Source organism: Rattus norvegicus, chromosome X, assembly GCF_036323735.1.
Source record: "Rattus norvegicus strain BN/NHsdMcwi chromosome X, GRCr8, whole genome shotgun sequence".
Taxonomy (NCBI): domain Eukaryota; kingdom Metazoa; phylum Chordata; class Mammalia; order Rodentia; family Muridae; genus Rattus; species Rattus norvegicus.
The window spans coordinates 43,851,919-43,983,691 of NC_086039.1; the positions used below are offsets into that span (position 1 = coordinate 43,851,919).

The 131,773-nt window shown below is 39.8% G+C and overlaps 3 protein-coding genes across 7 annotated transcripts; 2 read left to right on the top strand and 1 right to left on the bottom strand.

Moving 5' to 3' along the window:
• Positions 1-24,455: 24,455 nt before the first annotated feature.
• Prdx4 (peroxiredoxin 4) lies at positions 24,456-41,897 on the top strand. Of its 3 annotated transcripts, none has more exons than XM_006256951.5 (7): positions 24,456-24,947; positions 30,057-30,174; positions 32,511-32,627; positions 33,725-33,847; positions 35,598-35,728; positions 39,702-39,736; positions 41,786-41,897. In XM_006256951.5, exons 1-7 carry the CDS (start codon positions 24,749-24,751, stop codon positions 41,834-41,836), a joined length of 774 nt encoding a protein of 257 aa, XP_006257013.1. In that variant the 5' UTR covers positions 24,456-24,748; the 3' UTR covers positions 41,837-41,897.
• Positions 41,898-60,704: 18,807 nt separating this feature from the next.
• LOC102557137 (E3 ubiquitin-protein ligase RNF168-like) lies at positions 60,705-67,639 on the top strand. Its single transcript, XM_063280504.1, has 2 exons — positions 60,705-65,039; positions 66,192-67,639. Exon 1 carries the CDS (start codon positions 63,453-63,455, stop codon positions 65,034-65,036), a length of 1,584 nt encoding a protein of 527 aa, XP_063136574.1. The 5' UTR covers positions 60,705-63,452; the 3' UTR covers positions 65,037-65,039; positions 66,192-67,639.
• Positions 67,640-71,024: 3,385 nt separating this feature from the next.
• Acot9 (acyl-CoA thioesterase 9) lies at positions 71,025-121,393 on the bottom strand. Of its 3 annotated transcripts, none has more exons than XM_039099645.2 (16): positions 121,182-121,393; positions 119,742-119,799; positions 114,131-114,225; positions 111,708-111,753; positions 104,733-104,903; positions 104,393-104,430; positions 91,266-91,349; positions 90,808-90,911; positions 80,625-80,701; positions 77,903-77,970; positions 73,677-73,788; positions 73,451-73,541; positions 73,196-73,281; positions 72,250-72,337; positions 71,956-72,106; positions 71,025-71,330 (listed from the first exon to the last, which is right to left on the bottom strand). In XM_039099645.2, exons 5-16 carry the CDS (start codon positions 104,885-104,887, stop codon positions 71,242-71,244), a joined length of 1,143 nt encoding a protein of 380 aa, XP_038955573.1. In that variant the 5' UTR covers positions 104,888-104,903; positions 111,708-111,753; positions 114,131-114,225; positions 119,742-119,799; positions 121,182-121,393; the 3' UTR covers positions 71,025-71,241. The 3 variants fall into 3 exon arrangements, with proteins under 3 accessions (XP_038955573.1, XP_038955572.1, NP_001013982.1); XM_039099644.2 differs by having other exon boundaries at positions 119,655-119,799; NM_001013960.1 differs by lacking the exon at positions 119,742-119,799 and having other exon boundaries at positions 121,182-121,287.
• Between the last annotated feature and the right edge of the window lie 10,380 nt (positions 121,394-131,773).

The window sequence follows — 131,773 nt, forward strand, 5'->3', positions numbered from 1 at the left end:
TGGGTCAGATCCCTTATGCTCTAATTGTCTGTGGAAATGTCCTCTCAGACACACCTAGAAAGTGTTCAACTGATTTCCTGGTTATCTCTCAATCAAACCAAATTGAAAAGATTAACCATCACAAACCCTGGCTCTTATACCAGTTTTTACACTGTATTAGTAACTTTTACATTACTGTGATAAGACACCACAACTAAGGCAATTATTTAAAAAAGAGTTTATTTGCTTATGATTTCAGGGAGTTATAGTTCACAGAGTCAGGACATAGGTAGCAAACAGCAGATGGCTTGAGTCACAATTGAGAGCTTACAACTCAGAACCACAAACAGGAAGAAGAGAGTACTGGGAATGGTAAGAGGCTTTTGGGACCCCAAAGCACACACTGACACACTGTCTCCAACAGGGTCACACCTCCAAACCCTACCTAAACACTTCCATCCAACCAGTATACAAATATAAGAGTCCAAGGGGAATACACATATTCAAACCACTACACTACCTCCCATGTCCTCAAGATCCTTGGGGTAGCAGGGAGTACATGTTAAAGATGCCCATTTGTGGATGAACACTATACAGACATTTACCCTCTGTATTTTGATCAGTTTTGAGTTTCTATATTAAATTCCACGTGCTGGAATAAATCTATTAAACTATGAAGTCTAAACTTTATCCTTAGGCTACTTATCCATACTTCACTTGAGGTTTTCTTTCTGCACATTGAGCCTTATTTCTAAGTTAAAAGCATCTATCTACTTCTAACTGGCACTACTGATGGAGGCGGAATCTATACAAACATTTATACATTTATTTATTTTACTATATTTCTCTGAGAACCACATTGACCATATCTTCCCTTGCTAATCATACTGAGCTTCCATTAGTAATGAACTTTCCTGAGTCTTCTTGGTTATTGAAGGATAGAGTAAGTCATTCTATAATATGGAACATTGTCAATGTTTGTTTTGAGTGACATATTTTAATGAGTTGTAAATTACCTCTTCTATGTCATTCTCTTATGCATCCCATAACTATTCAAATTTTCCTAAGTGAACCTTATGAGAAGGATACATTAATTCCTGTGAATAAAACTTTTTGCTATAGTTGAAATAAAACCAGGTGCCAATTGACAATATTATGTTTCTTCATTAAAAAAAATGAAAGTATAAAAAGGAAGCTTTCCTTTTTACTATTATTATTACTAGTAGTAGTAGTAGTAGTAGTAGTAGTAGTAGCAGTAGTAGTATTTAACTTCTTCAGACAGGGTATCCATGACTTTCCTTGATCTCACTTTGTGGATCAGGCTGGCTTTGAACTTAAAGATTTGCTTGCCTCTGCCTCCCAGATGCTGGGATCAAAGGTGTGTACCATCACTGCCCAGCTCAAAAAGGAGCTTTTCTGATTAGCACTGAGCAAGACCCTCATCTATGGTCACAAAGATAAGTATTTATCTTTTTTTTTTTTTTCCGGAGCTGGGGACCGAACCCAGGGCCTTGTGCTTCCTAGGCAAGCGCTCTGCCACTGAGCCAAATCCCCAACCCCAAGATAAGTATTTAGAAGGCAATTTGATACTATGTCCATTTAACAAAATAAAAGTAATAAGTTCTTCCCCCTGAGTATCATAAGGCTGCTTCACTTATATACTCACAATAGCTTGCAAAAGTTGCCAGCACAAGATTTTTACAAGATCAAGTCAATATCCCAGAAAGAACGAAGTCCGCACCAATAGCTGAGGAGCTATTGATAGTTGGTGGTGGCTAGGGGAGGAAGAGTCAGTTTTCTTTAGGAATGTGACCCATGTTAGCTTGGCCATGTTTCAGTGGACAGTCCCTTGGGCATGTACATAGGCAGAATTAATTAGACTTAGTGGGCTACTAAAATAAAGAGGCTGGGAGGCCAATGTAGGACGTAAGCAAGAAGAACTGAAGGGGGAAACGGTGTGAATGTGATCAAAATATATTGTATAACTTTATAAACTTCTCACATAATAAAAAGTACTATATAGTTAAAACTTAAAAGAAAGTTACCCATCACAGAGTGAAAGAAAAACTGTTGCAATGACCTTTCATGTAAAATAGGAAAATTAGTAGGCCATGGCTTCATATTCTCTCTTGTTCCAGCATGAGTTCTGGAAATTTTGCTACATTCATATGAGCTATGCTATAAGATTTCCCATATATTTTCTATACAGATATATCCTTTTTGAGTTGGGCAGTGATGGTACACACCTTTGATCCCAGCATCTGGGAGGCAGAGGCAAGCAAATCTTTACATGGGCATAAAGATCCTGAAAATTAGAGTGAGCTCATAAAGCTATACTAATTTAAACAGTGTGGAACTAGCATAAAAACAGACATGAAGACAATGAACCAAAATAAAATCTAAGAAATAAACATGTATAAGTACATATATGGTAAACTAACCTTCAGCAAAGATGTCAACAATTCATAATGGAACAAGAATAATCTCTCAATAATGTTAGAAAATTAAATATACACACAAAAGATAGAAATTGGGACATTATTTTACATAATACACAAAAATAATACAAACTATATTAAATATTAGAGATTTAAAACTATAAAATTCATAGGAGGAAATGAGTTGATATTATTTCTGGCAGTGGTTTGGGAATAAGACATCAAAAGTAGAGACAACTAAGCAAAATTAAATAAGCAGGACTATATTAAACTAAAAATCTGATTATCCAAGAAAGCCAACAAAATGAAATGATAATTATTCAGAAAATATATACATACCAAGCCTCATAAGGGATTAATATCCAAACTATATGAGGAACTCTTATAACTAACAAGAAACTAAAAACTACCCTCAGTTATGAGACAGGGCAGAGAGTAGGTAACAGTTACTTCAGAAACTCATAATTAGTCAAAGAACTGAGAATAAGCTACTGTTTAATGCCTAGCCCAAAATGGGACATTTGTGTCACTCCCTCCAATGCTCAAAGAATGTAGATGAAGAGTGAACAGGAAGCTGTAAGGGCTGGAAGAGAAGGTGAAGTGTTATAGTCCTGTCTTCTGTGCTGAATGCCACAATACTCTTGAACTCTGCTTGCCTGCCCAAGACTGGGGAAAAGAGATGTTTACAAGACCCTACCCATGCTGGACAATTTATACAAAGTTGACAGTTCTAACATTCAGGGACTTAAGAAGCTAGGCCTACCCCTCTCTGAGAACCTACAGGCCATTAATGGTTGCTAAGGGAAAGAGGTTTTTTTTTCAATAGTATAGCCACAGCAAAGTGACTGTGTTTCTGTAAATAACCTCTCACCCATATTCCTGTAACTAGCCATACTTAAAATCATTGGAGACATTCTCCAAAAAAAATGGTCAAAACACCTGAACAAACTTGTATGTTTTTACAATGATATACAACAGGGTATATTAGAATGTACTCATATCTCTAAACATCAGGGAAATGCAAATTAAAACAATGAGATATTTCATACATGTTAGGGTGGTTATTATCAAAGAATCAAAAGATTACAAGTTTGTCAAAAACGTGGGAAAGAGGGAATCTTTTTGTACTCTTTGTGAGAATGCGAGTTGGCACAGCCACTATAAAAACCAGGGTAGAAGTTCCTCAAGAAAGTATAAATAGCACTACCATATGTCCCATCAATCCCACTTCTGGATATATGCCCAAAGGGATTGAAATGGGGACTGAAAAAATACCTACATTCTCACATCCATTACACTATTATTTACAGCATCCAAAATACAGAAAGTATGTGACCATCAATGAGTGAATAAATAAAAATGAAATGCAAGTGGATAATAGGTTATTTGACCTTAGAAGATAAAGAAATTCTGCCATTTGTGGCAACATGAAATGGCCTAGAAGAGATTATGCACAGTGAAAGAAACCAAGTATAGGATATTTATGACCCCACACCTATGTCAATTCCAGGAAAGGAGAGTATAATGACAGCTAAGGGTTAGAGGATATGGGAGAGGAGCTGATGTAGTTCAAAGGGTAAAACAATTAAGCTAACCAAAATAATTTGTTTCTAGAGATTTAATGTACATGGTCACTAGAGCTAATCTGTAGGTCAAAGAGTATATCCTGAAACAGATCATCCCTCACAGCCCTCAGGAGAAACCAATTCTGCTAGCACAGATGTTTGCCTTGTAGGGCTGGGCATGTCTCTCAGTGGTAGAATATTTGCCTAATATGTATGAGGTTCTAGAATCAACCACCAATACCACCACCCACGGTATGTAAAGACTTCTCACTTCCAAATTCCCAAATTTTGAGACAAATTTCTGTTGTTTAAAATATCAAATCTGCATTCTAGAGGGTCTCCTAGGGTTACATGTTTCCATTATTTCTGCTGATACTCAGGACTTCGGTCGTCCCTCCCCCCCCACCAGTACTGGAGACCTAGGAGGTTAAAGATTCTCAAGACTCAAAAGAAGGACCTTAGCTTAAATGCTCTACAGTGGGGAGAAGGAACTTGTAGAGTCTACCATCTCCAATAAAAAGATGGGACATCAAGTGGAGAGATGGGGTTGCTATCCCACAGTTAAAAACTCTGACCCAGAATTGTTCCTGTCTGAACTGCAGGGACAAAAATGGAGAAGAGCCTGGGGGAAAGGAGGTCCAGTGACAGGCCCAACTTGGGATCCAGCTCAAGGGGAGGTCCTAAGGCCTGACACTATTACTGATGCTATGGTATACTTACAGACAGGAGCCTAGCATGGCTGCCCCCTGAGAGGCCCAACAAGCAGCTGAAAGAGTCAGATGCAGATACTTACACCCAACCAATGGACAGAAGTCGGGGACCCCTGTAGTTGAATTAGGGAAAGGCTGGAAGAAGCTAAGGAGAAGGGTGACCCCATAGGAAGACCAGCAGTCTCAACTAACTTGGATCTCCACAGTCTCTCAGACACTGAGCCACCAACCAGGCCCCATACACCGGCTAATATGTGGCCCCCATTACATATACAGCAGTGTACTGCCTGGTCTGGTTTCAGTGAAAGAAGATGGACCTAACCCTTGAGAGACTTAAGGCCCCAAGATGTGGGGATGCCTGATCAGGTTGGGGTGGGGACATCCTCTTGGAGATGGGGTGGCAGGGAGGAGGTATGAGATGAGGAACAGTCAGAGGGTATGGACAGAGTGGGGAATAGGGACTGGACTGTAAAAAAAAAGAATAAAAATAAATAAATAAATAAACAAACAAACAAACAAACATTTTTAAAAGTCTTGAAGGATACTATAAAAAAATACTAAATCTATAGTACTTGCTGCAGTAATTTGATCAGGCTTCAAGGGCAAAACCAAAAGCGTCCAATGATGCCATAATTTAAAGTGAGATATTAGGACACCTTCCAGAGAAGTGGAAACAGACATGATATGCTAGAACTACTTATCATGCACACATGGAATTTTTAAAAATGTGTAACTTACAGAAACAAGTAGAAATGTGGTTCCCGGTGTCATATCAAAGAGATTATATTGGTCAAGGCATAAAATGCTTCATATTATGAAGAAAAGTATGTGTTGGTCTAATTACAACACAGTGTGTAAAGTTAATAGTAGTATACTATGTTCTTGTATGCATACACCAAATGGTTACTGTGAGATGGTGGATATGAGAATTGATTTAATCATGGAAATAATTTTATAATAAATATCAAACCTATAAACCTCAAAGGAGCACTTCAAATATCAACCCTTTCTAACACCTATATAAAAAAAATAGAGAGGAAATACATTGAGAAAATATGTGGTAAGTATTTTCTTGAATTCAGACTCAATCAGTACTATTTCCTTTTGGAGAGACATTTTACTTGGCTTACAGATTAGAGTTCATACCAAGGGAAGGCAGACCAACAGCTTCTTTACAAATTTTTGTCAGTCACACATCAAATGACTCTGGGAAAAGGTCTCTCTGTGTGTGTGTGTGTGTGTGTGTGTGTGTGTGTGTGTGTGTGTGTGTGTGTGAACAAAAGAACAATTAGTGTACAAATAGGCCGGGAATTTGAGGGGGAGCAGACAGAGGTATACGGGGAGGATTTTGAGAGAGGTAAGGGAATGGAGAAACGCTTTGGTTAAATTATAATAGAAGAAAAAGGAAGAAGAGGAAGAAGAAAGAGGAAGAGGAGGAGGAAGGAGGAGGAGGAGGCTGCCACCTAAGTTTTGTAAGGCATTTTGTTATTTCTTCTGGGGCAAATTTTAAGTCTTAACACTCTGACCAAGGCAATCTGTGTAAGAAGGGATTTATTTCGGTTTACAGGTTAGTGTCCATCATTGAGAAAAGCGAGGATGGGAGCAAAAACAGGAAGTGAAGCAGAAACCACAGAAGAAAGCTTTTTGTTACCGACTTGCTCACAGACTCATGTTCAGCTCCTTTTCTTACAGAGCCCAGTCTACCAGTTCAAAAATGGCAGCCTCAATGGACTGGACACTTTGACATCAGTTAACAATCGAAAAACCCTTTGTTTTTTTTTTTTGTTTGTTTGTTTGTTTGTTTTGTTTTCTCTCCATCTTTATTAACATGGGTATTTCTTATTTACATTTCAATTGTTATTCCCTTTCCCGGTTTCCTGGCCAACATCCCCCTAACTCCTCCCCCTCCCCTTCTATGTCGGTGTTCCCCTCCCCATCCTCCCCCCATTACCGCCCTCCCCCCAACAATCACGTTCACTGGGGGTTCAGTCTTGGCAGGACCAAGGGCTTCCCCTTCCAATGGTGCTCTTACTAGGCTACTCATTGCTACCTATGCAGTTGGAGCCCAGGATCAGTCCATCTATAGTCTGTGGGTAGGGGCTTAGTCCCTGGAAGCTCTGGTTGGTTGGCATTGTTGTTCATATGGGGACTTGAGCCCCTTCAAGCTCTTCCGGTCCTTTCTCTGATTCCTTCAACGGGGGTCCCGTTCTCAGTTCAGTGGTTTGCTGCTGGCATTCTCCTATGTATTTGCTGTATTCTGGCTGTGTCTCTCAGGAGAGATCTACATCCGGTTCCTGTCGACCTGCACTTCTTTGCTTCATCCATCTTATCTAGTTTGGTGGCTGTATATGTATGGGCCACATGTGGGGCAGCCTCTGAATGGGTGTAAATATCTTCAACAAAATCGAGAAACCCTTTGACATTGAACAATCAATAAAACTGTTCCATAGACATGCCCATAAGCCAAACTGTTAGAGTCAATTCCTAACCTCTCCCAGGCTGCATGTTAATTTGACAACCAAGATTAGCCATCATATTGCCCATGCTACAGTGCTTCAGTGACAGCTTTACATCCATGTGCATTCATATAGCACTAACTAGACTCAGTGGGTTACAAAAAATAGAAGAGGCTAAGAATTTGAATAGGGCACTTCAGGATTCTGGGAGAAGTTGGTGGTGGAATAATAAGAAATGGATCCGATCAAAATACACCTCACACCTGTATGAAATGTTCTAAGAATAGATAAATAATACGATTTTGAAAAGAAAATCCCAGAAAAATACTAGTCTTAATAACCCTGGTGGAATATGTAGAAATTATTCAGTAGGGAGTTATTTCTACATACAGGCAGGCAAAAATATATACATAAAATGAGATATTAAATCTTAAAAATCAAATTATTTATGAAAATATAAAGCTTAAAATATAAAAACCAAAAGGATACCAATGGGTAGATGTATTTTGATAACTCATAATATAATGTCATATATATTTGTGTGTGTGTGTGTATGTGTGTGTATGTGTGTATGTCTGTATGTGCACATGTGTGTGCATGTGTGTGTCCCCCTGAGCTTATATCCTCTTTTGAAATACATGAGCTGGCTAAGAAGATGTAATCTCAGACATAAATTCAAATTGAAGTTACTTTGCATTAAACAAGCTCCTAAAAATCTGTCTTGAACATGACATGGACAACTGTGTGTATATATATATATATGTGTGTGTGTGTACATATATATACATATGCGTGTATATATGCATATATGTGTATATGTACATATATGTGTATATATACATATATATGTATGTATGTGTACATATATATGTGCGTGTATACATACATATATATATGGCATATACAGCATATATATAGTTGTTGCATTTGGGGAGATGATCTCGGTGCACATGTGTAGGAGGTTGACATCAAGTGTCTTCCTTAATCATTCTCTACATTTTATTTTGAGGATACTCCTGTTCCGAACTCAGAGCTTAGTAATTTAGCTAGTTATCCTGTTCTAGGGATCTCCTATTTCTGTCTCCCAAGCACTGGGCTTATAAGCAGGCTGCCACACCAGCTAAGGATTTATATGAGAGCTTGGGATTCAAATGCTGCTCGCCTTGTTTGAGCTCCAAGCATTTAACCTACTGAGCCATCTCCACATTCCCAAGAAGCATCAATATATGCTTTCAATTTTAAGCATTTTGACAGAGCTACCAAAGGCCAAAACAAGAAATGCCTAGGACCCTGTATTCCAAAGCAAAACACTACACTATCTTGGTTAATACATGCTTGAGCAAAACTGAATCAGGTGCTATTCATCCATTCCCTACCTCATAAGTACAAAGAGTTGAGGTAGAAAAGAATGAAAAGGAGAAGATAGGAGAATAAAAACTTAACATCTGTCTTAACTACAAGTGAGTTGAAGCCTGGGCAATTTAATGAGACCCTGTCTCAAAAAATGTTTTTAAAACTAGGGACATAATACAGTAGTAGAACAGTTGGCTATCATATGCAAGGCCCTGGTTTCAATTCTCAGTAAAAGAAAGGAAGAGGGAAAGGGAAGGAGGGAAAAACAAAAAGAAAAGAATAGAGGTGAGGTGTGGAGAAAGGTAGGGGCATGAGAGGAAAGGAGATTATCTCATTTAGGGTTTTATTATTGTGAAGATCAAGGCAAGTCTTATAAAGGAAAACATTTAATTGGAGCTGGCTTACAGTTTCAGAGGTTTATTCTATTATCATTATGGTGGGAAGGATGGCAGTGTCCATGAAGACATGAAGCTGGAGAGGTAGCTGAGAGTTCTACATCTTGATCCAAAGGAAGAAGGAGACTGTGTGGCACACTGGGTATAGCCTGAGCATGGGAGACCTCAAAACCTACATCCACAGCGGCATATTTCCTCACAAGGCCATACCTACTCCAACAAAGCCATACCTCCCTACCAGCCAAGTATTCAAGCACATGAGTCTATGGAAGCCATACCTATTCAAACCACCACAGAGATTTTAGATGAAACTGTAATTATGAAAAGCATTTTGCCTGGCTTCAGTCAGGCTTCCTCCATGTTTCTTAAGCTTCATAAACAAATATTTAACTTGAATGGGAAAAATCTTATAGGAAAATGTCAAATTCCTATCAAATTGGCATTCTTTAGTGAGTGCCCCAATTTTATATTCTTTCTTTCTTAAAAAAAAACTGAAACCACATCATAACAAAGCATAAATGCAAACCAAAACAAATAACACATGATGGGTTTTGATATTGTCTGCTTTGGTTTGGGTTTATGCTTTGTTTTGGTTTGGTTTCGGCCTCATTTTTTTGATAAAGAATATGATGTTGAGTTTTGGGGGTATCTGGGAGACATTGTGGGTGGGGACAAACAAAATATATTAAAAATTTTAATAAAGATCTCATTAATGTTGGCTATCTTTAATTTGAGGTACTTTAAACACATGAGATTTCCATATGGCTGATAAAGTTATTGATAAGACTACTTACAGGTCCCAAATAAAGAGAACTGAATGCCTTTCTACTTTAAAAATTAAGGAGCAAGGTGAATTTGGGGTGATTCTTTCCAAGGCAAGCAGAACAGTTTATATCTAAACCAATAAAGTAGAATTATCTTCCAATACACATAAGTAAGTAGATTTTGAGAAGATTGTAGAATCCACAGCCCATTACAACCAATCCATCTTTCAGTTATGGATATATCCATAAACAAGACTGCATATTCAGGAACCTGATGCACCAAAGCAGTAAGAAAAATCAAGTTGATAGCATAGATCCTGAATCTAAGACAGCCACATGTGAAGAATGATTGGGCACCTCTACAGTACTTTTACTATCTTTATTACTTTTATTGCTGCTATGACAGACTACCTGATGGAAATAACTTGAAGAAGGAAGAATTTAGTTTTGACTAGTGGTTGGAAGGGATGCAGTCATCATGGAAGAGAAGGCACAGAAACATGAATGTAACGTGGCTAGCAATACTGCATCTGCAGTCACTAATCAGAAAGATGAATGCTGGTTCCCCACTTTACTTTCTCCTTTGTATTCAGCCAGAGACCACACAGCCCTTTCAATGTGCTGCCCACATTCAGGATGGGCCTTCCCTCCATAGTTCCGATTTTCTGAAAACACCTTCACAGACGTATTTAGAAGTATGTCTTCTAAGTAACTCTAAATCCTATCATGTTGAATGTGTACATTAACCATCATATTTATTACCTGTAGTGATTTGAATAAAAATAGCCCTCATAGGCTCATAGGGAGTGGCACTATTAAAAGGTATGGACTTGGAGTAGGTGTAGCCTTGCTGGAGGAAGTGTGACTGGACGTAGGCTTTGAGGTTTCAGAAGTTAAAGCCAGATCCAGTGTGTAACTTAGTCTTCCTGCTACCTGTGGATCCAGACATAGAACTCTTGGCCACCTCTATAGAATCTGCATGCAGCCATGTTTCCTGTCATGACTATAATGGACTGAATCTATTAACTTTAAGCCAGCTCCATTTAAATGCTTTCCTTTATATGAATTTCTGTGGTGATTGTATCTTTTCACAGAATAGAAACCTTAACTAAGGATACTACCAGATTGACAGTTTATATAAAAATGCACTTTTCTTCTTTAAAAAAAGAAGTTTCTTGGCTGAAATTCGCATTGCTATTGTTCTCCAAAACACTAACTTTGGTCAAAGGTCACTAAAAATCATCACTTGTATTCTTACTGTATTCTTAGCCACTAACAAGCCCCCAGAGGTACTTAACAGGGTACATTACAGGTACCTTGCCTAGTAGTTACAGGCAAGGACTACAGATTAATCCCAGTGTGCCACTGCCCAAGAGGTCACATATTTTGCTAAAGGTTCTTATTACCCTTAATATTAGTTACTGACTTTTTTCACAGTGCTCTTGGATGACTTGCACCTAGTTAAAAACTAATGCAGACAGCTTATTTGAGAGTTTCTAAGGCAGGATGTTGATTAATTTGAACACCTTTCAAATGATTCTATGTAAAATACGGCATGTGCCTAGTAATAAATAAGCTATCATGTTCTATGCCAAATTAAATTTTATGGCAATTTTAACACCATAATTTTTTTTCTGAACACAGAAATTATTCTCCAGGCAACCACCCACGTAGTTCTTCAGAATTATATATAAATGGCTATCTGCTGATTCTTGACAGGGTTAACTTTCCAGTGTGAGTCACTCAGAAATTTGACTCTCTGTTAAACACATACAATATGGTGTGTTAGCCCTTCCAAACACAGTAATGTCATCATTTAAAGGTTCCAGAAGTTTGCTGTATGGACTTCAATCTGCAGATTTCATGGACTGATGAGAAATCACATGCAAGTTTACATCACTACAAGATGATCACTGTTGTTATTATTATTGTTGTTGTTGTTGTTGTTGTTGTTATTATTCTCTCATACAATATATCCCAACTTCAATTTTTCCTCCTTCTATTCCCTTCACACTTCCACCTCCCTTCTCTGCCAGATTTACTCCTCTATTTCCCTTCCCCAAAGAGCAGTTCTTCTAGGGATGTGAAAAGAATATGACATAACAAGATACAGTAAGACTAGGCATAAACACTTATATCAGGGTTAGGTGCGGCAACCTAGTACAAGAAGAAGGGTCCACAGATCAGTTAAAGGTCTCGGAAATAGCCCCAGTCCTACTGTTAGGAGTCCCACAAAAACACCAAGCTAACAGTTACAACATATATGCAAAGGTCCTAGTACAGACCCCATGCAGGGGTCTGTATTTCAGTCTCTGAGCACCTATGAGCCTTGTTTAGTTGGTTCTGTGGAACGTGTTCTCCTGGTATCCTTGACCCCTCTGGCTCTTACAAATTTGCACCCTATCTCTTCTATTGGGGTTCCCCTAAAAAAATTAGTAATAGATAGATAAATTGTTCCTTAGTAATACATGGAGTTCAATAAATGGAAACACTGTATTTCAAGTGCTGTTATTAGCAGGTAAGTTCTGAATTGTATTAAGAATCCAAAACTCCCTTGTTGATGGTACAGAAAAAGTCATATGGAATGACACCCTCAACTTGCCAATCAACAAGACATCAAAATATAGTGAAAACATTGAAGATAGTTTGGAGTAATAGGCCCTTCTGTCACCTAAAGATAGCAGAACTGTGATTTCCATTGGCAGCATATGGACCCTGTGAAATTAAGTGCACTAAAACTGGGTTTAAAAGAAAGAACCCCAATGGAACCCCTCACTAAGAGAAGGGAAAGTCACAGAATCTGGATGTTGGAGTACATCTAATGTCCTGCTAGAAGCTGGATCCATGGAGCCTTCAGTCAAATGAAGGCAAGCCTCAGCATTAGACTGGTGTAGAAGAAGATGGTGATGGAACTGCTTTGCAAGGGAAACGACCTTGTTTACTATGGTCGGTCTGGAGCATCTCAGAAAGAAACAAAAGTGGATGTATTCTTTCATCAAGGATGGTGCTGTTCAACAGCCTTCTGAGCATAAGCACCCCACGAGCGAACCTGAGCCTCGGGACCACAGGTAAGACCAAATTTTCTGCTGCAAGAAAGCTGCCTGGTGAACTCAAGACACAGGAACAGCTGAAGACCTGTAGAGAGGAAAAACTACACGCCCGAAAGCAGAACACTCTGTCCCCATAACAGACTGAAAGAGAGGAAAACAGGTCTACAGCACTCCTGACACACAGGCTTATAGGACAGTCTAGCCACTGTCAGAAATAGCAGAACAAAGTAACACTAGAGATAATCTGATGGCGAGAGGCAATCGCAGGAACCCAAGCAACAGAAACAAAGACTACATGGCATCATCGGACCCCAATTCTCCCACCAAAGCAAACACGGAATATCCAAACACACCAGAAAAGCAAGATCTACTTTCAACATCATATTTGATCATGATGCTGAAGGACTTCAAGAAAGACGTGAAGAACTCCCTTAGAGAACAAGTAGAGGCCTACAGACAGGAATCACAAAAATCCCTAAAAGAACTCCAGGAAAACATAAATAAACAAGTAGAAGCCCATAGAGAGGAGTCACAAAAATCCCTGAAAGAATTCCAGGAAAAAACAATCAAACAGTTGAAGGAATTAAAAATGGAAATAGAAGCAATCAAGAAAGAACACATGGAAACAACCCTGGATATAGAAAACCAAAAGAAGAGACAAGGAGCTGTAGATACGAGCTTCACCAACAGAATACAAGAGATGGAAGAGAGAATCCCAGGAGCAGAAGATTCCATAGAAATCATCAACTCAACTGTCAAAGATAATGTAAAGCGGAAAAAGCTACTGGTCCAAAACATACAGAAAATCCAGGACTCAATGAGAAGATCAAACCTAAGGATAATAGGTATAGAAGAGACTGAAGACTCCCAGCTCAAAGGACCAGTAAATATCTTCAACAAAATCATAGAAGAAAACTTCCCTAACCTAAAAAAAGAGATACCCATAGGCATACAAGAAGCCTACAGAACTCCAAATAGATTGGACCAGAAAAGAAACACCTCCCGTCACATAATAGTCAAAACACAAAACGCACAAAATAAAGAAAGAATATTAAAAGCAGTAAGGGAAAAAGGTCAAGTAACATATAAAGGCAGACCTATCAGAATCACACCAGACTTTTCGCCAGAAACTATGAAAGCCAGAAAATCCTGGACAGATGTCATACAGACCCAAATGCCAGCCCAGGACACTGTAACCTGTAAAACTCTCAATTAACATAGATGGAGAAACCAAGACATTCCATGACAAAACCAAATTTACACAATATCTTTCTACAAATCCAGCACTACAAAGAATAATAAATGGTGAAGCCCAACATAAGGAGGCAAGCTATACCCTAGAAGAAGCAAGAAACTAATCGTCTTGGCAACAAAACAAAGAGAAGAAAAGCACATAAACATAACCTCCTATCCAAATATGAATATAACAGGAAGCAATAATCTCTATTCCTTAATATCTCTCAACATCAATGGCCTCAACTCCCCAATAAAAAGACATGGATTAACAAACTGTATATGCAACGAGGACCCTGCATTCTGCTGCCTACAGGAAACATACCTCAGAGACAAAGACAGACACTACCTCAGAGTGAAAGGCTGGAAAACAACTTTCCAAGCAAATGGTCAGAAGAAGCAAGCTGGAGTAGCCATTCTAATATCAAATAAAATCAATTTTCAATTAAAAGTCATCAAAAAAGATAAGGAAGGACATTTCATATTCATCAAGGGAAAATTCCACCAAGATGAACTCTCAATACTAAATATCTATGCCCCAAATACAAGGGCACCTACATATGTAAAAGAAACCTTACTAAAGCTCAAAACACACATTGCACCTCACACAATAATAGTAGGAGATTTCAACACCCCACTCTCATCAATGGACAGATCATGGAAGCAGAAATTAAACAGAGACATAGACAGACTAAGAGAAGTCATAAGCCAAATGGACTTAACAGATATTTATAGAACATTCTATCCTAAAGCAAAAGGATATACCTTCTTCTCAGCTCCTCATGGTACTTTCTCCAAAATTGACCATATAATTGGTCAAAAAACGGGCCTCAACAGGTACAGAAAGATAGAAATAATCCCATGCGTGCTATCGGACCACCAAGGCCTAAAGCTGGTCTTCAATAACAATAAGGGAAGAATGCCCACATATACGTGGAAATTGAACAATGCTCTACTCAATGATAACCTGGTCAAGGAAGAAATAAAGAAAGAAATTAAAGGCTTCTTAGAATTTAATGAAAATGAAGGTACAACATACCCAAACTTATGGGACACAATGAAAGCTGTGCTAAGAGGAAATCTCATAGCGCTGAGTGCCTGCAGAAAGAATCAGGAGAGAGCAAATGTCAGCAGCTTGACAGCACACCTAAAAGTTCTAGAACAAAAAGAAGCAAATACACCCAGGAGGACTAGAAGGCAGGAAATAATCAAACTCAGAGCTGAAATCACCCAAGTAGAAACAAAAAGGACCATAGAAAGAATCAACAGAACCAAAAGTTGGTTCTTTGAGAAAATCAACAAGATAGATATACCCTCAGCCAGACTAACGAGAGGACACAGAGAGTGTGTCCAAATTAACAAAATCAGAAATGAAAAGGGAGACATAACTACAGATCCAGAGGAAATTCAAAAAATCATCAGATCTTACTATAAAAGCCTATATTCAATAAAACTTGAAAATCTGCAGGAAATGGACAATTTCCTAGACAGATGCCAGGTATCGAAGTTAAATCAGGAACAGATAAACCAGTTAAACAACCCCATAACTCCTAAGGAAATAGAAGCAGTCATTAAAGGTCTCCCAACCAAAAAGAGCCCAGGTCCAGACAGGTTTAGTGCAGAATTCTATCAGACCTTCATAGAAGACCTCATACCAATATTATCCAAACTATTCCACAAAATTGAAACAGATGGAGCACTACCGAATTCCTTCTATGAAGCCACAATTACTCTTATACCTAAACCACACAAAGACCCAACAAAGAAAGAGAACTTCAGACCAATTTCCCTTATGAATATCGACGCAAAAATACTCAATAAAATTCTGGCAAGCCGAATCCAAGAGCACATCAAAGCAATCATCCACCATGATCAAGTAGGCTTCATCCCAGGCATGCAGGGATGGTTTAATATACGGAAAACCATCAACGTGATCCATTATATAAACAAACTGAAAGAACAAAACCACATTATCATTTCATTAGATGCTGAGAAAGCATTTGACAAAATTCAACACCCCTTCATGATAAAAGTCCTGGAAAGAATAGGAATTCAAGGCCCATACCTAAACATAGTAAAAGCCATATACAGCAAACCAGTTGCTAACATTAAACTAAATGGAGAGAAACTTGAAGCAATCCCACTAAAATCAGGGACTAGACAAGGCTGCCCACTCTCTCCCTACTTATTCAATATAGTTCTTGAAGTTCTAGCCAGAGCAATCAGACAACAAAAGGAGCTCAAGTGGATGCAGATCGGAAAAGAAGAAGTCAAAATATCACTATTTGAAGATGATATGATAGTATATTTAAGTGATCCCAAAAGTTCCACCAGAGAACTACTAAAGCTGATAAACAACTTCAGCAAAGTGGCTGGGTATGAAATTATCTCAAATAAATCAGTAGCCTTCCTCTACACAAAAGAGAAACAAGCCGAGAAAGAAATTAGGGAAACGACACCCTTCATAATAGACCCAAATAATATAAAGTACCTCGGTGTAACTTTAACCTAGCAAGTAAAAGATCTGTACAATAAGAACTTCAAGACACTGAAGAAAGAAATTGAAGAAGACCTCAGAAGATGGAAAGATCTCCCATGCTCATGGATTGGCAGGATTAATATAGTAAAAATGGCCATTTTACCAAAAGCGATCTACAGATTCAATGCAATCCCCATCAAAATACCAATCCAATTCTTCAAAGAGTTAGACAGAACAATTTGCAAATTCATCTGGAATAACAAAAAACCCAGGATAGCTAAAACTATCCTCAACAATAAAAGGACTTCAGGGGGAATCACTATCCCTGAACTCAAGCAGTATTACAGAGCAATAGTGATAAAAACTGCATGGTATTGGTACAGAGACAGACAGATAGACCAGGGGAATAGAATTGAAGACCCAGAAATGAACCCACACACCTATGGGCACGTGATTTTTGACAAAGGAGCAAAAACCATCAAATGGAAAAAAAGATAGTATTTTCAGCAAATGGTGCTGGTTCAACTGGAGGTCAACATGTGGAAGAATGCAGATCGATCCATGCTTATCACCCTGTACAAAGCTTAAGTCCAAGTGGATCAAGGACCTCCACATCAAACCACATACACTCAAACTAATAGAAGAAAAACTAGGGAAGCATCTGGAACACATCGGCACTGGAAAAAATTTCCTGAACAAAACACCAATGGCTTATGCTCTAAGATCAAGAATCGACAAATGGGATCTCATAGAACTGCAAAGCTTCTGTAAGGCAAAGGACACTGTGGTTAGGACAAAACGGCAACCAACAGATTGGGAAAAGATCTTTACCAATCCTACAACAGATAGAGGCCTTATATCCAAAATATACAAAGAACTCAAGAAGTTAGACCGCAGGGAGACAAATAACCCTATTAAAAAATGGGGTTCAGAGTTAAACAAACAATTCACAGCTGAGGAATGCCAAATGGCTGAGAAACACCTAAAGAAATGTTCAACATCTTTAGTCATAAGGGAAATGCAAATCAAAACAACCCTGAGATTTCACCTCACACCAGTGAGAATGGCTAAGATCAAAAACCCAGGGGACAGCAAATGCTGGCGAGGATGTGGAGAAAGAGGAACACTCCTCCATTGTTGGTGGGATTGCAGACTGGTACAACCATTCTGGAAATCAGTCTGGAGGTTCCTCAGAAAATTGGACATTGAACTACCTGAGGATCCAGCTATACCTCTCTTGGGCATATACCCAAAAGATGCCCCATCATATAAAAAAGGCACGTGCTCCACTATGTTCATAGCAGCCTTATTTATAATAGCCAAAAGCCGGAAAGAACCCAGATGCCCTTCAACAGAGGAATGGATACAGAAAATGTGGTACATCTACACAATGGAATATTACTCAGCTATCAAAAACAATGACTTTATGAAATTCGTAGGCAAGTGGTTGGAACTGGAAAATATCATCCTGATTGAGGTAACCCAATCACAGAAAAACACACAGGGTATGCACTCATTGATAAGTGGCTATTAGCCCAAATGCTTGAATTACCCTAGATGCCTAGGACAAATGAATCTCAAGATGGATGATCAAAATGTGAATGCTTCACTCCTTCTTTAAAAGGGGAACAAGAATACCCTTGGCAGGGAATAGAGAGGAAAAGATTAAAACAGACACAGAAGGAACACCCATTCAGAGCCTGCCCCACATGTGGCCCATACATATACAGCCATCCAATTAGACAAGATGGATGAAGCAAAGAAGGGCAGGCTGACAGGAACCGGATGTAGATCTCTCCTGAGAGACACAGCCAGAATACAGCAAATACAGAGGCGAATGCCAGCAGCAATCCACTGAACTCAGAATAGGACCCCATTGAAGGAATCAGAGAAAGAACTGGAAGAGCTTGAAGGGGCTCAAGACCCCTTATTAACAATGACAAGCAACCAGAGCTTCCAGGGACTAAGCCACTACCTAAAAACTATACATGGACTGACCCTGGACTCTGACCTCATAGGAAGCAATGAATATCCTAGTAAGAGCACCAGTGGAAGGGGAAGCCCTGGGTCCTGCTAAGACTGAACCCCCAGTGAACTAGATTGTTGGGGGTAGGGCGGCAATGGGGGAAGGATGAGGAGGGGAACACCCATAAAGAAGGGGAGGGGGAGGGATTAGGGGGATGTTTGCCCGGAAACCGGCAAAGGGAATAACACTAGAAATGTAAATAAGAAATGCTCAAGTTAATTAAAAAAAAAAAGGGCACAAGAATACCCTTGGCAGGGAATAGGGAGGCAAAGATTAAGATAGAGGCAGAAGGAACACCCATTCAGAGCCTGCCCCACTTGTGGCCCATACATATACAGCCACCCAATTAGACAAGATGGATGAAGCAAAGAAGTGCAGCAGACAGGAGCCGGATGTAGATCTCTCCAGAGAGACACAGCCAGAATACAGCAAATACAGTGCGAATGCCAGCAGCAAACCACTGAACTGAGAATAGAACCCCCGTTGAAGGAATCAGAGAAAGAACTGGAAAGCTTGAAGGGGCTCGAGACCCCATATGTACAATAATGCCAACCAACCAGAGCTTCCAGGGACTAAGTCACTTCCTAAAGACTATATGTGGACTGACCCTGGACTCTGACCTCATAGGTAGCAGTGAATATCCTAGTAAGATCACCAGTGGAAGGGGAAGCCCTGGGTCCTGCTAAGACTTAACCCCCAGTCAGCTAGATTGTTGGGGGGAAGGCGACAATGTGGGGAGAATGGGGAGGGGAACACCCATAAAGAAGGGGAGGGAGAGGGGTTAGGGGGATGTTGGCCCGTAAACTGGGAAAGGGAATAACATCGAAATGTAAATAAGAAATACTCAAGTTAAAAAAAGAAAAAAGAAAAAAAAGAAATAAAAGTTAAGGTGAAAATCATATTTGAAATTGACCTTTCTCCTCTCCTTTCCTGTTACATGCCATTGCTTGCCTAAACAAAAGACGGGCAGAAGAATTTGCCCATATTGAGCTAAAGGGGCTGCTTTCAATGTGACAGTGGGGTAAGATAAACAGCTGTGATGTTCTGCTCTGCAAGCCTTTGCTGCTGACCCTAGGCCAGCCTCACTCTTCTGAACTCTTTTAAAACATGTGTGTGTATGCATGTGTTTGTTTGTACAAGTTCACACTCATGTGGAGATCAGAGAATAACTCTGCAGGAATCAGTTCTTCATTTTTCATCTTGTTGTGACAGGATAACTCTTGTCTCTACTGTGTACTTCAGGGCACTTGGCCACCCATCTCACTCTAGGAGTCACTGTTATCTGCTTTTTAATGTAGATTCTGGGGTGTGCTGATTAGGTTTCTATCAATTTGACACAAGTTAAGGTCATCTGGAAACAGGAAACCTCAATTGGAAAAAAAAGTACCTCCATTAGACGACCTATAGGCAACTCTGTGGGACATTTTCTTAATTATTGATTGATGTGAGAGAGCCAAGACCAATGTGGGGAAGGCTACCTGCTGACATTTGGTCCTGAGCTGTATAAGTAATCAGGGTGGGCAAGCTATGGAGAGCAAGCCAATAAGAAGTATTCCTCCATAGTCTCTACCTCAGTTCTTTGCCTCCAGATTACTGCCTTAGTTCCTACCCTGATTTCCCTTTATAATGAACTATGATCAGAACTGTAGACAAAACAAGCCATTTTTCTCCAAATCGCTTCTAATCATGGTGTCTTAACACAAAAATAAAAAGCAAACTGTGATACAAGATGAAACTCAGGTGTTGGGTTTGCACTCTTACACACTGAGACAACCCCATGGCCCTTAAATGTTTAAGCTGACTCTGACATGGTCTAACATGAATAAAAAGAGTAGCAATACAGCAACCATATTGAGCCTTTGCTCTTTATGTCTAAAACAGTAATAAATATTCATTACACTCACAGTTTATATGGGTCATAAATTCAGAAACAAGTAAATTGCAGAGATTCTTGCCTGAAGTGTTCCATGTAGCTGCCATCAAAATGTCAAATAAGGCTGCATTCACCAGAATGAAACATAGCTATATCTGCTTCCAAGACCATATGTTCGCAAAGTGGTAGTGGTTCTTCAGGGGAGACCTCATTTTCTTCCTACATGGATCTTTCAGGTTCTATGGGATGTGTTTAGGATGATGTGGCCATACATGGACCTTTCAAAAAGCTGTTTCAACATACTAATAACTTGGTAAATACCTTCTGGAATGAGAGAGGAACAAATGTCCCCATGATTAGGTCCCGAGAAACCAGGGGAAAATGGCTAAATGAGGTGCCTTTTAACATAACAAAGCAGACACTTGCTACCAAGCAATTTCAGCATCATAAGTACCAGTTACAAAGTCCTGTCTCCTTCAGCCTCTACTCCAAACTTTGTCTCTATATCTCCTCCTATGAAAACTTGGAATGGCCATTCAAAACCTGGCCCATCTAGGGATCCAGCCCATATACATAAAACCACCAAACACAGACAATATTGATGAAGCCAAGAAGTGCATGCTAACAGGAACCTGATATAGCTGTATCCTGAGAGGCTCTGCCAGAGCATGACAAATACAGAGGCAAATGCTAGCAGCCAACCATTGAACTGAGAACAGGATCCCCATTGGAGGAGTTAGAGAAAGGATTGAAGGAGCTGAAGGGGTTGGCAACCCCATAAAAACAACAATGCCAAACAACCAGAGCTCCCAGGGACTAAACTACCATCCAAAGAGTACACATGGACAAGACCCATGGCTCCAGCTGCATATGTAGCAGAGGATGGCCTTGTTGAGCATCAGTGGGAGGAGAAGCCCTTGGTCCTGCCAAGGCTGGCCACCCCCACCCCCGCCCCAGTGTAGGGGATGTCAGGTCGGGGAGTCAGGAAGGCGTGGGTGGTTGAGTTGGTGAACACACATAGAAAAGGGGGATGGGGATATGATAGGGGGTTTATGAACAGGAAACCAGGAAACTGGATAAGATTTGAAATGCAAATAAAAAATAGACAATAAAAAAAGAAAGACAACATCAAGACACTAAGTAGCCAGAGAGGTGAGAGGACAGCTAAGGAGAGAGCAGGAAGAAGCCATAAGATGCCGGTAACCAGTAATGCCAGGTAAGGATCAAGGAGGATGAATTGACTTAAGGTGGTAAACATAAAAATTTACAAAGTAGTATGAAACAGAATAAATGTGGAGAATAATTAATGTGATTGTTAAACCTAATATGCTAAAGTAACACTTTGTAAACATAAAAGTAAACATAACACTTTGATAAAAGTAAACTATAAACATTAAAAAAAAAACCAGAAATGTAGTTGAAGTGTTTGGGGTTTAGCCTGATTAAGGGCTGAAATAAATGAAGTTACATCAGTTACTTTTTTAGCTTTGCTTTGAGAATGACAAAAATTTAAGTCCAAAGCCTCCAGCATTTCATCTATGTATTTAATAGTTAACAGTCTTCAATGGAATTCTGTAAATGTAGCATTAATTCCTGATTATAAAAACATGAATAATGGTATCAGTTTGCTTAAAGTGTCAAATTAGTTCATTGGTTTGGATAAAAGATGGAAAAAAATATGAGCATATTTCCCATTCCATTTGAAATCAAGGATAACCTAATGATACATTTCAAATGGCTAAGTACTGTTATTATGGAGTTGAAGGTTCCTTGGTTTAGATAGATGTCCCACTTAAGTTCCCAGTTGTCTTAAAATAATTTGTGCCCTACACTCTCCCTTTCCCATTCCTAACAGTATTTCATTCCAACCAGTCCACATAAAGCATGATTATTATGCAAATCCAGAACTAATCTGTGATGGTTTGAATATGCTTGGCTTAGGAAGTGGCACTATTAGGTGGTGTGGCCTTGTTGGAGTAGGTGTGTCACTGTGGAATGGGATTAAAATCCTGACCCTAATTGCCTGGAAGCCAGTCTTCTAGTAGCAGCCTTCAGATGAAGACATAGAACTCTCAGTTCTGCCTACACCATACCTGCCTGTACTCTTCCATGCTCCTGCACTGATGATAATGGACTGAACCTCTGAACTTGTAAGCCAGCTCCAATTAAATGTTGTCCTTTATAAGGTTTGCCTTGGTCACAGTGTCTGATTACAGCACTAAAATCCTAACTAAGACATTAAAATAAGAAGTCCTGGCTCCCCCCAGCACTTCTCACCCGGTCCCTACCCTAAATGTCTCCAGCCTGGGAGCTTTGCTTCCCCTCCCCCAGTTCTTGATTTCCTGTATAACTCAGCCATTTGGCCTAGTGCTCTCTTGGCCTCCTGGTTCTTCTCTTGGTTCTTAGTTTTCTCCTGGTTACCTCTCTTACCCATCTCTTGCTCTTCCCCCCATCTCTCTCCTCTCATGGACTAGTTCATTCTGGAACCCTCCAGATGCCTCTGGCTGTTCTCTCCCGCATATCTACAATAAAAACCTTAGCCTCAGCCATGCCTTGGAGCCATCATGTCCTTATTTTCATTCACACATCACCTTCACAAAACAACAAAAAGAGTCAGAAAGCTTGACCTCTGTCCTCTTTAAGCTAAGGATTGCAAGAATTGGTATCTGACTGGTAAAATCTAGAGGCTGAGGATGGAGCTCCTAACAATAAGGAACAATAAAACAAACAATAAAATGGCAGCTTCAGATACAACCTAAACCTCCAGCAAACACCAATTATAGCAACAAAACCAAATCACTGTTTTCCAGGCACAAACATTGAACATTTGGACAAGTAGTTATGTAGGTTACCCAGAGAATTGAAAGGAGTCCAACACAGGTATAGATTACAAAAAAGCCTGGTGCAGTGACTGAGGGTGTACTTATCAGTCAGAGGGATTGGATTGGGGCCTTCACTTGAGATCCATAGTGGAACTGAAAGAATAAAAAATGCAGCTAAGAAGTCAGAAGTTTAAAAATGCTATTTCACCCCTAAGAAGCCCTAAATACCTCAAATTCCAGACCCTGCCCTCTACCAGTAAGTAAGTAAAAGGTCACATTTCTTGAACCTGGTCTCCCAGGAACTAGAAGAAAGGACTTAAGATAAGGCCCTTAGATATGCAATTCCTGGGCTGGAGAGATGGCTCAATGGTTAAGAGCACTGACTGTTCTTCTAGAAGTTCTGAGTTCAAATCCCAGCAACCACATGGTGGCTCACAACCACCTGTAGTGGGATCCAATGACCTCTTCTGGTGTGTCTGAAAACAGCTACAGAGTACTCATATAAATAAAGTAAATAAATCTTAAAATTTAAAAAAAAAGATCTGCAATTCCTAACCTAGTAAAGATGACAGAAAGCTTCTCCCAGGAACTAGCTGACCACTAAGTTAAACAATCTTGAGAAACAGGAAGCTCCTCCTTGTGATTTTTCACTGGTATTCTTGACATTTTCCAATGATGCCCTCCCTACCCACCTTGGGTTGTGGTTTCTTCCTTTAAATTCCCCTTCTCTTAGCTACTGGGGGTCGAACTCCACTGCCCCTGCGTGGGATACGAGTTTCGACCCCAGTGCACTGGTTCCTATCGATAAACCTCATGTGATTACAGCAAGGATGGTCTTATGTGAGTTCTTGGGGGGGCGGGTCGCGTCATCCCTAGACTTGAGTGAGGGTCTCCCCACTCTGGGGGTCTTTCAGAACCTACCAGTATACCCAGGAAAATTTCAGATAGGGATTCCACAAAGATATATTGAAACTTTAGCAATCATACAAGGGTGTGCATTTTTTCCCACAATATCTGGACTATTTAGGGCTCCATTAGAAGTCAAAAACAATGTATGAGCAAATCAAGAAACTTAGGTGACCACTGATTAATATCTGTAATATTATAGATTTCAGAGCAACCCCTCTGTCTGATGGTATTACATTTTTAATATTTTATATTTTATATTTTAAATATTACATTTTTAATATTGTAACCAACTCTAACTGTATGGTAAGTGCCTTGTGGGTCAGGCCCCCTACAACAAGATTGCTGGTGGACAGTATTATGACAGCATAATGATTGCTCAAATGTCATTGGCTAAAGGCCTCAGGGTTAGCGCATCACTCAGAATGCCAGCCACCAAGAGATTTCAGATGAACTGAGGGACAGAGAGTAGGTGCCAGGGAGGTGACCGACTCGGTCACTCTCCCCAGTGGGCAGAGTGTTTACTGGGGCCCAACTGGTGAGCGGTCCCTGGTACCAACTGGGACATCTCACCTTAGCCTAGGATAAAGAGGTGTAGGGATATATCATTCTTTTCCACCTTTTAAAACAAAGTTCAAACTTAGAGGCCCAACTCAGGGTTTATAATTCATTAGGGCTAGTGGCTGTTTTACAGTCACCATGGATCACCGTAGCCGTTCACGAGGCATGAGCCACAGTCGAGTCCCTGGATCTCAAATCCGAGCTCCCAGGGTCCCACTTCCATTCCATGTTGAGCAGGAAGCTAGGGAAGGAGAAGAAACGGAGCGAGAGGTACCTCGTCAGAGGCCTACCATCTATGTACCTCCAGAAACCGAAGAGTTACAGGAAACTGTTATGAGTAAGTATATTCTCTGGGGGTCGTGAGGGCTTGTGGGTACTGAAATATCCTGGCCATATGCTTTAAGACTGAGTGAGCTCGGCTGCATCCGTACCTGTAGCACCGTATTTGATTTTAAAATATACATACCTGGGACACACCAAACTGCCCGCTTACCACAATTCTTACTGGAAGAGAAAGGCTAGTCAGGAGATACCACTTTTCAGATTTGACCCTTTTACCTCTGTGTTTTCACCAAACTGAAAAAGGCTATGGCTAGAAAGGGAAGTCACGAAGTTCCTCACACTGTAACGAAAAGAATACTAGACTCATAGAGTCATAAATATATGTCAATTGTGCTTTGGGAAAGTATTGTGTGAAAGGATTAACAGGTCAAACGTGTAGAGGAAGGGAGAGCAGACATGTTAACGGCCCATAGTCAAAAGTTCTATATTAAAGATGGGATTAGGGTGCTGGAAAGATGACTCAGAAGTTAAGAGCACTGGCTGCTCTTCCAGGGGACAAGGGTTTGGTTTCCAGCACCCGCATGGTAGCTCAAAATTGTCTATAACTTCAGTTCCAGGAACTCTTTCGAAGTCCTACCCTGGCCTTTATGAGCAGCAGGCACACAAACACTGTACAGACAGACAAAAAGCCCATTTTAAATAATTTTCAAAAGAGGATGGGCAAGGTCTAAACCAGAATTATAGAAGGGGCTGACCGGTGACGTCATAATTCAGTCTTTGAAAAGCTACAAAGGGACTGAGCACCTAGGCGCTGGAGCAATCACTCAATGGTTGCTGGATATGCCCTGGTGTATCATGGGTAGGAGAGTAGGAGAGGCAAAGCAGCAGAGGAAGAGGACTAGATGGGTAAAGCGTAATTACACAGTTGTACTGCGCTGCGCTAGGAGGTGTTTCTAAGAACTTTTCAGGTATTGACTGGAAAAGCAAATCTTTGAAGCAGAATTAATTCACCCAAACTTCTGTTGGAAAATAAATGGTTAGCTTTTTGCTCTCAAGTTTTTCTGAGACTGAAAAGAGCTGAAAAGATGACTCCTGGCACTGTACAGTCAAATCACTTTGGGATTTCGGGGTGGGGGGAGCACATGCATGTCTGGTAATTTCAGCAATTTTGTACTGCCCATGGCCTGGAACCCCTCAGCCTCCCAAATCTTGAGTAATCAACAGGACAAGTTAATCAGTATATTTCAAAATAACTGTTTTGGATGTTTCCCCATAAGAAAGTAAATGTGGTGGTGACTACATTCCATGTTATATTCATTAGACGGTACCCTGTAAGTATGATCTGCCAAAAACAAAAACAAAGAACAAAAAGGTATGGTGACCTTAGAAGTATAAATTGTGGTGGCATGCACCTTTAATCTCCGGCACTCACGGGGGCGGCAGAGACTAGCGGAACTCTGAGGCCATCCTGGTCTACAGAATAAGTTCCAGGGCAGCCAGAGCTACACAGAGAAACCCTGTCTTAAAACACCGAAAAGTCTGTACTGCAAGTCCTTCACAGGCACAGAGGTTATTTTGAACTTGTAAGGGGATGGAGCGAGGAGATAGGGAAGCTCTGTTATAGGCATGGACATGGAAGCACACCTTCAAGAACGTGGACAGCTGGTGCTCTGGAGATCAGCCACCAGCCACCCCTGGAAACCGCTTTTGTTAAATTGGGAAAACACTCCAGCTTGGGCCACCCTAGGACGCAGGCGCAGAAGCCCATTGGGGGAGGGGCGGAGCCTGCGCCCACGTGGCGGGGGCAGGAGGGGCGGAGTGGGGCGGAGCAAGTCTCGCGAGGCCGCGCCCTTGTTCGCGCGGTCTCCAGCGCGCCCTTTTAGCTGGCTGCCTGGCGGCGGGGGACTTGGTTTTTTAACTGAGGGATGTGTTTTCGTGCTCGCTTGGTCATGGAAACGTGGTCCAAGCTGCTGGACGGGACCACGCCGTCCCGTCGCTGGCGAAAGCTGGTATTGCTCCTGCCGCCTCTGCTGCTGTTCCTGTTACAGACTGAAGCTTTGCAGGGCTTGGAGAGTGATGATCGGTTCCGGACCCGCGAAAATGAGTGCCACTTCTACGCTGGTGGACAAGTGTACCCCGGAGAGGTGTCCCGGGTTTCGGTCGCAGATCACTCCCTGCACCTAAGCAAAGCCAAGAGTAGGTGGTGCCCGGCGGAGGTTGGGTGGATGAGGCAGAACTCTGGGACTTTTAGACCCTAATTGTGGATGCTACAAAAGGGTGGGGCTGGAGTTGGGCCGCACCCCCAAGGCTGCTTGGGAGTTCTTAGTCCACCCTTTGTGGGTGAGGATGGAGGTGGGTTCCTGTGAAGAAAGAAATGGTTTCCCCTGATCAGATTTCGGGAGAGTTAGTGGTTACCCCAAAAGCCACAGCTTGGGGTGTTCCTAGTCCCGGGCTTACAGTCGTGTAGGATGTTGTGCAAACCAAAAGATATCCTTAAATATCTGAAAGTCCCTCAACAGTATTGTCTCTTTCTTCCAGGGAAGAAAGTACATTGATAAGTTGAATAATGATTCACAGAAAGTTTGGTTAAACAGAAAAGTGGTTAAACAAAATGGTCAGGAGGTCAAACTTTTTTTTCTCAAGCTTATAAAGATTTTTTTATTGAAAGTCATCTCCCCAAACTTTGTAAAGTTAATAGATACTCATGTTTATTTTTTAAAAAAAGAACCCGAAGACTTTCTTATGGAGAATTTTGTAGGGAAACTGGGTAAGATGTGGAAGAGGCACAGTTGGGTTGGTGGAAAATGGGGTGTACTGCCAATTGGGTTTTTCATTATTTGTCTTTCTGTCCTGTTTGTAGCTAGTAGCCACTCTCAAAAAAAAAAAAAAAAAAGACACGTCAGAGTAAGAAGATAGTGAGAAAATTGAGGCCTGCTGCATCTGGATATTAATATTGCCAAAAAAGTGATCAGAGCACACAGATACAAACCATATCATATTTGTTTTTCCGTAACCCACTTTTCCTAGGGATTATTTGACATTCTGTAAATGTGTGTGAATTTCAGTTGTTGTAGGACATTCTGTGCTAGTATTCAGTGAAGCAACAGTTATATTCGACATTTTGGGGGTCTGGTTTATTTATTTATTTATTTATTGGCATGGGAACTGGACAGATCTGACAAAATGGCTTCAGATTCTGTGGTCCTCCTACTTCAGTTCGCAGAGTGCTGTGATTACAAATGTGCCCCACCACACCTGGCTACTTCCCAGTTATGAACCTCTAAAGATAGTGGCATGTTGCTACCACATGCCATGAATGAAAAAAGCCAAGCTGATTTGCCTCCTTAAGTAGTTTCATAGTACAAGTTAACTACTTTGGAGTTGGTTTTAGAAAGACAGATTTGCTTTAAAAAATATTTCTAAGTTTCATTGATCTCACTTGCCTGAGGAAGATATTTTGAAATGTGCTTCCTCAAATACACTTCCTGTTGGAAACAAAACCATTTCAAAGGAGATTTTTGTAATCATAAAAAGTAGATATTATAGAACAATTAAGGCTAATTTTAAATCATTTTAATAAATGAAAAATATCATGATACATTTTTCTCAATGAGAGTTAGAAAGGAGGATGCAATCTGATCCAGATTTGTGTTTGTGATCCGAAGAATTGATGGTAGTTAGAGAGATGGGGGATTTAAATTGTCTTCATTATACTTGTCTTTGTATTTACCAGAATTCTTATGTTCAGGGTTGTTAAGGATGTTCTAAGGATGTTAGGACAGTGTTGCTTGCTTTGTTGAGACAGGGTCTCACTATGCAGCCCTGGTTGGCCTGGAACTCTATGTAGACCATACTGGCCTCAAACTCACAGAGACACACCTGCCTCTGTCTCCTGGATGATGGAATTAAAGGTGTGCATCACCATATTTTAGAAAGTAGATGCAAAGTGCTGCTTTTGGAATTGTATTTAAAGATCTTAGTAAAGCAACTGCATTCAATCAAAAATAAAAATTTGCAATAATCAATTTTCAGAATAAGATTTTCCTGACATGGTTTTCAGTATATGTACAATCATTAAGTAGTGTTATAACAACAGGTCATTACAGTTTTATAACCCCTTGTTTAAGCATTTGAAGTACTATATATTTTAGCACATTTCTAATTTTCTCATCTGGGACTTTTCTCTTAACAAATTCAGGATTATTTAGGTAGTTTTGACTCTGGTAAGAATCAACTTCATGAAAATTCATCCTCAGTTTGTCTATCGTGTGGCTTAGTGCTGACTTTTACACAAAAGTATGAGAGTTGATTTTTAGAAACCTTAGTCCAACTTGGAAGCAAGCATTGATCTCATTATATGTAATGGTTTTGAAAGTGTTATCTGAATGTATCAGTAGCATGAACGAACATAATTCTCAAAGGGTGCTGGCTAGTGTTACAGCATGCCCTTACGGGACAGTAGCACTATTGAATTTGCATCAGGTCACTTGAAACCTGTTTGTGGTTGGGGGGCTGTCTCCTTTTTCAAAGACTTCCAGGAAAACTATCCCATGATCTGGGATAACTTGGAGGAGCTGTAGTGAAATATCCAGTAGGGTTTAGTGCAGGGATAAGATGTAAGACTTTGTGGGTATGAGAAGACATTTTTCTCATTTTATTCAATTTAATGTGTGTTAATTAAAATTCCATAAAAATTCTTATAAAAAGTATTTTCACTATCTTCTCCTATTACAGATATGGGCAATAACTCACACTCCAGAATTACTTACTTGTACCTGTTGCCCATGGCACCACACACAGACTTTCATGCTGTGTGATAGCTATTGCAGGAATTCTGACAGTGGTACCTTACAGATTTACAAGATCACTCCTACATCTTGCACCTTGAAGGTGTTGTGAATAAGCACACGCTATTATTCCATCACTAACTTTTAAAATGTTTGTACTTACATTTCAGCGTAATTGGTTTCCTTTGTAATTCCTGGTATCTTATTTATTCTCTAACAATAAATTATTGTTCTACATTCTCAGAAGTCTGTAAGCTTCCAGACTGCCAATGATGTTCAAAGATTTAGAAGCCCAAGTTTTAGTGTTTTTCTAACACTGTCCTATTGCCATCCCAACAGTTTTCTCAGTTTTATAGATAATTGCTTTTCTTTCTTAGTTTCCAAGCCAGCACCTTATTGGGAAGGAACAGCTGTGATAAACGGAGAATTCAAGGAGCTCAAATTGACCGACTATCGTGGGAAATACTTGGTTTTTTTCTTCTACCCACTGGATTTGTAAGTAATACATACAAGTAGCCACTAATGAAGTGCCAATCTTTGTCATTTGTTCTTTAAGAGCAATAAATGGGCTTTTCAGCTGATAGTTCTTAATAAGTCGAGCTGAAAGAAGGAAGATAATATCTATTACATATCTGAGTCATAAGAAAAAGAAAATAAACTGGTAATATTTCAGCAGGCAGTTATTGTGAGAGTACATACACAATTCTATTTACTATAGAGACTTTGATATTTTAATGCTATGTTATTTTCCTGAGTTTTGAACATTTTAATATTAATACATATTTAATATATGTAATACTTTTTGATTGTGGGGTTCAGTTCTGAGAGCATTGTTTAGACAACTGGCCATAAAGTCAACTCACAGTAAATTGTCTTATAGCTTTAATCACATTGACGAGTTTATTTTGAAAAATATAATTCTAACAAGAATGAAATTCTTGACAAGTGTAAAAAGAAACTCCCCCCTAAAAGAATTAGTTATCTGAACCTTATATTTTTTTCCTATATGAATTTTAGGGGTTATATATAAAGTAACTAAAAGGTCCCTCTACCTTTGATACTGCACCTTTCTTTCTCCAGTAAGATGAATCTAGAACTGTGTAGGTGAAATAGTGTATACTCTTTGTAAGCCACGAGTTAACATTTTCCCGGTAGGACACAGAACAGTAAGTAATTTTAAGCTTATTATCTCTCTGCAGCTGTCCATCTTCCTCATTCAGGGCTGGGAGCTATAGATAAAATATACATGGTGATTGTTGCTTTGCAGCAGAGAAATTTGACCAAATACGGATAGGCTTTGGCCAGTAGAACAAAGTTTGCCAACCCTCTCGTACTAAGCCAAGTGGAAAGAATTTTAATAAAAATTAGGACATTAAAGCCAAAATAAGTTCTTTCGAATAAGCTTATACTCTGGCTCCATTAACTAAAAGATTAAGATCATTTCTAATGGAAACCAGAAGTAGAAATTTTGAGATAATAAGAAAGAGGGCAGAATCTGATCATTATCTCTTTTAAAAAATACTGAAGTATATCATTTAGTCCAGGTTACCAAAGACAGTACTGTTCGTTTTCACATCAGTGTGCTGTGCTTGAACAACTTGAGTTATTTTAACCATTACTGGGCTCAAGTAGGAACTTGTCCATTAAAACTATGTTTTTCACAATTTTGAGCCAAAACCATAAATTAAGACTCACATATTTCATTGTCACCCAATACACATGGATACATAACCCAGGGTAACATTCAGTCTGTGTGCATAAGCACAATGATGCTTGATGTTAAAATACTGAAAAAAATCCACATAAAGTGGTAAATAATCACTTTTCCCACATAACTTTCCAATTTGGTTTTCCCAAGTGGTCCCTTTCTAAAAATTTGAGATCTAAACCTAAGTTCAAGATTGAATATCACTACTGAACACACACACACACACACACACACACACACACACACACACACACACATGTCTAACTCTACCCTATGTATTGTATGGTGTATTATAGTTTGTATTTTAATACTGATTATAGCTCTCTAAATTAGTTTAATGTAATTTGAAAAAAATGACTACCCAGGAGGGCTGGAGAGATGGCTCAGTGTTTAAGAGCACTGGCTGTACTTCCAGAAGACCAGGGTTTAATTTCCAGCATCCACATAACTTCTCACAACCCTTTGTAACTCCAGTTTCAGCTGACTTAATACTCTCTCTGGCTTCCACAGGTACCAAGCACATACATGTTACACAGACATACATGCCAGCAAAACGCTCATAAAAATAAAAGAAAAGAAAACTTCAAAAATTACTGCCCAGAGTAATATCCTCTCAACCTGCCATTCTGATAAAATTTTATATTACTGTGGACAGTAAATTTATGAAAGAGGACATATTCAGAATCAGGACATAGGACTAAAGTATATTGCCTGGTCTGTAAAATACATGTAGAGGCTGGCCCATAGGAATAAGAAAAACAAGTAACAAGATGATATAGACATTGTTTAGATCCCTTCAAATCTATAAAGTACTGGACTACAGAATATTAAAAACTTATGAAATAGGGGTGCTGCTGCGAGGAAGTAGGAAACACATTGGCTACTCACTGATCAATAGAATTATAAGAAGAATCCTTGTTGAAATGCTATAGAGAACTCAACATTTCTTTCAAATATTTAACTAAATAGTCTTAGAATTTCACTTGGAGAAAACTTAGTTGTTCTTAAGGTGTGTTTTTGTATGCTCAGAGTGCCTGTAATAAACAAAAACTCATTTGAAAGTTCGTTCAGGTATATGCTTATTTTGAGAATACTGACTTGTTTTCTTTTTCCAAATTTTTAGCACCTTTGTGTGTCCAACTGAAATCATCGCTTTTGGGGATCGAATTGAAGAATTCAAATCTATAAATACTGAAGTGGTAGCATGCTCTGTTGATTCTCAGTTTACTCACTTGGCCTGGTCAGTGTTTTGCCTTAAAACTGGGATAAAATTAATAGATTTACTTCTTAGTCCTGTTTAGATAGCTCCTAACATGGTAATATTATATATAGTAATTATAAATTGGGTATCCTTAATGTGAAGAAAAAGTAAAACATTCCATTTTCTGTTAAATAGACATCAATGTGTTAGTTCAAATTCATTAGCTTTTATACTTTTCAAAAGAGTAATTTTAAAAAATTAATTTTAGACTAGTATGACTCAAACAGAAGGATCTCTGAGATCAAGACTAGTTCAGGCTACAAAGTGAGATCCTGTTTCAAAATACAAAACCAAAAAAATTAGTTCTAAAAGTAACCTGTAAAAATATATTATCATGAGAAAATGTTTCACCTAACAAGCTGCAAGGAAAGTGCAAGTAAAAATGAGAAGACCTGCCATTTCTCCGTGACTGATAAAACTGGTGTAAAGGAATGACACTCCAGCATAGTAGAGATTTCAGCAATTCTGGAGAACAGCTTGGTGACATGTCTCAAAATCTGAAAAGTGTATGACAATATATGTATTTTCAATAATGTCAGCAGTTCTGTGCTGAAATATTTTCACATAGTGTAATTGAAAATTCTTTTGATTTTAAAATGCAATGTTCAGTTCATTAAACTTATAAATACAAAACACAGGTGTTTTTGATAAACACACTAAAGCTTTTTGGTAAATAGAGCTCTGTGAGTTGGAGGTTAGTTTCTTATAATTATCCTGCACACCTTATGTGCACACCCTTTAAATTAACAGAGACGAGACATTTAAGAAAATGTAGTATTCATTCATTCCAGCAGTATTCATAAAAGAAAAATGTAATCAGTTTTACGTCTGTCAGTAGAAATCAATAAAATATGGTGTTTCATAGATTTTTAAGTGCCTTGTATATAAAAGATATGGATATACTACCCAGTAAGGAAAAAAAGGCACAAAAATTGAAAGTACAGTTGCCTGTTTTTGTTTTAAGGGAGGGGGCATATGTATATAGTTATAATAATATACTTTTATGTGTAGAAAGTGGACTTTTAATACATGCCATTTACTTATCACTGAGAGGTGAAGTGTTCGGTCTATTACAGGATCAATACCCCTCGAAGACAAGGAGGACTGGGGCCAATAAGGATTCCACTTCTTTCAGACCTGAACCATCAGATCTCAAAGGACTACGGTGTATACCTTGAGGACTCTGGACATACTCTTAGGTACCCTTCAGTGGTTAACATTTTGAAAAATCCAAGTACCTTTATAATCCCCCTAGAAATAGGTGATGATTAGGCGTCAGAAGATAGATATTTTGATCAAATATATTATTTTGGTCTATTTGCAGGAATGTTGTAGATTGCCTTTAAATTGTCGATGCCCTATTTCAACTAAACCCAAGTTGCACAGTTAGAGCTGGAGGCCTTTGGCAACCTCTCTATTTATAGATAAAAGAAACAGATGTGTGGATTCCTATAAATTTAGTCACAGTTCTAGAATAAGTTGATAGCAAAGACCAGACTGTATCTCCTAACTCCTTAGTACTTTTTCCTTTTTTTCTCAACTGGCTCTAGTAATGTTTTTCTAACTCATACTTAGTACTTCAGAAACCCATATCTTTGGAGACACTAAGGCAGTATTCACCCAGTAGTCTTTTCAGCCTTCTTGCTTTTTGGTTTTTTGAGACAGTGTATCCCTAGCCGGCCTCAAACTCAAGGATCTGCTTGTCTCTATCTCCCAACCACTCCCAGCTTTACCCAGCAGCTTTCACTGAAGTACATGAGTACAAAATAGAATTCTATGACAAAAAGGACTATTTTAACCTTAAAAGTTGTTAAACATTAACCAAGTAATATTACCTAATAATGAATTTGCCATTTTATTTTTATTAATACCTTTTCTTTTTTTGAGATAAGGTCTCTCAACCCAGGCTGGCCTTGAAGTTGAACTACATAGTTAAGGATGACCTTGAATACCTAACTGTCCTGCTTCTGCTCCCCAAATGTTGGTATTATTTAAAGTCAGGTTCAAGACTTTTTTCCCCCTTCAAAGAGAAAGACTGTGTATTGCTTTCTGAGGCAGAGTCTTAGGTGTATCCTTGGCTAGCCTGGAACTGGCTGACTCCTAACTCAAAAAGATCTATTTGCCTTTGTTTCCCTGGAGCTGGGACTAAAGACAAAGGTCACCAGGTAGATTAAGAAGTTTTTTTTTAATTTTTCCTAAACAGTCATAATTATATGTAATACAGGATTTCATTATAATATTTTCATATGTGTATATAATGAATCTGTCCTGATCATATGAAAGTCTCCATTATATACTCTTGCCCAACTCCTGCTAACCCTCTCCTAATTAGTCCTACTTTTATGTCTTCTTTGCCCGTGCGTGCGTGCGTGCGTGCGTGCGTGCGTGTCCCAGTATATTTAAGTAGGGTGGTTAATAGAACCATGGAATCCTTGCCAGTGGTTCAAAAAATGTATTTCATTCCCCCAAACAACCATTAACTGCCTGTAGATACACAAGGGTTAAGGCCTTCCATTGTCTTCTTATAGATCCTGAAGTGTGAAAGGAAGCCCTCCTCCCAAACATTTTTCTTAAATTAGATATATGGACATGTCTGTGTGTAGATAGACATATGTGAGTGATGGTGCCTTCATAAAGAGCCATCAGATACTCTGACTTGTAGTTACAGGCATTTATGAGCTTCCTTAAGTGGGTGATGGGAAGACATGGGTCTTCTGGAGGAGCAGTATGTGCTCTTAACTGCTGAACTATCTCTCCAGTTCCCCAAAACAAAATTTTTAAACTACTATTTAAGAGTGAGTAATAATACAGAAAGTATACAGTAGATGAGGGAATAGGAGTGTATGTGGCAATAGACTAGGTAATAGTATACTACCGATTCTATATAGCAGAATACTTACCTTAACTGAGAAGAAATAAGATCACCTTTACCATCCCTGTACTTCACAGAGGGCTCTTTATTATCGATGACAAAGGAGTCCTAAGACAGATTACTCTGAATGACCTTCCTGTGGGTAGATCAGTGGATGAGACACTGCGTTTGGTTCAAGCCTTCCAGTACACTGACAAGCATGGAGAAGGTACCTTTCTTTTGTAAAACCTTTTCTTTTTTTACTTGAAAATATTGTACATATTTATAATGAATTTTGCTCTTTTTACCCCTCATTACCCTCTTATCTGCTTCTTCTACCAAAATTCTTTTCCTTCCTTCCTTCCTACCAAGCTCCCTTCTACATTTATGTTTTTATTGGTGACCCATTGAGCTTATAGGGTTGCATGTATGAGGTGACTAGAAATGGGGTTATTTATTAGACCATGGAAAATGTATCAGTAGCTATACCACAGAAGAAAATGACACTTCCTCACCCATTAAATGCTTCAATGAGGAGGGAAGTCTATGCATCCTTCCCCTTATCCATGGCAGAATGTTGATAGGCCCAGTCTTGTGCAGGTAACCACATCTGCTATGATCATGAGCACAACTGTTGTGTCATGCCCAGAAAGTGTCATTTCCTAATATTCCTCCTCATTCTCTGCTTCCTAACACTGTTTCAGTCAGTCTTCCAAGACGTTCCCTGAGCCTTGGAGGGGTGATACAGATGTTTTCTTTAGGGCCAAGTACTTAACAGTCACTTATTCTCAGCATTTTGACCAGTTATGAATCTATGTGTTAACTGCCACCTACCGCAAAATAGCTTTTCAGATGCAGGCTGAAAGCAGCACTGTCTACGTGTATAAACATGAACATGCTATATGTGTAACATTGTTAGAAGGCAATTTGACATGTCCATGGAGCAAACCAACAGTAATAGGATTGATCCCTTATAAGGTCTTTGACCTTCTGCCCATCATTTTTGTTTGTTAATTTTTATTGTATGTGTGTCAGGCAGGGAATAATTTTTTCTTGATTAGACACAAAAATCTTATTAAACCATAAACTATAACCTTTCCTTTATTCTCCCACCCCTAAATCTCATGTTAACATCTTAATAGCACATTGAATTGCAGTCTTTAAATTTTCAATACTTTAATAACAGTCCAAGTTATCTTTTTCAATTTAAGGGTTTTTTTAGTGAAATAAAAAATAGGCTGATTAATATTTCTGTAGATTCTACCTCTAGAATTGTCAGAGTAGAAATCTTGTCTGACTTTTTACTCCTTTAAGTAAGTCACTTGGATTTTTTTTTAAAGCACAAACTAGAGCCTTGAGAACTAACACAGGGAAAATCTTATCTCAGAAGAAAAATAGAAAATAAATTCAACCCACCCAATACAATAATCATTGCTGTGTTTTAAAGATCATTTAAACGGTGTTCTTTTATTTTAGTCACCAGTTCATAAAAATAAGGAATCAAAATAAAATTAAACAACAAGCAATCATGCTATCTTTCTAAATATATTTCTCATTTGTCTCCTTGATAATTTTGTTTCAAACTGATGAAAATTATATATTATAATTATAAAACTAGACAATAGATGAGTCCTTGTTATCTAAATAAATACACCCCAAGCATACTAATAATACTTGATGCAGAAATGTTTCACTCATGAGCTCTTTATATTAAAAGACACAATATTATCCCCCAAAATACTGCACTCATTAGCAAGAACATACCTGATATTTTAATTTATTCTTAGAGATAAGGCTGAGCTCCTCACAGATTGAATTCGCACACACTTGGCGAGCCAGCACCTTTTAATCTGCTGATCCTATTTACTCAAAACATCAGTTCTCTGAGTACTTGCTACCCATTGCTAGCAAGCCATTAAAATTCCTCTTAGAACTTATCAACTACATAATTGGCTTAACAGCTAAAGATAGAAAGTCATTTTAATTATTTTTGTGGCAATGGGCAATTTATTTTTTATTGTACCAGAGTATAATGTATGTTTTGTAATTTTAATATGAAAGTAGTTTTATATTTCTAACTTTTGTAGTACATAAAGAAATCAATTTTTTTAACTTTTTATTGGTTCTTTGTGAATTTCATATTATGTACTCTAATCCCACTTATCTCCCTGTCCCTTCATATCTGCTTGCTGCCTTTGCCCCCCCCCAACCCCCGCCAAAAGCAAACAAACAAAACAAAATCTGGTTGTGGAAGCTATAGTATGTCACAGTGTGCCCCACAGTATACCTCTGTCTACACTTGTTCATTGCAGTGAGCCCTCTGGCTTTTGCTACACTTTCAATAATGGATCCTCACAGGGTCTCCTCTCAGATAATCCTGTTGTTGCCCTGTGTCATGGAAATCCTGGAGCTTTGGATCTGCAGGACCTTCACGTACTTCAGCAGTTCATACATGGGGTAGATGTTGGGGTGGGCCAATTCAGACCTGGATCTGGTTGTGGGTATTAACATAATTTAATTTCTTATTCTAAATGTAATTTGAATGCTTCAAACATACTCTGATTATGGTTTTCAATTTAGTAGATTTCTTTTAGCAAGCAAAATTGTTAATTAATTTTTTAACAAAATATCACTACTATCTTCTGATAAAAATATTCCTTATTTTGCATAGTGTCTTTGAATAAATTTTGCATAGTCCCTTTGAATAAACTGAAAGAAAAAAGTTTCTCCTAGAATTTTTAAAAGTTTAATAGAAATTTCTATAAAAATGTAGTACAAATATGACAATATTTAGTAGTGTAGGTTTTATTTGTATGTTTCATTATTATATTTAGCTATTTTATCACTGTACTGTAATGAACTCAATTGAGAAAATGCCTCCATCAGGTTGGCCTATAGGTAAGTCTCTGGGGTATTGATTAATGATTGATGTGAAAGGGTTAGCTAAATGTGAACAGGACCACCCCTGCCTGGGCTGGTGGACACACACACACACACACACACACACACAAGAAATAAACAAACAAACAAAACAGGTTGAGCAAGCCATGGGGAGCAGGCCATTGCAGCATTTTTCCATGGATTCTCTTCAAAGATGAACTGTGATGTGAAAATGTAAGTGAAATAAACCCTTTCTTCCCTAAGTTGCTTATGGTCATGGCATTTTATCATAGCAATAGAAACTGGAAGACAGTGCTCAAACACTTGCTCAGTGTTTGCCCACAAACCCAACACATCGGTCAACTTGTTATCGGGCCATTCTGATATAGCTTTCTATATTATGTAGTCCTTAAGATTATTCAGTATCACACCCATAACCAATATCTGTCTTTCACAAGTTCCAGCAGTAGCTAAATAGAAAAGGGCAAATTCTGCTAAAATAGGGTTTGTTATATAAATCTTTAAGAATGTAATTGCTCTATGTAACAATTTAGATAACAAAACATTAAAAATGGAAACCAATTTTTGAAATAGAATTAAAACATGGCATACTGCAAAAAAGGAAAGTACGTAATTTCTGAGCTGCACAGTAAGTTATTTGATGTAAAATAGGCTAATTAGCTTGATCTAATAATCACAAAATGTATGCATAAAACATTACTCTGTACCCCTGAAATGTGTAATTTGGCCAAATTTGAGGAGTATAGAAAATATAGCTCAGTCCCTAACTAAGCACATTCTAAAGTCTATTGATAAACTGGAAACCTTGGCAGTACCACAAAATATAGCAGGATATAAGCCAGATAATCTTACAGGTCATGTATATAAATTGAGAAGAAATTTTGCCTCACATAGGATTTTTAGTTCACCAGCTACCCATATCTTCCATTTCATTATAAATATCCATTTTATTTTTCATATTATAAATGTAAGTATAATTGGTAAAAATTAAAATAGATAAGGTACCTTCTAATAAACTCTATACATAAAATTCTTTATTGTTAGCAGACAAGCTAACAGAAGCCAAGTGCTTGATGGTCTGGACATGTTTTTTTTTTCTTTTTTCTTTTTTTTTTTCCAGAGCTGGGGACCGAACCCAGGGCCTTGCGCTTGCTAGTCAAGCGCTCTACCACTGAGCTAAATCCCCAACCCTCTGGACATGTTTAATATGGTTTTTCTTTCATAAGGAAACAGGATTAGGAAATACTAAAGAAAATTAAGCTGTTTTTAAACTGTGTTTTTCTTCCTTTTGTTTCTTTTAGTCTGCCCTGCTGGCTGGAAACCTGGTAGTGAAACAGTAAGTTGTATTAATATTGTTATTTGTTTTAAAGGCATGGCCAGAGCCAAAATTCTATGCCAACTTTAATGTTATCTTTCTTTATAATCAGACTGTCCTGATTTCCTAAGTGAAGTAATTATTACTAAGGAGAAATCATACTGCACACATTTTTCTGGGCTGTTGGGAGTGTAGCTCAAATCAGGGAAGTGAGAATTTAGGTAATATTGTAAATTTTTAAAAGCTAACTATCCAGAGACATACACTGTTAAGAAAAAAAAAAGGAAAGACCAAGAAGGCACAGTAGAGCTATGGGAGAATAAACTTAGAGGATGTGTATGGAATTTCTTCCTATAGTGCGAGCCAAGAAAACAGTTCCAAGCAAAACCTCTCTGTGCATAGTAAAAAGCTTCTGAGAAAATCTGGTTTTCCTAAACACTGAGGCTAAAGAAAAAGATTCAAACAGATACATTTCCACACTTAGGGATACTGTTATGGTTTATAAGCAATCAATCCCTGGAGTAGCCTTTGGCTAGAATATAATTTGGAAACTTGCTTGAAACTTTTCTTAAACAACATCTAAAACTTCAGATTTTACTGGGAAGAGGAATAACATTTGAAATGTAAATAAAATAACCAATAAAAAAGAAAAAATCAAACAGTAGTTGGGAAAAAATATTGGATGGAAGGAAGAAATTATCTTAAAATACCATTAACCAAAGACATGGAGTGGGAGTGGTAGGTAACTCTTCTCCTTCAGATGTACCCCTTTTTCTTTCTAGAACATGGATCCTGCCTTTAGGCTTTGCCTTTGCTATTCTTTCTTTAAAAAGAACTTATGTGTTTGGAGAACAGAGGACAACTTATGGGGTCTGCTCCCCTTTCACCTTTATGAGGGTTCCAGGGATCTTCAGACTTCTATGGCAAGGGCTTGTACTTCCTGAGCCATCTTACCAGCTCCTTTGGTGCTCTTTCTTCATTGGTCTCTGTGACTGGCTGGCTCTCCTTTTCATTCATATTTCAGCTCAGATGTAATCTGAAAAGTCTTCCTACAGTACTTCATACCATCCCTATTCACTATCCCATCAACCTGGGTTTGTTGTTTTGTTTTGTTACATTTTCTGGTTTTGTTTGCTCGTTAAAAAGTAGAAATACTTTTTAAACCATAGCTTCTTCGTCATAGTTATATATGTAAGCCTGTACAATCAACCAAATATAAACCAACCTTATGCAAATTTATCATTTAAAAAATCTAGTACTCAGGATACCTTTAATACAGTAACTTCATGTCTCCATGTTCCTTGGAGGAGTTTCTTTTTCTTTTGAGTATTCATTCACTAAATTTTTATTATTTATCTGTGTTGTCCTTTATACTTTTCAGCTAGAGATTATAAAATATTACACTGTGAGCCGGGCTTAGTGATATAAATCTATAATCCCAGTTACTTAGTAGGCTGAAGAGGGAAGATCAAAAGTTCATGTCCTGCCTAAACTATACATGAGTTCAAAATCAGGAGAGAAAATACAGCCAGGTCCTAATTTAAACACGAAAAGCCTCAAGCAGAGCTTTAGATACAGATCAGTGATAATGCTCTTGCTTAACAGTTGAAGGGCCCAGGGTTCAACCCCCAGTACTCAAAATACCTCTGAAAATCCATTCAATAAATTCTTAGTGAACATACTGCCCCCTTTTCAGGTTATTATTATAACATCAGCAAATCAGCAAATCAATTTTAAAATGCATCTGTGGTGCTTTCAGTGTGAGCTATTAGCTCAGGCTCAAATGTGCTATGAAAGCTTGGTGGTCAAAGGAAATTTTATAAATAAAACTTGTAGTAAATTTTGGGTTGCCTGGGTACAGATGTTAATTCATTGAGAAATATATTTGCTTTTTGGAATAGCTAAAATTAGTAGATAGGGCAATTGTACTTTTTCCTAAACAGTAACAATCTGATTTGGTATACAAAAATCAATGGTTACATCTTTAGTCAAGAGGGGGCAATTAATGCCAAGCTATTCATAATGGACCTTGGCATTTTTAAATGAATAATTTGCTTTTTGTTTTAACAGATAATCCCAGATCCAGCTGGAAAACTGAAGTATTTCGACAAGCTAAACTGAAAAGTACTTCAGTTATGATGCTTAGACCTTCTCAATAAAGGTCATTGTGTTAATTACCATATTCATTTGCCATTGTGATTTCTTGGATACTATTAAAATCTATATCGTAGTCCAAAGATATTTACTGATCAAGGTAGGCATTAAACATAGAAAAGTATTCTCTATCTTTCTAAAGTAAAAAGTAACAAATTTAATCCACATAGCTGCCATTTATGAAATGCATACAACAAGGCCAGACACATTTTCACTTTATATCACAACTGTTTATTGTAAGATGAGGAAAGTTCCAGTAAATTACCCGATGTTAACATACTTGCTGAAATAGGCACCATCAGAATTTGAACCCAGATAACCTAACTCTGATGTTTGAGTTCTTAACAGTCCACTTGGCCTTATATCTCTGCAAATCTCCAAGGAGAGATCAAGTTCTGAATACTTTTCACAGCATCATATATGGATAGCTAACCCCCATAATTTAAGTTCATTGATCTATATATAATACAAAGCTTTCTAATGCTCCATGCTTTTCTAAACTCACATTTTCAAATCTAAAAGTAGTATATACTTGTATTTAAGAAAAACTGAATCTCTAAGTATGTGTATGTATGTGTGTGTTTTTATGTATGTATATCCCCACATACAAACTACTAAATCACTCAAATATAGCTTTTATGGTAATTCTATGTGTTCCATGTAGTTAAAAGGCCTGGTATCCAGAAGAGTCAACCTCTTCCTCTCTTGGATGCTCATGCTCTCACTATTGAAACCCCCTTTCCCTGGAAAGGCCATTACTGTAAGTGGTGGACTTAGACTTTTAGAAATGGACATGGGGGGTCTAAGTGCCTTTTAAGTACTAACTTACAGTAAGAATTTTAGAAAACGGCCTTTAAGTGAATCGAAGACTTTATATTTTGTAAAATAGACTTGTGAGAACTTTGATATACCCATTACAATTAGATTCCTAAGACTTCCTTTCTACAGAATAAGTACAGATTGCTTTCTTTGTGGAATAAGCCTCTATCTTTTGCTTGTTTACTGGGACACAGTCTGTGTCACCAAAGCTAGTCTCAAACTTCAAACTTCAGATTGTCTTATTGCCCCAAGTACTATGATTATGTGCCTTCTTCCTACATAGTTTTAGTGACATTTTGTCAGATTCTTGTGCATTTTTAGGTAGTAAATGTAACATTTTTTGAGCCACTCAAAAAATCCAGTCATTAATTTGTCAACGTTTAGCAACTTTTGATCATCTAAGCACCTGGCAGAAATAGTGACCAAATGGCAAATTTCTGCCTTGAAGGATTACCGAAGCAGTGTTGATAGTGTGATGATTTCTGGATATCTACAAGTAAATAACAACACATTAATGTTCTTGACTTTTCATAGTAACTGATACAAATATCCTATGAATAAAATAATACATCCATTCTTGTCTGTTTTAAACTTACCAGTGGAAGTCCACAATCCAAATGACACCCTAAACAAAAACCTGGGAGAAAGTGATTTAAAAGGTGGCCATTACTATATTGGAAAGAACAGGGCCTGGCCACTGCCCAAAGACCCATTCAAGAAGATGCTAACCCCCTGCCATCATCTAGAGAGGAGCTGCTTAGGGAAGTGAGGGAGGGGTTTCACCCTCAGTGGTCATGGTACTTGTCTGGAGACACTTTTTTTTTTTAAACCTAAAAGCCCTTGGCTTCCTAAATGCTTTGAGGATCACCTTGTCAGAGAGTACTGTTAGGATAGCAGTGAATTGTGAAGGACACAATGATTAAGGGAATGCTTTTACTAGCTAGCTAAAAATGCAACCTAAGTGCAATATATGGGAGGGTTTATAGAAAAATTGAAAGAAATGGTGTAATTATACTTTCAAAAAGAAAACTTAAAATGTATTCATAAAAAGAGTAGAACCTCATGGTAACTTGTAGGGACTGTTCTAGGGGGTAGGGATTCTGGAAGAAAAAGTACATTATCTCAGTACAGCACTAATTATTCCTCCCATCTGGGTAGCATGGCTTCAAGTGAACCTGACTTTCGGAGAAGTATTCCCTTGGCCAGGTAATTGACCAGCCCAACTGTATCACAAAGATTTTGTTTTTATTTTTGAGTCAGAGACAGAGACAGAGAACACACATGAGTACAGGTGACTCAGAGGCCAAATGCATTATATCCCCCGCAGCTGCAGTTACAGGTTGAGCCATTTGACAAAGGTACTGGGAACTGAACTCTAACAGTAAGTGTTCCTAACTCTTGAACTATCTTCTCTAGCCCCTTCTATTAACTTATGAAGACACAATGAACAACTCTACCTGGAGATAGGTTCTATTCTTTCTCTAAAGGTCTTCCCTGCCATGTCACTACTGGTCTACTATGTTGTAGGCATGGCTTTTTGTCCTTTTTCTACCTCCTTCCTTGGATAGGTACTTAAATTTACAGCCTTTCTGCCCAGAAATTGTTCTTGAAACCCTCACGATTGTCCTCAAATTTAAAAACATACGTGGAAGAGCTGGGGGCCAAAGGCTCAGGGATAGAGCATGTATTTAGAATGCATGAAGCTCTGAGTCCAATCCCCAGCACCCAGAAATAAGTGCTATTACCATCAACTGGGTAGAAGTCAAGGATACTGCTAAACATCTTGTCAACTATGTTAGCAATTCCACAGGAGAATTAAATGGCCACCCCTTTAAGAGGATTTATGAGCAGTTATCAGGTGCTTTGGGGGAGTAACTCATAAGGCCCTCCCCTTTATAAATTTCTATAGGTATTTGATTGGTGTTGGAAAAGAAGAATTTTTGTCAGTGATATAACCATTGTTAAGGTACATGTAGACTTATGACAATTCACGTGTGTTGATATAAACAATGATAATGACAGGTGGAAGAGAGAAAAAGTGTGTTTGGGGGTGAATATAATTACACCATAGTGTAGACATGTATGAAACTGTCATGAGACATTGTATATAATCTATACTAAGGAAAGTAAATAAGAGCCTAGGCTAGAGAAATGGCTCGCTCGATACTCTTGAAGGATGAAGCTTCAGTTTCCAGCATCCACATGGGGAATTACAACCATAATGGCAGTTCCAGATGAACTGACACCATCCTCTGACATCCAAGGGCACATGGTATACATAAATGCACGCAGGCAAAACACTCAAACACTTTAAAAGAAGATCAGGACCCAAGATATCAATAGTGACAAGGTTGAGAATCCCTGTTCTAAAGATAGCTGCCAATGCATCAAGGAAAATAGGAAGCTATTGTTTAATAGTTATCTGTGCAGTTTAAGGTCCAAGCCATGCCATGGGAGGAGCTCATCTGAAATCATCACTCAATAGCCAGCTTGAAGCTTCTGTAGAATATGTTAGTCTCTTTAGTGTAGTATTATGTCACATTTCTAGTCTTCTGTCGAACATATATTATTCAGTTAATTATTGCCAGCATTCTGAGCTTCCCTATTTGAACAAGAATTCCTGGGGCGGGGGGGGGGGGACCTAATTCTGCAAAGGATGATTGATAACAACTTTAGCAATGTGGAGAGCTTGGAATGTTGTAGTTTCAGAACCTAATTAGTTTACCTTGGGCTATCTTTATCAAATAAGCACTTCTTGCCACCCACCCACCTGAACCCCTACTTATGCTAACATCCTGTGACTGGGATTTTGAAGGCCTTTTGGGATGTATTAACAAAACACTACCTTCTCGCCAATACAAGGACTAAGAATGCTGTCAGATAATATCTAAGTCAGTAGTTCTCAACCTTCCTAATGCTGTGACCCTTTAGTACAGCTAATGTTGTGGTGAGCCACAACCATAAAATTATTTCATTGCTATTTAACTGTAATTTTGCTACTGTTATGATTCATAATGTAAATATGCAGGATATGTGACCTGAAAGGATTCTGAACCTACAGGTTGAGAACCACTGATCTAAGTCCTATAACCAAGTTCTCCCTGTCATGCTATAGCCCACCTACATGATGTACTGACCATTTGGAAAGTGCCTTAATCAGTTACTTTTCTCTGTTTTGTTACTATAAAAAAATCCATGGAATTATTACCACAGTAAAACATGCTATTTGCAGTAACAAAAAAAAATCTGTATTCTGAGGTCACAGTAACTTATATTTTGCCCCAGAATACATTATTTCCCCTTTGAGGTGAGAGCTGTGTTTTTGCAGCTACACCAATGATCATGATAGATTGTTCTTTTAGGGATTTAGTAGTTTCCAGAATCTCACACAAGGAATCATTTCCTACAGTCTACCCTCAGAGCCAGCATTTCTGTCCAAAGGTACATCTAATGCTAAACAGTAAACACTAAACTTCCCATCTATCAACAAGCTTCCAGGTTGTAATGGTTAGTTAATTTTTTTAATTTAGCTATTAACTTTTCACCCTGATTGCAGCTTCCCCTTCCTCCTCTCCTCCCAATTCCTCTCATGTCCTCTCCCTGCATCCACCCCTTCTTCCCTTTCTCAAAAAAGGTAAGCTGTCCCATGGATATCAACCAGCCTTGGCATATAGCTATTGGCATATAGCTATTGTATTAACAATTGTTTTACATCTTAACTTTTAACTCTGAAATAAGTATGGCATCCTTACACTGTTTGTTAACCTGTGACTATTATGATAATACTAGGTCTCTGAAATATCATTTTTAAAAAAAAAACATACTAGTATTCAAATTCAGGACTTCACACACAGGGTCACCGTAATTATTCTAACACCGAGCCTTATCCTCAGTCCTCCAGGCCTATAAAATGTCCATGCATACAGTGTTTTTAACATGCAAAATATAAAGATATATTTATTCTGCAGGAAAATGGGTCCAAAAATGCATCTTCGTAAAAGGACTCATACACACTCATACACATGTATGCATGCATATATGTATATATTTATATATTCGTACATTTACATATTGAAACACTTCTATATATTCTTAGCTTGCTTATCTAGCTTTACAAAAAGGACAAACAGTAATTATTATACTCACTATGCCTGGGTATAGTAGTTCATACCTGAAATCACTGCAATGGAGAGGCAGCAGCAGGAGGATCACAGTATGAAGCCATTCTGATGAACCCTGTTCCCCTAAAAGTCAATGGCCAAGATAAGTAGGTCAATAGTACAGAGCATACCTGGCTGGCCCTGAGCTCCACCTCCAGCTCTGAGCAATAAAGGGAATAGAGGAGGAAAACAGGAGGGAAGAAGGAAAGAAAAGAGAATTTACAAGTTTTCAGTTAAAGGAAGTGTGCTGCATTGCAACGTAAAGACCACAAGATGGCAGCTCGCACAAGGAAACTGAATGGTGCCTTAGTGAGTCCTGGGGCCTTTTCAGGCTGTTTGAAAGACAAAGTCTCATTTTTTTTTTTTTCTTATGAGACAGGGTCTCATGCAGCCCAAGCTGGCCTCAAACTCATGTAGGTGAAGCTAGCCTTCCTGATCTTTGTGTCTCTACCTCCATGATTTTTTTTTTACAAATAGAGAACTTAAATGAGAACAATTCAAAACAAAGTACGACTCAATGAAGCATCTTGTACTGAACAATATTATTTATGGCAAATCAATTATTTTTTGTCATGACCCAGTTAGAGATACGTTTCTATCATTAGCTAATTATTGTATACATAGATATTATATGTATTATTCATATATACATATATATGTCTTATAACTATTACTATATATGATACATTCTGGTATTTTTAATATTCCTAGATCGTTCGCTAAATTTCGACCCAGTAAATTTCAAATTTGCTTTAAAAAGCATGTTTTACAAATATATAGGTATACTAAACAGGTTTCATGCAGGATGCAGCAATGCCTAATATACCAGTACTTTGGCAACTATAGGTTTTCATCTTATAACCATTATGATTTTGATCATTTGTCATATTTTTAAAAATTTGATCAGGTTTTGTATGTGTCTGTGGACAGTGCACAAGAAGCCAAAATTAACCATCAGGTGCCTCCCCTATTACTATCTGTTCCTTTGAGGCAGGGTCTCTTTCTGAACATAGAGCTGATATTTTCTCTGTTTGGAAGGCAGCAAGCCCCAGAAATATTTCTGTAACCTCTTAACCCAGAACTTCATTTTGGTATACAGAGGACATCCAGTTTGTTATATAGGTGCTAGGATTTGAAATTTGATCGTCATGATTACACAGCAAGTACCCTTACCACTGAGCTATATCTCTAGCCTGTTTATTTGCTTTGGTCATACTATTCCTTCCGTTGAAGGTTCACAATTTCTGTTACACACACACACACACACACACACACACACACTCACACACTATCCTTTTTTCAGCTACTTTAACCCTTTTTTCTAGTATATTGAAGCTTTCAGCCATTTATGAAGAACTGGTTTTTAGCATAAGAGGCAAAGGATGGAGGAATGCTCTGAAATGCTATCTTCTGAACATGATGACATGGTTGTTGTGCCCAAGAACTCCCAGCAAAAACAGCCATCATGTATTGCTTTTGAGGGGCTCAAAAGGTTCAATTCTTAACTGAGAAGATAAAGGCAGTTAATGCTTGCCCAGGGGAGGAGCGGGTCACAGGGGATGTTATTACTCAGTAATATGTAATAATTGCGTTCACTGTGGTTAGTGACACTTGTGGCATGGAGGTCCTGGGCACTCCAAGAATGCAGGTTGAAAAAGCCATAAGAAGTAAGCCAGTAAGCAGCATTCCTCCATTGCCTCTGCCTTAAGTTCCTTCCCTAACTTCTCTAAATGATGGGACTACAAGCAATAAGATAAACTAAACCCATTCCTCCTCAAAGTGCTTTTAGTTGTGGTGTTTTATCACAGCAATAGAAACCCAAACTAAGACATACACATACTGTTACAGATCTCCAGACCTTAGTAGGCCCCCAGATCTTAGCACTACTAACTCTATGATAAAGGTAATATTCAGGGCATAAAATGTGGCATGTTGACAGTACCACCTGCCAAAATGAAAACAAAAACCTAATCCATCAAGGTCCATAGTTTTGGGAAAGTCTCTAAATTTACTAACCTTGCTTTTTAGCTTCTGTAGTTCTGCTTTTGGCTAACTGTCCTTGTTAACTGAAGTATGTCAACCAAGAACATGGTTTGAGGCTTAAAAGCTCACCCTGAGAAAGACTCTGGGCTACACTGATATCCTGAACATGCAGTAGTTGCTAGCCAGAAAATAAAGACTTTCTATTGGATTGTAGCCTAGAGGGTGGCACTGACCACAGTGAACTAAATCATTCTACATTACTGAGATCAGTCTTCTTTTGGTAAATACTGGACAACATTTCTGGAATTTCCACTGAGATTCCAGAGACCAGACCTTGAGACACTAGGGGTGGGGGCCTCAGAGCCGCTCAGAGTGAGGAAGAGTACAATGCTCAGGGAACATTTAGGGGAGCATAATCTGAGGTATTTCAGCTCCCCATGGCTCCTTTTGATCAACTGAAATCTAATGTTTTGGAAGAGCGTGACACTTCACCCCTCCCTCCCCCCAAAAATAACAAATTAGAAAATCACCTGGCCTGACACATTTCATTTTAAGTCTGGTTAAGACACATTTTGTGTGGGCTCTACTACAGATCCAGTGTCCAGGACCCATGTGAAACATAACTGAGTTCCTCCTATCTGTTCAGATGTATGTATGTGTGGTGGTCCACTCTGGTTGTCTTTACTGTGTGTATGTGTGTATGTGTGTCTGTGTCTATGCATGTGTGTACTTGCACATGCATGGGTGTATGCATGTCTGCATGCATGCATGAGGCTGCATGAATCTTTTTGCCTCTGACATGCTGCCCAGAGAATCCCACCCCCACAAACCTCCACTTAGGGAGCATGGGTACTTGCTTGTTTTATTATAAGCCTGACTCCTGCCAGAGTCAGGGTTGGTCCCTGTATGGAGGTGGGAAAGGGCAAGGTCTCTCATCCAGGGCCCCTTACCATAAGCCTAAGCTGAATGCATACAGGGAGGGAGAAATGGTTTCTCCAGGTGCTCACATTCCCTCTGCTACATGACTGCTCTAAATAGCCCTGGGGAAGAGGAAAATGTTCCCCTGGGCTAAGCCCAAAGGAAAAGAAAAAATTCTACTCCTTTTCCCTTCATAATTTATGTCTCCTTTTCAAAAAACAATCTGTATAATTGGAAAACTCATAACCCACCATTGCTTGAGAATTTTAGAAAAACAACCCCTGAAACAGAGAGGGGGATTGCTGCCAGAAATCACAGCCTGTACAGAACGTATTTGCCCTTCTATTTATTCAACACTGACCAAGGAGACTTTAAACAATTCTTGCTAGGTATTTTTAAAAAGGATTAAAGGAGTCTTCTAAAAAGATTTCATTTGTCACTCAGTTGGCCACAGATATTAGAAAAAAAGAAAAAATAAATGTATAAGTAGGTTTCAATTGTTGGTGGTAGCTCAAAAGGTGTTTAAAAGCAGAGAACTGATTGGGAAACAAAAGCTTTTGCATAAACCAAAACCATCACCTTCTCTGATGATGACACAGATTTATAGACACCGATGAAAATTTTGGTATATTACTCTCTGTCAGAAACCTATCTCCTAGCTGAAAGTTCTAAGATCCAATATCTCTCAGGTTGGCTGCAACGATTCCCCAGAGGTATAAGCAGAAGCCAACCCCCAAGACTGGCCCAATACTGATTTCCTATAATTAGTCAATTAATCAGTTCAGCTACATCCATCAGGTTAAACAATACCTAATGATCCTGGAGACAAAAAAGGAAATTGCAGACCATAATGCCTGCTATGTGCAGACAGGCATCCCGGTGCCATGGCAGTCACCCTGGAATCTCCTACCTGTAAGGAAACCTGGGACTCTTGATTCTCATTAGTCTGATTGACCTGTCTTGGACCTGAAAGATGTGAGCTGAGTACATTGGTGGAGGTGAGTCAACAGAGTTTGACTTTTAAATGAACAGACCAGAGAGAGGTTATAGTGGAGAACTTACATAGACCACCCCCCCCCATTTTTTTTAATTCTCCAACACTGTTTGATAGGATACTAAATGCTGACCTCCTAACTTCTATTGGAGCCCTCCTCCCCCCCACAAAAAAAAACTGATTGTAAAAGGGACTGCTGCAAGAAAGAGTAGTAGACTTGGGCTACAGAAATTAAGAAAGCCCAACTGTTTATGAGAGAGGCGTCTATGTTGGCTACCAGCTGAGGGGAGGCAAAAGGAACCTGACTTAGCATATGATTGCTGCCATAATCCTTCAGATTCCAACTCCAAAGACTAAGAGGCAGGTTCAGAAGTTCCTAGATGTAGCTAAGTATTGCTGCCTTTGGATACCAGAGTTTGTGGAAATAGCAAGGTCTCTAAACACCAGTACAAAGGGGACACTGAACCCCTAATCTGGACTGAGAGACTAAACAAAAGGCATTTGTGTTGTTATTCTGTCTAAGCTCCACCCCCACCGCTACCTGACAACAGCCAGCTGTGCCTGACACTATATAAGGGGCTGCTTGGCCCCTCCGTGCTCTCTTTGCTCTTCTTCTTCTCTTCTCTGCTCCCTTTCCCTCTTCCCCCTTTGTCCCTTCTCTCCCTATTCCCCTCCCCCTTCCCTCCACGTGCTCGTGGCCAGCCTTTCCTCTCCTCTTCTACTCTTCTTCTCTCATTAAAGCTCTCCCTGTGGTATCATGTTGGTTTGGTGTGGTCTGTCTGGATGCGAGCCAAGATTTAAAACCCAACATTGGTGACTTTACGGGGATTTGATCACCCCATGACTACCTGGCCAGGCGCCCTGGAGCACTGTGCACCGGCCACAGCTTGCGCTGAGCTGTGGTAGGGGGGACAGACACTTGCACTGATGCTACTTGATTGCTGCAGTGTGTCCCAGTCCGCCTTGTCCCAGTCTGCCATGTCTTCTAAGCCTTAGCTGTGCCATTTGACACCACCACCTGGACCTCTGTGGGACTCAGGACTTCCACCACACTGGGATTTAGAAACTCTGCAGGTTTGCCCCGCACTGCTATCATATGGAGATCCAATGCTTGATAGCCTAAACTTCAGAGAACTGGTAAGCACCCTTCCCACAATGTTCAGAGTAAAAGTATGCATGGTCTCAGGGGAGCATTCTTGAGCTTGGAGCTACCCTTGGGGATGGATCCTTTCACTGACCCTCATTCTAGGACCTTTTCTCTTGGGTAAGACTTTTCCTCCCCCCCCCCCCCTTTTTTTTTTGAGACAGTTCCTCTCTGATGAAAATGCCAGGCCGGGCCTGGATAAACTGCTCTCTGGCTCAGGAGCACCGGATCTAAGTGTAGCCCTAGCACTGGTAAGGGCAATTAATAATCCTTATTCTCACCCACAGGTCTGTCCGTCTTCACAGCTTGTCCCTATTTCCTGGGATGTTTTGGTCTAATTTACACTAAGCAGAAAACATTATCTCTATGTGGCCAATAAACTGGCACTCTCTTGCTAGCGATCCGTAGCATAGGCTTCCCCCTCCTCCCTTCCTCATTGCTGCTGCACTGCTGCAGCTTCTGGTTTGCTGCCCCATGGAAAGCAGGTCTGGCCCTGTCCCTTGCGTGTGCCAGGGACTGTCTGTGAGACCAGCTTTCCCAAGCGCATGTGACCCCTACACTTGGCACATTTTCTCATGTTCCCTGGCGGAAGACTTCTGTGTTCTGCCTGCTGCTATGTGGGTACTACAGCCCCCTGATATGCAGCAGCAAGAAAAGCGAGTCTGACCCCATCCCTTGTGTCCTGCCAGGGATTCTGCTTGCTAAGACCCACATGCAAGTGAGCTCTCTCTTTCTGTCCTGAACTTTGCTCCAGTGCTTCCGGTGCCACAGCCTCCAGAAAAACAGCTTTCACACTGTCTTTTCCAGCGTGCTCATACCACCAGCACACTCGTTACTAGGATACAGGATGGTACTTAGGGCTCACCCCACCAACACCACCATGGGCAGGTTGTGCCGTCCTGAAGCTGGAATCACTGGTCCTGGGCTTTCAGCTGCCAAAAGGAAGGTCCTTCCTACCTGACTGGGTCCCAGCGGTGCGCACCGCAGAACCACCAGCGTGCCAGTGCCTCAGCTGTGCACATGCTCGCACCTCTTCCTTGCTCTGCAGATTAGCCATTCACAAACCTTGCTGTGCTGAGTGTCACATCACAGGCTTAAATCTGCCTGGTCACAGTCTCACATGGCACAGTTGCCTCACTCCTTTTCTCTATTTACAAAACCTGTCAAAGCTATTTAAGATTTTTCATTCCTACCCTGTCTTGACATATGATCCTTACTAATAATTTACTTCCTAAGGAACACCGGTAGTTTGGGAGCAGGTGAGAATCCATGCAGACAAACATACCCAATTGGATTTGAGGCAGTGCCTGAACAAGATCCCCGATGGAATTATAATTCCACAGGTAGTATTTTAGCCAGAGATAAATTCATGATCTGTCTCCTGGCAATCTTAAAACCAGTGAATTTTGAAAAAACTACAAGAGTTCATCCAGGAAAAACAGGAAAATCTATCCCAATTTTTAAAATATCTCACCAAAGCTTTATCGCAATACACTAATTTGAACCCTGAAAACTCAGAAGGTAAGCAACTTCTGATGACCTATTTCTATTCCCAGAACTACCCCTACATAAAAGACAACTTTAAAAGCTAGAGAGGGGGCCCCTAACTCCACAGGCAGAAGTTTTGGCACTGGCCTTTAAAGTGTAGCATGGGAGAGATGAGAAGGCTTGCAGACTAAAGTGCCTTATGCTGGCAAAGGCTATCCTACAAGCCTCAGCCACTGTCCCAGACTCCTGGTCTTCTTCCTTTTTTTTTTTAATGCTATTTTTTCCATCTTTATTAACTTGAGTATTTCTTATTTACATTTCTTTTTTATTTATTTATTTTTTTATTTTATTTTTTTTAACTTGAGTATTTCTTATTTACATTTCGAGTGTTATTCCCTTTCCCGGTTTACGGGCCAACATCCCCCTAATCCCTCCCCCTCCCCTTCTTGATGGGTGTTCCCCTCCCCATCCTCCCCCCAATGCCGCCCTCCCCCCAACAAATCACGTTCAGTCTTAGAGGACCCAGGGCTTCCCCTTACACTGGTGCTCTTACTAGGATATTCATTGCTACCTATGAGGTCAGAGTCCAGGGTCAGTCCATGTATATTTAGGTAGTGGCTTAGTCCCTGGAAGCTCTGGTTGCTTGGCATTGTTGTTCATATGGGGTCTTGAGCCCCTTCAAGCTCTTCCAGTTCTTTCTCTGATTCCTTCAACGGGAGTCCTGTTCTCAGTTCAGTGGTTTGCTGCTGGCATTCGCCTCTGTATTTGTTGTATTCTTGCTGTGTCTCTCAGGAGACTCCTGGTCTTCTAAGGCTAAGAGATTACCAAGCTCCTGCTACAAATGTGGTCAGCAAGGTCATTGGGCAAGGGCTTGCCCTAACTTCTGCAAGCCAAGGGGCTATGTTCTAGGTGCCATCAAGAGGGACATTGGAATGTCGATTGCCCTCATGTTGTGCAGGACAGAGGGACATCACATCCAGATAACCGTCCAGTGGATCTCCTAGGTTTGGCTATGGACGACTGAAGGGGCCTGAGTTCCTTGGACCTGACCACTACCATCATCATCAGGGAGCCTGGGGTAACTATTGTGGTATGTGGGCAGCCCATCTCTATCCTTTTGGACACTGAGGCCACTTACTCAGTCCTAACGGAGTTTTGGGGACCCATTTTTCTCTCCTGTTTCCCTATTGTCAGGGTAGGTGGTAATTTTATCTTCCTCACCAAACCCCACCACTTAGTTACATTTTTAGAGATGTGTACCTCTTACTCATTCCGTTTTGGTAGTGCCAATATGCCCTGTCCTCTTATCGGGAAGGGATCTTCTAGCAACGTTGTGAGCCTCTATTTTGCTCCACCCATTTGCCTAAACCCAAGTTCGCCAGCAGTCCTTCTGCTCCTAGCCAGCCAACCTACTAACACAGACATGTTGCTTCCTTTACCAGCTTCTCAGGTAGACCTCCAGGTCTGGGAGATCCAGAAGTGCTCTGTTGCTAAACAGTCTTTTCCAAATATGATCTGGAAACTGCTTTCTCTGTCTTTTTGGCATGGCAAACTGTTTTAAGACCTCTGGTCTTACATTCATTCTGTAGGAATGCTAGGTTCCCTAGACTACAATAGAACCATAAAACTTGATACCTCATCTCTGCCTTATGGCACTCAGGTATACGTTGCTACTCCTTTTTCTTGAACTAGGAGTAGACTTTGACCCTTGGGTGAGTATTCCCTCGAAAGTGACTCACAATTCCCTCCCCCTTCTGGGCTCTTGCAGCTGTAGAAACTCCCAGGCCTGGTAGAGATGCTTTCTGGTGAGTCTGGGACTCACCATATGGCCTCTAGAGGGTCTGAGTGATGACTTAGACATCTAGCCTGGCAGAAATTTTTGGTGTTGAGATTATTCTCGGATGCTGGTAAGAATAATTCAATACCTCTCCCCATGGGTAACTCATTGTCTTCTAACTCAAATTCTCTTAGTTATGAGGTACACACCAGATTACAGTACAACCTTCGATCTAGCTAATGAACTTTCTCAGATAGTAAGCAGACTGGGTTCCTATACCTCTAACTCCTCCACCTTTAACTATAATCACAAATTCTTGTTCCTTCTACTCTACAAAAAGCTTATCCTAAAGAATGTTCATGTTGTTAACTCCTGTTGTTATCTTTTTTATAAACTTATAAGCTACAGGAAACCCATTCAAACCTACATCTCCTGGACCAAATAGACTCCACCCAGATAAGTACATCTGCCTAAAGTTCCTACTTACTACCTCTTCCAAAGGGTGGGATTCCTCTGGGTTTCAAATGTACATCTAAGAAAACAAATTTCTTTTCTTCCAAATACACTTAATCTTATTCTCTACCTATAATAAATATATATGTGTGTTCCAGCATCTTGTCAAGTCCAAGTGCTTACTACATCCGGGACAGCTCCAGAGAAGCCATCTCCAGATGTTCAATCTCCTCTCGCAGATACAGACGCTTCTATTGGACCTGTTCCTTCTGACCTATCCTCAGATGGTTCCACAGACCCTGAACAATAAGGAAACAGGCAACTCTAAGACTGGACAAACATCCCATACACATTTTTCTAGGCTCCCTAGAGACACGTTGAACCATCGCCCCAAAGCAAGCAGGAAGTAGTCAGAGATCACGAGGACCCTATTGCTGCTCCACCACTGCCTCTCATTTTTCTTTTTTAATTAAACCAAAACGGGGGAATGTTGGTATTCTGTCTAAGCTCCACCCCCCAGCTACCTGGCAACAGCCAGGTATGCTCCGCCCCACAGTTACCTGGCAACAGTCAGCTGTGCCTGACACTATATAAGGGGCTGCTTGGCCCCTCCTATCTCCTTGTTCTTTGCTCTTCTCTTCCCTGCTCTCTTGCCCTCTTCCCCTTTGTCCCTTCTCTCCCCATTCCCCTTCCCCCCTTCCCTCCAAATGCTCATGGGCCATTCTGCTCCTCTTTTACTCTTCTCTCATTAAACCTCTCCACATGGAACCATGTTGGCTTGGTGTTATCTGTCTGGACGCAAGCTGAGATTTAAACCCCAACAATTTGAGGCTTTAAAAACAGCTCTGACTCCAGCCCTAGCACTTCAGATGTCTCAAAACCTTTTCGTCCATTTATCCGTTTATCCACAATTCAAAAGACAGTACAAAGGGATTTTAACCCAAACTTTGGGGCCATGGATAGGAACTGTGACATACTTGTCCAAATAATTTGACCCTGTAGCCACGGTATGGCTCACCTGCCTAAGAGCTATGGTAGCTGCTGCTTGTCTAATAAAAATAAAAAGCAAGTTAGCACTGTGTTAGGATCTTATACTCACAGCACCCCACAACATGGCTAAGGCCCTCCTCTGAGGAATAACAGAACATTTGCTTTCTAACACCTCTGTGATCCAGTAATAGGGCCTACTCCTGGACTACCTTAGAGTCCCACTTGAGAAACCTGCCACCATCAATGCTGCTACCCTTTTGCTTGATGACAAGCAGCATGTGCTCACCCGTGACAGTCACAGGTTGAAAGATGAAACCAGGTAGGTGTGTGGGAACTGCAGTAGCTAGCTACCTTAACTGAGAGGATTTGAACCAAAGCAAGCTAATTCAGCCCAGAGAGCAGAGCTGAGCAATCTAACCCAGGCTCTAGGATGAGGAACAGGAAATTATCCACTATATATACAAAACGTTATGCATGTCCACGGTATGAACTGTAGAGGAAAAAGAGTTTCCCACCACTGGAGGAAAGGACATTAAAGCCAAAGAGAAAATCTTGGCCCTCCTCGAGGCTATTTGGCTTCTCCTATTAATCAAGTCCCCTGAGGCAGGAGGTAACTGGGCTGCTGACCTAGATGCCAGACACATAGTCCCAAGACCAATGGGGCCTATTGATATTCTGATGACATGCCCTGACTAGGTGTTGCCTGAGAAGCTGATAATAGCCAAGGGGAACCATGCTTCACTCCTTCTTTAAAAGGGGAACAAGAATACCCTTGGCAGGGAATAGGGAGGCAAAGTTTAAAACAGAGGCAGAAGGAACACCCATTCAGAGCCTGCCCCACATGTGGCCCATACATATACAGCCACCCAATTAGATAAGATGGATGAAGCAAAGAAGTGCAGGCCGACAGGAGCCGGATGTAGATCTCTCCTGAGAGACACAGCCAGATTACAGCAAATACAGAGGCGAATGCCAGCAGCAAACCACTGAACTGAGAACGGGACCCCCATTGAAGGAATCTTAGAAAGGACTAAAAGAGCTTGCAGGGGCTTGAGACCCTATATGAACAACAATGCCAACCAACCAGAGCTTCCAGGGACTAAGCCACTACCCAAAGACTATACATGGACTGACCCTGGGCTCCAACCTCATAGGTAGCAATGAATACCCTAGTAAGATCACCAGTGGAAGGGGAAGCCCTTGGTCCTGCCAAGACTGAACCCCCAGTGAATGTGATTGTTGGGGGGCAGGGTGGTAATTGGAGGAGGATGGGGAGAACACCCATACAGAAGGGGAGGGGGAGGGATTAGGGGAATGTTGGCCTGTAAACCTGGAAAGGGAATAACACTCGAAATGTAAATAAGAAATACTCAAGTTAATAAAGATGGGGGAAAAAAGAAAAAACTTGTTTCTATGTTAATTGATCAAGAGTAATTTAAAAAAAAATCTTGCCATGGTTGGGGAAAAAAAACTCAAAAAGACAGAGAGATAAAGACATTAATCAGATAATTGGTACCAGCCTCTCTTATATTGGTTCCCATGGTTAACCACTTTGCTATCAGCACTGGCTTGACCTTTAATTCTCATAATTATTACAATAACAGTCAGGCTCTGTATCTTAAACTATATGGACAATTATGTATCAATTCAGTAAAATTAATGGTCCTTACAACTAACCATTCCTCTTTAGAGTAGGATAAGTCCACAATTTGAATCATTCACTAAGACCAGTGTGGAATGTAACAGGGCCAGAGACCTGAGCACAACTGAATCCATTATGAAAGTACTATTCAGGCCATAAACAGCAAGTACATAGTGCCACCTACGTTCAAAAATGAAGACAAAGACCTAATAATCCATTAAAGCCCATAGTTCTGAGAAAGCCTCTGAATGTATTAAATTGCTTTTTGACCTCTGTAGTTCCACTTCTGGCTAACTGTTCTTGTTAACTGAAATATGTCAACCCAGAACGTAGTTTCTTGTGCTTAAAAGCCCCAAGAAAAATGCTCAGGGCTACACTGGGATTCTGAGCAGCCAACTGATAACTCTCCATTGTCTTAAACCTATGCCCAACAATATCTCACAACAATATAGGTTCAAATAGACTTAACTGGAACTAAAACAGTGGCTCTGTTTGCTCTTCCAGAGTACCTGGGTTTGATTCCCAGCACCCAAGTGGCTATATATAATCTTCTATAACCCCAGTTACAGATGCATGACGCAGGCACCAGGCAGGTACAAGATGCATACATATATATTCAGGCAAAATATCAATCAATACATATAAAATAAATTTTAAAAGTTTTTAAAGTAAAAGATGTTGCCTACATGAAAGATAATGCTCCTCATAGGATTTTACTTCTTACAATATGTAACAGGATCGAGAGTGCACAGGTTTAAACCAAGGATGGTGGTACTGGCATGAAATCTGAGCACTCAGGAAGTGGAGGCAGGAGGATCACGACTTAAGGCCAGCCTGGAAAGGAGAGGCCAAGACAGATGTTCTGAAACAAGAAATATGCCTTCCATATTTCCATATGCAAGAGAGGGAACACAATCAGAAGATATTAATCCTCACCCCAGATTCAGAGCTAGATAACTGAGAAGCAGAGGAAGCCTCACTGTCGTAAACATTTAGACTAGCACCCTTTCCCACATTTCATACCAGCTGCCTATAGTGTCTGTTTTTAGTTCCAAGGACCCCCCAAATTTACCTCAAATTTATTCCTTCAGATCAAAATCCTATGGTACAACAGCACCACCTGGAAGCAAAGCAATTAGTCAAAGATCCTTTGTTGTGAGAATTTTCCTTGGGGGTGGGTACACTAGGCAAAATGTATCTATTCATAAGTTTCAATGGCAAGCTAAGGTTTGATTCCATCTATGTTCGTGCAAGGAACCAATGAGTTTATTTAAGCTTAGTTACCCAGTACTGGTGAGGAGTTATTAACAGAGTCACTGAGCTAAAAGCATAATGGCTTCCCCTGTTGAAGCCCCTCTTAATTCACCTCCTCCATTCTCTATACTATGGCCCCTCCCCCTGACCCTGGATCTACCTGTAGTTACTTCCAGCAGAATTGTGTACACCTGTCTGGGAGTTATGGCTGGATTTAGAGGTGATGGTCCAATAACCTCCCAAGCCTATTTCCATGAAGAAATGTCAACAGTCAGCAAGCCTGGCTGTACTGAACTGTGTCAAGGAGGCACAGCTGGTCTTATGAAGATGCTTTGCTTGGAAAATAGTGATGTACAAGACCCTTAAACCCACCTTTTAGCTTACCAAATCTCCACTGTTTATTTGTTTACTTGCTTTTGAGAGTTTTCCTATGGAGCCCAGACAGGTTGTTAACCTGAAATCCTCCTGTTTCAGCTTCCCAAGTGCTGGGATCATACATGTATACCTCCACATTCTGTTTAAATCCCAATTGAGAGAGAGAGAGAGAGAGAGAGAGAGAGAGAGAGAGAGAGAGAGAGAGAGAGAGAGAGATCCTGCATAGATGCACATGAATCTAGTTCATGCATGTGGATGAAGATGTGTTCAAGAAGGACAGAGGTCAATATCCAAGTGTTTTCTTCTACCATTTTATTTTATTTTTTGAGACAGAGACTCTTCAAAGAACCTGGGGGCTTACTGATTAGGGAAACTGTCTGACCAGCAAGCTCCAGGGCTCATCCTGTGACTGTCTATTAAAGACAAATACTACCATCCTCACATTTTCATATGAGGGTACTGGGGATTAAATTCAGATTCTCATCCTTGCAAGCAAGCACTTTAGCACTTTACTAACTGAAACACCTGCTCATCCCCTAGATCCCTACTTTTAAAAGGACTTTTGTGTGTATGTGTATTTATGTATTAAGCACATATGTACAAGTGTCCTCTGAAATCAGAAGAGGGCATCAAATCCCCTTGATTTGGAATTACAGGTGGCCATGAGCCAAACCCAGGTCCTCTGGAAGAGCAGTCAGTGATCTTAAATGACAAGCCATCTCTCCAGCCTCATGATGGAATAACATTTTGTTATTAGCAAAATAATTGACAAATATTAAAAATCTAATATCTATTAGTCACATATAAAATTTATTTTATTATTATCATATGATTTTTGTGAAAATTGTGCCACATTTTGGTAACATACAAGTTACTGTGAGGGTCTGTAAACCAAATGTTAAGTTTTCAATTCCTTACAAACATTTTCATGCTAAAGTAGAAAGCATCATTAAATTTTAGCCCATTGTTAAAGGTACTTGCTGCCTGAAGATGCGATCTGGACAAACTTAGTTAAGTCCTTGGAACCCACATAAAGGTGGAAGGAGAACTAACTTGATCCACAAAGCCCTCTGCCCTTCATCCACATGCCATGATACATTCACAGATACAATGGTATTAAGATTTTAATAAAAAACAAAAAGCTTAATTTTTAATTTAAATTAGCTTTTAATTTTAATGTGTGGTCTTGCACAACTTTAATTTCAGTACTTGTGGAGGAGACACAGGTCAATCTCTGTGAGTTCAAGACCATCCTGGTCTACACAGTGAGTACCAAGATAGCCAGAACTACAAAATGAGGCCCTGTTTCAAAAAAGTAGATTTAATCTATTGGCCTGAAACAAAAATAGTAACAAACTTAAATTATCAAAAGAGAAAAATGGGCCAGCAAGATGGCTCATTAGGTAAAGGTACTACCTATCAAGCCTGATGATCTGAGTTTAATCCCAAGATTCATGATTCATATGGTGCAAAGTAAGAGCTTTCTTACTTTTCCACAATTGTCTGTCCTCTCCATATGCAGACTGTGGTACAGACAGACAGACAGACAGACACACACACACACACACACATAAAACAAAAATTTTAAATGTGATAAATACATTTTAAATATGAAAGAAAATTAATTATAAACTAACCATTATTGAACGCTAGATATATTTATTTGTACCTTTCTCTTTTTATATACAAGATGAGCGAATGACTGAATTAAAGTGCTAAAAGATTATTATTCAGATTTTCTGTAAAGTAATTCCATGTTAATGTTTTATAAAATAACAGCATTAACAGCAAGCAATTGTACTCTCCTTTTTATACGTCCTTAAAAGATGGGAAGGTCAGGAAACTGGCATTCTAAATTTGGGTTAATAGTTAAAATAGAAAGTACTAAAGCCTTTATAGAAATATTGAAGTTCCTCAAAACCAAAGAAATAAATCTGTCATATAATCAAGCAACCCCACCACTAGGTATATACCCAAAGGAAATGAAAGCAGAAACTGAAAGACATATGCTTATAAATATTTTTTACAGAATTATTCACAACAGCCAAATAAATGGATGAGGAAAATATGATGTATACTGGAATATTATCTGGTCATAAAAAGAACAAAATTATATTATTTGCACATGGATACAACCAGGGGACATTATGTTAAGAAAAATCAATCAGGGGCATGGCAAAAACTATTGTGTATTTTCATTTATTCGTGGAAGCTTTAATGTTGATCTCATTCAGGTAATGTGTAGTGGTTTGTAGAGCTTTAGAAAAGGAGATGGCAGGAAGGATGGTCAGTGGGATAGGAAGAATAACTGTCATGTCCCTTAGCTGTTAAGGACACATACATTTTAAAATAACTACAAAAGTAGAATTTAGAATGTTCCAACACAGAGAGAATAACTTTTTGAGGAGGTTGATATGTCAATTGTCCACTGCACACTGTATGTATGTATGTATGTATGTATGTATGTATGTATGTATGTATGTATGTATATGTGTATATACATATATAGAGAGAAATATTAATTTTTACCTACAGTTATGTACATAGTGTGTCAACTAAAAGAGAATATAAAATAGTAATAGTAAAAGAAGATACCAACTTCTTTCTTGACTGGATTTCTTGCAACAAAACAGAATATGGTCTCAAGCTTCCTAAAAATTACAGAAATTTCTAGTTTGCTTAATGTGCTTACAAGTAAAAATTTAAATTTAAGATTTAAAATAAGATTTTAAAAATGTGTTTGTGATAAAATAGGTTTCAAACGAGCTATTAGAAAGTGAAAGAGGGTTTTTAAAAAATTATTATTTTACATGAATGTTTTGCATAAATATCTATGCAACATGAACATAGAGTGCCCGTGGAGACCAGAAGGGGGCACTGAATCTCCTGGAACTGGAATTATAACAGCCACATGGGTGCTGGAGATCAAACCCTAGTCCTCTGAAAAGGTAGCCAGCGCTCTTTTTTTTTTTTTTTTTAATTTTTTTTTCCGGTCCCCAGCCCCAGGGGACCAAACCCAGGACCTTGCGCTTCCTAGGTAAGCGCTCTACCACTGAGCCAAATCCCCAACCCCGGTAGCCAGCGCTCTTAAACCCTCAGCTATAGCTCAAAAGCAGTGAAGCAGGGTTTTATAGACACCACTTTCAATATTTTGTAAGCTAATATGCAATGTAATATGCTCAGGGAGGGCGCTATTATGTCGGGGTCAGGCAGTGTTTCTCAATGTGACTTGTGAATAAAGTTCAGCTAGTTGGAATTAACTTAGGAAAACGACAGATTTTTAAAATGAACACAATCCCTTGCCATCTAGCTCCAGATATCAGAACTTTTGAAAAAAAACAATAATGCACCATCCTCAGAGAGTGCATACTAAAGAAAGACCTAAACAAACTAAGAATTTAGTGCCTTGGTGTGGTGGCAGCATGTCTATTATCCCAGCAGTTGAGAGGTTGAAATATGAAAATCACAAGCTCAAGCCTGGTCTGGACTACAGAGTCAGATTCTGACTCATTCAATACAAAACAATTTTCAAGTCTCCCCAAAAGGGTCCATCCTTAAGTAGTAGGAAGACTGGTCACAAGTTTTCATGGCTGAAAGAAGCGAAGAGAGTTCTAGAATGTTCTCAGGAAGCAGGAGCAGTCCCTCGGCTACCGTAACCGGATATCAATATCACAGAACGGAAGTATCAAACTCTCTGCGACCGTTATTTTTGCCTCCATTACCGTTGCCGCTAACAAAGGAGAGTCTTGTCTCCAGCGTCACGCCATGGTACTGGTGTTTCTTGGACCTTCTTAATAAGGTACTGGTGTTATTTGAACCTTGTAAATTTGTTAAAATGGCCTTATCGAAAGCAAAGCCCTTGTCTTTAGAAGACTGCCAGTGTCTCCTTTGTATGGAATTCCTCATTGAGCCCATAACTATGCCTTGCAACCATACAATGTGCAAATCATGCTTTAAAGCGCTTCTCCGAAAAACAAATTTATTCTGCCCCTTCTGCCGCTCCTGGATCTCTTCATGGGCTCGGTACCATACTCATGTGAACAGTCTTATCAATAAGGAACTGTGGGAGAGAATTCAAACTCAGTACCCAGAGGAATGCAGACGTAGGACCCCTGGGGAAGAACGGTCTTCACTGGTCTTCAGTGATCATTCACCAATTCGAGTGCTAAGTAATCCTGGAGAACTGAGGAAAGAATATGAAGAGCAGCTGATTAAGATGGAGGCCGAGCGCCAGGCCACAAAGGAAAGACAAAACAGAGCCACTGAGGAATACATAAAGCAATTACTGGCAAAGGAATTGGAGGAGGAAAAAATGTGGGCAGAAAAGCGCAGACTGGAAGAACGGGAGCAAAGAGAGGAGGAAGAGGCTAAAAAGAGCAGCACGAGTGATCCAGTCACATCGCCAAGAAAAAAAAAGAGCAAACGAAAACACTGTGACGATGTTCCGAAGTTTTCCCCTCATCAGCCTCAGCTTGAGTCAGCATTGCTGTATGAAACTGTGCAGGACAGCAAGAAAACGTCTGGCAGGAAACAAGAAGCGAAAACTGAAGAAAATATGTCAGCAGCTACTTTGTCAACAGGTCCGGAGAATCCTCAACAAGGTACTTCAAATTCACGTTATGAGGTTTTTTCTAACTATGATGCAAAAGTGGGCAGTTCAGAAGATGAGGCACCAAAAGCAAGCTGCTCCAATATCGACTGTTATGTCCCATCTAAGAACATTAAACCTGAAGCTAACATTCATACTTCTGCCCAGAGAGAGACTATGAGCAAAACAGAGGAAACTGGAAACAGCACAATTGAGGCAAAAGAAAAAATGTCCCATCCTTCGAGTGGTAAACATACTTCTAAAAGAAAGCATCAGGAATATCCATCTGAAGCTGCCGGTGAGCCTGGCATTTCTGATGAAGTATCTCCTAAATCTTCCTCGGACAAGGAATCACAAGACCTCATTACCAAAAAGCTGATAGATTTGGAGAAACTGTATTATGAGAAGCATCTACAAGAAGAACAAGATAGATTATTTGCATTGGAGCTTCAAAGAGCACTGGATGAAGAGGAAATGAGGGAATCGTGGAGTAAGAAGTCCCCACGGATCTATCCATTCCGTTATGATACCTTCAATCCAGACACCTCAGCAAAAGAGGATTCCAAAGATAAGAACATCTGAAAGGTAAAGAAATACAAAGTTTTTAAGATTTAAATTAACCATCTTTAAAAAAGATTCAGTTGAAGTATTTAGCTAATGTTAGTGGGAGAAAGATGCCAGATTTTACTACATAGATTTACAGACATAAATTTTTCATTGCTCATTGCCAAATAATTTACACAAAAGTATTTTCAAATGTTTTAAGAGGTAAAGAAAATGATACAGGTGTAGAACGGTTTAAACTCCTAATACTGCACTGTAAAATGATCTTTTCTATAATATAATTTATAAATGTATAATTATTTACTTTTTGACAATTTGTATCATTTAATAACATATTGAATATGATTATAAAATATAAATATTTAATACCATATAAGTATTTAATATTTGACATTTGATACTTAATATTTGATATTAGATTTACATATTTGAAATTATGTTATATATTAGAAATATATTATACTATTTTTATATACATTTATATGTGCATATTTTATATTTTTATTTTATATACAAATTCTAATATATAAAATATCGCATATGATATAACATTGTATATAATACATAATATATCATTATATATTACATTATATATTATATATATTAATATATGACAATATACTTTTATATATTATATATTACTATGTTAATATATAACATATATGACATATAATATCTATATAGTATATATGTAAATATATTTATATAACATATATAAAATTATATGTAAATATATGTATATAGTATATAATAGAAAAGTATATATAAATATATACTATAATCTATAATATAGATATAATAAAATATAGATTATATCACATATATTTTATGTTATATAATTATATGATATATAATATTATAATTATATATTATACATCTGAATATATATTTGTATACAAATACATTGTACAATATGTTATAGTAAATATATCTAATATATTTTAATTGTGTATATTGTTTTATATTATGTAGTATACCTGAATATACTATATATGTATATAAAATAAAATATATTGTTTATATATTTAATGTTATATACATGATATATACTTCATGTTATATGTTTAATATTATGTTAATTATATATCTAATATTATTTTTATATTTAATTATTTTAAATTGTTATTTGGTATACGCTCACTGTCTTTTTTGACTTGCTGTTTTTTGAAACAGGGTCTTTTTAGAGCCTCCTGACAGCCGTCTGAGCACTGTATTTACAGGTGTACATCCCTAAGTCGGGCTTCATTTATCATTAATTTTTTTTTCTTTTTTTCTTTTTTTTTCGGAGCTGGGGACCAAACCCAGGGCCTTGCGCTTGCTAGGCAAACGCTCTACCACTGAGCTAAATCCCCAACCCCATCATTAATGTTCTTTATGACAACAGAGAATAGGAATGTGGTTCTGTAAAACTTAAATGATAAACAAGGGTGCCTAGCCTTCATGCTATCAATAGCTGTTCTGATAGTTCTTGTATACCCAACCAATGAATTACTTGCTAGACAAACAAGCCTGTTAAAAGGTTTCTTGTTTGCTTTGTTTTGAATGGAATAAAGAGCCAGATAGATCTCTGTTGAGTTGGAGGGCAGTCTGGTCTAGAATAGTAAGTTTCAGAGGGCTATATAATGAGATCCTGTCTCAGTCAAAGCAGACAAAATAATACAACAAACTTAAAATGGAATAAAGGGCTAGAGGTATAACTTAGTAGTAAAGTGCCCTTAGTACCAATTTCCTGGTCTGGAAAACAAAACAAAGAAACAAACAAAAAAAAGCAAGAAAAAAATAGAATAGGAAGATAGGAATTTAATCCAAGAGAGTAACAGCAAAATATTTTATGGTAAGGAACCTGAAATAATTATATTATTTCCACATAGTATTCCTTATGTAGATACTAACTTTATATGTACTGAGACAAATAGTAAAATATTTAGGGGCTGTGTTTAGAGGCACATGCCTGGTAATCCCAGCACTTTGGCAATTGAGACAACAGAATCACAAGTTCAAGGCCAACCTGGGATCCATGGCAAGACCGTGTCTCAAAAAGATTTTTAAAAAGGAGTTGGGGATTTAGTTTAGAAGTAGCATACTTGACTGGGAAGCATAAGACCCTGGGGTTGGTTCCCAGTGCCAAAACATAGAATAAAATATAATGATAAAATATATATGATAATCTTGAGCTGGTGAAGTACACCTCTCAGTGTTGCCAGAGCGGGTTGCTATGTGGGACAGAGACTGAAGGAAATGGAATCCCAGATGAAAGAAAGCTGAAGAAGCCAGCAGACATTAGATTCCAGCATCCGCCTGTCAACATGAACCTGATGGCAGCAACTCTCCAGAGAACATCTAGATCTTCAGCACCTGATAGGGACTACCAGAAGCTTCCAGAAGACATCTGTCTATTGGTTTGATTTAATTAATATGAACTTTTAGCAGATAGTTCTAACATTTCTAAGAGTCAGTTATCCTTTTTGCCTTTCATCTAACATTTTAATAGATTTTAATTAGCTTATAACATTGTAGGTTTCCCTATGATATTTACATACATAGTTTTGGCTAACTGCACTCCTACCCTCTCTTCTCCCATCTCCTCAACCCCTACTCCATCCCCTCCTTTCTCCCATCTCCCTGGCATTTACTCACTGGCACACTTGCACCCTCAATCATGCCCCTTCCTCTTTCATAGCAGCTGTTCTAGTGCTCTCCCCACCTTAAAGCTTCATTTTCCTGCCTTTAATGGGCCTCTTGATAGTTTCCAGGCCTCTACATATGCAAACACTTAAATAAATTAACATACATAAAACTTAGAAGCTAGGATTCATTTATGTAATGTTTGTCAATTGTTACTGCTTATCTTAATGTGTTATTTTCCAAAATTTGTACTTTTTTTTTTTAATTTTTTTAAAGATTTATTTATTTGTAAGTACATTGTAGCTGTCTTCAGACCAGAAGAGGGCATCAGATCTCACTACAGATGGTTGTGAGCCACCATGTGGTTGCTGGGATTTGAACTCAGGACCTCTGGAAGAGCAGTCAGTGCTCTTAACCACTGAGCCATCTCTCCAGCCCTGTACTGTTTTTGTTTCATATAATTTACATCAGTTTTACTGTGCATACCATGCATGCGTGCGCGCGCGCGCGCGCGCGCGCACACACACACACACACACACACACACACACACACACACAAAACTTTCATTTTTTGTGTAACTGGGGATCTCACCCAGAATCCTTCAGACTACTGGGTAAGCTCTCTACCACTAAACTACCAATCTTCTAGTGCTGATTTCAATTTTGCTTTGCCTTTTCTCATTAAAAATTTTCTTATTTGAGCAATGATTGTGATGGTAATATAGAATAATTTAGAATTAGACAAACCAAATTTGTCCAAAATAAACATATCTTATCAACATCAATGTTTTTTCTAAGAGAAATATTTCAGGGTAGACACTTTTTAGAGCTCCTCAAAATAAAACATATGTAATTAAACCTTAGACTAGATTATAAGTAAAATTTTAAAAGGCTATATGTGATAAATTTATATGTTTATCTGTGAAGATGTCTCCCTAACTAAAGTTCATTTTAAGATATATTTTTCTCTATTAGTCTTTGTTCTACTATATTTGAATTTGTTAGACTAATAAAAAGATCAGTGCCTTTTATTAGAATGCACTGCTAACTTTTCACTGTGGTAAAATACAAAAATGTCAAATTTCTTAGTGAATACTAGAGTGTCCAAATGTTAAAAATATGAATATTAAAGGAATAAAAATAAAATTAATAAAAATAAAAATGTTCTGACTTATTTTTGAGACACGGTTTCAGCCCGAACTGTATTCCAACTTAGTATGTAGTTGAGGATAACATTATTGTTATCATTATATTATTATTATTATTATTATTATTATTATTTTTATTTATTTATTTATTATTGAGACAAGGTTTTACTATGTATTCACAGCTGTCCTGGAATTCACTGTTTAGAACAGACTGACCTAAAGCTCAGTGATCCACCTGCCTCTGCTTCCTGAGTACTGGGATTAAAGGCATGTGCCACCGTGCTGAGGTTGACTTTAAACTGCTTCTATCTGCAGATTGGGGATACATGGGTGTTCATCTCTACACCCAGTTTATATGGTGGTGGGAATGAACGTGGGGCTCAGGCATGCTAGACAATAGCTCTACCTACTGAGCTATATCCTCAGCCCTCTCAATTCTTTTTTTTTTTTTTTTTTTTTTTTTTTTTTTTTGGTTCTTTTTTTCGGAGCTGGGGACCGAACCCAGGGCCTTGCGCTTCCTAGGCAAGCGCTCTACCACTGAGCTAAATCCCCAACCCCAGCCCTCTCAATTCTTAAGAGAGACAAACATTAATAATCTAGAAACAACCTTATTTTTTAACATATGCTTTAATATCACCTGCTTAAAAACCTGTATTAAAAACTTTACTTTCTGTGCTTGAGGTTGAACTGGTAAATGCTAACAAATTTTATATTAAGCTGCTAATATCCAAAATTACTTGAAGAGTTAAATGAAAAAGAAAATAAGCTATTTATTTGTTTGATCTCAGCAGGATTCAAAGAAAATTAACAAATGTCATTTTACCTATCAAGTGCCAAAGAGATTTTTAAAAGACAAAAATCTGGTTAAATCTGGAGAAACTGTGGACATATAACTGAATGTGCTTGACTATTCTGTATTTCTCTATCTTCACTGTTTGCATACTGTTTTGCCAAGTGTTTCTTCATAGTTTCCCTGAGAAAGAATTTTAGAAGCCAAATGTTTTAGGTGTTTAGGATATTTCTTACAACACTGTGTTTAGAATAGAAAAAAAATTACAGAAAAAGCTTCAGTGTACACAAATGGCTAGTCATGTATACAAAGATATGTAGTCAATTTCTTAAATGAACTTCACTTAATGGAGATTGTCTCCATTTAGCCAATTAGCTAAGTCATAGGTTCCCATGTCATATGTAGATCTAGGAAACACAGGAATAAATGGACAGAAATCACCAGATGGTAATACAACTTGATCCCATTCAATTAAACTGCATGCCTCAGAGTGAACTGCTGTTCCCATAACTATTTCCCTTTTATCTTCTATGTAGCCTCTATTTTGCTCTCTCCTCTAAATTTAATCACGTTCCCCTCCTATCATGGAATAAACTGTCTTGGGTGCAAATCAATAGCACTGCCAGCTAAAGTGTAACACAATGGTACAAAACAGACAAGTCCCTGGGTTTAATCTGTGAAATCAAAAAGAAAGAAAAAAGGAATGTGTAAGGGGAGGGAGAAAAGCTTAGGAGATGAGAAGAGGGGAGGCAAGAAAAAAGAAATGTGATGTTTCCTTTTGAGTTCCCAGTGGGTGTTGACACCTCCTGCTATACTCCTGAAATGCAGTATGCTACACTTCTAAGGAAGTACCCTGCACTCAAACTGCTATCAGTCTACTTCTGAGCTGCTGAGGTTAAGCAAGGCACTTAACCTCCATGCGTTTCAATTTTCTAAGTGGCTAACCCCCCTGGGGAGTTAGCTATAGATTCTGCCTCACTGTGATTTTTTAAAGAAATAGGATCTTATACAGGTCAAATGTCTGCCTAGCATCTAGATGCTCCAGAAACATAAGTAGTTACTGTTATTCAATTAAGATGTATCCTGCCCAGTCCATAGCATGGTGTAGCTAATAAGTCCAAGGATGAACAAATGGTTCTGAGTTTCCTCATCAAGCTCATCCCTGAATACTTCTTTGGTGATATTTTCAAATTTAAACCTTCTCATAAATGTTTACAGATGCCATAGACTTTCATGAATTTCTTTATCCACTTTCCATCTACCCTCCAGCAACAATAAAACCTTGGGGAGGGAAGCAAAAAATGATCATATAGAATTCACTGGACTTTAGACAGTATAAAGGAACCAGTCAGGCTTAAAAAGAATGTACCCAACTATATGAGAAGACATTTGGCAGAAATCTATAGCAGACAGGGGTAAGAAGTAAACATGGGAAGCTCACAATCACATTACTATAAAAGGTTTTATTGTTTAATCATTCTTTCACCCCTTAGCCCCATTCAGTCACTTGTTCTGCTTTTCTGATCATTCTAAAAGTTGAATATAGTCCCCTCTATGGAAGATAAAAAAGCAATGTGAACATCAATATTTCTCAGCATGCCTTTATTAGGCACTATGTCACTGTGCCTGAAGTGCTGATTTGCAACAAGTGAGATTTTTCCTAGGGCTCCACAGTGTAGTTCTTTTTCAAGATCACTGGGGTACTCATGGACTTGAAATGCCGCTGTCCATCTAAATACAACATGGACTCTGAAACACAAGAAAGACTCTTCTGAAGAAATTTGCAGCACTTTACACAACCATACAGATAAATTACTATTTGGGAATAATAGGAAGACCAACACTGTATATGCAAAACCAGCTACAGGGGTGCATTTTAGGGCTGGAGCTTTACAAATAACCTGAGAGAAGAGCCTGACTCCATCTCATTTTGCTGGCTGACCTAGTATTTCATTATCAGTGGCTGCTTACAGTTTGCAACAGTTCTGCATACACAGCTTTGCAAAGCAATAACAGCCATTCCTGGGGGCCAAAAGGCATATTTGGCCTTCAGGGCTACAGAACTTCAAAACAACAATCTCCCGAAGACATGCTCTTGGACTAACAGGCTTGGACACGCTGGTAAGAATAATTTAAAAGAAGAGGGTAAGAGGGCTAGGAATATAAATCAGTGGTGGTGCACATGTCTAGCTCATGTGAATCCCTGGGTTTAAGGATCATTTAAAGGCAGAGAGCTGAGACAGAGAGCTCAATGACAGAGTACTTGACTAAGATATGCAATTCCCTGGGCGAAGTCCCATACCATAGGGGAGTGCTGGGGGTGGTATTGAAAATTTCTTCTTCTCATTAGAAGGAAGCAATCATCACAGCTTACCTCCATATGTTTTGGGGAAAATCAAGGGTACTTCTTTTTCTGACATGAATGTAAAATGAAAGACATTGGTGGTCATATGCTCACGACTGTCAAGAGAGGCCACTTCACTATGGACTCTGACTTGAATGTAATTGTCCTGGGTGAAGCATACCTAAAAGATTATAGATACAAGATTTTGTCAGTTGCTTTAAGAATGGGGGAAGGAAACCAGTTATAAGAGAAACACAGAAGGTAAAACCTTCTTTTCTAGACCAAAGTAACAAAAAATATGTTTACCCCTCATGACACACCTACCTGTGAAGAAAGAAAGAGCAATGAGCCAACTTCAACAGGTTTCTGAAACATGATATCATCTACTGTTACCACATATGGCCGGGAACCACTATTGAGGAAAGTACAAAATTGGAGTGAATTGCAAAACTCAGGTCTCATAATGCCAACCAACCAGAGTTTCCAGGGACTAAACCACTACCCAAAGACTATACATGGATTGACCCAGGGCTCCAACTGCATAGGTAGCAGAAAATAGCCTTGTTGGGGCACTAGTGGAAGGGAAAGCCCTTGGTCTTGCCAAGGATGGACCCCCTAGTGCAGGGGAATATGGGTGAGTAAGGGGGTTTGGATGGGGGGGGAAACCTGTATGGAGGAGGAGGGGATAAGAAAAAAAGAATCCAATATAGTCTTACTATTTATAATTTAATAAAATGGAATTTACAAATAGGGGAAAAATCAGGTCTCAGTGTTTCCCTTAACAATTCCCTGATGTAAAATAACAATGATCAAAAAAAATCAATGTAAAGAAAGGGGAAATTATCAATTCTAGCTACTGGGATATTCATTAAAGCAAAATTGTGGAGCTGGATATGCACTAAATACAATGTATTGATTCATAATATTATCTAGGAATATATAATGAAAGTTTTACATTAAAAAACATTATCAGAGGCATCTGGCTTTGATTTCAGAAGGTGGTTTTCCTGATTTAGCCCATTAATTAAAGGCCTACTGAAAAAAATGTGGCATATGTAAAATGGAAAAGAAAGTGATTTTAGACCTGTAAGGTCGCAGTGTCATCTCTTACATTTGTCACTAGTATGATAATCTTTCCACCCCCAAGCCCACACAGATCTTATAAAAATTAAAATCCTATAGTGTAGTTCATACACAACTGGTTTAAAATGTTTCCTTTTAGGGAAATGGAGGAAGTCACTTCTCAGAAGGTAACTTAAGTCGAACTTACCCAAAACTACAAGCTGTAGCCCATGCAAGTTCATATGCTTTTCTCATAAGAAAACCACCAAAAATCCTATTGAAAATGTTTCGCTCCTATAAAACATAAATGACTATTAATAAATGTTTGTGGTTATCCTTATATAGAAAACAAAGAAATTAACAATACTACAGAAACTGTCCATTTAAATGTGCGTCAAAGTTTAGACAATTATCATGAATGCAATTCAGGAAATTCAGAAGACTGCTCACAAAGTTCTAGTACCTGAGGGTGACAAATATCCAAGCTCTTGAGTTTTGTATCCTCCATCCACACTGCCTTAGGAGGCAAAATTCGACTCTGAAAACTTATAGTCCTGTATAAGTGGAGATGATTTAAATAAACCCTGTTACTGCCATGTTTTCACTGTCAAGAGGAAATAGGTTATAAACAAAAAGGTCAAAAAGACCTTGGACTTTTTCAACTTGGGAGTCTCATAATCTTAACTTACTTTGGATCCAGTGTGTTAAGAAACAGTTCATGTATGACATTCCTCTCCTCAGAATTAGGAGCTACTTTCAGTAATGAAGTGGTGCTAAAAGCAATCCTTCGGCTCTTGTTCACTGAAGTATAAGAAAATGAAGACATATGATCAGAAAGGTCACCCCACAGCATCTAGAGTGACTTGCAACCTACAAAGTATTTGTAAGATTCAAAATCCCACCAGAATAATTTATGCATATATCTAAGGGAAGGCCACAGTGATCATGTAAATTTTCTAGAGATGGAGCTGGGACATAGATCCATGGTAAAACACTTTTCTCACATGTACAAAGTGCTGGGTTCCAAACCCAGCAACACAAAAAAAAATCTTAATTTTTTCCACTGAGGATCTTTTTTCTTTTTCTTAAAAAGATTATCTACCACAGAACACCAATGGCTTATGCTCTAAGATCAAGAATCGACAAATAGGACCTCATAAAACTGCAAAGCTTCTGTAAGGCAAAGGACACTGTGGTTAGGACAAAACGGCAACCAACAAATTGGGAAAAGATCTTTACCAATCCTACATCCAATAGAGGGCTTATATCCAAAATATACAAAGAACTCATGAAGTTAGACTCCAGAGAGCCAAATAACCCTATTAAAAATGGGGTACAGAACTAAATAAAGAATTCTCGGGCTGGAGAGATGGCTCAGCGGTTAAGAGCACCCGACTGCTCTTCCAGAGGTCATGAGTTCAATTCCCAGCAACCACATGGTGGCTCACAACCATCTGTAAAGAGATCCGATGCCCTCTTCTGGTGTATCTGAAGACAGCTACAGTGTACTTATATATAATAAATAAAAATAATAAATCTTAAAAAAAAAAAGAAATGGCAAAAAAAAAAAAAAAGAATTCTCAGCTTGGGATTATCGAATGGCTGAGAAGCACCTAAAGAAATGTCCAACATCCTTAGTCATCAGGGAAATGCAAATCAAAACAACGCTGAGTTTCAACCTCCCACCAGTCAGAATGGCTAAGATCAAAAACTCCAGCGACAGCAAATGCTGGTGAGGATGTGGAGAAAGAGGAACACTTCTCCATTGTTGGTGGGATTGCAGACTGGTACAACCTCTGTGGAAATCAGCCTGGATGTTCCTCAGAAAATTGGACATTGCACTAGCTGAGGACCCAGCTATACCTCTCCTGGGCATATACCCAAAAGATGCTCCAACATATAACAAAGACACATGTTCCACTATATTAATAGCAGCCTTATTTCTAGTAGCCAGAAGCTGGAAAGAATGCAGATGCCCTTCAACAGAGGAATGGATACAGAAAATGTGGTACATCTACTAGTGGAGTACTACTCAGCTATAAAAAACAATGACTTCATGAAATTCATAGGCAAATGGATGAACCTAGAAAATATCCTGAGTGAAGTAACCCAATCACAGAAAAACACACATGGTATACCCTCATTGATAAGTTGTTATTAGTCCAAATGCTCAAATTACCCTAGATGCACAGACCATATGAAACTCAAAAAGGATGACCAAAATGCAGATGCTTCACTCCTTCTTTAAAAGGGGAACAAAAATATCCATGAGAGGGGATAGGGAGGCAAAGTTTGGAGCAGGGACTGAAGGAACAGCCATTCAGAGCCTGCCCCACATGTGGCCCACATATATACAGCCACCAAAACTAGATAAGATGGATGAAGCAAAGAAGTGCAGGCTGACAGGAACTGGATGTAGATCTCTCCTGAGAGAAGCAGCCATAACATGTCAAATACAGAGGCAAATGCCAACAGCAAACCACTGGACCAAGAATGGGACCCCCCATTGGAGGAATTAGAGAAAGGTCCGAAGGAGCTGAAGGGGCTTGAGACCCCATAAGAACAACAATGTCAGCGCTTGCCTAGCAAGCGGAAGGCCCTGGGTTCGGTCCCCAGCTCTGAAAAAAAAAAAAAGAAAAAAGAAAAAAAAAGAACAACAATGCCAACCAACCAGAGCTTCCAGGAACTAAGTCACTACCCAACATATACATGGACTGACCCTGGGCTCCAACTGCATAGGTAGCAGTAAATAGACTTTTTGGGGCACCAGTGGAAGGGGAAGCCCTTGGTCCTGCCAAGGTTGGACCTCCAGTGTAGGGGATTGTTGGGGGGGGTAATAAGGGGAGGATGGGGAGGGGAACACCCATATAGAAGGGGAAAGGGAGGGGTTAGAGGGCTGATGGACAGGAATCCAGGAAAGGGAATAACATTTGAAATATAAATAAGAAATACACAATTTAATAAAAGTTGAAGAAAAACAAAGATAAAAAAAGACAACTACCCATCTACCTAGCTATACACCTATCTATGTATCTATTCTTGGGTTTTGAGGCAGGGTTTCTCTGTATAGCCTTGGCTGTCCTGGAACTTGCTCTCTAGATCAGGCTTTCCTTGAACTCAGAGATCTGCTTGCCTCTGCCTCTGGCTCCCAAGTGCTATGATTATAGATTTATTTTATTTTTGTTTTATGTACATTGGTGTTTTGATTGCATGTATGTCTTTATGAGAGTCAGTAGTCCTGGAACTAGAGTTAGAGACAGTTGTGAGCTGCTATGTACTTGCTGGGAATTGAACCTGCGTCCACTAGAACAGAAGCAGTACTCTTAACTGCTGAGCCATCTGTCCAGTCTGAGGATTTTCTTTCAGTTGGAAATTCTATCAGTTTACTATGAGAACACTGGTTATCATCCTGATCTATAGCCCTAATCTGATTAGTACTTAAACCACTAAGATATACTTCCCATTTCATTAAAAAATAGCCTTGTAAAGTAAATGGCTTTGTAACCATGCACATACTAGCAGCACTAAGTGGATTAAATGAGTTTAAAATAGAGTATATGAACTTGGGAGGGAAAAGAGGGCAGTGGGTGGGGAGGGAAAGAAATGAAGGGGGATGGGGGGACTGGACCAAAACATATATATATATATATATACATGTGTAAAATTATCAAGAAAGAAATGAAAAGACAAATTGCTTCACTTAATACTGTGCCATCAATAAAATTGTTCAAAGCATGAGTTCCATTGGTAAGATACAATTAATTTTTCTATCAAAATTCACAGACAATATGATGCTCAGAAGGAAAACCAAAGAAAGGAGAACAAAATACTCGTAAGAGGTAGAGGGTGGGAAAGACTTGGGAGTAAGAGAGAAGGGGGAGGGGGAAAAGGGGAGCAGGGTCAGGTATGGGAGGAAACTGGGATGATAGACAGAGGGACAGGAATTTGAACAGAAGTGTGTAGCAATGGGGAAATGGGGAATTGGGGGTAGCCACCAGCAGGTCCCAGATGCCAGGAAAGCAAGAGGCTCCCAGGACCCAACAGGGATGAAATTAGCTGAAATGCCCAGCAAAGGGGAGCGAGAACCTGTCAAAACCATATGTAGAGGTTAGGCATGTCCCCTGGTTGGAGGATGGGGCCACCCACTCATCCAAAAATATTAGTCCAGAATTATTCCTGTCTAAAGGAAATATGGGGACAAAGTGTGGAGCAGAGATGAAGGAAAGGCCATCCAGAGACATGGTGATCCATCCCATATGCAGACACGAAACCCAGTCACTATTGCTGATGTCAAGAAGTGCTTGCTGAGAGAAGCATGACATAGATGTCTCCTGAGAGGGTCTGCCAGAGCCCTACTGATACAGATGAGGATGCTTGCAGCTAACCATCAGTCTGAGCATGGGGACCACAATGGAGGAGTTAGAGAAAGGACTGAAGCAGCTGAAGGGGTTTGCAACCCATAGGAAGAACAATATCAACCAACCAGAACCCCACAGAGCTCCCAGGGACTAAACCACCAACCAAAGAGTACACACGGACAGACCCATGGCTCCAGCTGCATAAGTAGCAGAGGATGGCCTTGTTGGACACCAATAGGAGGGGAGGCCCTTGGTCCTGTGAAGGCTGGACCCCCCCTCCCCCAGTATAGGGGAATGCCAGGATGCTGAGTTGGGACTGGGTTGGTAGAAGGGAGAGCATCCTTATAGAAAGAGGGGTAGGAAGTATGGGAGAGGGGGTAACCAGAAAAGGGGACAACATTTGAAATGTAAATACATAAAAAATCCAATTAAAAAAATCTTGGCATGGGCAATACATTTGACTATTATAAGAAATCCATATAATCTTCAATAATCCCTTCTATAGTAAAATTAATAGACTTTAATTTTTTTATTTTACCATAAATAAATTAACATACATTCTCCTTGTGTAATAAGTTCTTCTTCTTCTTTATTTTCAGGAACAAGTGGATTTACAAATGCAGGCCTAAAGAAAACAGAAAATTTTAGTTTAAGATATTGGTTTGAATCACAGAAAAACACACATGGTATGCACTCATTGATAAGTGGATATTAGCCCAAATGCTCAAATTACCCTAGATGCATAGAACAAATGAAACTCAAGAAGGATGACCAAAATGTGGATGCTTCACTCCTTCTTTAAAAGGGGAACAAGAATACCCTTGGCAGGGAATGGGGAGGCAAAGTTTAGAACAGAGACTGAAGGAACACCCATTCAGAGCCTGCCCCACATGTGGCCCATACATATACAGCCACCCAATTAGACAAGATGGATGAAGCAAAGAAGTGCAGACCGACAGGAGCCAGATGTAGATCGCTCCTGAGAGACACAGCCAGAATACAGCAAATACAGAGGCAAATGCCAGCAGCAAACCACTGAACTGAGAATAGGACCCCCGTTGAAGGAATCAGAGAAAGAACTGGAAGAGCTTGAAGGGGCTTGAGACCCCATATGTACAACAATGCCAAGCAACCAGAGCTTCCAGGGACTAAGCCACTACCCAAAGACTATACATGCACTGACCCTGGACTCTGACCTCATAGGTAGCAATGAATATCCTAGTAAGAGCACCAGTGGAAGGGGAAGCCCTGGGTCCTGCTAAGACTGAACCCCCAGTGAACTAGACTGTTGGGGGGAGGGCGGCAATGGGGGGAGGGTGGGGAGGGGAACACCGATAAAGAAGGGGAGGGGGAGGGATTAGGGGGATGTTTGCCCGGAAACCGGGAAAGGGAATAACACTCGAAATGTAAATAAGAAATACTCAAGTTAATAAAGAGTAAAAAGAAAAAAAAAAGAATCTGAGATTATTGACTTTCCCCTCGGGTACTCCAAAAGAATGAGGTTCTGAAGATCATGCCAGGATGGAAGCAGACTCCGGCTGGCCAGCGGACCAGATTCAAGGCTTTTGTCGCTATTGGGGAATACAATGGTTACGTTTGTCTTGGTGTTAAGTGTTCCAAGAAGGTTGCCACTGCCATCCAAGAGGCCATCATCTTGGCCAATCTTTCCATCATCCCTGTGCGGAGAGGCTACTAGGAGAACAAGATTGGCAAACCCCACACTCTACCATGCAAAGTGACAGACAGCTGTGGCTCTGTGCTGGTGCATCTCATCCCTGCCTCCAGAGGCACTGGCATTGTCTTTGTTCCTGTGCCCAAAAAGCTACTGTTGATGGCCGGTATAGATGACTGTTACACTTCAGCCAGGGGCTGCACTGCCACCCTGGGCAACTTTGCCAAGGCCACCTTTGATGCCATCTCCAAGACCTACAGCTACCTGACCCCTGACTTCTAGAAAGAGACTGTGTTCACCAAATCACCTTATCAGGAATTCACTGACCGTCTTGTGAAAACCCACACCAGAGTGTCTGTTCAGAGGACCCACGCTCCAGCAAAACTAAGTGAATTAAGTCTCTTTAAAAGAAATGGGCAAATGATCTCAATAACTCTCAACAAAAGAAATAGAAGTGGCTAACAAGTAAATGAAAAAGTCTTTAATATATTTAGCTATCAGAGTCAGCAAGTCAAATAATGTAACAATTCACTCCAAGTGGCTATTTTTAATTAAAAAATAATGCTAACAACAATCAATCATATGGAGGAAAACAAACTGCAGATATTCTTGGAAGGAATGTAAATTAGTACAGCCATCATAAAGAACTTTTTTTAGAAATAGATATGCCATACGGCCTATTTATCTCTCATATATATATATATATATATATATATATATATATATATATATGTATATATATATATATATGTATATATATATATGAAAGGAAAGGAAATTATATTAGCTGTACTAATAAATTAGCATACCAGAGATAACTATACACCTCTACATATGTAGCATTATTAACAACCACTAAGATAATTGAGCCAGGTTAGGAGGTTAGGTATCCATCAGCTAATAAATGCAAAAGTTAAATGGCATACACATATACAATTCAGCTGTTAGGGATAAAGTTCTGTTATCTGCAGCAAAATGCATTGAACTAAAAGTGCATTATGTTAAGGCAAATGAACCAAATACAGCAAAACATGTAACACTAGTTCTCTCTTCTATGCAGAAGCTTAAAACACGTCAGTCTGAAAGTAAAGCAGTGACTCCTACAGCCTGGGAAATATGAAAGTGGGTTTACTCAGGGCATAGTGTATGTAGTTAATAAATAAAATATCTACATTTAAAAAAATGCCTATACTGAAGTTTTCTGAGGTAAAATGTCACCATATATGAAATTTGTTTTAAAATATTTATGTTCTTTAAAAAGAAAATATGGGGGGCTGGAGAGATGGCTCAGCAGTTAAGAGCACCGACTGCTCTTCCAGAGGTTCTGAGTTCAATTCCCAGCAACCACATGGTGGCTCACAACCATCTGTAAAGAGATCCGATGCCCTCTTCTGGTGTATCTGAAGACAGCTACAGTGTACTTATGTATAATAAATAAATAAATCTTTAAAATAAATAAAAAGAAAATATGAATTTTTCTAACATGTTGCAATTAAATCTGTTAAATTCAGGTCGTAGGCATATAAAAACTAGTTTTCCCTTCAGTCTTATGTTCCTTTGAAGTTTTTCAAATTATGGAATTATTTTTTTAAAAAAGCAGCAATTACCCTTTATTTTCAGAATCTCGAGCCACCATTACAAAGGTTGCATCCAAAACAGGCCAAAATTTATCATCACTGTGCATCTAAAGAACAAAGAAAAGAAAAACAAAGTTGTAAGGAATGAACTTATCAGGAAGACATACCATCATCATCATCATACTGTATCATCATCATCATCATCATTTTAAATTACTATATAGTATAGTCAACACTATATGTGTGAATATGGCTTCAAAGGTCAGATCCCTAAGAAGTAAAAGCACTCCAAGTCCAAGTCTAAGCTTTATTTGGCTGTTATACCAATGTCAAAATTAAAACTTACTACTACCTCTTAAAAAACTGAAACAACTGGCTAGGTGTATTGGCATATGTCTGTAATCCTAGCAACTTGCAATATTGAAGCAGAACAGTGCCTGTGAGTGTGGGGCTAGCTTAGTGGCTTCCAGGGTAGCTTGTGTGATTATAGTCCTGGTACCTGTGGTCCTGCCTCTATTTAAAAGAAGGAAGGAAGGAAGGAAGGAAGGAAGGAAGGAAGGAAGGAAGGAAGGAAGAAAGGAGGGAGGGAGGGAGGGAGGGAGGGAGGGAGGGAAGGAAGGAAGGAAAGAAAGAAGACTGAGGGGGAAAGGGAAGGGGAGGGGGAGGAGGAGGGAAAGGGGAAGGGGAAGGGGAAGGAGAAGGGGAAGGAAAGGAAAGTGGAAAAATTTCCAGGATGTCAAATGACCAATGCTTTGAGAGGAAATCCAAAGTTAAAAAAAAAGAAAGAAAAGAAAGAAGGAAAAGGGCCTGGTCAGGTGGGCACTCCTGAGGCTGCAGAGCAGAAGAGACCACCAACACTGCTCACCCCTGCCCACATCCCTGGCCCAAGAGGAAACTGTATAAGGCCTCTGGGCTCCCGTGGGGGAGGGCCCAGGAGCGGCAGGACCCCTGCGCCTGAGACACCGCCGGAACCTGAAGGAAACAGACCGGATAAACAGTTCTCTGCACCCAAATCCCGTGGGAGGGAGAGCTAAACCTTCAGAGAGGCAGACAAGCCTGGGAAACCAGAAGAGACTGCTCCCTGCACACACATCTCGGACGCCAGAGGAAAAAGCCAAAGACCATCTGGAACTCTGGTGCACTGAAGCTCCCGGAAGGGGCGGCACAGGTCTTCCTGGTTGCTGCCGCTGCAGAGAGCCCCTGGGCAGCACCCCACGAGCGAACTTGAGCCTCGGGACCACAGGTAAGACCAAATTTTCTGATGCAAGAAAGCTGCCTGGTGAACTCAAGACACAGGCCCACAGGAACAGCTGAAGACCTGTAGAGAGGAAAAACTACACGCCCGAAAGCAGAACACTCTGTCCCCATAACTGACTGAAAGAGAGGAAAACAGGTCTACAGCACTCCTGACACACAGGCTTATAGGACAGTCTAGCCACTGTCAGAAATAGCAGAACAAAGTAACACTAGAGATAATCTGATGGCGAGAGGCAAGCGCAGGAACCCAAGCAACAGAAACCAAGACTACATGCCATCATCGGAGCCCAATTCTCCCACCAAAACAAACATGGAATATCCAAACACACCAGAAAAGCAAGATCTAGTTTCAAAATCATATTTGATCATGATGCTGGAGGACTTCAAGAAAGACATGAACACACTTAGGGAAACACAGGAAAACATTAATAAACAAGTAGAAGCCTACAGAGAGGAATCGCAAAAATCCCTGAAAGAATTCCAGGAAAACACAATCAAAAAGTTGAAGGAATTAAAAATGGAAATAGAAGCAATCAAGAAAGAACACATGGAAACAACCCTGGATATAGAAAACCAAAAGAAGAGACAAGGAGCTGTAGATACAAGCTTCACCAACAGAATACAAGAGATGGAAGAGAGAATCTCAGGAGCAGAAGATTCCATAGAAATCATTGACTCAACTGTCAAAGATAATGTAAAGCGGAAAAAGCTACTGGTCCAAAACATACAGGAAATCCAGGACACAATGAGAAGACAAAACGGCAACCAACAGATTGGGAAAAGATCTTTACCAATCCTACAACAGATAGAGGCCTTATATCCAAAATATACAAAGAACTCAAGAAGTTAGACCGCAGGGAAACAAATAACCCTATTAAAAAATGGGGTTCAGAGCTAAACAAAGAATTCACAGCTGAGGAATGCCGAATGGCTGAGAAACACCTAAAGAAATGTTCAACATCTTTAGTCATAAGGGAAATGCAAATCAAAACAACCCTGAGATTTCACCTCACACCAGTGCGATTGGCTAAGATCAAAAACTCAGGTGACAGCAGATGCTGGCGAGGATGTGGAGAAAGAGGAACACTCCTCCATTGTTGGTGGGATTGCAGACTGGTAAAACCATTCTGGAAATCAGTCTGGAGGTTCCTCAGAAAATTGGACATTGAACTGCCTGAGGATCCAGCTATACCTCTCTTGGGCATATACCCAAAAGATGCCTCAACATATAAAAGAGACACGTGCTCCACTATGTTCATCGCAGCCTTATTTATAATAGCCAGAAAATGGAAAGAACCCAGATGCCCTTCAACAGAGGAATGGATACAGAAAATGTGGTACATCTACACAATGGAATATTACTCAGCTATCAAAAACAACCAGTTTATGAAATTCGTAGGCAAATGGTTGGAACTGGAAAATATCATCCTGAGTGAGCTAACCCAATCACAGAAAGACATACATGGTATGCACTCATTGATAAGTGGCTATTAGCCCAAATGCTTGAATTACCCTAGATCCCTAGAACAAACGAAACTCAAGACGGATGATCAAAATGTGAATGCTTCACTCCTTCTTTAAATGAGGAAAAAGAATACCCTTGGCAGGGAAGGGAGAGGCAAAGATTAAATCAGAGACTTAAGGAACACCCATTCAGAGCCTGCCCCACATGTGGCCCATACATATACAGCCACCCAATTAGACAAGATGGATGAAGCAAAGAAGTGCAGACCGACAGGAGCCGGATGTAGATCGCTCCTGAGAGACACAGCCAGAATACAGCAAATACAGAGGCGAATGCCAGCAGCAAACCACTGAACTGAGAATAGGTCCCCTATTGAAGGAATCAGAGAAAGAACTGGAAGAGCTTGAAGGGGCTCGAGACCCCAAAAGTACAACAATGCCAAGCAACCAGAGCTTCCAGGGACTAAGCCACTACCTAAAGACTATACATGGACTGACCCTGGACTCTGACCCCATAGGTAGCAATGAATATCCTAGTAAGAGCACCAGTGGAAGGGGAAGCCCTGGGTCCTGCTAAGACTGAACCCCCAGTGAACTAGATTGTTGGGGGGAGGGCGACAATGGGGGGAGGATGGGGAGGGGAACACCCATAAGGAAGGGGAGGGGGGAGGGGGATGTTTGCCCGGAAACCGGGAAAGGGAATAACACTCGAAATGTATATAAGAAATACTCAAGTTAATTAAAAAAAAAAAAAAGAAGGAAAAGGAGAAGGAGGAGGAAGAAGAGGAGGGGGAAGGGGGGAGGAGGAGGAGGAGGAGGGGAGGGAGGGAGGAAGAGGAGGGGGAGGAGGAGAAGAATATAAGAGGATAGTTAATGCTTTGACTCTAACCAATGCATATCTTGAAGAATAAAGAGACACTGGAGAGTAAAACTATAACTAAAGTGTAGAAACACTGATAATGTTAAACTGGATTAGACAGAAACAAAGACTCTTGAGTAATATGCCAGTTAGCAGGGTCTATTCAAATGGATGCCATTAAACAGGCGGGAAAACTGACCAAGTCTAGTAGTCTCTAGCCAAGTATTTCATTTTTATTTTTGTCTAATTAATTAATTAAGTTTACATTATGTGTATGGCGTTCTGCCTGCATGAATATCTGTGCTGTATGTGCATGCAATGCCGGCAGAATCCAGAAGAAGGCATCAGAACACTTGGAATTGGAGTTGGGAGCTGAACCAGGGTTCTACATAAGAACCACCAATGCTCTTTACCAGGAAGCCATCTATCCTGCCCCAATCTGTGGTGTTCATTCAGCCATAAAAAGTAAAGGTTCTCTGTCCCACTAGCTCTTCAGCTCTTATTAATGTTACCATTAAATTGTCTTCATAAATAGCCAAATAATGGCTACTTCTATGTATGACATAGGTTCCGGGCCCTCCTGTCTTGATCTTAAAATTTTCTTATTGATGCCCTCTACACATCCTATTTTAATTACTACCAGTATACTTCTTCAGAAAGTCTAGAGGGCACACCAAAATCATCTAGCGCAAGTACAGAACTCAGTCTCGTTAATTTAAAAACAAAAATTAGCCTTCTTCAATTATATTTTACAGAAACAAAAGATGAAATGGTCTGATATTTTATTCAGATACTTACATAATTACATCAGAACCTAAAGGGACAAGGAACTTAAAAAACTTGTGCTGAAGGAAACAAAGGGGACCCCTTAAAGGCTACTACACTAGGGAGAATCCTAAGCCTGAAGCAAGAGAGGTCATTATATGACAAGACAATGTAAGGAAAAACTAGCTGGTGGTCATCCATGCCTTTAATTACACAACTTGAGGGGGCAGAACCAGACATATCTATGTGAATTTGAGGCAAGTCTGGTCTACAGATCAGGCTACAAGGAGAAACATTGCCTTGAGAAAAAAAAAAAAAAGAAAAGAATGAAAGGATGAAGAATGGGAGGGAGGGAGGGAAAAACACAAGAAGGCAGCAATGTGGAAGAAGGGGCCAGAGGGAGGAAAATAAAACCCAAATTTTGATTGAAAATACCATAATGGGACTAGCAAGATAGCTCAGCAGTAAGGGGCTTGTGTGCTAGCCTGACAATTTGAGCTTGATACTCAGAACCCACATAAAGATGTAAACAAAACACGAACTTCACAAAATTGTCCACTGATCTCCACATACATAAAGAAAAGAAAAATGACATGCCACAATGAAAACTAATTCTTTGTGTGCTAGTGTGTAAAACAGAACCCTAAAGAGGACAGTGCTTCCTACTGTGTCGGGAATCAGGTCATATATGGTACTTAGTGAAGTTTTAAATATCAGAGCTTTGCTTTCTGTAAATGGGGAAAGTACTTAAAACAAAAATGCCCTCCCAGGAGAAGCTCTTGGTCCTGCCAAGGCTGGACCCCCCCAGTGTAGGGGAATGTCTGGGTCAGAAGGGGGGTGGATAGGGAGAGGGATACCCTCATAGAGGAAGGGGCATGGGGATGGGATAGGGGGCTTAGGGATGGGAAACTGGGAAAGGGAATAAAATTTGAAATGTAAATAAAAAATATCCAATAAAAAAATGCCCTCCTGAAGCTGCTTATATTTTCCAGGTTCAGCCTCAAGCAATTAGAGAAGATATTTATATAGCTTAGATAACTCTTATAACAGATAAAAATTTTGATTTGAGTCATATACATACATACATACATACATACATACATACATACACACACACACACACACACACACACACACACACACACACAGTCTAGGTAAATAAAAGTTCACTAAAGGGGGTTCATGAGTTTTAGCATTTGGAGGAGGATGCTATTGATCAATTTGTTTTACATTTGAGACCCGGTGTTACATAGCCTAGGCTGGCTTTCTAGAACTTGTTGCAAAGGGAATGACTATCCTGAACTCATGATCCTTCTGTTTTGGCCTCACAAGTTTTGGTATCAATACCTTCAGCTGCTTAATCAATTAATTAAAAAATTACAAGCAGACCTAAATGGGACATCTATATCACCCTGTCTAAGTTTCAGGGAACATCATGGAAAAAGGATGAAAAAAATCTAAGAGTCAGAAGATAGAAATGATGGCTGTGGAATTCCATCCTTTGGACTTGGCATGGCTGCTGTACTTATGAACTTAAGAGCTGGTGAACCTGCATATGACTGTACCCTTCAACCTCTCACCATGAAGAAGGGAGGGTGCTATGAGGCCTCACTTCTCCCTGAGGAGCTATTGGCAGTTAATGGTTGCTGTGAAAGGGATAGTCACATTTCTCCATGGCATAGCCACTGGCTACGTTTTTCATGTTCCAGTAAATAACCCTCCACCCCACTCAGGCTTATGGATGTAAACCTAATTAAACCCAGTGGGTCACCAAAATACTCACATGAAAGGAGTAGGAAGACTTGCGAGAAGAAAGGAGGTGGTGGGAGGGAAACAAGATGATTATGTGGGTGTGAATATGTTCAAAGTATATGATTGTATATGAAACTGCAAAATAAATGTAAGTATATACTTATTTAAAACAAAATTCTATCAGCTCCTAAACAAGATGCTTACTCTATCCATAATTGATAAAGACACCTGATGCTCCTAAACAATTAAAAAAGATAGTCATCTAGAAGAGACTTCAGCCCATTTAAAAGGGTACACACCAACAGCTGCCAGACTCCAAAGAATTACTGTGAAGAATAAAGTCCAATTTTCTAGTAAGTACTTAAGGTGAGACACAATGGCCCTACTGAAACACTGAAGCACCACCAATCAAGAACTAGTATTTCTCTTCAAAATGGTTAAACATCTCACCATACACTGGTAGGTCTTCAGAACTAAGAAGTTTCCTGGATAAAATGCCAAAATACCTTGTCTGAGAAGTACTGCATAATATATTATAATCATTTCTTTATGTGGATGTCTGCTTATGATATGGTGAGGTCCTTGTAGACATGTATACTACAAACCCTATGTACAAATACTAGCAGATAAATATGCCATTAATATTTCCAAATTATTAAAATAATATTTCCAAATTATTAAATGGGAGTTCATGAATGGGCCCTTGTAGAATTCAAGCTTTAAGAGAAAGGAACTTTGTGCACCTTGCTCACTGTTGTATGCACAGAGCAGAAAAGATGCTCAATAAGTGACTGGCAAATTGATTTCATGAACAGATATTAGGAAGTGGGCTGGGTGATTCAAACGCAGGTACTGCTGCTGTTAAGAAGTATATGTAGCTAGCAGAAGAAAGTAAGTTTGTACACAGTTCTAGAGGACAAAAAGCAGCAGGTGCTAGGAAGAAGAGACAGAGAATGGGTCTTGAAGAAGGAACAATCATTCCAGCTGCAAGAGTCAAAGAAGAGGTAGAACAAGATGTAACCCAAAAGCGCAGTTCAAACACACAGAATCAGAGCAGGAGACATTTCAGGTAAAGAAAGAGGCATTAACAGAGACTTGCTTGCTAAATATTTACATTATGGTTTAATATAACTAATACTTGCCCATAGCCATATGTTTAACGTTCAGCAGAGCAGGGATCGGACCCAGGATCCCCTCTGCTACCTCTCTAGCACAGAAATATTGCAAAAGTCATGAATTATCAGTCAAATAGCCCACAAGGAAGGCAGATTTATAACAAAGTTTTTGAGCTAAGTAGAATAGTTCAGTTGGTACAGTGCTTGAAAGAAGACCTGGGCTCAATTCCTAGTATGACATAAATCAAGCAAGCTGGCATAGATTTGTAATCCCAACACTCAGTAGGAAGAGACCAGAGGATCTAAAGTTCAAAGTCATCCTCAATTCTAGGCCTGGCATACATAAAACTAAAAAAAGAAAAAAAGTTTTACTTGTCTGACATTGACTTGACTTTGACTTTTCACCAACACATACATATTCCCCCTTCTCTCCCTCCCTCCCTCCCTCCCCCACTCTCTCCCTCCCACTCTCTTCCTTTCCCTCCCCTTCTCCTTCTCTCAATTCTATATATATATATATATGTATGTATGTTTATATATATGTGTGTGTATATATATATATGTGTATATATGTATATATATTCTAATCTAGTTATACAAGATTCAAATAGCCTTGATTCCTAGGAATGCAGGCCCTAGGCCAAGAATTTACTGTACACAGCTGTGGGCAGGGTAGAAATTTGGTTAAGTGTCTATAAATCATAGAAGCATCCACAGCAACTTTAAGTTTTATTATTTTTAAAAGAACAAATAACCTAGCATTACTATTAACTTCATAAATATGGGGATATAATTCGATCACTTTGATACAATATTTAAGTTTTAAAAATGTATGGGTAGTTAATGCAGACATGTCTAATGGGTCAAAGTGCTGAGAATTAAGTGGTTCTTGAACATGCAGCCCAATATATGTCCATCTATATCACCCTATCTAAGGCTTGAGGGACACCCCAGGAAACAGGGCAGAAAATCCATTAAGATTCAGAAAATGGGAAGAAGTACTGTACAATGCTGTTTCCTGTTTAGAATCTGGCCACTGCACTCATAAAGTCACAGTAGCTCTCCTTACCCGCACAAGACCTACAAAACATCGGCCCTTAAACGTTCCATCCGGGATACATGAAGGGATTAGGAAGCCCCACCTCTTGTTGAGAAGCCACTGGCAGCTACCAATGGGTAAGGAGTCATTTTTTTCAGTGGTGTAGTCACTGTTTCAATAAATAACCCCCACCCATGGTCAAGCAAGCAGACCTAGCTAAACTCAGTGAGTCACAAAAAAATGACATAAAAGTATGAAGGGTATTAGTTGGCAAGAAAGATAGAAGTGATTCAGTGGGACTCAAAGGAGGCTAAGACAGGGTAATGGGGGTACATATGTTCAAAATTCCTTATATGCCTGCTTAAAATTATGAAAGAATAAATTTTAAAATTTCTTAAGGCAAATTCACTTATTTTGACAACTACTATACATAGCAAGCTTTGGACTTTTCTGAAGTCTGATTTTTTTTATCCAAGAGGTGAAATGCTTTAGAATTCTACAGTAGAAAAGAATGCATCTGGCAGCCCACTGACTACCACATCATATTTAAATAAATCACCCTTAAGTTTTCCACAGTGAAATACTGTGCATGCTCCGAATTATTTGTTACTATATTGATTAGCCTCTGAGTTCTGCTCATTTAGAAGAGCTGCTATAACTGCTACCCAAATGACTAGTAAGGACTGATGGCTTCGGATGTAGCTCAACACTTAGAGCATTTGCCTAGTATGTGAAAGAATGTGTGTCTAATCCCTAGTACCAAAAGAAAGCATAGAATTGAAGGGGGTCTTTCATCCCTGAAAAGGTATGAGGAAGTTCTACTCTCCAGACCTACAGGTGGAAATATTTGAGAACAGGGACACTACAGACATAATTAGATTAAATGAAAGCCAAGTATAGCAACTAATGAATATATTCCCAGCATTTGTGAGGCTAAGGCAGAAGGATTACTATGAGTTCCAGGACAGCCTGTGTTACACAGTGAGGTTCTGTCTCAACAACAACAACAACAACAACAAACACGAAAGAGAGAGAGAGAGAGAGAGAGAGAGAGAGAGAGAGAGAGAGAGAGAGAGAGAGAAATTAACCCAGACATTGTGGCACATGCTTATTATCCCAACCCTAAAGAAGTGGAGGCAAAATTAGGAATCTGAAGACAGCCTAGACTACAGAAGATGAACCTGTCTCAGAAAAACAAAACCCCAAAACAACAAAAGCCACCAACTGCTTCCGTAAGGTTGCCGCATCAGTTGTGCCAATGGCAAAGCAACCAATAGCTATTTTACCATCGGGTACTAATACATTCTTGAGGGCCAGTTGAAGGCCAGCGTGAGGTACTTAAAACCCTCTCTCCAAAAAGAGCAATAAACAATGAGTTCATATTGGAGCAGAGTGGGCCTTCAATCCAATATGATTATCATATTAATAAGAGAAAATACACAGAAATATAGATGTATGAAAACCATGCAATGACAAAAGCATAAAAGTCCCGTGAAACCAAGAAGAGATAAGCAAAGAAAAGCTCCTTCAGGTTTCAGAGGGAATGTGACTCTGCAGCTGACACCGTGGTTTGGGAATCAGTGTCTCCAAAACAATAAATTGCTGAGATTTTTTAAGCCACCTGTTGTGGCTTAAAAAAATGTTGTTGTTCTTGTGGCAACTCCAGAGAAGTAATGTGATAATTGATTCAATTAATATCTAATATAACTCAGACTTTTGCGAAATCCTCCAGAGCAAAACCAGAAACAAGCACCTTAATGTATAGTTGTATGATTACAAAGTCATACATATGTATGTAACAGATGAGGTGTCAGTCTTTGTGCAACAGGAAGATGCTAACTCCCCTTCAACTGTCAATTGTTGAGGCTGTGGACTGCACATCTGTCCATGAATATAATTTTTCTTCAAGTGAGACTAGCTGATTATATATGAATAGTGAGCAATCTTAAGGTGTATACACACCTGAAACATTTTCATCTTCACTTCCATGGAAGTCTTTCCAACCCAGCTAACATGGCCAGTGAACTTAATGTCCTGTTCAGGGCTTAAGCTGTATTTACACATATCTGCAAAACAGAAATTCAAGATCCACCCAAACCATATCAAGAAAGTCTATAGGATAAGGGAACAATATCAAGTGAAAAGCTGCAATTGCACTATATTTCTTATCTTTAAAACTAAAATAAAATTTAGCATAAAAAACAAATTTAAATGTCTTTCTGAAAACTGGAGACCATGCAAAGACTAAAAAAAGCTAGAATCAAGTAAAATTCTTCCAACTAACTATATAAATATCATGTTATACTCTACTTTCATATATACATTAAAATCCCCTATAAGGGAAACAATTTTCCCCAATCTCAATAACACTTTGCAACTACTGAAAATCCTAAGCATGCAGAGAAGCTGGTCTTACTTACCAATCTTGTCCACCAGGACTGTAACGATTGATAATGGAGACATCTTGGTAGAATGATTTTGGTTGTGCATGTAGCAAACAAGAACTGTAGGGAACCAAAGAGTTTAAAATAAAGAAAAGCAGAATTATTTCTTCCATTTACAATTCTCTTTTTGAAATTTGCAAAGGGTCTTATTAACAATAAAATCTTCTAATACTCCAGTAATGGTCTTATCTTAGAACCAAAGATTTTTTTTCCTTTGGGTTACTTAAGTCAGGGTCTCATTCCATTGCCCTGACTGGCCTGGAATTCACTGTTTCCCAGGATGCTTTCAAACTTGTGATTCTTCTAACTCATCCTCCTAAGTACTTGAATTATACATGTGAGCCTCCAGGCCTGTCAAAAACCTTTTTCCCTCTTTTGAGAAATGCTCTTTTATTTAATGTGCTTACGGGTGTGCCTGATTGTATGTATATGTACCACATTTATGCAAGAAGCTGTAGAAGTGTGTCCTAGTTAGGGTTACTACTGCTATGATGAAACACCATGATGTGGAGGAAAGGCTTTGTTTGGCTTACACTTCCACATCATTATTCATCATTAAAGGAATTCAAGACAGAAACTCAAACAGGGCAGAAACCTGGAGGCAGGAAATGATGCAGAGGCTAATGGAGGGGTGCTTGCTGTCTTGCTTTCCATGGTTTGCTCAGCCTTCTTTCTTATAGAATCCCGGGACCACCAGCCTAGGAATGGCACCACCCACAATGAGCTATGTCCTCCCCTGTCAATCACTATTTAAGAAAATGTCCCGCCCACACCCGCGGATCCCGGCCCGCAGCAGCTCTCTGCTCCCAGACCCGGTGAGAGAGAGACCCAACCGCCTGGTCAGGTGGGCACTCCTGAGGCTGCAGAGCGGAAGAGACCACCAACACTGCTCACCCCTGCCCACATCCCTGGCCCAAGAGGAAACTGTATAAGGCCTCTGGGCTCCCGTGGGGGAGGGCCCAGGAGCGGCAGGACCCCTGCCACAGACACCGCCGGACCCTGAAGGAAACAGACCGGATAAACAGTTCTCTGCACCCAAATCCCGTGGGAGGGAGAGCTAAACCTTCAGAGAGGCAGACAGGCCTGGGAAACCAGAAGAGACTGCTCCCTGCACACACATCTCGGACGCCAGAGGAAAAAGCCAAAGACCATCTGGAACCCTGGTGCACTGAAGCTCCCGGAAGGGGCTGCACAGGTCTTCCTGGTTGCTGCCGCTGCAGAGAGCCCCTGGGCAGCACCCCACGAGCGAACTTGAGCCTCGGGACCACAGGTAAGACCAAATTTTCTGCTGCAAGAAAGCTACCTGGTGAGCTTGGGACACACGGAAGCAGAATTTCTCTAGAACCGGGCACGTTCTGTGTTTACCGGAAGTCCCACACCCGCGGATCCCGGCCCGCAGCAGCTCTCTGCTCCCAGACCCGGTGAGAGAGAGACCCAACCGCCTGGTCAGGTGGGCACTCCTGAGGCTGCAGAGCAGAAGAGACCACCAACACTGATCACCCCTGCCCACATCCCTGGCCCAAGAGGAAACTGTATAAGGCCTCTGGGCTCCCGTGGGGGAGGGCCCAGGAGCGGCAGGACCCCTGCCACAGACACCGCCGGACCCTGAAGGAAACAGACCGGATAAACAGTTCTCTGCACCCAAATCCCGTGGGAGGGAGAGCTAAACCTTCAGAGAGGCAGACAGGCCTGGGAAACCAGAAGAGACTGCTCCCTGCACACACATCTCGGACGCCAGAGGAAAAAGCCAAAGACCATCTGGAACCCTGGTGCACTGAAGCTCCCGGAAGGGGCGGCACAGGTCTTCCTGGTTGCTGCCGCTGCAGAGAGCCCCTGGACAGCACCCCACGAGCAAACCTGAGCCTCGGGACCACAGGTAAGACCAAATTTTCTGCTGCAAGAAAGCTGCCTGGTGAACTCAAGACACAGGCCCACAGGAACAGCTGAAGACCTGTAGAGAGGAAAAACTACACGCCCGAAAGCAGAACACTCTGTCCCCATAACTGACTGAAAGAGAGGAAAACAGGTCTACAGCACTCCTGACACACAGGCTTATAGGACAGTCTAGCCACTGTCAGAAATAGCAGAACAAAGTAACACTAGAGATAATCTGATGGCGAGAGGCAAGCGCAGGAACCCAAGCAACAGAAACCAAGATTACATGCCATCATCGGAGCCCAATTCTCCCACCAAAACAAACATGGAATATCCAAACACACCAGAAAAGCAAGATCTAGTTTCAAAATCATATTTGATCATGATGCTGGAGGACTTCAGGAAAGACCTGAACACACTTAGGGAAGCACAGGAAAACATTAATAAACAAGTAAAAGCCTACAGAGAGGAATCGCAAAAATCCCTGAAAGAATTCCAGGAAAACACAATCAAACAGTTGAAGGAATTAAAAATGGAAATAGAAGCAATCAAGAAAGAACACATGGAAACAACCCTGGATATAGAAAACCAAAAGAAGAGACAAGGAGCTGTAGATACAAGCTTCACCAACAGAATACAAGAGATGGAAGAGAGAATCTCAGGAGCAGAAGATTCCATAGAAATCATTGACTCAACTGTCAAAGATAATGTAAAGCGGAAAAAGCTACTGGTCCAAAACATACAGGAAATCCAGGACTCAATGAGAAGATCAAACCTAAGGATAATAGGTATAGAAGAGAGTGAAGACTCCCAGCTCAAAGGACCAGTAAATATCTTCAACAAAATCATAGAAGAAAACTTCCCTAACCTAAAAAAAGAGATACCCATAGACATACAGGAAGCCTACAGAACTCCAAATAGATTGGACCAGAAAAGAAACACCTCCCGTCACATAATTGTCAAAACACCAAACGCACAAAATAAAGAAAGAATATTAAAAGCAGTAAGGGAAAAAGGTCAAGTAACATATAAAGGGAGACCTATCAGAATCACACCAGACTTCTCGCCAGAAACTATGAAGGCCAGAAGATCCTGGACTGATGTTATACAGACCCTAAGAGAACAAAAATGCCAGCCCAGATTACTGTATCCAGCAAAACTCTCAATTAACATTGATGGAGAAACCAAGATATTCCATGACAAAACCAAATTTACACAATATCTTTCTACAAATCCAGCACTACAAAGGATAATAAATGGTAAAGCCCAACATAAGGAGGCAAGCTATACCCTAGAAGAAGCAAGAAACTAATCGTCTTGGCAACAAAACAAAGAGAATGAAAGCACACAAACATAACCTCACATCAAATATGAATATAACGGGAAGCAATAATCACTATTCCTTAATATCTCTCAATATCAATGGCCTCAACTCCCCAATAAAAAGACATAGATTAACAAACTGGATACGCAACGAGGACCCTGCATTCTGCTGCCTACAGGAAACACACCTCAGAGACAAAGATAGACACTACCTCAGAGTGAAAGGCTGGAAAACAACTTTCCAAGCAAATGGTCAGAAGAAGCAAGCTGGAGTAGCCATTCTAATATCAAATAAAATCAATTTCCAACTAAAAGTCATCAAAAAAGATAAGGAAGGACACTTCATATTCATCAAAGGAAAAATCAACCAAGATGAACTCTCAATCCTAAATATCTATGCCCCAAATACAAGGGCACCTACATATGTAAAAGAAACCTTACTAAAGCTCAAAACACACATTGCACCTCACACAATAATAGTGGGAGATTTCAACACCCCACTCTCATCAATGGACAGATCATGGAAACAGAAATTAAACAGTGATGTAGACAGACTAAGAGAAGTCATGAGCCAAATGGACTTAACGGATATTTATAGAACATTCTATCCTAAAGCAAAAGGATATACCTTCTTCTCAGCTCCTCATGGTACTTTCTCCAAAATTGACCATATAATTGGTCAAAAAACGGGCCTCAACAGGTACAGAAAGATAGAAATAATCCCATGCGTGCTATCGGACCACCACGGCCTAAAACTGGTCTTCAATAACAATAAGGGAAGAATGCCCACATATACGTGGAAATTGAACAATGCTCTACTCAATGATAACCTGGTCAAGGAAGAAATAAAGAAAGAAATTAAAAACTTTTTAGAATTTAATGAAAATGAAGATACAACATACCCAAACTTATGGGACACAATGAAAGCTGTGCTAAGAGGAAAACTCATAGCGCTGAGTGCCTGCAGAAAGAAACAGGAAAGAGCATATGTCAGCAGCTTGACAGCACACCTAAAAGCTCTAGAAGAAAAAGAAGCAAATACACCCAGGAGGAGTAGAAGGCAGGAAATAATCAAACTCAGAGCTGAAATCAACCAAGTAGAAACAAAAAGGACCATAGAAAGAATCAACAGAACCAAAAGTTGGTTCTTTGAGAAAATCAACAAGATAGATAAACCCTTAGCCAGACTAACGAGAGGACACAGAGAGTGTGTCCAAATTAACAAAATCAGAAATGAAAAGGGAGACATAACTACAGATTCGGAGGAAATTCAAAAAATCATCAGATCTTACTATAAAAACCTATATTCAACAAAATTTGAAAATCTTCAGGAAATGGACAATTTCCTAGACAGATACCAGGTATCGAAGTTAAATCAGGAACAGATAAACCAGTTAAACAACCCCATAACTCCTAAGGAAATAGAAGCAGTCATTAAAGGTCTCCCAACCAAAAAGAGCCCAGGTCCAGACGGGTTTAGTGCAGAATTCTATCAAACCTTCATAGAAGACCTCATACCAATATTATCCAAACTATTCCACAAAATTGAAACAGATGGAGCCCTACCGAATTCCTTCTACGAAGCCACAATTACTCTTATACCTAAACCACACAAAGACACAACAAAGAAAGAGAACTTCAGACCAATTTCCCTTATGAATATCGACGCAAAAATACTCAATAAAATTCTGGCAAACCGAATTCAAGAGCACATCAAAACAATCATCCACCATGATCAAGTAGGCTTCATCCCAGGCATGCAGGGATGGTTTAATATACGGAAAACCATCAACGTGATCCATTTATAAACAAACTGAAAGAACAGAACCACATGATCATTTCATTAGATGCTGAGAAAGCATTTGACAAAATTCAACACCCCTTCATGATAAAAGTCCTGGAAAGAATAGGAATTCAAGGCCCATACCTAAACATAGTAAAAGCCATATACAGCAAACCAGTTGCTAACATTAAACTAAATGGAGAGAAACTTGAAGCAATCCCACTAAAATCAGGGACTAGACAAGGCTGCCCACTCTCTCCCTACTTATTCAATATAGTTCTTGAAGTTCTAGCCAGAGCAATCAGACAACAAAAGGAGATCAAAGGGATACAGATCGGAAAAGAAGAGGTCAAAATATCACTATTTGCAGATGACATGATAGTATATTTAAGTGATCCCAAAAGTTCCACCAGAGAACTACTAAAGCTGATAAACAACTTCAGCAAAGTGGCAGGGTATAAAATTAACTCAAATAAATCAGTTGCCTTCCTCTATACAAAAGAGAAACAAGCCGAGAAAGAAATTAGGGAAACGACACCCTTCATAATAGACCCAAATAATATAAAGTACCTCGGTGTGACTTTAACCAAGCAAGTAAAAGATCTGTACAATAAGAACTTCAAGACACTGAGGAAAGAAATTGAAGAAGACCTCAGAAGATGGAAAGATCTCCCATGCTCATGGATTGGCAGGATTAATATGGTAAAAATGGCCATTTTACCAAAAGCAATCTACAGATTCAATGCAATCCCCATCAAAATACCAATCCAATTCTTCAAAGAGTTAGACAGAACAATTTGCAAATTCATCTGGAATAACAAAAAACCCAGGATAGCTAAAGCTATCCTCAACAATAAAAGGACTTCAGGGGGAATCACTATCCCTGAACTCAAGCAGTATTACAGAGCAATAGTGATAAAAACTGCATGGTATTGGTACAGAGACAGACAGATAGACCAATGGAATAGAATTGAAGACCCAGAAATGAACCCACACACCTATGGTCACTTGATTTTTGACAAAGGAGCCAAAACCATCCAATGGAAAAAAGATAGTATTTTCAGCAAATGGTGCTGGTTCAACTGGAGGGCAACATGTAGAAGAATGCAGATCGATCCATCCTTATCACCCTGTACAAAGCTTAAGTCCAAGTGGATCAAGGACCTCCACATCAAACCAGACACACTCAAACTAATAGAAGAAAAACTAGGGAAGCATCTGGAACACATGGGCACTGGAAAAAATTTCCTGAACAAAACACCAATGGCTTATGCTCTAAGATCAAGAATCGACAAATGGGATCTCATAAAACTGCAAAGCTTCTGTAAGGCAAAGGACACTGTGGTTAGGACAAAACGGCAACCAACAGATTGGGAAAAGATCTTTACCAATCCTACAACAGATAGAGGCCTTATTTCCAAAATATACAAAGAACTCAAGAAGTTAGACCGCAGGGAAACAAATAACCCTACTAAAAAATGGGGTTCAGAGCTAAACAAAGAATTTACAGCTGAGGAATGCCGAATGGCTGAGAAACACCTAAAGAAATGTTCAACATCTTTAGTCATAAGGGAAATGCAAATCAAAACAACCCTGAGATTTCACCTCACACCAGTGCGATTGGCTAAGATCAAAAACTCAGGTGACAGCAGATGCTGGGGAGGATGTGGAGAAAGAGGAACACTCCTCCATTGTTGGTGGGATTGCAGACTGGTAAAACCATTCTGGAAATCAGTCTGGAGGTTCCTCAGAAAATTGGACATTGAACTGCCTGATGATCCAGCTATACCTCTCTTGGGCATATACCCAAAAGATGCCCCAACATATAAAAGAGACACGTGCTCCACTATGTTCATCGCAGCCTTATTTATAATAGCCAGAAGCTGGAAAGAACCCAGATGCCCTTCAACAGAGGAATGGATACAGAAAATGTGGTACATCTACACAATGGAATATTACTCAGCTATCAAAAACAACGAGTTTATGAAATTCGTAGGCAAATGGTTGGAACTGGAAAATATCATCCTGAGTGAGCTAACCCAATCACAGAAAGACATACATGGTATGCACTCATTGATAAGTGGCTATTAGCCCAAATGCTTGAATTACCCTAGATGCCTAGAACAAACGAAACTCAAGACGGATGATCAAAATGTGAATGCTTCACTCCTTTTTTAAATGAGGAAAAAGAATACCCTTGGCAGGGAAGGGAGAGGCAAAGATTAAAACAGAGACTGAAGGAACACCCATTCAGAGCCTGCCCCACATGTGGCCCATACATATACAGCACCCAATTAGACAAGATGGATGAAGCAAAGAAGTGCAGACCGACAGGAGCCGGATGTAGATCGCTCCTGAGAGACACAGCCAGAATACAGCAAATATAGAGGCGAATGCCAGCAGCAAACCACTGAACTGAGAATAGGTCCCCTATTGAAGGAATCAGAGAAAGAACTGGAAGAGCTTGAAGGGGCTCGAGACCCCAAAAGTACAACAATGCCAAGCAACCAGAGCTTCCAGGGACTAAGCCACTACCTAAAGACTATACATGGACTGACCCTGGACTCTGACCCCATAGGTAGGAATGAATATCCTAGTAAGAGCACCAGTGGAAGGGGAAGCCCTGGGTCCTGCTAAGACTGAACCCACAGTGAACTAGTCTATGGGGGGAGGGCGGCAATGGGGGGAGGGTTGGGAGGGGAACACCCATAAGGAAGGGGAGGGGGGAGGGGGATGTTTGCCCGGAAACCGGGAAAGGGAATAACACTCGAAATGTATATAAGAAATACTCAAGTTAATAAAAAAAAAAAAAAAAAAAAAAAAGAAAATGTCCCACAGGCCTACCTACAGCCCAATCTTATAGTGGCATTTTCTCAACTGGGGCTCCCTCCTCTCTGATTTCTCTAGCTTGTGTCAACTTGACATAAAACCAACCAGCACTAGGTCAGAAGAGGGCAATGAATTCCCTGGATCTAGAGTTACATATAGTCAGTTGTAACCTGCCATGTAAATTTTGAAATTAAATCTGGCAGCTAGATCTCTTAACTGCTGATCTATCTCTCTGGCCCCTGCCTCATCTCTTAGGTGGTTGGCATTACCAGCATCTCTACCACATCTGGCCTTCAAGAGTTTTATAAACTTAGTCTGGAGAGCCTTTACTTTTTCTATTTGTAGATTTAGTAAGGAAATCGAATTCCACCCCCCCCCACCAAGTAGTTTTTCAGAACACCAAGGAAACAATGCCAAATCAGAGTAAAAACCTAGGATATATCTGACATTATGAATCAAACACCCCCAGAAAAGTGGAAGTAAGCACAGGACTCAGCTACCTGTTTCACCCCAATTCTTTCATAATCATGACTGTGATTTTACTCAGTTATCCCTCTTTCCCAACCACACTGTTGGCTCCCACACTGTCCTGCAGGCCTTGGGATACTCTGTGTATCTTAACATGCATTATATATTTGCCAAGTATAGCTCTCTGTGCCTTATGAATATGAACTTGTTTAAATTTGTATTACAGTTATGCATTGATTGGGGTTCCTGCTTTTGCCACCATGATCTCCTTAAATGGGTCTCGCCACTCTCAGGACAAAGTCTGATCAATAATACATGCTAAACAATAGCTAACTATTCCATCTAGTGTACCCATCTTAAAGGATACACTGGGGCCTGAAGTGTTAAAGACAAAAAACTCCATTTAAAAGCTAGTCAGCTTCCTAAAAATCTTTGTAAGTATGATTGTGGTCACAGTAGTAGAATGGGAGAGAAAAAGATTCAAGAGATAAAAATATAGATCTAACAAGGCATGAATAAATGCAAAGCTTCTAGCTTAGATAGTAAGGAAAAAATACTGCAAGAGGAAAATGGGCCAACTGCACTGAAATATTTGTTTCTTTTTTCAGAGTTGGGAATTGAAGCCACACATGTTTAACTAGCATTCTGTTACTGAGCTATAACTTCAAGCCCAAGATGTTGAATTTGAGAAGCCTAATAGGACATCCAAAGAGAGATATCCAGTAGACAGGAAGCCAACCTGGAACTCAGAGGAAGCCAGCAAATTTAATTTCACAGGTATTCAAAATATTCAGAGCAAGTGAAGGGCTGAAAATAGATGAGATTATTTATATCAAATGAGAAAAGATAGCCTTCAAAAGTGCAGAAGATAAAATCCTGGGACTTAATGGATCAACAGAGAAAGAGGATCCTATAAAGATTGGAAAAGGGAAGCCAAAGAGGCAAGAAAAAATGTCACCAGAGACCAAGAATGAGTGGAACATTATCAGAAACCACAAGAGATAACAGGTAAGCATGAGGAAGTTCTGTGTAATAAAGACGTCAACAGTGAGCGTGGCAAGAACATTTTCAATTACACGGAAGAGAAACCAGAGCATAGCAGTCTGACAAGTAACAGATCTCAATAAAGGGCAACAAAACAAAATGACTTTTCTAATTCTTTCCAGGAAATCAGCAATGAAGGAAAGGGAAAGAAAGTCTGAGAGTGTTCATAAGAAAGGGAGTTTATTAACTTTTCGTTTTAAGATGGAGAACCTTGATGTTTATAACATTGGGGAAAAGTAAAGTTGGGAAAAGGCTTGGAACACAAAGCAAAAGGCATATATGATAAGGGAAGTTTCTTGAAGGAAGAAGTAAAAGTATTAAGAGAACAGGTGGAAGGGATTGGCCGTCCACAGGAGGTAATGAGAGAGAACACAAGATTAAGGTCAGCAAGATGACTCAGCTGCTAAAGGCAGTTGTGGCTAAGCCTGATGACCTCCGGTCCATCTCCAGAATCTACAAGGCAGAAAGGGAGAACCAACTCACAGCAGTCTTTGATTGCCTGGGCACACATAAAAAAGAACTGGAAGAACTTGAAAAAGAAAACTGAGGTTCCTATCAAAGATACATATCCTGACACTAATCACAAGAAAGCATCAGACGAGGCCAAAAAGAGGGACAATCTATAAGAAAAGCAGGTTGCAACTCTCAAACATGTCAAGCTTACAGAAACCAATGAAAGACTTGGGATCTGCTCCTCACACAACTAACCAATACAACCTATGCTAGAGAAGCGAACCCTTCTTTAATAAATGACCACTAGTGAATACTAAATAGGCTCTGAGGATTAAAGAGTGTTAATTTTCTGATCTTGATGGTAGTATTACAGTGATGTAGAAAATGTTTTTCTTTATATAAACTATACACTAAAATATATGACATGGTCTGCAATTTACTTTCTCACAAATGATTCAAGGAAAATAATTTTTTATGTGGTATCTGTATCTTGTCTTTAAAACTCTTTTGGAGTGCTTACATGGATATAAGTCAAGGATTATTTATATGAACATAGCAGAGTGTGCCAGTGACTATACCAGTGAATAAAATGTCTCAAGCCAAGAGTGGGGGGATGGGGAGTAGTGATGGTAGTGAAACACACCTTTAATCCCAGAACTTGGGAACCAGAAGCAGGTGGATCTCTGTGAGTTCAAGACTAGGCTGGTGGACAGAGCTAGTTCCATGATGGCTGTGATGGTCTGGGTATGCCTAGCCCAGACAGTGGCACTATATGGAGGTGTAGCCTTGTTGGAGTAGGTGTGACCTTTTTGGAGTTGGTGTGCCACTGTGGGCTTTGGGTTTAAAACTCTCTGGCTACCTAGAAGCCAGTCTTCTGCTAGCTGCCTTAGGAATAAGAGGTGGGATTCTCAGCTTCTCCAGCCTCATATCTGCCTGGATGCTTCCGTGCTTCCTCCTTAATGGTAATGGACTGAACCTTTGATCCTGTAAGCCAGCCCCAGTTAAATGTTGTCCTCATAAGAGTTGCCTTGGTCATGGTGTCTATTCACAGCAGTAAAATCCTAACTATGAGGTTGATACCAGGAGTGAGATATTGATAGGTTTGACCTTGTTTTTGTTTAGAAGAATGTGGATTTGGGTACTTTGGATCTGGAAAACAGTGGAATGCTTTAAGTGGGATTTAATGGGCTATCTTAGTAGGAATATGGAAGACTTTGTTACAGAGAGTGATTTGAACTTGAAGATCTGGCCCAAGTAATACCAGTAGAGAAGAATTTCAGTATGTGGCCTAGAGACTGTTTTTGTAGTATTTGGTAAAGATTATGGCTGCTTTTTGCCCTTGTCCGAAGAGTCTACCTGAGGCTAAGTTAAAGAGATTTATATTAATGGCATTAACAAAGGAAGTCTCAAAAAAATCTAGCAGAGACTTAATTCTCTGGTTAAAGTCTCATGAAGAGCATTTTGAACAAGGGTGGCACACTTAGAAAGGAAAAATATAAAATATATGGTTCAAGTATTAAGTGGTGATTAAGAAGAGACCAGCATCACTAAGCTGTAATCTTCTGGGGAGTATTTTCTGAAAGCACAAAGAAGCTGTGTTGCAGAGGTAGTCAAGGTTGTAACTCCTGCTGCAGCTATAGTTGGTAGTGTGCCAGAGTCACCCAGGTGGTACTGGTTTTGAAGACATGAAGAGGTCATGCAAAGAAGTTGAGCCTTGCGACCATGAAGAGAGACTATGAGAGGCTATTGGTAAAGCCTAGTGGCAGTAGAAGACCCCAGCATATTGGAGATGCCAGTATCATATAATGACCCCCCACACACACACCCAAGAACAGCAGCAGCAGAGCAGAATCAAGGAGTGCTTCAGGGGCCAGTGCTAGAGAAGTGATGCCAGACCATGTGTGGATCCCAGACATTGAAACAAGAAGCTGTAACATTGGAGTTGCCTTGGAGACTCCAAGATATTTGAGATACCAGAGCCATGGGCTACCTGCCAAGGAAAGCTGCTAACAGGGAGTGGAATCAGCTGGAGAAAGAAGTTTGTTTGCAGTCAACAAAGATGAAAGAGGAGTGGAGATCTAAAGACCACTTTGTCATCAGACATGGAGAAGGCAGAGTTTGAAGTCTGCCCAGCTGGTTTCCTGTCTTAATTTGGGGATTATAGTTAAGTGATTGGGTGAATCTAAGAAGAGACCTTGAACTCTGGACTTTTAACATTGTTGAAACTGCCGTAGATTATGGGGGCTTTTGAAGTTGGACTAATGTATTTTTCATTACACTGTGTTTAGAAATGGCTCCCATAGCCTTATATGTTTGAACAAGTCTGGGTGTGGAATGTGATGGTTTGACTATGCCTAGCCCAGGGAGTGACACTATTTGGAGGTATGGCTTTGACGGAATAGATGTGGCCTTGTTGAAGTAGGTATCACTATAGACTTGGGCTTTAAAATGTTCATCCTAGTTGCCTGGATGCTAGTCTTCTACTAGCTGCCTTAGGAACAAGAAGTGGAACTCTCAGCACCTCTCGTCTAACATCTGCCTGGATGTTGCCATGCTCCTGCCTAGATGATAATGGACTGAACCTGTAAACCAGCCCCAATTAAATGTCACTCTTATAAGGTCATGGTGTCTGTTCACAGCAGTAAAACCCTAAGACAGTAGCCATAGCTACAGAGAAACCCTATCTCAAAAAAAAAAAAAAAAGAAAGAAAAAGAAAAGAAAAAAGGAAGGAAGGAAGGAAGGAAGAAAGGAAGGAAGGAAGGAAGGAAGGAAGGAAGGAAGAAAATACTTCTTCGTTCCCCAGCAACCAACTGTCTCTAGATCCTCAGGGAGGGGAGAAACCTCCTAAGCCTCTCCTGCCTAGCAACAGTTAACTGCACATAGAGCTTCCAGGAGAGGCAGTGCTTCTTTACCCTTCTATGATGGAATACCCAAGGGCCTAATCTTACATAGTTCTTGTACAGTCAATAACTTGCTGAAAGCTCAAGAATGCAATGACCATGTCATACCTAGATAATAGTGTTCCCTGACACTGCAGATAAAACTACATCTAGAGTAAGCGCTTAGCATGGTTGAGGCCCTGGGTTTAATCTCTAGCAGCTAAACTAAATTTTACAACTAAAAATCATCATAAATAAGGCTCATTTGAATGGTAACTCTATTGAAGAGAACTCTTTGTTTAGAATAAAAACAATATGACAATGAAAAATATTGTTTGTCCTTTTATGTCCTCCTATGTCCAGATTAAAAAGGTAAAATAAAATGGCCCTTTCTGTCATGGAATCACAGTCTACCCATAACTGTTATTAGGAATACAAATACCAGTACCTCCTAAGCTATCAAGGTCCTCAAGAATCCTGCCAAATCTGTGAAACAAAGCAAAATATGAATTAAATAAAAATCACAATGATTTCCCCTTAAAATCCCATAATACACTTTAAAATAATAAAAGGACTATAAAAATGACTTTAGTGATATTTACACAACTCTTTCACTATACTGAAACACTCATATACAGTCACAACTCTTTCACTATACTGAAACACTCATATACAGTCATACACTTTAAAATAGATGAATTACAAAGTTTATGAATTGTATCTCACTATAGTTGTTTTAAAAGAAAAAATTAAAACAAATGACAATGATGAATATAATACAGTGTTACCTCACTGTATTTTGAACAGTCAAATATTTGTCTCGTAGATCAGGGTCAGAACCCAAAGGCAGGAGGACTTCAATGTAACTGTCCTTCATTTTCCTCGGTGGTAGGGCTTTCTGTGATGTAGCCAAAAAATTATGAAGTAACTTCCTTTCCTCCATTGCTTTTACATGGTCTCTGAGAAGAAAAGGCAAGGCTTCATAAAACAAGAATAGTGCTGACCCACAATTCCAGTACCCATCCCTCAAACAGGATAGTCAGACATAAAAAATGGAAGCAAGGGAGATCTATGCCTGCCTTATCTTCAATCCCTTCACTCCTCTCTCATGACCCACCTGGAGAAACTGAGCATTTCTTTTTTTTTTAATTAACTTGAGTATTTCGTATTTACATTTCGAATGTTATTCCCTTTCCCGGTTTCCGGGCAAACATCCCCCTCCCCTCTCCCCTTCCTTATGGGTGTTCCCCTCCCCATCCTCCCCCCATTGTCGCCCTCCCCCCAACAATCTAGTTCACTGGGGGTTCAGTCTTAGCAGGACCCAGGGCTTCCCCTTCCACTGGTGCTCTTACTAGGATATTCAATGCTACCTATGAGGTCAGAGTCCAGGGTCAGTCCATGTATAGTCTTTAGGCAGTGGCTTAGTCCCTGGAAGCTCTGGTTGCTTGGCATTGTTGTTCATATGGGGTCTCGAGCCCATTCAAGCTCTTCCAGTTCTTTCTCTGATTCCTTCAAACGGGGTCCTATTCTCAGTTCAGTGGTTTGCTGCTGGCATTTGCCTCTGTATTTGCTGTATTCTGGCTGTGTCTCTCAGGAGCGATCTACATCCAGCTCCTGTCGGTCTGCACTTCTTTGCTTCATCCATCTTGTCTAATTGGGTGACTGTATATGTATGGGCCACATGTGGGGCAGGCTCTGAATGGGTGTTCCTTCTGTCTCTGTTTTAATCTTTGCTTCTCTATTCCCTGCCAAGGGTATTCTTGTTCCCCCTTTTAAAGAAGGAGTGAAGCATTCACATTTTGATCATCCGTCTTGAGTTTCATTTGTTCTAGGCATCTAGGGTAATTCAAGCATTTGGGCTAATGTCCACTTATCAATGAGTGCATACCATGTGTGAAACTGAGCATTTCTAATGACATTTTTAAACTTGTACGTAAGAGTCTCATGCTCTACCAACTGTGAGAGCTGGGGGCTAGCCATATATATAAAAATGCATATTTACTGATATAGGTACATCTAATTGGGACACTGACCAAAAAGTTTCTTCAGAAATCAAGTTATCATTCAGTGTTTAAGAGCAGTGGCTTCTTGTTTAGAGGACTCTGATTGGCTTCCCAGCACTCACAACCATCTGTAACTATATTTCCAGAGGATCTGATGCCACCTCCTAGCCTCCTCAGACACTGAACACACATGATACCCATGCATAGAAAACACATAAAAAGTTTTATCTTTTAGAAGGCTTATTCATACTAGCAACATAGCTTGGGAGTAGAATACTTGCCTAGCATGTGTAAAATCCTGAATTCAACACTAAGCCAGAAAGGGGAAGAGAGATGAGGCAGGGTTATAACACTACTTCAGAGTCTCATTATCCTGTCAGATTCATATTTGTTCTCATAGTCTCTCTCCTCTCTTCCCCTCTCCCTCTCCCTCCCCTTTCCTTTAGTTTTAGAAAAGAGACAAATGAGAAAAAAATGAATGATATCCAAACAATGTATGCAAAGCAGAATAAAAGGTAAAAGGGAAGAAAATGTTTTTAAAAGACAAAAGCGGAAAACAGAAAACTAAAGTAGAACACAAAAGAGAAAGCAGCAGGAAACGAAAAATTTAGCAGCACTATTATATACAAAGTGCTTCTAAATTTAAATGATTTATTTGAGTTAATTTTATACCCAGCCACTTTGCTGAAGTTGTTTATCAGCTTTAGTAGTTCTCTGGTGGAACTTTTGGGATCACTTAAATATACTATCATGTCATCTGCAAATAGTGATATTTTGACTTCTTCTTTTCCGATCTGTATCCCTTTGATCTCCTTTTGTTGTCTGATTGCTCTGGCTAGAACTTCAAGAACTATATTGAATAAGTAGGGAGAGAGTGGGCAGCCTTGTCTAGTCCCTGATTTTAGTGGGATTGCTTCAAGTTTCTCTCCATTTAGTTTAATGTTAGCAACTGGTTTGCTGTATATGGCTTTTACTATGTTTAGGTATGGGCCTTGAATTCCTATTCTTTCCAGGACTTTTATCATGAAGGGGTGTTGAATTTTGTCAAATGCTTTCTCAGCATCTAATGAAATGATCATGTGGTTCTGTTCTTTCAGTTTGTTTATATAATGGATCACGTTGATGGTTTTCCGTATATTAAACCATCCCTGCATGCCTGGGATGAAGCCTACTTGATCATGATGGATGATTGTTTTGATGTGCTCTTGAATTCGGTTTGCCAGAATTTTATTGAGTATTTTTGCGTCGATATTCATAAGGGAAATTGGTCTGAAGTTCTCTTTCTTTGTTGTGTCTTTGTGTGGTTTAGGTATAAGAGTAATTGTGGCTTCGTAGAAGGAATTCGGTAGGGCTCCATCTGTTTCAATTTTGTGGAATAGTTTGGATAATATTGGTATGAGGTCTTCTATGAAGGTTTGATAGAATTCTGCACTAAACCCGTCTGGACCTGGGCTCTTTTTGGTTGGGAGACCTTTAATGACTGCTTCTATTTCCTTAGAAGTTATGGGGTTGTTTAACTGGTTTATCTGTTCCTGATTTAACTTCGATACCTGGTATCTGTCTAGGAAATTGTCCATTTCCTGAAGATTTTCAAATTTTGTTGAATATAGGTTTTTATAGTAAGATCTGATGATTTTTTGAATTTCCTCCGAATCTGTAGTTATGTCTCCCTTTTCATTTCTGATTTTGTTAATTTGGACACACTCTCTGTGTCCTCTCGTTAGTCTGGCTAAGGGTTTATCTATCTTGTTGATTTTCTCAAAGAAGCAACTTTTGGTTCTGTTGATTCTTTCTATGGTCCTTTTTGTTTCTACTTGGTTGATTTCAGCTCTGAGTTTGATTATTTCCTGCCTTCTACTCCTCCTGGGTGTATTTGCTTCTTTTTCTTCTAGAGCTTTTAGGTGTGCTGTCAAGCTGCTGACATATGCTCTTTCCTGTTTCTTTCTGCAGGCACTCAGCGCTATGAGTTTTCCTCTTAGCACAGCTTTCATTGTGTCCCATAAGTTTGAGTATGTTGTATCTTCATTTTCATTAAATTCTAAAAAGTTTTTAATTTCTTTCTTTATTTCTTCCTTGACCAGGTTATCATTGAGTAGAGCATTGTTCAATTTCCACGTATATGTGGGCATTCTTCCCTTATTGTTATTGAAGACCAGTTTTAGGCCGTGGTGGTCCGATAGCACGCATGGGATTATTTCTATCTTTCTGTACCTGTTGAGGCCCGTTTTTTGACCAATTATATGGTCAATTTTGGAGAAAGTACCATGAGGAGCTGAGAAGAAGGTATATCCTTTTGCTTTAGGATAGAATGTTCTATAAATATCCGTTAAGTCCATTTGGCTCATGACTTCTCTTAGTCTGTCTACATCACTGTTTAATTTCTGTTTCCATGATCTGTCCATTGATGAGAGTGGGGTGTTGAAATCTCCCACTATTATTGTGTGAGGTGCAATGTGTGTTTTGAGCTTTAGTAAGGTTTCTTTTACGTATGTAGGTGCCCTTGTATTTGGGGCATAGATATTTAGGATTGAGAGTTCATCTTGGTGGATTTTTCCTTTGATGAATATGAAGTGTCCTTCCTTATCTTTTTTGATGACTTTTAGTTGGAAATTGATTTTATTTGATATTAGAATGGCTACTCCAGCTTGCTTCTTCTGACCATTTGCTTGGAAAGTTGTTTTCCAGCCTTTCACTCTGAGGTAGTGTCTGTCTTTTTCTCTGAGGTGTGTTTCCTGTAGGCAGCAGAATGCAGGGTCCTCGTTGCGTATCCAGTTTGTTAATCTATGTCTTTTTATTGGGGAGTTGAGGCCATTGATATTGAGAGATATTAAGGAATAGTGATTATTGCTTCCCGTTATATTCATATTTGGATGTGAGGTTATGTTTGTGTGCTTTCATTCTCTTTGTTTTGTTGCCAAGACGATTAGTTTCTTGCTTCTTCTAGGGTATAGCTTGCCTCCTTATGTTGGGCTTTACCATTTATTATCCTTTGTAGTGCTGGATTTGTAGAAAGATATTGTGTAAATTTGGTTTTGTCATGGAATATCTTGGTTTCTCCATCAATGTTAATTGAGAGTTTTGCTGGATACAGTAACCTGGGCTGGCATTTGTGTTCTCTTAGTGTCTGTATGACATCAGTCCAGGATCTTCTGGCCTTCATAGTTTCTGGCGAGAAGTCTGGTGTGATTCTGATAGGTCTCCCTTTATATGTTACTTGACCTTTTTCCCTTACTGCTTTTAATATTCTTTCTTTATTTTGTGCGTTTGGTGTTTTGACAATTATGTGACGGGAGGTGTTTCTTTTCTGGTCCAATCTATTTGGAGTTCTGTAGGCTTCTTGTATGTCTATGGGTATCTCTTTTTTTAGGTTAGGGAAGTTTTCTTCTATGATTTTGTTGAAGATATTTACTGGTCCTTTGAGCTGGGAGTCTTCACTCTCTTCTATACCTATTATCCTTAGGTTTGATCTTCTCATTGAGTCCTGGATTTCCTGTATGTTTTGGACCAGTAGCTTTTTCCGCTTTACATTATCTTTGACAGTTGAGTCAATGATTTCTATGGAAACTTCTGCTCCTGAGATTCTCTCTTCCATCTCTTGTATTCTGTTGGTGAAGCTTGTATCTACAGCTCCTTGTCTCTTCTTTTGGTTTTCTATATCCAGGGTTGTTTCCATGTGTTCTTTCTTGATTGCTTCTATTTCCATTTTTAATTCCTTCAACTGTTTGATTGTGTTTTCCTGGAATTCTTTCAGGGATTTTTGCGATTCCTCTCTGTAGGCTTTTACTTGTTTATTAATGTTTTCCTGTGCTTCCCTAAGTGTGTTCATGTCTTTCTTGAAGTCCTCCAGCATCATGATCAAATATGATTTTGAAACTAGATCTTGCTTTTCTGGTGTGTTTGGATATTCCATGTTTGTTTTGGTGGGAGAATTGGGCTCCGATGATGGCATGTAGTCTTGGTTTCTGTTGCTTGGGTTCCTGCGCTTGCCTCTCGCCATCAGATTATCTCTAGTGTTACTTTGTTCTGCTGTTTCTGACAGTGGCTAGACTGTCCTATAAGCCTGTGTGTCAGGAGTGCTGTAGACCTGTTTTCCTCTCTTTCAGTCAGTTATGGGGACAGAGTGTTCTGCTTTCGGGCGTGTGGTTTTTCCTCTCTACAGGTCTTCAGCTGTTCCTGTGGGCCTGTGTCTTGAGTTCACCAGGCAGCTTTCTTGCAGCAGAAAAGTTGGTCTTACCTGTGGTCCCGAAGCTCAAGTTCGCTCGTGGGGTGCTGCCCACGGGCTCTCTGCAGCGGCAGCAACCAGGAAGACCTGTGCCGCCCCTTCCGGGAGCTTCAGTGCACCAGGGTTCCAGATGGTCTTTGGCTTTTTCCTCTGGCGTCCGAGATGTGTGTGCAGGGAGCAGTCTCTTCTGGTTTCCCAGGCTTGTCCGCCTCTCTGAAGGTTTAGCTCTCCCTCCCACGGGATTTGGGTGCAGAGAACTGTTTATCCGGTCTGTTTCCTTCAGGGTCCGGCGGGGTCCTGCCGCTCCTGGGCCCTCCCCCACGGGAGCCCAGAGGCCTTATACAGTTTCCTCTTGGGCCAGGGATGTGGGCAGGGGTGAGCAGTGTTGGTGGTCTCTTCCGCTCTGCAGCCTCAGGAGTGCCCACCTGACCAGGCGGTTGGGTTTCTCTCTCACCGGGTCTGGGAGCAGAGAGCTGCTGCCTAAATGATTAACTATTATTGCCAGAGTTTGCAAAATAGTAAAATCAAAGAAATGAGTTAAAGAACGTGCATTACTCTCAACACAAATAGCTCAGCCCTGTGAAAGTCAAATTAATGGGAAAAAGGGAGATGTCAAAACCCACCAGATACCACTTTGAAAACTATTGCTCCACCTTGGTGTTGTTTTAAAAACTTCAGTTCTAGTCTGACCACCTTCTCCTACCCCCCAGGAAATGTCTAGACTTTCACCAGGACTACCTGAATCTACCCACAGCTCCACTTGCTCCACCTTTACTACACAGATGTCAGAAGTCCTCCACTAGGGTCTAGCCTGGTGAGCACCTCCTATAACCTAATCCTTACTTTTCTGCAACCTACCAAATCTAGCCTGGGTCTCACATGCAGTGCCTTGGGTTGGTCTGGACACTAATACTGTACCTCAGTCAAGCTCTAGACGTCCTCCACGAAGCATTCTATCTCCAAGCCCCCTCTGGGGAATAGCCTGATGAATAATACCCCTAACCTATCGATCCAAGCCTTTCCTCAACCTCCCAGATTGAGCCTAAGTCCCATAAACAGTGCACCACCCTCGTCTGGCCTTCCCTGCCTTCTCGGCAAAAGATCTCTAGGATTGGGTCAATATCTGCTCTACTCATTGCCCAAAACACAGAACTCTCCCAGGATATATGCCATTCAAAAAAGGATCGAGTTAAATGAAATAGTAAGACCAGAAAACTTGAAGTCAAGTCCCAATTCTGAATTTAAGTTTTATTGTATGTAAAAATATAGATTAGAAAAAATGTCATAAGCATGTCATAAATTTTCTTCTGAAAATCAGTGAATACACCTAAACAGGTTTTGAAAATACACAATATACATAAATCACATTCTTTCATGGCAATGAGGTATCAGCTGATTACTACATTAACATATTGCTCTTTTCCTTCTCACAGAAAAACCCCATCTCCACACAGGGCTCTCCCCTAGAAGGGGATCAGCACCTAAGCCTAAATATCACTTAGCATGATCCCTTGGGGATGAAACACAGAAGTACATACCTCCAGATTGTGGATACGCCTACGATCTCCCGCAGCTTATTTCGAACTGAAACAAAGACAAAGACTTTACTCCATGAAACTAAGAAATAGGAAAGGTGGGTTAACGCAAAATGCTCAGGAACTAAGTGAAGCTTCTCATGCACTCGAAAGGTCTCAAAAGATTCGGGAATTCCCATTCAGTGTCAGTAGAAACAGCACAAGGAAGGAATCAGGCTTCTCTTCTCTCAATTATGCAGCTTCCTTAGTGCAAATAAACACACTTTTTTGCCAATTACTGGGGTTTATTTAAATAAGTCAGAAAGGAATTTTTCAGTCTTTTACCCCAAAGGGCTTTATCAAAATAAAAAAATCGAGTCTCTGGGCTGGAGAGATGGCTCAGCAGTTAAGAGCACTGACTGCTCTTCCAGTGGTCATGAGTTCAAATCCCAGCAACCAGATGGTGGCTCACAACCATCTGTAAAGAGATCCAATGCCCTCTTCTGGTGTGTCTGAAGACAGTGACAGTGTACTCGTCATATATAAAAATAAATAAATAAAATCTTTTAAAAAAAAAGAAAGAAAAAAAATTGAGTCTCTTTAGGATCAAACTCTTTTCTTCATGTACACACACATGTAGAGGCCAGAGATCAACGTTAGGTATCATTACATGGTCTGTTGCTGGTCTGAAGCTTGCTAAGTAAGCTAGGCTAACTGACCAGCGAGTCCTCGGTATCCACATATCTCCATGTCTTTACTGCTGGGATTACAAGTGTACACCATCACATATGGCTTTTTGACATGGTACTAGGGATCAAGCTCAGGTCTCAGGCCTGCATGGCAAGTACTTTACCAACTGAGCTCTTTTCCTAGTCAGGGAACAAAGACATTTATAAATAGAATCTCTACCCATCGTCTTGTAGACAGCATTAGATCAAATTAATTATTTCAGCTACTAATACTAATATCTAAAACCAAGTTTTATTGCAATTTATTTTTTTACATATTTACACTGTTCTAATTAAAGCAGTTTATACCAGGGAAATAAAGCAAGACTTAAATCCAGGTAAAGCAAAGAGTGTGATTTAATTTTAATCAATGGCCATTGAGTAAGAGTAAATTAGTTTAAAACAAAACCTAAGTGCTAAAGAGAAAAATTGCTATTACCATACCATGATTCACATGGATAGTGGAAAAGGCAGAAATAATAAGATAGCAGTAATTTGGAATTAGAAAATAAACATACAATAATTCAAATAATTGTTTTTTCTATATTTCATTTTTTCTATATTTCATTTTTTCTATATTTCAAAATATACATTTCAATCTTAGAAAACTAAATGTTGCTATACTTGGTACTTCAGTAACTAAATGACCAAATTACTCATTCCAGTCATGGGAAATTCAATGTAGCTATACTTGTTCCTTCAATAACTACATGATTAAAACAAAATTATCCTTAGAATAACATGCAGTCTCATGAAAGTGGTGGAATTTCTATCAGACTGCTGCGTATATATCACAACATCAGTGCATACACTAATTATAGTTAAATCACAAAGAACTGTAAAACACAGCCAGCTGTTAGTAAAATTTTAATTTCCTCCTGAGTTAAAAAATATATACAAAATATCTCAATGAGTGTACACGTTACTGACACAAAATAGTTCTCACTAGTTTGATCTATGTGAAGAGTGGTAGGTGCTGATCAAGAATTCTGAATTTTACACATATTCATATTCTCTGTCTCCCTCCCTCCCTGTCTCTCTTACGTAGAGCCTTTAAAGTTATTGCAATTTTAATTTTAATGGACTCCTAATGTCTAAGGCTTTCTATAATCTGCATATAACAGCAGTGAGTGAAACTAACTGCCATTAAGCAGACATTGACAAGATCCCTCTATCATAACTACCTACAGGGGTTTAGGTTGGTACAAATGGTAGGCTCATTTCTTATTCATCTGACTTCACTAGATCTGTGTTTGAGTCATCTGGACCTCTATTCAGGAAGTGGAAATAAGAAACAACTCAGTCCCCAAGGTTACTAGGAACAACTCAGATTCTCACTCTGTTTCTACCTAAAGCATTTATGCAACCATCTTCTTTACGTTTATGAAATATAGACACTTAACAAGTATGTCTCAGGGATGGAGACATGACACAGTGGTTAAGAGCAGGTATCGCTCTTGCAAAAGACCCAAATTCAGTTCCCAGCACCTAACTCAGGTGCCTCAGAACTACCTGTTAACTCCAAAGAAAACTGATGTTTCTACATGCACATGTATTTATGTACACACATCCAACCACCCACCCCCACATACAGTAATTAAATATAAATCTTTAACAGCAATGTTTCATTATTGCTAAACTATCATTCTGTGCACCTCCCCCCAAAAAATGGGCTTTTTTCATCGTGTAGGCACAAAAGAATAAAAACACCCTGCTTACCTTCCTGTATGTGTAAAGGTTTACATATTTTGTTTTCAGATCCGTAAGCCAGTCCTCTGCCATGTGTAAGAAGCCCCTTGTTCAAGGTCCAAAGACTTTAAAACAAGAGAAAGTATACTTAAAATAGTTTCCAGAGCTGCTTCTTCAGGAATCTTACAGTAACACTTCACTTATTCCAGAGTATCTAGCCACACATCAGCTTTAGGATATATCTTATAGGAGTTTTCAGGTGACAAGGATGTGGTTTAAGGGTACTCCTTAAATCAGCTCTATCACTCCAACTATTTATTCTATCATTTCTTTTGTGTGCTCGTGTGATGTGGCAGTGGTCAGATTGAGGCAGTATGGGGTTTGAATATGCTTGTCCCAGGAAGTGGCACTATTTGGAGTTGTGGCCCTGTTGTTGGAAGAAGTGTGGTGTCACTGTGGGCATAGACTTTGTAAGGCCCTCATCCTAGCTGCCTGGAAGCCAGTCTTCTGCTAGCTGCCTTCAGAACAAGACAGAACTCTTGGCTCCTTCAGCCCCATGTCTGCCTGGATGCTGCCATGCTTCTGCCTTGTTGATAATGAACTGAACCTCTGATCCTGTAAGCCAGCCCCAATTAAATGCTTGCCTTATAAGAATTGCCTTGGTCATGGTGTCTCTTCACAGCAGCAAAACCGTAAGACAGGCAGTCTTGTTTCTGGGATGCTACAAACTCCTGACTAGCTGGCCCCTAAGATTCCTTGTGATTTTCCTATCTCTGTCTCTTATCCTGCCGTAAGAATGTTGGGATTAAAGAACATTCAGCTTCTTTTTTTAAATTATTACTATTTACATGGGTTCCAGGGATATAACTCAGGTTTTCAGGAAAGTATTTTTACTTGCTGATCTACCTTGACTTTTGAGTTTTGTGACATGGTCCATGAGCCCTGTGCCTGAAGACTGAACCTAGTGATGTGCAAGCTAAACCATTGTGCCACATCCTCAAAGCCTTAGCCCCTGTAACTACTTATGTTTCAAAGTAGAGTTTATTAGGAACACATTTTAAGACAGAATTAAACATGGAAATTAATAGAAAGAGAGGTGCCCAGGGAAAGGACACCTTAAGAAAGTATGTGGATTTCTCAAAAAAAGAGGTACCTTTTTTTAAAGGTTTTTGAGACAGGATCTCATGGTCTTGGTATGTAGCTGAAGAAAAATAAACTTGAGCTTGTGATCCTCCTGCCTCTACCTTCTAAGTGCTGCAATAATAGGTATGCCTTACCATGCCTGACACACACATTGGAAGTTGGCACTTTGTTGTTGTTTTGTTTTTGTAATAATAGGGATTTAATCCAGGACCCTAAAATGCTAGGCGAGTGCTCTCCCTCTGAGCTATAGATCCTTAGCCCAACTACTCCTTGAGATGAAAGATAAACTATAATTATCTGCAAAATAAACAAAAGATGTGAACCAGGTTTAATGGATTCCAACTTACCCTTTAGATTTTATTGGCTTCAGAAGCCCAGAACTAATTTGATAAACAAACGAGCACATTAATTATGAACATTTACTTTGTTCTTTATTATCACACCATATTTCCTCAATAAGTAAGATCAACTCAATTACAAACTAATCATCTTTGAACTTTGAATCAGGCCTTTGCACTCAAAGTACTTATTTGACTTGTCTAGAAATTTCTTAGGTAGCTAATGAAATTTAAAAAAAAAAAGCTATGTATTCAAAAGGGACTTATCAATCTTCTCAAAAATAAACTAGGTAAGTTGATTTTAGCTTACTCTTGCTTAAATATTAACTCTTAACCACACACTACTATATTAGTAATTACACACACACACACACACACACACACACACACACACACACACACAGACACACACATCGCCCTGTATGGTGACAGATTCCTGTGAGTGCAAGGCCAACCTGGTCTACAAAATGAATTCCAGTGCAGTGAAAGCTAAATGGTGAGGCTGTTTTGTCTAACAACACACACACACAAACACACAAACACACAAACACACACACACACACACACACACACCAGAAATTAACAAATTGATCTGTGAAATCATAGTTGAAAATTTATGGAAGGAATCCAGAATATCAAAAACTGGAAGTCATTATACCTCAAGTTAACAGCAAATTTTTACTACATAATGTGAGGATAATAACTAAGCAAAAAAATATATTTTTACCTTTCCTTAGAGCCCAAGTTACTGAATTACAGCATTCAGTGAAAGTCCCTCAGTAAAAATATTTTGTTAAAACTACTACCTACATGTAGTTTTGACAATTATGTGTTGCTAGAATGAATCTTTGACCTTTCACCAAGCCAATTAATTTAGTTGCAAAAGAACACATAATTATGCATACTTGGTCACTGGAAATTTTAACTCCTTAACTACCTGGTTATTTTATTTAGCTGTGACACAATCTCTGCTGGCCCACTAAAACAGAAATGCTTGCTGGAGGACTTTAGTCTTTATGTTCTCTTTATTCACCATTGATAACTTTTCCCTTGTCTGTACTTTTCTACACAGATTAATATTTTGGTTAGATCTTCTTGATCTTAACCTTCAAATTTGAATTTTCTCAGAATGTCATTCAGATTTTACTATTTTTCACCATTGTATACATTTTATGTAAGTTCAAATCTGTTATTCGTGGAAGTAGGTTATATATTCTTCTATCCTGCCACCCACAAACCAGGGTTCTGAAATAGAACATACCTAGTTTGAAAGAATATAACAGGATGTAGAAGGTGACAAAGTTATGATTCTGGCAAGCTGTGTTCAATCTACAGGACCCACAAAAAGGTAAAAGGAAAAACCCAACTCCACAAAGCTGTCCTTTGACTTCCACATGCACACCACGGCATGCACACATGCACACACATGGGCATGCCCATGCGCACATACATACACACACACACACACACACACAGAGAGAGAGAGAGAGAGAGAGAGAGAGAGAGAGAGAGAGAGAGAGAGACAGAGACAGAGAGAGAGAGAGAGAGAGAGAGAGAGAGAGAGAGAGAGAGAGAGAGAGGAAGATTTGGGAGATGCTCACTGGGTAGAAATGCTTGCAGTGACCTAGATTTAGATACTGGCAACCACATACAAGCTCAGATGTGGCTGCATGTGTGCCTATAAACCCAGAGATGGGAAGATCACCAGGGCTTACTGGCCAGCCAGTCTAGCCTAAATGATAATCTCTAGTCTCAGTGAGAGTTCCTGTCTTATGGGAATTATGCAAGTGATGGAGCAGGATGCATGATGACCTCTTGTTTCTACATGCAAACACGAACAAACACACTTTCGAATATATATGTGCATACAGAACTTCACATCACATGCACACAGACATGAAGAACATGCAGCAGAAAGAACAGTTAACCATTTCTGTTGCTAACATTAACTGAAAGACAAAATGGCCATGAGTTCAAACCCCAGTAACATAAAAAAGGAGAACTGAATACAGAAAAAAACAAAAAACAAACAAAAAAAAAACCCCACCAGGTCAACATATTAGTCTTAAGGCCCTAATTTCTGTATGCAGCCTTAAAACTTAAAAATATGTTCAAAGGAAATGTAAACACTTCTTTTTTGAAAAAAATGGTTTTGTATGAACTGAGAATATAGCTGAGTTGGATGAGTGCTTGCCCAGCATGCTTGAAATTTCTAGCACACATAAAAAGCACATGCTTGAAATCAGAGCACTTGAGAGGCTGGGGTATGTGTGCATCTGTATGTGGGTATATACACATGCATGTGCGTCTGTGGGTACCTGTGGGGCAATGACTCTCCTGAGCTGGCTTTACAGGTGGCTGCAGGGTATTTGAAAAAGGTAGTGAGATCCAAACTCAGGTCCTCTGGGAGAGTAGCAATGGTTCTTAGCCACACAGCCATCTCTCTAATCCCTGAACTATCTATTTTAAACCTTGAACACTTATAAAACAGTAATTTGAAGTATAGATTTGTAACAGCTGTACAATATATTTGGGTTTTAAACTGACTCATCTAGAACAACTTCTAGTCCTGTAAGCTCTGTTAATGGTAAAGAAATACAGCCTTCTTTATTTTATAGCATAATACTACTCTTTTTGTTTTAGACATAGAACTAACTTACCATTGTGTTACAATAGCAAACACTTTTCAATATAGTTCTATGTTCTACGTCTCCAGCATAAATTTTATCATTTGGTCTAGGCTATGTCATCTGACTTTGTGTAAGTCCACTCTGATGTTGCATAATGACCAAACTTCCTACCAGCACTGTGCTCAGAGCACTGGTAGGTGATGAAGCACTGAAGTAGAAATGGCTTAATCAACACCCAGCACCTCAGTGCCTCAAAACTATTTTACTAGCTCCGTTATCTCCAATAAGCTCACAGAGCAGCTTACCATAATTCCTAGGATTTTAGTGGAAACTCCCATGGGCCCTTGAGGATTCTCAGGTCTCAGAACCCCAGGATTGAACCTTTCTAATGAAAGAAGCCCAAGAATCTGAACCTTTCCATGGCCTGCCTAGGGAGCCACAGAGTCACCTGAGTTGTGAAAAGAAAAAGCTTGGCTCCATCTTAGGTTCGAAAAAATGGAGAAAATGGCAAAACAATTGTTACCCCATTATCAGAGAGTACAAGGTTGGGAGTATCAGCTTGGTAGAGGACTTGCTTAGGTTGAGTGAGGCCCTGCAGCTGGGACAGCACCAGCAAGGTTAATCTTACCCCCACCACTCACAGGAAATACCTCAACATGCAGACAAAATCAAGTGGGATGACTCGTCCATCTGAGAAAAAGCTGCACAAGCAAATGCCAACTATCCAGATCACCCTGACACTCTATACTTACATAGGGATTGCTTCTCTTATTTAATAGGTTCAATAGGTTCAAGAAGACTAACACGAAAGGAACACAAAAGTACAAAGTACAAGGAAAGACTTCCAGGGAGAGAGGAGCTCAAGAAAGATACTGTTGGGGCTGAGGGGATAGCTCAATGATTAAGACTTTATTAAAAAAATAACTTTTTGAAATTTTCTTTTTGTATGTCTCAGTGTTCTGCCTACATGCATGTTTGTGTCCAAAGAGGGGGTCAGATCTCTTACAACTGGAGTCCTTGAACCCGGATCCTCTGGAAAAGCAGCCATTACCCTAAACCACTAAGCCAACTGTCTAGCCCAGTTAAGAGTACTTCTTGCTCTTGTAAAGAGCCTAGGTTTGGTTCCTAGCACTCACATCATGGCTCAGAAACCTCTGCTACTTCAGTTCCAGAGGATGTGATGCCCTGTTCTGGCCCCCACTGGCACCAGCCATGCTGATGGAACAGATACATACATACAAGTGCAACACTCACACATATAAAAATAAAAATCTACATTATTTAAAAGGTCTTGTGGAAGAAGACACAAAGGCAAGGTGACAAAAGTGTTGAACCCTTTTGTATTATGTCAAAAGGTAACCATGCCCTTCTTCAAATGACTTTCAACTTGTCTTCAAATAGTGTGACAAAGCATAGGTGGCGGGGGGTAGGGAGATAACACACCTTGTTCAACTGATAGCAAGGGTCCTAGAAAGAGTAAAGGCAGGATCAAGGACAGAATTAGTGAGACCATGTCAAGGTCAGGCTCACCAACAGTGGGGTGGCTTCTGAACCCAAAGCAAGTGTCATTTTCTTGGAACCAGTCAAGCTGAAAAAAAAAAAAAGCTTGCATGCTGTGGGACAGCCAGACATGACATGACTAGCAGTCTAAAGACCATGTTCTTTACCTGTGCCAGTTGGAAATTAGATCTACCAAAACTGCCTATGTGGTCTAAGGGTGCACTTTGATTACAGGCCTTGCTTGCTGCTTTATCAAACACATGTTTTAAACTGGGCAGGATAAAATACATCTGTAAATCCCAGCACTAGAAAAGTTGAAACCTAACAGATTCCCACAGGTCCCAGGCCTGCTAGTACTACTTGGCTGTTTCTTTCAAAACAATAAATAAATATATAGATGAGAGGTAGAAGTGATGGCCCAAACTCTTAAAGTCAGCATTAGAGAAGCATAGGAAGGTAGATATATGTGAGTTCAGGGCTAGTCTGGTGTGTGTGTGTGTGTGTGTGTGTGTGTGTGTGTGTGTGTGTAGCCAATTTTAGGCCAGCCAAGATTACATAGTGAAATCCTGTTTAAAAAATAAACAGGGTGTTAATGGTGCATTTTTTTTTCAGAGCTGGGGACGGAACCCAGGGCCTTGCCCTTGCTAGGCAAGTGCTCTACCACTGAGCTAAATCCCCAACCCAGTGCATGCTTTTAATCCCAAAGCTCAGGAGGCAGAGGCAGGCAGATCTCTGAGTTTGAGGCCAGTTGGGTCTATGAAGTGAGTTCCAGATCAGCTAAAGATACACAGAGAAACCCTGTCTCGAAAAAATTTAAGTTAAATACGTAAATTAACTAGCAAGGGTTTGGAGAGTTGGCTCAGTGATTAAGAGCTCTTGTTGCAAAAAGACCTGATTCCCTGGACCCATATTGAGGCTCACCAAGCATGTATGTGGAACACAGACACACATGCAAGAGAAACACTCATACATAAAATAATAAAAATCTAAAAAAAAAAAAAATCAAACTAAACAGATGAGTCAGTTTAAGAGAGCCAAAGAGTACTCTACCATCTTTACAGATGTTATAACATACTTTAAGTCAGATTCCAAGTGTGTCAAGAATATAACCCCCGAAATGTTTTTTTAAAGAGAAAAGTGCGGGCAAGGCAAGGCGGAACTGAAAGCACTGGCTTTTGGAAAAAGGGGCTACACCAATATTCCAGCCACAACCCTGGTGAGCAAAAGGATAGGAATTTCAAGGGAACACCCAATGTCTTCCCTTTTAAGTGTCAGATGTCGCTAAAATAGGGTGGCATTTTTCCAGGGCAGGCCGGTGGGCCTGGGTCTGAGCAGCCGGTGCCTTTTCCTCCCAAGCCAAACATCCACTGCCTCCACCCCGCCCGTGGCTTCTTCCGCCTCGTAAGCCCCGCGCGGCATAGGAAGGCGTGGGCACCCCCGGACAGCGCCCTTCCACGCCCTGCCACCTACCGCATCGCTGCCCGCTTCATGGCACTCCACTGCCTACCCACGGGAGGACAACCAACGTCCTCCCGTATAGAGAGACAAACGGGAGACAGAAGAGCGTGAGCGTGAGCCCACCTCCAAATCCGGCAACCGCGCCGGATGGAATTTTGCTCCCCCACCTTCTAGGTGACGCCACAAGAGCACCCGGGGAGGGGGAGGGCCTCACCGCAGGAAGGGAGGGGCTGCGCCTCCTGGGGCGGGGCTACGCTGCCTGGGGAGGGGACTACCGCGTAGAGAAAGGCAGGTCCTGCTGTTTGATTGGCGGGCAGCTGTGAGACAATGGAACTTCCCACTCAATCAGCTAGGTCGGGTTGGAGACTATTTTATAACAGGATCTTCCCTCTGTTGTTAAGTAAATGAACCACTCCTCACAGTGCTGTGACGTTGGGACCGGCCGGGTGCTCCTCTGCCTATGTGGAACTCTAACTTTTGATGGTGGAACTTATACAACCAGTCCGTATTTCTTGCCCTTATGCATCATATGAGCAGCTTTCCAAAATATGGGTACCTCACTTATTTTCTCGGGAGCAGGGAGACTGAGGCAGGAGAATTGCTACCACTTAGAGGTAAACCTGGGCTGAAGTGAGGTTTAGGCCATATGAAATATTGTGCCTGTTTTTATTTGACGTTTTGGTTTTTAAAGATGAGGCTTAGCAAGAAAAATTAAGTTGAAGAGAATTTCAAGAGAAGGTCATGCCTGTTATCCAAGCAATCTAGGAGGCTGAGGCTGGGAATCACAAATTCAAGATCTTCCTGATTACATAGTAAGTTTGCGGCCAGCCTGTGCAGTTTACTGAGTTTACTGAGCTCCATTCTCAAAATGAAAGGCTAAAAAAAAAAGATTGAGGGATAGAGCTAAGTGGCAGAGTATAAGTCTAGCATACCAGAGTCCTTAGGTTCCATCCCCAATACCGAAAAAAAAAAAAAGGAGTAAAAAAGACAGAACAAAGGAAGTTTTCAGAATTAGGCATGATGGCACATTCCTAGACTAGTCAATTATGAGAAAGTCTTATTTACCTACCAGGAATTCCCTCACTCAAACACATGGCCAGGTGCTGAGTCACAATCCACTAATATAGAAGTTCCCTTAAGTGACCCTTTATGAGACTACAAAGCATTTTCTTAGAAAATAAGTCCTGAGCAATGAACCCCATAGACTTCACTACAGATAATATCTAAGGTGGGAAATGTCTCCTTAATTAGCTAATCTATCTTAGTTCTAAACTCATGAAAGCCCGACTAAAACCGGTCACCTAGCATTCAAGTGTGTCTCTAGCTCAGGCTTTTAACCAGGCTGGAAAGATTAGTTAAGAACCCTTGCTGCTCTTGCAGGGAAGCAGAGTTCCATTTCTAGTACCCATGTGGCAGCTCCAACCACTTCCAGGGGAATCTGTCAGCCTCTTCTGGTCTCTCCAGGTACCAGGCCATACACATTATATACATACATACGTACATACATACATACATTCATACATACATACATACATACATACAAGCAAAGACTCATACACATAAAAATAAAAGGTTTTTGTTATTCTTTTAATGTCTTAGCAGCCCTGAAGTCCCATCGATGTTCTTGTTGCCATTGTAAGGCATTTAAGATGTATCACAGTTTAGAAAACACAGATGGAAGGCAAAGTAAGTCACAAAGCCAGACAGGAAACATGTAACTGTGTAGAAAACACTCAACAATTATGTAATGATGAAAATCACTGTCCTTACACAACTGATCTGGCAACTCACCATTTTCTTACTTGTATCCCACATAGAATGAGAAATGCAAAATGCCTAATGATAGCTTGACAGATACATTCTCAGTATCTTCAGTACAAGTAGAACAATGAGCTAACAAAATCTTACACTATGTTATTTATAGTTCAGCCATGTAGTATGAATGAACGGTATTAAGAAACATTAATTCCTTTGGCTAAAAAAGATTCTGGGCATCTGGTTCAAGTAAAGAATTTTCCTGGGAATCTATGGCATCAGTTTTCAAGCTAATTTATGCTGTGGTTTCATAGAATAGAAAAACTGTTTCTAAAATTGGCTCATTTCCTGTATCATATAGCTAACTCAAAAGTATCTAGATCAGCTTGATGTGATGGCACATGCCTGAAATACAAGCTACTTAGGGCCTGAGGAAGGAGATTCACAAGTTCTAAGGCTAGCCTGGACTTTGTAATGAGTTCAAAGCCAGCCTCCACAAAACAGTGAGACTCTTTTTCAAAATCAACTTGTGGGGTGGGGGGCATGTTTCTGAGATGTTAACACAGTGGTGGTATTTGCCTAACATGTGTAAGGTCCTGTTTTGAGTCCTAATGCCAAAGAGTAGGGAAAAAATCCAGAATAAGTTAGGAGACTAAGTTAGTTCTCTATTGCTCCTGGGAAGAGCCATGTGAATGAATCATTTTAGAAGTAGGTCTGGGGGCTGGGGATTTAGCTCAGTGGTAGAGCGCTTACCTAGGAAGCGCAAGGCCCTGGGTTCGGTCCCCAGCTCCGAAAAAAAGAACCAAAAAAAAAAAAAAAAGAAGTAGGTCTGAAGGTCCTTCTTAAATGCATCATCTTTCTCATACTTCATTAGTTTACTTTTTCAGAGAAAAAGATTTTGCAGTTTTCATTTTGTGTATCTGAGTGTATGTATGTGCATGTGAGGGCAGGGGCCTGTGGAGTCCAGAAATAGAGGTATAGGTGGTTTTGAGTCATTCTGAGCAATAATACATTTGAGTGCTGAGAAATGAACTTGGCTCCTTTACAAGAAAAGTGCATGCCTGTCGTACTCAATGTAGTATTGTAAAGAGACACCATGACTGTGATGGCTTGCATATGTTTGGCCCAGGGAGTGGCACTATTAGGAGGTGTGGCCTCGTTAGAGTAGATGTGCCACTGTGGGCATACTGTGGGCATGGGACTTAATACCCTTATCTAGCTACCTAGAAGTCAGTCTTCTGCTTGCTGCCTTAGGAACAAGAGGCAGAACTCTCAGCTCCTCCAGCCCAGCGTCTTCCTGGACACTTTCATGATCCCTCCTTGGTGATAATGGACTGAACCTCTGAACTCGTAAGCCAGCCCCAATTAAATGTTGTCCTTATAAGAGGTGCCTTGGTCATGGTGTCTGTTCACAGCAGTAAAACCCTAAGACAATGACCAAGGCAACTCCTATAAAAGAAAGCATTAATTAGGGCTAGCATATAGTGTCAGAAGCTTAGTCCATTATCATCTGTTACTGCTCTACTTACTGGTGTGAACCTGGAAGAATGGGTCCTAAAAATGAGGCAGACTATAGTTTCCTGCAAATGCCAACTTTATTTGGACTATCAGACAATTTAGATTCTGAGGGTTAAGCAAACTCATACATATGAGCAAAGTGAACCATGAGTTCAAGCTGTATACAGTTTCATGAACAACTCTATGCTTGGAGACATCATCTGAATAATAGTAAGATAATGGGTAATTGGAAGTAAACCCTCTCCTATTTACTATACCTGGGAGGGCAGGAAAGCACATTCCAAGAACAATCCTGTGCTTTGGAGGACTGAGGTGACAGGATTCAACCCGTTTTCTGAAGTTCTCTCACAAGAAATCAGAATTGTCACCCAGCTTCATTCATGGACTGTGTTCTCTACAATCATCATGGTAGGGGGCATGGTGGCATGCAGGGAGAAGTGCTGGAGAAGCAGTTGAAAATTTTACATCCTGATCCATAGGCAGAGGGAGAGGGGAGAGGGAAGGGGAGAGAGAGGAGAAGGGGGAGAGGGAGAATGAGAGAGAGAACCTGGGCCTCAGTGACAATGCTTCTTCCAGCAAGGTCACACCTCCTTATTTTTCTAATCCTTCAAATAGTACCACTGCCTGATGACTACACATTCAAGTATATGAGCCTATGGGGAGCATTCTTATTCAAACCACCACAACGCCATTAACTTCTAAGCCATTTCTTTCTCCAGTCCTCTCATTCTTTTATTTTATTTTGATTTTGTTAAAATATAACGAATTACATTATTTCCCCCTTTTATTTTCATTGCTTTAATTTTTCCATGAACCCTCCAAAAAATTCTGGACCTTCTTCATTGTATTACTTTGTTATACATGCAAATAAATATATAAATATAACCTGCTGAGTATAAATTTAGTGTTGTTTGTATGTGTATGACATTATGGCTGAACAATTAAAAGGCTCACCGGTTGTGGAGCATCACCACTCCATGCTGGGCCCCTGATACTCTCGGACCTGGGCAGTCACTCCCTGGTGTTAGTTCTGGCCCGTAGGGCCATATAGAACTAACCTCAATTTAACTCAGCTGTGGCTGGCTTCAGTGAGACACCGCACCACACCATGTTAGCCTAGCTATCTTATGGTCCTAGTGGTCTCTCCATTCCCACTGCTAGTCACCCTGATCAGACCTGGCCAGCCAGGAACCCTGGTCCCAGCTACCCAGTAAAATCAAGACACAACAAACTGTAACCCAACAACCAGATTTATATGTTAAATACTCAATCTACAATACATCCACACAATTAACTTACAACCAATTGATAAGGATATAAACTGCCCACCTAGATAAGATAAATTTGTCTACAGAAATCCATCCCAGCTACCTTGGCAATTCAGGACCACCCAGATCTGGGTCATACTTCTCAGTCTCCATTTTGATTCTCCCTCCTTCTCCTTCTCTCCCTCCTTACAAAAACTTTGTCCCCACCTTATTCTTTTACTGTCCAATCATGGCCTTGATCTAACTTGTGCCAGCCCTCACCTGCATAATGACATCAACCTACACTCATCCATGCGAAAGACTAATTTACCCTTTCTCAACAACCATTAGTTGCCTATAGTTATTTGTCTAGAGATGGTACTCCTTAAAATTTCGCCCTTCTGAGGCCTCAACCCTCTCAAAGAAAGGGATGAGGGAATGAAAGAGGGATTGGGGGGCATAACTGAGAAAGGGGGCAGTGATCAGGATATAAAGTGAATTAATTAAATGTCCTCTTTATACATTAGTTTGTCTATTAGTGGTCTCACTGTTTAGGCAGCCATGTTATTGTAGTATGTGGTATACCTTTCCTGTCATTTTTAGGAGAAACAACCTCACATCAGACTTCCTGGTCTTAACATTCAAGCCAGTGTTCTAACTCAGAGGAATCACATTCCAAAGCTCATAACTAATGCCTTGGAGCTATGACTGTCCTTAAAATCAAATGGTAAATATAACCTGCTTAACTGCCCTACAAGGTTTGCTGGTTGTACTGTGCTTGAGGGCCAATATCAAGCACAACATGCAAACTGTTAGTTCAGAGAAAGAATAAGAAGTGAGCAATTAATCTGACAAGAACCCTGGATTAAATATTATTGTAAAAACAGTTTCACCAAAGTGATACAGAGATGATTAGCTTGTCCACTTAAATGTCATTTGCTGAGATTCCATATGATCCTAACTGATTTTCTAATCCATGCCATCAATCACTGTTGTATTATAGGTGGACATGAACCGGAAGTGAAATCAAGAAATGAGTGAGTTCTGCTTGACTCAGCTCAGCAATTGTGCATACATTAAATTTAGGAGCTATAAAGAAAATCTTCACATTGCAATCTTCTATTCCATATTCAACTTAAATCCTCACTACCCATGTTCTTGTTGTTAGAAGCCCAGGATAGAGCTGATCTCACCATTTACTTCATCCCTTTCTTACTTTTTACCATTAATACCAATATGTCAATATATATTATAACAATTTTTACAAAGAAAATGGCTTAGAGAACTTAGAAGCTTTGCCTAAGGCAATAGTGGCAGAACCAGAACTTTAGTTGAAGACTCCTAAGACCAAAACAAGACGTTTACCTATCCTATCTCACACTTTCATATGAGTGAGGCTTTTAGAAATGAAGGATACATAGTACAAAAACAGAGAAAAGTTATTTAAACCATTTTTGTGAATCAGGATATCAAATTTCATTTGTAATTTGGGACAAAGACAAATGGAACAATTCCACCTTTACTTTCCCTCTGTCTAGAGGCTAAACTTTATAGAATTAATCTAAGACACATATGAATAATAGACAGCCAAGTATTTTCTGGTAATTGATCTAGGAGAAAAAATATAAAATGTTGGAGTTGGCAAGATTTCTAAAACACAGGTTCTATTACATTTTTCCATAAAGCTATACTGCCATTCTGTGACCTTTCCCCCAGAAGGTCCCCCATTTTAAGGCAGTTATTTGTGGCATATATTTTTTTCACAAATTGTGTGTGTGTGTGTGTGTGTGTGTTATGTGTTATGTGTGTGTGTGTGTGTGTGTGTGTGTGTGTGTGTGTGTGTGTGTGTGTGTGTGAATGTGCTCTTGTAGGAAGGTGCCCATAAATGCCAGATGAGAGCACCAGTACCATATCTCCTGGAGCTGGAGTTAGAGGTGGTTGTAAGCCACACTGTATGGGTGCCGGAAACTCAGTTCAGGTGTTCTACAAAAGCAGCCAGCACTCTTATCCACAGAGTCACCTCTCCAGAGAGCCCTTTTGTTATTAAATGAAATGTTGAACTAATAGCTTCTTCCTAGAAGCTAGCCTTGATACAATGCAGAACAAGTGTAGTTCCATTTTTGTGTGTAGACATAATGTGCTTTACACACTTACCATGTTACTACTTTCTCTTCATAATCTCTACTTCAAGGTGAATTCAATTACACAGTGCAGTTTCAAGTGCTACAACAGGATAATACCTGCAAGGAATGTTCTAGAAACCGATACCATACAAACAGATGCAAGACTCTATTCCATATGCCTTATGAACAATGTACCTGTTATTGTAATAATAACAGAAGCATTGCCTCTTAGTTCAGATATTGGGTAAATATTTCTGGAAGCAGATAACAGGGATAGATGGTCTCCCAATCCAAACTTCTATACCAGGTTACCTTAACTTCTTACTTCATGTGTCACTTGGACATATGAAGTTCATCCCTGATTTTTCCTGATGTCTGAATCCCAACTGATAATCGACCAATATCCTCATCATTCATTCCCTTTGTTGCTAAGGAAAGCAATATGCCAAGTATTGTTGGGTGTAGGGTTAGGTGAGTGAGGCATATGCCTTGATTGTAAATTTTGATTGTAAAAAAAAAAAATCACATTAACGTATTTCTATCTTCCTTATCTTGTTTGTGCCTACTAAACTTTTGCAACCAAAGAGAACAACACATTCTTCTTACCTTAATTTTAGCAACAATTCACAAGTTAAAATGATGGCAAGAACTTATATTAGTCAAGAAGCCTCAGCTCATTCCCAGACAGATTATATTTCATGTCAGGATTTCGGCTCCAAATCCTCTGGTCTTAGCTTCCTGAGTAGCTGGGATTACAGGTTTATCACTTTGTACTCTTATTTACAACTCAGCTTGAATCATAGACTTCTAATTCTATTAGAAGATTTATCTAACTCCCCTCAACATCCTACCCTCACATACAAAGGATTTGTTGAATCTCATCAAGGTAGAGACTTTCACTTCGAATCCAAGTCTTAAACTTTAATGACCAATTTCTGCCTTGTTCTAGAACATACATAGCTAATCACTAGACAAAAATAGATCAGGAAATGGTGCCAAAGCTTACAAGTGAAGGAAACATAGCTGGAATCTTCTATTGCTGGCTAGCGCATTAGTCCCAAGGCACTAGGGGCTAAAGTCTTTTAATTAAAAATAATTGGTTTTCCATTCTAAAGTTGTGGACCTTGAAAAGCTGGCTTCAGAAAAGTCATTTTTAAAAAAGTCAACAACCAGAAGCAATTCTTAAAAGTTTATAATTAGGCTGGGATGTAGCTCAGTTGGTAGAATGTTTTACTAGTATGCAAAAAGCCCTGGCTTTGTTCCCCAGAGGAGCTGTAATTCTGGAGCTCAGTAGGTAGAAGCAGGAGGGCAAGAAGTTCAAGGTCACCCACTCTCAGCTAGTATTAGGTTTGTAGTCTTAGGCCAGCCTAGGATAGCATGAGTCTTTTTTTTTAAGTCTATCCTTAAAGAGGCCCCTATTGGATTTTTGCATTCCTACATTTCAATGAATGGCTAACAGTTGTTTTTTTTTTTTTTTCAAGTACAAGACTTTGCATTTGTAAGTGAAATGGCAAGTGTATTCAGGGATCCATCTGCTGTCTTCATTTCGCAGATGAGAAGACATAGAGACAGAGAAATCCCCTGCATGTCTAACATTGAACATTTCATGGATGGGAGAATATTGAGAGAAAACAAGAATTTTACATTATCTACTAAGCAGAGAAAAAGAAACTATTGGGGGTTTGGGAGTTAGCTCAGATCTGGGTTAAGCCCCCAGAAACCATGCCTTTTGGGGGCTTGTGCCTTTGTATTTTAGAACCAGATGTTATAGCACTCTTGCAATCACTGTGTTGCGGTTGCAAAGCAGGCAGATTTCAAGGGCTCAGTGCTCAGTCTACTCTGCAAGCTAGTGAGAAACTCTGTGTCAAAATAACAAGGTGGACAGTGCCTAAGAAAAGACTCAAGGTTGATTTCTGAACTCCACCCTAATGCACACTCAAAAAGGCAATACTGGACCACCATACATGCAACAAAGTCAAAAGCAATCATTATGTGGCAAAAAGTCTTTGTGTATAAGGGTTTATGATTTTTGGAAATGGTTCCCTCCTTCTATCATGAATTATGAGAATTTAACTTGGGTTGCCAGGCTTGCCCCATAAGTGCTTTTACCCACTGAGCCATCTCATCAGCTCCCACTTCTCCTTTGGGGCTACTGTGAATTATGCTGTGATCAATCATGTACAATTTTTGAATCACTTTTTATCTATAATTTGAAGCTCTCACTGAAAGACCCCCCAGAGTGGGGAGACCCTCACTCAAGTCTCGGGATGACTCGACCCCCCAAGAACACACGTAAGACCATCCTTGCTGTAATTTACATGAGGTTTATTGATAGGAACCAGTGCACTGGGGTCGAGACTCATATCCCACACAGAGGCAGTGGAGTTCGACCCCGAGAGGCTGGGAGAAAGAGTATTTAAAGGGAGAAACCACAACCCAAGGGGGCAGGGATTGCGCCATTGGAAAATGTCGAGAATACCAGTGAAAAATCACAAGGAGGAGCTTCCTGTTTCTCAAGATTGTTTAACTTTATGGTCCCCTAGTTCTTGGGAGAAGCTTTCTGCTTCTCAAGGTTGTTCTCTTAAGATTTTAATTTAACTTTACGGTCAGCTAGTTCCTGGGAGAAGCTTTCTGTTATCTTTACTAGGTTAGGAATCCCATATCTAAGGGCCTTATCTTAAGTCCTTTCATCTAGTTCCTGGGAGAGCAGGCTCAAGAAATGTGACCTTTTACCTACTTACAGGTAGAGGGCAGGGTCTGGAATTTGAGGTATTTAGGGCTTCTTAGGGGTGAGACAGCATTTCTAAACTTCTGACTTTTTTGGCTGTATTTTTTATTCTTTCATCACCACAGAGATAGTCTTCAAGGTCTCACCCGGTTTTAATATGCCAAATCAAGGGTAGAAGAGATATCATTTATTCAGAGTTTTTAAAACCTGTATACTATAATGCAAACAGCATATTAAAATTTAGATGAGTCTTTTGATTATTTATGATACAACAAATATAACTATGTAAGTTATATATAACTGCTAGTTAATCAATACTGTGTTTTGCAGCACAGAATAATTCTCTCCAGTGACCTCCAGAACTTTGACAGTAAAATGCCACTCTTCCTTTCCACATTTTCAATTTGTATACCCTGGGTTAGCTTTTCTCAGACTTTTATGTCTATGCTTGCTCTCATGGGAATTCACTCAAATATATGAAAATCTCTTTCTTGTCTATCTCTCTCACTCTGTCTGTTTATCTCTTTCTCTCTCTGTCCCCTACCATGTGTTGTGTGTGTGTGGGGGGGGTGTAAATGTGTGTGAATATGAGAATGTGTTGGTGTGCTGCTGGGAAGACAACTCAAAGCCTCATGCATGCTGTTGAAGTTTATCTGTCTTGAATCTCACTTTCTCTTTGGATTCTGAGCACATCTCACAAAGAACCTGTTCCTCCCTCTTTCCTCTTCTCAAAATCAACAGCAAAACAATTCAATGACTGATTTATATTTAGCCAAGATTTATAGATGGTGGCATTATACTTCTAATTCCAACACTCTGGAGGTTGAAATAGGGAAATCATGAGTTTGATGCCAGCCTGGGTTGTATATTGTGAGAAGAAAGAAAGAAACAGAGGAGGGGAGAGGGGAAGAAAACAAAAGGAATATAGGGATAAGAAAACTCCATCTTCAGTACTTTAAAAATACACAGAGCTAGAAAAGTAACTCAGTTCTTCTGAATTCATTTATTGAGCTTGCATATGTTAAATCTTGAGCTGAGTACTGAGCCTAGACAGGTCAAAGAAGAAGAATTCATGGATCAAGTCCTCAAACTGTTGGAATGTGAATAGGGGTATGGTGAAGGGAATAGCTAGAGTAACACAGATGAGGAATGCTAAGCTTTAGGCCACAGAAATACCAAGTAGTAGCTTTTGACTCCCAGTTGTATGAGAAGCTGTGCTCAATGAGCTAGAGC

Excerpts from the sequence above, each read along its gene's own strand:
- Prdx4 (XM_017602171.3), top strand. The coding sequence starts at position 26,818 with ATGTGTTTTCGTGCTCGCTTGGTCATGGAAACGTGGTCCAAGCTGCTG. Across the intron at positions 30,175-32,510 it reads TTCTTCTACCCACTGGATTT|CACCTTTGTGTGTCCAACTG; the intron begins GTAAGTAATACA and ends CCAAATTTTTAG. Across the intron at positions 33,848-35,597 it reads GACTCTGGACATACTCTTAG|AGGGCTCTTTATTATCGATG; the intron begins GTACCCTTCAGT and ends TGTACTTCACAG.
- LOC102557137 (XM_063280504.1), top strand. The coding sequence starts at position 63,453 with ATGGCTGAAAGAAGCGAAGAGAGTTCTAGAATGTTCTCAGGAAGCAGG.
- Acot9 (NM_001013960.1), bottom strand. The coding sequence starts at position 121,201 with ATGAAGCGGGCAGCGATGCG. Across the intron at positions 111,754-114,130 it reads ACCTTTACACATACAGGAAG|TTCGAAATAAGCTGCGGGAG; the intron begins GTAAGCAGGGTG and ends TCTTTGTTTCAG. Across the intron at positions 91,350-104,392 it reads GGACCTTGATAGCTTAGGAG|TTCTTGTTTGCTACATGCAC; the intron begins GTACTGGTATTT and ends GGTTCCCTACAG.